Here is a 112,291-nt window from a genome sequence, read left to right on the forward strand (position 1 = left end):
TCTTTATGAGAAAACAGAATACAGACATGGTGGCGGACGGCTTATCTCCGGGAGAACAAAAGGATCGGCAGTCAAAAAAATCAGACATAACTCCCCCCGATAATCAATTGTCCAGGGCCGAAATACACATTAACCTGTTGACATCATCAGCAGGTTCACTGAACATTAGTATGTGTATGGGACAGGAATTAAAGGGGTTAACCAGGCTTAGGGCTCAAGACTTGGGAATCATCACAGCGCGATCAGTGTGCACGGGTAGGGTTCTCTGTTGCTGGGCAGTTATGTGACCGCAAGTATACGATTTGCATACATTCAGACTAGACTTGTCTAGCTTCACTCATTTCTCCTGTGTTGAGTGACGTTACGCACGTCTAGTCGACAGGTGACCACATAGAGTGACTACAGACTTGAGCCCAAGCCTGGACAAACCCTTTAAGGATCTGTGGGCGCCCCGGCAATCAGATCCCTACGGTGTATACATTTATGGATCAATATCAAAAGTGTTGCATCATTCGTCCTTCTTAAGTAACCTAGGTGATAAAAGTTGTTTATGGGGATAACCCTTTTTTTTACAGGGAACCCATCAGCATGTTTTTAAATACAGAAGCAGTGGTATAGCTTTATAAGTGCTTGTCTGCAAAATTAAACTTTTTTTTTTTTTTTAATTGGTGATCCGATTCGCCAGTCATGAGAAAATCTAATGTAGAAGACATATGCAAATCAGGCTGGAAGTGCACTGGGGGTGTGTCTTTACACTTGGATGAAGCAGTCCAGAAACTTCTCCCATAGAAATTTGTGTAGTCCATTTTTTCCTATGTCCATATAAGCTACTGTAACAACTGAGTATCTCCAACAAGAAGGAAAACAATAGGAATTTTTTTTTTTTTTTACCAATATCAGGTTTATATAAATTTTACCACTATGTCATACACTTACATTTGTGCTACAGTCACATTACTCCCATCTGTTCCCTCATCTACTGCCTGTAACCTGCAGCCTCAGTCGCTATATGTGACTACAGCGCATTTTAGGAATTAAGAACACGCATGAAACTTATATTTTCCTGCAAAATATTTTATTGACCATTAGAAAATATAGATAGAGCACGATTCACAAGTAGAAATTATCAGGAATTTTACAATTCCTTTCTTCCATTCACATTGATACATGAAAAACCCCAGTTTTAAGCAATTTACTGACTGAAAAGAGGGATATATAACCTTCTCAGAAAATGAGGTAGATCCTGAGTGACGGTTCGGAGGATCGCGAAGGCTTCAATACAATGAATAATTCCACTTGGTGAGAAGACTGGAAAGTTCTAGTGAAGCATTTTCGGATGTCAGTTTGGTTAGAAGCAACATTGACAGAAACTAGGAGACTAATCCAACACGTATATACATCCCACTGCCGCGCTCCTTCGCTTGGAGTCCTCCAGTGCATGGAGTCCTCCAGAGCTTCAAATGGTGGGTATAGGACTCGGCGGACAGAAGAAGGTGCACCGATGTGAACAGGAAGAATAAAGTTCTGCCTCATAATTGGATTTAACGTTTTAAGGAGGATATGACAATTTTTGATGCTTCGCAGATCTCATGATCATATATGTAATCCAAGTTTCCTTGTCCATTTCCATGTTTTCCTGATTCGGACCGTGTCGTGTCATCGTTTCACCGTCCATCAGGACAAGGCTTCCTTGGTGCAGTAAAGCTGGGATATAGTTTTGCTTAGGACCGGTCCAAGGTTTCTGTAGGAAGATTAATGCAATGAAAGTGTCAGTGCAGCTGATCTGGTAGAGGGATATCCTGGTAAAAGGAGTTATCCCCTATGCACAGGATAGTTGATGACTTACTAGATCAGTGGGGTCGGACAAAGGCGGTGAACCATGCTCACTGCCCAGACAGACCAGAGCGGTTTTTGCAGACATGCTACCCTTTTCATAGCCCCTGTGTATTCTGGCGGCACTTACCTCTGCAGCTTTCCACATCTCACGTTGGACAGCAGCTTCTCTTTCTCCTCGGTGGAGGTACAACCATCATATGCAGAATACAGACTGTCGGTCACAAGAAGAGACGTTATCGTACATCCTATAATCTGTGGAGTAATGAAATCCAAAAGGACCGATCCATACGCTGTGCAGTGTAGGATTACATCAATCTGAGGAGGGCTTGCAATATCAGATCCGTTTGGTAGATGATTTTACCTTTTGTTGGAAAAATGTATACATGTACGGCCCATGACGCTAAGCACGGGCTATGACACAATTTATGGGGTGATACTCGTCTTATTATTATTGTTAAAGGGGTTTTCGGAGCTTAGAGAAAAAAAAAGGGTATAGAAAAAAGTAGCCTCATGTCGTCCCCACAGCTCAGATGTAATTTTCATTGTCATGCACAGCTCTGCGCAGCACAACCATTCTGATGCTGTGGATGCAATTACTAATGTAAAAGGACTACAGTTACCAGCATTCCTTCCAGACCCCATTCACACATCAGATTTTCAAAAATCTATACGATCCTTTTTAATGGACAGAATTTGCACACACAGGGTAATTTGCATGAAGGATCGGAGTATGAGGCGCTGCAGCAGCACAACGTATATTAGTGACCCATCACCCTGAAGTTACAACATTTGCACAATTATAAAATTAATAAATAAGAGTGATTCTGGGTGATCTGCTACCTTGCTGGGGTGCTGTATCTTTCCAGGATGGCGGCTGCCTTCTCACCGCTGACCCCACTGATCTGCATCAGCTGTCGGGCAAACACTTCTTTCACCGTCTGTGCCTGTAATCGAAACAAATCTTGTTTTATACAAATGAGCAGAACGGACCTGGAGGAACAAGCAAAACTGCAGCTCGATAAGAACGGGTTTTCTCTAAAATGGCTTCGTTTCTCTTTATAAACATAACAAAAAAATTAACTGCAGTATAAGTTGGCACGCATGCAAAACATAAGAGCATGGTCACACTGAGGCCATTAAAAAGAAAAAAACCTAAGCTAGAAACAAAATGAACATACATCCTGCAGTAAGTAAAAAGCAATAGTGCATATACATAAATGGGGTACTTGATAAAACAAAAAAAAGCATAAAAGGCACTCAGTCCTGCTCAGCTCTTTGATGTCACTTTGACACATGGTAAGGTGTTAACACTAGAGGTTGGGACCGCCCTGATTTGGGTGCACCTTGACTCTGCTGGGATGGCTTTTACTTTTTTTTTTAATAAAAAACGGTGTTTTCTAACTCCCCGATGTTATTTATATGCACTATTTCTTTTACGTGCACCAGGGTATTTATTTTTGTTTCTAGCTTAGGTTGTTTTTCTTTATAAACTAACTAAGTAACTCCACTAACGTAGGTGTAAGAAGTGGTGTACAAAGAGAAGAGCGGAAAAAAACCATATTTTATAGTTTTGTCACAAAGTAAAAAAGTGACTGATGTTTGCCCCCCCATGCTCAAACCCTTTTCCTGACCCTTGGGCCTTTCCGACAAAAGGCTTTCACCACTGTGTGGCAAAATGCTTGGGCCAAACGCCTTCTAATAGCTAATAGCAATCAACATGTCTGCCTCAATGGTACTGAATATGTGTCCATATTACAACCCACAAAAATGTTATGTACTCCATGCCTGTGTAGACATCCTCTCTGGTTGCTATTTGTTATCCTGACACCACATAGTGACATATATAGGTAACCTAAATTGATCTACAAGATAAAGAAGCGCAAAAAGATGAGTGTGTACAGGATCCTACATGCAGTGGAAGGAAACAGACTAGTACCGGTATATGCCATATCATCTCCTAACGCGCTCCTGTCCTTGTGTGTAGTTTTCATTCCTTTACCTTATTTTTCATGGCCCCCTCATTAAAGTCTTTGAACTCGATGAGGATGCAACGTTGGTCCTCGTGATGAAACGCTCGCTCACATTTACTAGCTTCCTCCTTGGTGCAGCTCAGCAAAGTCTTGTTCTGCAAGAATAGCATTAAACACTGACACAATCCCGCTAGATCAGCGCATAACTACCCATATGGGGTTCATGCACCTTGTGGTTGTGCTGCTCTCCCAACCTTTCACAGGTCCCCTATATATACACCACCTCCTGCTGACACGGGAGAGACCTGCATTTATTAATCATAGACAGGAAAAAGTGTCATGGGACATCGCCCAGGAGCAAAACCTTTGGTGGCGTCGGGTTTGTTTTTTTGTTCTGAACATATAAGTGAGAACTGCACCAAGCCACAAGTCCACTACCATAAAGGCTTCCACTCCCACTAGCTAATATCAGCTTCTTGGACCAAAGGCAGAGAAATAGACAATCATAATTAGAATTTGAGTTCTCACCGAATACATTGTCTGTAAATACCGAGTCATTATGGTCAGGTAGGCCGCAGACTCCCGCACGTCCTTGGTACGTTTGATGAAGAATCCATCGACCACCTAAAAGAATGATGAAACATTAACACACTAGTGGTCATCAATACTGGATATAAGAGGAGGAGGGCTGGTTATTTTGTGGCCAGAAACTAAAAAGTAACAAAACATTATAGACACCGTTTCGCTATTTTGATGGATGGGGGTTCACCAATTGCTCAGAGGGGCAGAAGTCCTGGGGTAATCATCGGAGCACGAGTAGACCTATGGAAAGTCTATAGATCCGCACACCACTCTGCTTTACTCCAGGAATTACCTCTGCATTTCTGCCCATTAGGTTTAGGTATGGGTGGGAATTTTATGACCCAGGTCCCCACTGGTATGTTATAGCAACCAGCTTTTTTCTTCTTCTAAGTTTAGTTATCTATTAAAATCACTATAAGTAATTGCCATTTTGCATGCAAACCGCACAGGCGTTTGTGAATCATGTTCCGTATACAGAGGAACTAAATTAAGGCAGAAAAATGGAGAAAAAATAAATCATATTACAAGGTTCCACATCGGACTTTGTAATGTATGTATCACCTGTGTATTCACTATAGCTTGCTGCAGGGTACTTTCAGGAATACTGAGGTGCTGAGCCGAGCCATAATCTTCCACCAGATATATCGGGTGCCGCAGACCGCACCTTTTGAGACGAAACTGCAGATGAAAATTAGAAAAAAAAATAGAATAAAAAATAAATAAATGTAACCAACACAAACCTGCATTCAGTATGTATGTTCCCATATATACAAGCTACTGAACATAGCATCTAAAAGGTTAAACAGCCAGGATATATATGGTCTTCAATCCCAGCCATTGTAAAGGGACCCCGATTGTCAGACCATTAGCGAGTGCACGGGCACAGCGTCTAGCATATATGCCGCGGATGACTTATATTACGGTACTTTGTCATTAATGTGACTATTCGTAGAAAATCAAGTTGCAACTACGGCACAGAAAGAGCTGATATTTCATGTAGCTCACTTGTCAGCTTTGCTGTGTAGACTGAGGCAGAGTTCTCAAACGTTTTCATTACAGGTAGGAAATTTACTTTGAGCAGACCCTGGTCATATTAGGGCGAATGGTTTATACTCTCATTTCTGTAGAAAAAATGCAGCAAAGGTCTGTATCTCCAATATGGATGCCTGCAATTTATACAGATACAATATTGTTTGTGTGTACAATAATGGAGATCACTTGCCATTCTGAAAATTTTGGAGAAAAAAGTCAATGATTGCCTAGACTGGGTCTAAGAAAACAAGGCAGTTTTTAAAGCAGCAGAAGATTAGATTTTACAACCTGTATCCACCGCATGCAGCTCTGGAGAAAAAGATTGACTTAACTAGAAAGGTACCGCAAAACTATAGGTCAAATAAACCACATGTGTAAAATAAAAAAAAAATGAAAAAGAAGCCTTGCCTTTTGTTCCCGAAAGCGGCCATCTATAATACTTCCACACAGGTCGTCCATTCTCTTTCTCTCAATAACATGATCCAGCACCAACTCCCGCGGTTGTGGAATTCGTAGCTGTCCTGTAAATAAAACAAAGAAATAAATCTTATCTATGTGTACAATACAGATATAGTTTCGCCGCCCTCATAACATGGTCAGGAGCAGAGAAGTTGGGGCAGGCAGATCACTCCTGCAACCAATTTCTTAATTGCCTGCTAAAATAGGGATTTTTGTGTACTCAGAGTAAAATCCTTTTCTCCGAGCCATTCATTGGGGGACACAGACCGTGGGTGTATGCTGCTGCCATTAGGAGGCTGACACTAAGTGATACAAAGAAAGTTAGCTCCTCCCCTGCAGTATACACCCTCCTGCTGGCTCTCAGCTCACCAGTTTGGTGCAAAAGCAGTAGGAGATCAATAACAACATATGAGCATATAGCATGTCACATTATATATATATGAGAGTATAGCATGGAAAATTATCAAAACAAGCACAAGCTAATAATAGGGTGGGAGCTGTGTCCCCAATGAATGGCTCAGAGAAAAGGATTTTACGGTGAGTACACAAAAGTCCCTATTTCTCCCTTGCCTCATTGGGGGACACAGACCGTGGGACGTCCCAAAGCAGTCCCTGGGTGGGGACAACATCAGATCAGGCCTTGTGAAACTGCTACTTACAAGTGCGCCACCACAGCCTGCAGAGTCCGCCTGCCCAGACTCACATGTGTGGAGGGTTGGAAGTTATAGCTCTTCAGGAATGCGTGTGGACTGGATGAACCGGCAAGGTTGCAGGCGTGCACTGCTGACGCCTGGTGCCTAGAAACCATGAAACCTTGATAGACAGGGAGATAGGCTGACATAGAGCATGGAAGGACTCCTGGATGGTGCAACGAATCCACCAAGCTAACATGGCCGATGAAACAGCTAAACCCTTCCTGTAACCGTCAGGAAGTCGTCCTCTTACAGTGAGGTAGCCCAAATAAAGCATCTAACCTTCGGAATGACGCCATCATCGAGACGTACCTACTTAGAGCACTCACCACGTCCAGATATGGGGAACCCATTCAGCTTTGTGGACTGGTATGGAAAGAGATGAGGTTAAAACGATACCCCTCATAACTGTGGGAATACCATACCACCTTGGTAACAAGGGACGGAGATGGCCTGAGGGCAACCTTGCCTTACTGGTCAGGGCCGTATTTAGAGTTTATGCTGCCCTAGGCACTTTTAGTGCTGCCTCCCCCTTTGGTGAGTATGACACTATCGGCAGTGACTTTGGCAATAATCGCTGATGTGAAAGGAGCCTTTTGCATCAGATCGGGCAGTTTTTCTTCATCTCATGTGTATAACGGATCACTTACAGCAACACTGTGTTTGGCCTCATTCATTCCCTATGGGATTTGCGGCACTTGCCGTGATCTGGCAAATGCGGTACCATACCTAACAAATTTTGAAGAAGGGAAAGCGACATAAGGTTTGTGGCGCGCGTAGTGCGTCACGGCAAATTTTAGGCAACGCCTCTGATCACACCCATTTCACAACTAGTCACACCCATATCCACGTCCCAACCACACCCATTTAGCACTGCTGATCACACTGTTTCATAAACAATAATTATAATCAAAAAAAAAAATGTGGCCACACAGTGCTCCATACTGTATAACGACCACACATGATGCTCAATACTGTATAACGACCACACATGATGCTCCATACTGTATAATGGCCACACATGATGCTCCATACTGTATAATGGCCACACATGATGCTCCATACTGAATAATGGTCACACATGATGCTCCATATTGTATAAAGGCCACATATGATGCTCCATACTGTATAATGGCCACACATGATGCTCCATACTGTATAATGGCCACACATGATGCTCCATACTGTATAATGGCCACACATGATGCTCCATACTGTATAATGGCCACACATGATGCTCCATACTGTATAAAGGCCACATATGATGCTCCATACTGTATAATGACCCCATATGATGCTCCATACTGTATAATGCCCCCCCTCCCATCTTGTATGCATGGCTCATCTCTCCCCCATCCTGTATGTATGGCTCATATTCCCCCCCTCCTGTATGCATGGCTCATATCCCCCCCCTCCTATATGCATGGCTCATATTACCCCCCCCCCTCCTGTATGCGTGGCTCATATTCCCCCCTCATCCTGTATGCGTGGCTCATATTCCCCCCCTCCTATATGCATGGCTCATATTCTCCCCCCCTCCTATATGCATGGCTCATATTCCCCCCTCATCCTGTATGCGTGGCTCATATTCCCTCCCTCCTGTATGCATGGCTCATACTCCCCCTCCCTCCTGTATGCATGGCTCATAATCCCCCCCCCCCTCCTGTATGCATGGCTCATCTCTCAACCCCCCCGCTCCTGCTCTTATCTTGCATGGCTCGGCTCCCTGTCCTCCTTCATCCCCCCGTCCCTCATACTCACCTTTCCCACACCGCATGGCAGCGCCGATCATCCCTCTAGCTCTGTCCCAACTCCCGACGCAGCACCTTCTTCCTGCGTGAGCGGTCATGTGGTACCGCTCATTAACAATAGGACTACTGGACTCGTGACCCCGACTAGAACTACTGAATGCAAGTAGTCAAAATGACTATACCAGTAGTCCTAGTGTTAAGGTCATGAATATGCCCATATTCATGACCTTAATGAGCGGTACCACGTCACCGCTCACTCAGGACGAGCTGCAGGCGCTGAGACGAGGTATCGCTGGAGCAGGGCGAGTATGACGTCTTCAAGGAGGGTGGGAGGCAGGAAGGCGGGCGGGGGGGCGGCCGGGAAAGGGGGGGTCTGGGGGTTTCTCAGGTGCCGCCCCCCGCATCGTCCTGCCCTAGGCACATGCCCTCAAGTGCCTAGTGGCAAATACGGCCCTGTTGATGGTAATACGGGAAAAAAAGTCTGAAAAAACAGGGAGGCTAGCTCCGAATACTCGTCAGGATGAGATCACAGAGAAAAAAGGGGCGACCTTCGTGATAGTAAAGTCTGTTTGGATGAAAAAGGAGTCTACTGTAAGACTCCTAGGAACATTAAGGTCCCAAAGATCTAACGGTATGTGATAGGGAAGAACCACAGGTGAAGATTCCCTGCAAGGAAGTCCATATTTGCAGTTTTGTTGCGGAAAAATACTAGTTCCGCAATCGAGAAAAACTGACATGGTCTGAGGATCTCCCAGGATCACTGGGGCTCTTTCTGCTTCCGAGAAGATCTCGGAAGTAGTGGAAGAGGGGTTATGGAAAAAGGAACCATGGAAGAACCAGAGCATGTACTGCGATGGCTTTTAGATCTGGAGGCCGAACCATGAACGTAGAGTACATTGGCGTTCAGTCTGGACGCCATCCGGCCTACATCTGGAGTGCTCTAGAGAAGACAGATCTGATGGAAGACTTCCGGGTGAAGTTCCCACTCACAGGCGGGACCCTGACAGCATCTGCCGCCCAGAGTTCTACTCTTGAGATGTATAGTGCCAAGATCACCGAATGATAGATCGTGGCCCGACAGAGAATGTGAGGTACCTCGGCCATGACGCCCGACCGTGGGTCTGTGCTAGATGATTGACGTATGGCACAGACGTGGGATTGTCGGATTGAATCGGATGGGGTGACCCGCCAAAAGGCAGTGGACCTGCTGTAGAATTAGCCATACCGTTCGGATCCCTAGAAGAATGAGTAGTCACTAATAACCATTGAATCCAGGAGAGAGGATGGGGAAGGACTTCAGAGGCTACCCCCTGAAAGCCTGATTGACCTGCAGAAAATGAGAGGAGCGAAGGAAACCGCTTCCATTGTCGTCACCAATTTCTCTCAGAACCCTCCTAGCAAATCGAATGGAATGAGGGGAGAGTGAACAAATGCACGAGCTCCCCGTTGAAGGGCCACGGCCTTGTCTCAAGGGAGAATCACCGACCTTCTGGAAGATTCCAGGATTGTCCTCAAAAAAAAAAAAAAAATTTACTGAGCTGGAAATGAGGGAAAACTTGTCTATGTTTAGCCGCCAGCCCAGGAGAGAGGGTATCGCAAGGGACGTAGACGACTCAGCGGAGGGCTGGAAGAGCGGCTAAAAAGACGACCAGATAGGGCAGGACGACCACGCCTCTAGGTGCAAGAGGAATATGAAGGCCGCCATAACCCTTGCAAACACTCTGGGTGAGGTAGCAAGGCCGAAGGACCGATAAGGTCCCTTATCCTGAGCAGATATGGCCCAGATCCTGCTTCTGTGGCCAAAGCTGGATTGGTTCCTGTTGCAGATTAGCACCAGTCTCAGTGCAGAAATACAGGATCCATTTCCGGAGGAAATGAGAGGGGGGGAAGGGTAGGAAGATGGCCCCCGAGAACACAACAGGCGCCTCTCGTTTTGCACGAGAAGCGCCAGAATCGTGGGATGGGCCGCCGGAACGCGCCATAGCGTTGGCAGCGCCTCCGGGTTGCGGCCGTTTAGGCCGCAAGTCAGGGACTAAATTTTTTGGTGCCTGCTAGAACAGTTACCGGCCAGGCCACAAGCCGGGGGCTAAATTTCTCAGCGTGCGATCCTGATTCCCCTGCCGGAAAAGAAACCGGCTTGCCGGGGACTAAATTTTTGAGGGCAACACAGGTTATCGGTTTGCAGCCTAGTGCGGGCCGAGGCCGGGCACTAAATTAGAAGCACCCGACCGAAAAGAGGGCAGCGGGGAAAGAATGCTGACCGGAAAGTCCGGAGGATCGCGCTGCAGGAGCCCCCCAGGGTCCCAAACTTACCACCAGAGCTGGAGGGAAGGCAGAGACGGCACTCTGCTTGCAGGTGAGGGTTGTAGACAGTGCAGGAACCCTCTATCCACCATCCCCTTTGAGGGGGAGATGAAGAGGGACCATCCAGCCCCATGCAGCATCGCTGTTCAATTAGTGGTGGTGCAGCGAGAGCAGCACGGATGCCATAGGGGCCTCTGTGTATCCTAAGGGTTCACTCCCCTAGGATTTCACAGGGCTGTGTCCGGCTGTAGCCTGGCTCAGAAAAGGGTACATGGAGGCGACATTCCGTGTTTCCGTCTGTTGCTGGTCCAGGGAGATCGGAGCCCTGAAGAGAACCGTCGCCCCTGAGATAGCTCAGGCATGGCATCCCACGTCGCAGGAGAGGGGACGGGGAGGCGACACTTGCCCTGCTCGCCTGTTGATGTTTGGGGGAGATCGGCCCCTTGAAAGGGTCCGTCGCCCCAGTCTTCCTCTTGCGCAAAAGGGCTAGCAGGAGGGTGTATACTGCAGGGGAGGAGCTGAGAGCCAGCAGGAGGGTGTATACTGTAGAGGAGGAGATAACTGTCTTTGTATCACTTAGTGTCGCCTCCTAGTGGCAGCAGCATACACCACAGTCTGTGTCCCCCAATGAGGCGAAGGAGAAATAAACATTTATAGATCACCGTGAGGAGCACTACAAGTAGCAGCAGCCTAGCTAGGAAAACAGCATTAACAAAATGGTGGCGGTAGGTAGATGCCAGCTAATAAAAGATCTTCAGATCCTTCCATTTACTCACTGTATGTTACTTTCCCTTGCTCAAATTTTTTTTTATTTGGCATAGTCCTGGAACCCATCCTTACCGGGCACTGGTTGCACTTTCTCTTGCGCGATCCACAGAAAGTCTCCAATGTGCAGCTTGCGTACATCAAAATGGACTCCGTTTCTTTTTAGTTCTGAAACCAATTCCTGTTTTCTATGTGTCGAGCCCCTGAAAGAACGGATGCGAAACCAAATATGGCTGTGAAAAATGACTGCAAGTTAAAAACCATCCGTCAGCACATGCTCTCCACGCCAGTGAGTGGCCACACATTGTGTGCAGCTCCGTCCATTGATGTTTATGGCCATTTTAATATCCGTAAACCTTATAAACTACAATGAAGGCAGCCATGTGAATGCATAGTCTCAGGGTAGCATGGGACCCCATTCCCTTTACAGGAGGGGCCCAGCAAATGAATCCTCACTTATCAGATATTTAAGGCATGATATGGAGGTACATTATACAGGTCTCAGATGGAAATATTCTTATTTATAGGGTTGTTATGCAGCAACTCAGAGTAGCAATGTGGTTCTGTTCCCGATAAATGTTGTGCATGCCGTAATCATTCATGTTATCAGCATGTTTGAGCCCAAACGTCTAGATTTCAGGGCTGCACTCACATTTTAGCTCCATTTTTTCATTTGCACGCATATAGTGTATGTATATAATGGTCACAATTGAGAAAGAATATAGCAATAAAAATATACATCCATCCTTGGCGTTATACAGTGTTACTCCCTCATACCATCATTATGAAACGTTAGATCCAGACGTATGGAGCAGAATTAGGTCATAAATGCTTATCATTATACCACGCAGTTAGCAAATATACCCCGCACAATGTCCTCACTGCTTTACCCTGTCGTTTCAATGAAGTCAACACAAAGGATCACATTGAACTGGCCCGGGCGCAGGGTGAAGTCCGGCATGTGGTTGTATGAGCTGGGCACAGGATCTTCCCTTGCCTGACTACTGCTGCCCGAGAAGAAGGGCAGGGGAACAGTTTTATGAGATGGGGCTCTGCAATAAAAAAGAAAGAATCTTGTTACATAGCACAATCACATAATCAGAAATACTGAGGCAAGCAGCTATAGGGGTGCAGAGGTAACATATAGTGCAGAGGTAACATTTTAACCTGGGCCTAAGGGTTTGGTTATATTATCTGGTGGCACTTAACCCCCAATCAGCCACCTATTAGCCGATCGTCTGTTATTTAATAGCCGAATTACACTGGACATGGCCCTTCAGATATGCACTAAACGAGCTATCATTGATCGCTCAGTGCGCATAGACTGACACTGTTCTCGGTAGCAAATGTCCCATTTAAACGGGATGATGTGCTGTTGAGAACAATGATCTACTGTACAAGCCAAAAGAGAATTTTGCTAGAGGAACAAGAAAAACACCGGTGATGATCGGATCGGCAGCCTGTCATTAATCATGATGATTATAGTGAAACGCGCGATCCTGGAAGAAATGATGCTACTATTATAGATGACACATGGTAGAGACGGAGACCCTTACTGATTTTTCCATAGGGCTCAGGAGCTGTAAGTTACGTATCCAGTAGTATGGGCAGTGTAATCCATAAAGGATAAAAAAAACCCCAAGGTGACTGTAAAATGGGATTGTGCATGACTCCATTTACTCGTCTGCAATCTCTGTACAGTAAAGTCAATCCCATGCGGTATCAGTAGGCGATTGCTGTGTCTGCCATTTGCAGTAACGCCACGTGGCACAATAACACCGGGTCTAGGGGCAATTTAATATGTGTCTATAAAGTCTCCAATCATTCCTAATAACAGCTTCTGACATCTGCCATCATGTTACTGGCTCAGTGTCTGTACGCAGCATGTTCTGGTGATCTGTACAGCGGTCTGACGTGGGGGGATCTGCACAGCGGTCTGACGTGGGGGGATCTGCACAGCGGTCTGACGTGGGGGGATCTGCACAGCGGTCTGACGTGGGGGGATCTGCACAGCGGTCTGACGTGGGGGGATCTGCACAGCGGTCTGACGTGGGGGGATCTGCACAGCGGTCTGACGTGGAGGGATCTGCACAGCGGTCTGACGTGGGGGGATCTGCACAGCGGTCTGACGTGGGGGGATCTGCACAGCGGTCTGACATGGGGGGGGATCTGCACAGCGGTCTGACATGGGGGGGGATCTGCACAGCGGTCTGACGTGGGGGATCTGCACAGCGATCTGATGTGTGGACGACAGTAGGCAAAAACAACAGAAGAGCAAAAAAAAGTAAAGCAATACATGCATAGATGTTGAAAAATGTTGCAGTCTTTATATGCATGGTTTCACTTACACTAAATTTTGGATTTTTTCTCTCGGGTGCAGTCTATCACCCTCCTCTTGATCTTCCTCAGATGCCGTGGAGTGACCTTGTCTGACACCATTATTCCTGTCTCCAAGAGCTTCCTCAGCAGCTTCCAGTCTCTGTGCGAGCTGTAGCCCCTTGTCGGTAAGAGAATATCTGTAGAGACGATATTCAGGATAATAAATGGGGGGCCATCAGCAAATACAGATCAGCAAGTAATCGTGGACGGTGATTTTTCTGCTGTCTGAATTTATGGTTAAGACTGTCTTCCCATCATGGTAACGGCTTCAGTGCCATATACCTCTGATACCGGTGCTGTATACCACTGTGTAGACGGACATATACTGTGTCACCCTTAGAGTCCCATTGTTAAAGAGAAAAAACATGCAAACTTCTGCATGCCTCAGATTTCTAACAGCGGCATAACACGCTTTTTTTTTTTTTCTTTTACATTAGAAGTCTCATAGCTTTAGGGTCCGATTGCTCTGAACATATCTAACATATAAAGGGGCTACCACAAGCCACCGGTCACATTCTGGCTTTTGATCTTCAGAAAATTAGATCAAAACAAAACGTTATAAATGCAGATTACTGTAATATTTTTCAACATGAAGTGGCAAAACGATGACAGTGTGAGATCATTTCATAGGACGCTGGAGTAGACGTGTGTAGCCGGAGTTCCATGTGAATGACCCGAGCGGTGGGGGGGGGGGTCCTCAGGCTCACAGTAATGTTTGGCTACTGACTTCACAGACGCCTTACATACACACCGGATCCTAAAGAGGTCACCCGACGTCTGTGGCGTTTCGCCGTCATGCACCCAGCAATGGATGGAAAGTCTCCAGAACAACTGTTTTCTTTAGGTCGTATAATAAACAGCAAGACACAATCCTCTCCATCTCCAATACCTTATAACATGGTGAGATTCAGTAGGAAGTCTCTGAAAGGCTCGCTGTGTTACCTGGCCGGGCTGTGAGTCTTGATGACCAATTCCTTCTGAATTAACGTGCTAACAGAAGACCAGGCTGTGTATTTATTGCTGGGGTCCGTCTGCAGGAAAGGACACATGACGTAAGCTACTTACAGGTCTCTCTGTAATATCAAGGAACATCAATGATGACCAACGCCAAAATGTGAGGATAATCAAAAGAGAAGTAAAGTATTGCGATAGTGTGTTAGGGTCCGGCACTCACTGAAGACAGTACGCAACGTGTCCGAGCACGGACATTATACCAGGGAAGCAGAAGTGCGGTAGTAGAGACGGCATCAGCCCCAGGCGGAGCCCGTGACCTGCCGGAGAGCAATGAACAAGCTCCGCACCACCATTCATCACACACACCACAAAGGGAAGAAGGATCTCGCTTCCAGACCTCATCTCATCGCTGTGCAAAACTAAATGTGGGATATTGTTTGACGCTGATGTTACATTAGGACACTGAGTACCACCATTTACCCGAGCTCTGCAATAAATACATATATTATAAGAATTTACTTAATATTAATAATAATAATATATTGTTAATATTAAGCAAATTACTACATTGTAATTATTTTTTTTTTTTTTTTTTTTTTGTTTAAATAGTTTTTTTATTGAAAGCAAACATGCACAATACAATTTATGCACTGTCCAGTATTTTACAAAAATTTTAACATTTTCCAAACCCCCAACAATCCCAACCATACCCAAACCTCCCCCTCCCCTGACAGCTCCTTCCCAGTTATACTTTTGTTACCAGTATTGATGGTTCCTTGAGCCATTTGACTCACTTATGTTCGCTTGTTCCTCTAGCACTCTCTTCCTTTCAGAGGCTCTCACTCTCCCATTTCCCATAACTATTCATCCCAGCTCGAGCCACGGAGACCACATTTTGTCAAACGTTTCTATTTTCCCACGTCTTTTATAGACCCCCTTTTCCAGATTGAGACCATGTTTAACATAATTCAGGAATTCACCCCTCGTAGGCGGTTCCTCCTTGATCCAGTTCCTTGCTATTACCTTCCTTGCCATGTATAATAGCCTAGCTATTGCTATCTTCCAGATGTTATCCACTCCAATTTCCTCTACATATCCTAGTATACACACTATCGGATCTCTCGGCACTCTGCATTTATACGCCCCTTCCACACGGCTCATTACCACCAACCAGAAAGCAACCAGTCTTGGACATGTCCACATCATGTGGTATATTCCTGCATTCCCATTCTTACATCTCGGGCATTCAGAGTCAGCACGCAACCCCGCTCTGCACAACACTTCCGGTGATTTATAGACTCTGTGCAAGATGTACAGCTGCGATAGTCTATACGGCTCGCTCAGCGACACTCGTGGAACCGACTCCAACACCGATTCCCAGGTTTCATCCTCCATTGGGCCTAAATCTCTTTCCCATTTCGCTCTCGCTTTTAAAGGGAAGTCTAACAAATATGCATGTAGAAGGTCCTTATAAAGGGTGGTAATGACTCCCCTTGTGGACCCTTCCCCACACACGTATTCCAGAACTATGTCCTCTTGGATCTCAACACCACCGCTCCTGTTTTGAGCTTTAAAAGCATGTTTCATCTGAGCATATTGATACTCCCCAGTCGGTCTCAGTCCAAACTCCCCTTGCAGCTGCGAAAAGGACTTTAATCCTCGTTGTTGAACTATCTGAGCCACCAAGTGGATTCCTTTGGCCCTCCACTCCGTCAGCACTCCAAGGGCCGCAAACTCAACCAAATTATTATTAAACCATATCGGTGTAAATTTAGTCAGCCCCGTAACCCCCCGAATCTGTCGCAGTCTGGTCCATAATTTATATATCAAAAACATAGTTGGGTATAATTTCCCCAATACTCCCAAGGAACCATCCTCCAGACACTGCGCTACCGGTCGTCGGTCTGTCACCCTCTCCATCAAGTGCTGTACCGCACTGGAGGACACCTCCCGTGCCCAGCCCTTCAAATGCTGGCTCTGGGCTGCAAGAAAGTATAACTCAGGATTGGGTAAAGCCAATCCTCCATCTTCCTTGGGTCGCTGAAGCGTCTCCAGGCGAATACGTGGGTACCGCCTCCCCCATATCAGACTTCTAAATAGAGCATTAATCTGCCGGAATTTCCCACGTGGAATCCAAACTGGCGCGTTATGTAGGACGTAGAGTAATTTGGGCATCAGAACCATTTTAATTAGATTAACCCTCCCCACCACCGATAAGTGCAATTTATTCCATGCATCCACTTTTGCTTTAAGGGCGCCCACGAGAGGTGTCAAATTCCTATACAGAAACTCTGTAACTGGCATCGAGATCCATATTCCCAGGTATCTGAAAAGGGATACCACCCTAAGCCGCCCCTCTCCCAATGGCTCACTTCTGCTCTCCTCCACCCCATCCACCTCAAAGAGGACCGATTTATCCCAGTTTATCCTCAATCCCGATAAGTCTCCAAATTTCCCAACGATCTCGATAGCCCCATTCAAGGCTTCATCCGGGTCCGCTAGGAACAGTAGGATGTCGTCTGCATATAACGCAATCTTCTCCTCAACACTCCCATAACTGAACCCAGGGACTTCATCCGACTGTCGGATCTTGGCGGCCAATGGCTCCACAGCTAAGGCAAACAGAAGGGGCGACAGTGGGCAACCCTGCCTCGTACCTCTGGCCAGCTTTATAGGCTGAGAAAGTTCCCCATTCACTCTAATTCTAGCTGTTGGTAGTGAATATAACAGTTGAGTCCACGCCACAAATTGCGGGCCAATACCCATACATTTCAACACCCGCCAGAGATATCCCCACTCCACACTGTCAAACGCCTTATGGGCGTCCAAGGATGCAATAACCCTTCGGCCACAATTGTCAGACTTCAGCTGCAGGTTCATATGCAGCCTCCGCAGATTAACCGCTGTAGATCTGTCAGGCATAAAACCAGACTGATCCGGATGCACAAGGTTAGTAATGACACTAGACAGACGGGTAGCTAACACCTTGGCCAAGAGCTTGACATCAATGGTTAACAGAGAGATTGGCCGATATGACTCAGGCTTCCCCAGATCCTTATCCTCCTTCGGAATAACCACTATAATAGCCTCCCTCATAGATGCTGGGAGATACCCTTTACATCCAGCCTCCTCCAGTACTAACTTTAATCTGGGAATCAGCACTTCCTCCAAACTTTTATAGATTTCGGCTGGTAACCCATCAACCCCAGGTGCCTTCCCATTGGCCATAGACTTCAGCGCCCGACTCAGTTCCTCCTCGGTGATAGGGGCATCGAGGCTCACCCTATCCTCCTCACTCAATTTCGGAAGACCCAGACTCTCAAGGAAAGTCTCCATATCTCCGGCTGACTCATTGACCCTGGAGGAATATAGGTCCGCGTAAAAGTCCGCAAAGACCTTTATAATATCAGGTGTTTCAGATACCCTGCTCCCCCCATCCGAAACCAACGAGTGTACATATGAGGTACTACGCTGAGCCGCGGCTACCACCGATAGCATGTGTCCCACTGTTTCTCCCTCCTGAAAATAAGCCACCCTCTGAAACTCCCGCTTCCTTTCAGCTTTTCCCAGCAGAATCTTTTCCATACAATTTTGCGCTGTTCTCAACCTTTTCTCTGCCTCGGAGGTCCCCAGTACTACCATCTCGTCCTCCGCGGCTTTCAACTCTTCCAATGCCACTCTCTCCGCTTCCCTTGTCCTCCTCTTACACCTACTAATGTCTCTAAAAAGTAGCCCTCTCAGATACGCTTTCATTGCATCCCAAACAGTCAGAGCATCAGTACTCCCATCATTTAACGCAAAGAATTCCGTCACCTCCTTCCCTATACCGTCCAAGTCAATACTCTGTAACCAGTTAGGGTGGATCTTCCATTCTCTCCCGCTTGTAGTCCGTGTCCCCAACAACCTAATCTCCACCTCAATTGGACTATGATCCGAAAGGGCCCTCGGCAGATAACGCACCTCCCCCACCATTGTGTCCAACAGGCGGTTACCCAGTGCCATATCAATTCTGGATAGCGTAGCATGAGCCGGCGAATAGCACGAGTATCCTCTCTCCCCAACATGTCTGACTCTCCATAGATCAATCATGCCTAATTCACGCACATAGGTTCCAAATGTTGTAGTGTGCCCCTCCGACCTATTCTGGGCGTTCTTATTTTTATCCCAAAAGTCATCGCATATATTGTTCAAATCCCCAATAATTAAGAGTGGCAGTGGTTCCCATCGTTCCACCCTCTCCAATACCTCCCTGATCTTCTTACTTGAATATGGAGGTGGAATATACATTGCCGCAACACACAATCTCACTCCATACAATATACATTGTATCACCACATACTGACCCTCAGCATCCACGCATACTTTCACCTCTTCATACTGCACTCCCACCGGCACCAACACTGACACACCTCTTGAGTACGTCGAGAAGGTAGAGTGATACCCTTTCTGTATCCAACGTCTATTTAGTACGTCCACTTTCTCCTGTATCAAGTGCGTCTCTAGCAAGCATATCATAGAAGCCCGTTGATCCTTCGCATACTGCAAGCTCGCAGCTCTCCTAGACTTATCCGCCAGGCCTCTCACATTCCAGCTCAATATCTTAAAGCGGTCCCCTATTATGTGACTCATCATCCTTAGTTATGTCAATACTCCCGGTTCTGAGCTGTCTAACTTCCCTCCCCACCCTCACCCCTCCCCCCCCTCCCCCACACCCCCCAATATTATACATTCTGCCTCTTATCAAGAGTGGGGCACCATCACCCGTTGCAAACACTCTTGCTAAACCTTCTCTTTCCGCCTCCCGCTACCGTTTATAACAGAATTCGGCGCAATTCTTAGAAGAACAGTATAATTAAACCTGTATTATATTACAACTGCAAGAACTAAATAAACTTTTTAGTACGCTGCACATCCTTCCTCCCTCATATTTCACCGCCGCACCAGCTCTCCCAGTGCGTTCCCTGAGTAATACCCAACTCCACCCTTCAACCTTCACATTTCAATTACCAGTGTACTGTCAGTCAATCTCTTTTTTTCCCCTTTTTGAAAGAATTAAGATACCTCCCGACCAACCCGCCCCACATTTTCAATCTCCTTTCCCTTTAAGTTTTTTAGCGTTAAGATCTATCCACTGGGTAGCGTCCTCCGGCGTCTGGAAAAAGTGAATCTTATCCATCGCTACCACTCTCAGTCGTGCCGGAAACATCATGGAGTATTGCACTCCCAGTTCTCTCAGCCGTCTCTTGATACCCGTGAACATCATCCGTTGTTTCTGTACCAGGGCGGAATAGTCGGGGTAAATAGCGATTCTTTGACCTCCAATTGTCAGATCCGTCATGTCCCTAGCCTTCCTCAGGATAATGTCTCTGTCTCTGTAGTTTAGGATTTTGGCAAGCATGGTACGGGGACTTGCTCCAGGGACAGGTGGTTTCGGTGGGACCCTGTGGGCTCTTTCTACCGCAAATACTTTTGTCAGTGCTGCATCACCAAAAGTCTCAAGGAGCCAGCTTTCAATATACTCCGTGGGATTCCTCCCCTCAGTTTTTTCAGGGACACCCACTATGCGAATGTTATTTCTTCTGGACCTATTCTCCAGATCCTCATTTTTCGCAGCTAGCTCCGATATTGTTTGAGCAAACTTCCTCTCCGCTTTCTGCAGCTGCACTATATGGTCTTCTGCCGTGCTCACTCTTTCCTCCACAGCCCCCACACGTTTGTCAATCTTCTGCAGGGCTGCATTTATCTGGGCTGTATACATTGTAATTATTAATAAAGTAAATTACTATAATAAATATATATTTATTTTTTTGCTTTGCTTTTAAACATTTGAAAAATCCCTTTAAAAAAAAATAATTCTGCACTTGATTCTGATGCAGATGTGGTGGGTGTAAGCTGGGATCAGCGTGACGTACTGTACGGCGTTGACCTTGTGGGATGGAGCAGGACAGAGGACCCATTGTAAAAGGGTCACCCCAGGGCGAGACATAGTAGCTCATTCAATGTGAGACTTGAGGTCTGGAATTCAGAGGAGCATTTGTTTCGTGGACGAGGATCTGTTCCTTATAACTGGGATGATTTATACGGGTTTGTTCTTTTATTTCGTATCTGATCGCACCATGTTCAGCATTTGTACCTTGTACGTGAAATCAATGGGTCCATGACCCCATGGATGGCAATACAGGAGCCGTTTGGCAATGAAATACCTATATATTATTATTACTTTTCTTTTCTTCTTTTACTGTATAGTATAGCATCTTTTTATAGGAAAAAAAAATATCAATGATATTTACCAGGGCTTTATGATTAGCGCACAGTATATGCCATACGCAGTGTGACATACTGATTTAGTCCTAGGCCTACGCACACACTATTTATTCCCATCATACACCAAATGAAAATTTTATCCATCTTGCCATTGCCATTTTTCCCAGCTAACACTTCAAACTTTAATAAAAGAAATCTGGAACACAATACTTTATAAAAGTAAATGATTTCTCACTATGGAAGCGTTCCTCTGCAGCTCTTACCAGTGTGAAGGACTTGTCGCACAGGGCCTGCGCTTCTCGCTGCAGCTCGCTCTTGCTCATGTAGCCTTTATAATTTGGATTCTTTAGGGAATAAAAATCAAATAGAAATGACTATAGTTGTAATGTCAGAAGGAGCTGTGGGGGAAAACAACATGGGGTGGAATTAAAAGGGTTGTCCAGCTTTGGGGCTCAAGTCTGCAGTCACTCTGCGCACAGTCAGGATTCTCCGGTGTCGGGAGCGGGTGGTGACTGCAAGTATGCGATTTGTATACTTGTGGTCACATTCCGACTAGACTTGTCCAGCCTCGCTCAATTCACTTGCATTAAGCGAGGCCTTAAGTCTAGTTGGCACGTGATCACATGTATGCAAATTGCATATTTGCAATCATGCACTGGAGAATCCTGACAGCACACAATGTGCGCAGAGTTGCACAGAGTGACTGCAGAATTGAGTCCCAAGCCTGCACAACGCCTTTAAAATTCTCGCCTTTACATATGTCATATATGATAATAGAGATATGGTTAGTTCCTTTAGCCTGCACTCACTCGTTAAGCACCTGAAGGCTGACGGCGGGTATAACTTGTGTCTGTACCACTGCTTGTATCTACGTGCAGGCAGTATGTACATTGCTTACCTTGCTCTCCGTGTAGAGGGTGAGCAGTACTGCGTAACCTCCTGATCTCCTCTGTGGCACATACTCCCGCTGCTTTTTTCCATCAGTCTTTTTCTTTTTCTATCACGACACAAGCAATGTCCCATCAGAGCACAAGACATTACACATTGCATTGGCTTAAAGGGAACCTGTCAGGAGCGTTAGGGCCACTGCATGAATTACATTGCTGGACAGAGCAGTAAGAGACAGATTCACTCATTCATTCCCGGCTGCAAATGGATATGACATTGCTGAGAAAATCAACTATGAGTCTATATGCAAATGAAGTTGCAGGTGCCCTGAGGGCGGGACCATTCCTGACAAGCGCACCAATCCTCGGCATTATCCCCTGCCTAGCACCACCCCCATGGGCTTGAGTGATGTCTGTAGAGAATCAATGCCCGCCCTCTGTGCACTTCCAGCCTCATTTACATAAAGATTATACAAGTAGTCCCTGTGTGACAGGTTCACCTTAGAGGGAAACGATCATCAGAAAATAACTACCATAATTATTGAAATCAGGTTTATTATTATTTTTTTTTATTATTATTTTGACAAGGTTTTATTTTCCCTATCGCAATCTTTATAAAATTATATAATATTATTGAAATTATTAATTTAAAGCTTCTGGCCAAGGTGTTGGCTCTCCGCCTCTCTAGTGTTATTGCGAGTCTGGTGCACTCGGACCAATCTGGCTTTATGCCGGATAGATCAACGGCGATCAATTTGCGGAGAAAATATGTAAATTTGCAGGTAGAGTCTGATAACTGTGGTCGAAGAATGATTGCATCGCTAGATGCGCATAAGGCGTTTGACAGTGTTGAATGGGGATACCTCTGGCAGGTGCTGGAACGTATGGGGTTTGGTCCGCAGTTTGTGGCCTGGATACAGCTGTTGTATTCATTACCGTCGGCTAGAATTAGAGTAAACGGGGAGCTGTCTCGACCTATAGAGCTGGCTAGGGGTACTAGGCAGGGATGCCCGCTCTCACCCCTCCTGTTCGCGTTGGCTGTAGAACCTCTTGCTGCTAAGATTCGGCAGTCTGATAGGGTCCCTGGGTTTAGGTATGGGAAAGCAGAGGAAAAAATAGCGTTATACGCGGATGATGTTTTGCTGTTCCTGGCGGATCCAGACGATTCACTAAGAGGGGCCATTGAAATTGTTGAGAGATTTGGTACTGTGTCGGGACTAACAATTAATTGGGATAAGTCGGTTCTTTTTAGGGTGGATGACGTAGGAGAGAATGTGAGTGAGGATGTTGGGGATGAGAGGCTAAAGGTGGTTTCCCAATTTAAATATCTTGGAATATGGATTTCGGTGCCAATTGCGGAGTTCCTGCAAAGGAATTTGACTCCTGTTATGGGGGTACTCAAGGCGAAGGTAGATGCCTGGAATAAACTACATCTATCGGTCGTCGGTAGGGTAAACCTTATTAAAATGGTCCTGATGCCAAAAATTCTATATGTTCTACGTAAAGCACCAATTTGGATCCCTCGGGGGAAGTTCAGGCAGATTAATGCCCTCTTTAGAAGTTTGATATGGGGAAGACAATATCCACGTATTAGCCTGGAGACGCTTCAGCGACCCAAGGAAGATGGTGGATTGGCTTTGCCCAACCCGGAAATATACTTCCTTGCGGCCCAGAGCCAGCATTTGAAGGGCTGGGCGCGAGGGGCGTCATCCAGTGCAGTACAACATCTAATGGAAGAGGTGACGGACCGACGACCGATGGTCAGGTGTTTGGAGGATGGCTCCTTGGGCGCTTTGGGGAGAGTATACCCAACCCTGTTCCTGATTCGCAAATTATGGAATAGACTAAGGCAGATTCGCGGGGTTACAGGGTTGACTAAATTCACACCGATATGGTCTAACAACAATTTAAAGGAATTTGAGGCCTTGGGGGGACTGATGGAATGGCAGAATAAGGGAATTTGCTTTGTTCACCAGATAATTTCAGCAGCAGGCATTGAAGTCCTTTTCCCAATTGCAGGCAGAATTTGGGCTGCGATCCACAGGGGAATATCAGTATGCGCAGATGAGACATGCCTTTAGAGCTCAGAATAAAAAGGTTGATATCAGGGTTCAAGATGATATAGTGTTGGAGTATGTGTGTGGTGACGGGACTACAAGGGGAGTTATTTCCACTCTGTATAAGGACCTAATGCACACGTTCCTGCTAGATTTCCCTATAAAGGCGAGAGCTAAGTGGGAGAGAGAAGTGGGGCCGATGGAAAATGAAACCTGGGAATCGGTGATGGAGTGGGTTCCGCGACTATCCTTGAGTGAACCATATAGACTCTCGCAGCTATATATTCTGCATAGAGTATATAAATCTCCGGAAGTCCTATACAAAGCGGGATTGCGTGCCAATTCTGAGTGCCCGAGGTGTGCGAGTGAGAATGCAGGAATATATCACATGATGTGGACGTGTCCTAGGCTGGCTGCTTTTTGGGTGGTGGTCATGAGCCGGGTTGAAGTAGCGTATAAGTGTAGAGTTCTTAGAGACCCGATAGTATGCGTGCTGGGATATGTGGAAGAAATTGGAGTTGACAATACTTGGAAGATTGCAATCGCTAGGCTACTCTACATGGCAAGGAAAGTGATAGCACGAAATTGGATTAATGTGGAACCACCTACGAGAAGGGAATTTCTCCAATATGTTCAAAATGGTTTAAAATTGGAAAAGGGGGTGTACAAAAAAAGGGGGAAAATAGATATGTATAATAAGATGTGGTCTCCTTGGCTTGAATTGGATTGAGGAGTATAGACGTCGAGTTTCTTAAGATCTGGATAAGGATAAATTGCACGAGGCAGAGAAGGCCTCAGTGGGGTGAAGATTGGGATTGAGCTGTTTTAGGGGGGAGGGGGGTAGTTGGGGTAATGTTGGGGTTTATTAAATAAGAAAATGTGTATGTGATATATTGCAATGTAAATGGCATTCTGATGTTCTTCTTTATATTGTTAATAAAAATCTATTTAAATCAAAAAAGAAATTATTAATTTAGAAAAAATAACTTTTGCATTTTTAACTTTAGCCTATAAGGAGATGTCACAGCTCACCTCCTCCCACTCCCTTCATAATGACCCTTGCACACCCTCATTAGATGCTTCACGTCCTGGTCTGCTCATTGATGCTAATCTACATATATTGTTTGATGAAACAACAAAAAATTAAATTCTAAAGTAGTCCCAGCGGCCAGAATAAAAATGGCAAGATTTATATTTTTTATATTTTTAAAACAGGTTGTGATATGAAAAACAAAAGAACGTGTAAAAATGTAAAAAAAAAACAAAAAAAAAAACAAACAAACACAAAAACCCCCTGATTTAAATTTTTTTTTCTGATGATGGCTTCTCTGTAAGTGATCTGGAGGATCCTGTCCTGCACTAAAGACCGCCACTGATATGAGCAGATACTGTGTAATGCCCAGTTTTTCCTGTGGGGGCGCTGCAGGGAAAAAAGAATACTTACTGTCAGGTTTTCCCCACAGATTACAGCTGAGGTCCCAGAAGGGGGAACACTTTGTGATCAGACTTTGCAGTTCAGATAACCACATTGAAAAACAGGCCACAGTCTGAGCCGATCCTAGCCAGAAATTGACTAGTGCTTGCCAGTAGGGTTGAGCGAAACGGGTCGAACATTTTCAAAAGTCGCCGACTTTTGGCTAAGTCGGGGTTTCATGAAACCCGATCCGACCCCTGTGCGGGGTCGGCCATGCGGTACGCGACTTTCGCGCCAAAGTCGCGTTTCAATGACGCGAAAAGCGCCATTTCTCAGCCAATGAAGGTAAACGCAGAGTGTGGGCAGCGTGATGACATAGGTCCTGGTCCCCACCATCTTAGAGAAGGGCATTGCAGTGATTGGCTTGCTGTCTGCGACGTCACAGGGGCTATAAAGAGGCGTTCCCGCCGACCGCCATCTTACTGCTGCTGATCTGAGCTTAGGGAGAGGTTGCTGCCGCTTTGTCAGAAGCAGGGATAGCGTTAGGCAGGGTCCATTAACCACAAAACCGCTTGTGCTGCAGCGATTTGCACTGTCCAACACCACCTTCGGTGTGCAGGGACAGTGGAAGTTTTTTTTTTTTTTTTTTCCCCCTCAGCGCTGTAGCTCATTGGGCTGCCCTAGAAGGCTCCCTGATAGCTGCATTGCTGTGTGTACGCCGCTGTGCAAACCAACTGCTTTTTTCAAAGCACAAATCCTCTTGTTCCTTCCTTTCTGCACAGCTATCTTTTTTGTTTGTCCACACTTTTTATTTCATTTGTGCATCAGTCCACTCCTTATTGCTGCCTGCCATACCTGGCTGAGATTACTGCAGGCAGGGAGATAGTAGCTGCCTGCCATACCTGGCTGAGATTACTGCAGGCAGGGAGATAGTAATTGTAGGACATTCCCTGTTTTTTTTTTTGTTTTTTTTTTGGTGGGAGATTAAGATTGGCAATTTGGCATTTCTGCTAGAGTGCCATCCCTGTGTGTGCCATCTCTCTCACATAGTGGGCCATAGAAAGCCTTTTCATTTTTCTGTATTTTTTTTTGTGGGGTGTATAAATTCTCCCTGATAAAAATACAGTGGGAGATTAATATTGGCCTTTGGGCTTGTGTGCCAGTCCTGAGTGTGCCATCTCTCTCACAAATAGTGGGCCATAGAAAGCCTATTTTATTTTTTTTGGGGTTTTATAAATTCTCCCTGAAAAAAAGGGAGATTAATATTGGCCTCTGGGCTTGTGTGCCAGTCCTGAGCGTGCCATCTGTGCCAGCCCTGAGCGTGCCATCTCTCTCACAAATAGTGGGCCATAGAAAGCCTATTTATTTTTTTTTTTGGTTTTATAAATTCTCCCTGAAAAAAAGGGAGATTAATATTGGCCTCTGGGCTTGTGTGCCAGTCCTGAGCGTGCCATCTGTGCCAGCCCTGAGCGTGCCATCTCTCTCACAAATAGTGGGCCATAGAAAGCCTATTTAATTTTTTTTTTTGTTTTATAAATTTTCCCTGAAAAAAGGGAGATTAATATTGGCCTCTGGGCTTGTGTGCCAGTCCTGAGCGTGCCATCTGTGCCAGCCCTGAGCGTGCCATCTCTCTCACAAATAGTGGGCCATAGAAAGCCTATTTAATTTTTTTTTTTGTTTTATAAATTTTCCCTGAAAAAAGGGAGATTAATATTGGCCTCTGGGCTTGTGTGCCAGTTGTGAGCGTGCCATCTGTGCCAGTCCTGAGCGTGCCATCTCTCTCACAAATAGTGGGCCATAGAAAGCCTATTTAAATTTTTTTTTGGTTTTATAAATTCTCCCAGAAAAAAAGGGAGATTAATATTGGCCTCTGGGCTTCTGTGCCAGTCCTGAGCGTGCCATCTGTGCCAGTCCTGAGCGTCCCATCTCTCTCACAAATAGTGGGCCATAGAAAGCCTATTTTATTTTTTTTGGGGGTTTTATAAATTCTCCCTGAAAAAAAGGGAGATTAATATTGGCCTCTGGGCTTGTGTGCCAGTCCTGAGCGTGCCATCTGTGCCAGCCCTGAGCGTGCCATCTCTCTCACAAATAGTGGGCCATAGAAAGCCTATTTATTTTTTTTTTTTGTTTTATAAATTTTCCCTGAAAAAAGGGAGATTAATATTGGCCTCTGGGCTTGTGTGCCAGTTGTGAGCGTGCCATCTGTGCCAGTCCTGAGCGTGCCATCTCTCTCACAAATAGTGGGCCATAGAAAGCCTATTTAAATTTTTTTTTGGTTTTATAAATTCTACCAGAAAAAAAGGGAGATTAATATTGGCCTCTGGGCTTCTGTGCCAGTCCTGAGCGTGCCATCTGTGCCAGTCCTGAGCGTCCCATCTCTCTCACAAATAGTGGGCCATAGAAAGCCTATTTTTTTTTTTTTTTGGGTTTTAGAAATTCTCCCTGGAAAAAAAAAGGGAGATTAATATTGCCCTTTGGGCTTGTGTGCCAGTACTAAGCGTTCCATCTCTCTCTCTCTCTCTCTCAGTCAGTGGGCCATAGAACGCCTATTTTTGGTTTTATTTGTTTTCTAAATTCTCCCTGAAAAAATCATTTTATTTTATTTGGTTTCTAAATTCTTCCTGATAAAATCACATTTTTTTTATTATTTTTTTTTCTAAAGTCTCCCTGAAAAAAAAAAAAAAAAACAGTGGGAGATTAATATTGGCCTTTCTGCTTGTGTGCCAGTCTTGACTCCTGGGTGCGTCATCTCTCAGTCAGTGGGCCATAGAACGCCTATTTTTGGTTTTATTTGTTTTCTAAATTCTCCCTGAAAAAATCATTTTATTTTATTTGGTTTCTAAATTCTTCCTGATAAAATCACATTTTTTTTATTATTTTTTTTTCTAAAGTCTCCCTGAAAAAAAAAAAAAAAAACAGTGGGAGATTAATATTGGCCTTTCTGCTTGTGTGCCAGTCTTGACTCCTGGGTGCGTCATCTCTCAGTCAGTGGGCCATAGAACGCCTATTTTTGGTTTTATTTGTTTTATAAATTCTCCCAGAAAAAATCATTTTATTTTATTTGGTTTCTAAATTCTTCCTGATAAAATCATATTTTTTTTATTATTTTTTTTTCTAAAGTCTCCCTGAAAAAAAAAAAAAAAAAACAACCAAAAAAAACAGTGGGAGATTAATATTGGCCTTTCTGCTTGTGTGCCAGTCTTGACTCCCGGGTGTGCCATCTCTCTCTCTCTCTCTCTCTCTCCAATTGTGGTCCATAGAAAGCCTATATTTTTTTTCCTTGATTTGGGTTCTAAAATCTACCAGAGAAAATAACTACATCAATCATTGGTAGAAAAATATTGGCCTCTGGGTTTGTGTGCCACTCCTGACTCCTGTGTGCGTCATCTCTCAGTCAGTGGGCCATAGAACGCCTATTTTTGTTTTTATTTGTTTTATAAATTCTCCCTGAAAAAATCATTTTATTTTATTTGGTTTCTAAATTCTTCCTGATAAAATCATATTTTTTTTATTATTTTTTTTTCTAAAGTCTCCCTGAAAAAAAAAAAAAAAAAAAAAAAAACAGTGGGAGATTAATATTGGCCTTTCTGCTTGTGTGCCAGTCTTGACTCCTGGGTGTGCCATCTCTCTCTCTCTCTCTCTCTCCAATTGTGGTCCATAGAAAGCCTACATTTTTTTTCCTTGATTTGGGTTCCAAAATCTACCAGAGAAAATAACTCCATCAATCATTGGTAGAAAAATATTGGCCTCTGGGCTTGTGTGCCACTCCTGATTCCTGTGTGCGTCATCTCTCACTCAGTGGCCCATAGAAAGCATATAGTTTGTTACATTTGTTTTCTAAATTCTCCCTGCAAAAATCTTTTTTTTTTTTTTGGGGGGGTTTCTAAAGTGTTCCTGAAAAAAATAAAAATAAAAAAAAAATAATAGTGTGACATTAATATTAACATTTGTGCTTCAGTGACAGTCCTGCGTGTGGGGCATCTCTCTAATTTGCAGCCACCAAAAAAAGAGTGTGTAACATTGGGCCTGATTTTCGCTGTGGTCTCACCAACCTGTAAAGGGGTAGCTAAATCATACTGAAGTTATAGCTCACCGTGTAAGTTGTGTGACTGCAACAAATAACGTTAGTTTGGTTACGTTTTTAAAACAATGAGGAAGTCTAGTGGAAGAGGTCGTGGCCGGGGGCGTTCATTGTCAGCTGGTAATGAGGGTAGTGGTAGTGGTGGAGCATCAGGTGGTCGTGGGGGAAAAAATATTGCACCTAAGTCTGGAGCTGTGGAGCCAGGTTCGTCGTCCGGCTACACAAGGCCTCGAACGCTCCCTTTTCTGGGATTAGGAAAACCGCTTTTAAAGCCGGAGCAGCAAGAGCAAGTTTTGGCTTATCTTGCTGACTCAGCCTCTAGCTCTTTTGCCTCATCTCGTGAAACTGGTAAAAGTAAAAGCAGCGCGTCGTTAGTGGATGTTCACGGTCAGGGACAAGTCACTTCCTTGTCCTCTTCAGCAAAAACAACAACAGAGAAGAATGCAGCAGGCGACACAACGGGTTACTCCATGGAGCTCTTTACACATACCGTCCCTGGCTTAGAAAGTGAAGCAGTTAACAGTCCATGCCCATTACAAATTGAATCTGACATGGAGTGCACTGACGCACAGCCACAGCCAGACTACTATGCTGGTCCTTTGACTCAGACCACAACATTGCCCTCGCAGGGTGCTGATCAAGAATCAGACCCTGATGAGACTATGTTGCCCCATCACGAACGCTATACCACCGAACGACACGGTGACACAGACGAAGTTGCGCAGGAGGTACAAGAAGAGTTATTAGATGACCCAGTTCTTGACCCCGATTGGCAGCCATTGGGGGAACAGGGTGCAGGCGGCAGCAGTTCTGAAGCAGAGGAGGAGGAGGGGCCGCAGCAGGCATCAACATCGCCACAGGTTCCATCTGCCGGGCCCGTATCTTGCCCAAAACGCGTGGCAAAGCCAAAACCTGGTGGAGGACAGCGTGGCCATCCGGTTAAAGCTCAGTCTGCAATGCCTGAAAAGGTATCCGATGCTAGAAAGAGTGCAGTCTGGCATTTTTTTAAACAACATCCAATTGATCAGCGCAAAGTCATCTGTCAAAAATGTTCTACTTCCTTAAGCAGAGGTCAGAATCTGAAAAGTCTCAATACTAGTTGCATGCATAGACATTTAACCACCATGCATTTGAAAGCTTGGACTAACTACCAAACGTCCCTTAAGGTTGTTGCACCCTCGGCCAATGAAGCTAGTCATCAACGCAACATCCCTTCCGGCAGTGTAGGACCACCATTTAGCGCACCACCTGCTGTATCTGTGCAGGTATCTTTGCCAGGCCAAAGCAGTCAGGGTCAGGGAATCACCAGTTTCGTAGTAGGAAACACTGCATCTAGGGCACCGGCGGCAACAATACCATCTCCCACCGTCTCTCAGTCTGCCATGTCCACCGGCACCCCCGCTAGTTCCACGATCTCCAGCTCTCCAGTCCAGCTCACCCTACATGAGACTATGGTTAGAAAAAGGAAATACTTAGCCTCGCATCCGCGTACACAGGGTTTGAACGCCCACATAGCTAGACTAATCTCGTTAGAGATGATGCCCTACCGGTTAGTTGAAAGCGAAGCTTTCAAAGACCTGATGGACTACGCTGTACCACGCTACGAGCTACCCAGTCGACACTTTTTTTCCAGAAAAGCCATCCCAGCCCTCCACCAGCATGTTAAAGAGCGCATCGTCCATGCACTCAGGCAATCTGTGAGCACAAAGGTGCACCTGACAACAGATGCATGGACCAGTAGGCATGGCCAGGGACGTTACGTGTCCATCACGGCACACTGGGTAAATGTGGTGGATTCAGGGTCCACAGGGGACAGCAAGTTTGGGACAGTTCTGCCTAGCCCACGGTCTAGTAAACAGTTGTCTGTAGCCGTTCGCACCCCCTCCTCCTCCTCCTCCTCGTCCTCCTGCAGAAGCAAGAGCTCGTCCACAGACCGCAGTCGCACAAACACTCCATCCGCACCTGCCACTGTTGCACACCAGGTCTCCCATTATGGGGCAGCTACTGGCATACGTCAGCAGGCTGTATTGGCTATGAAGTGTTTGGGCGACAATAGACACACCGCGGAAGTTCTGTCCGAGTTCTTGCAGCAAGAAACGCAGTCGTGGCTGGGCACTGTAGATCTTGAGGCAGGCAAGGTAGTGAGTGATAACGGAAGGAATTTCATGGCTGCCATCTCCCTTTCCCAACTGAAACACATTCCTTGCCTGGCTCACACCTTAAACCTGGTGGTGCAGTGCTTCCTGAAAAGTTATCCGGGGTTATCCGACCTGCTCCTCAAAGTGCGTGGACTTTGCGCACATATCCGCCGTTCGCCTGTACACTCCAGCCGTATGCAGACCTATCAGCGTTCTTTGAACCTTCCCCAGCATCGCCTAATCATAGACGTTGCAACAAGGTGGAACTCAACACTGCACATGCTTCAGAGACTGTGCGAACAGAGGCGGGCTGTTATGTTTTTGTGGGAGGATACACATACACGGGCAGGCAGTAGGATGGCAGACATGGAGTTGTCAGGTGTGCAGTGGTCGAAGATTCAAGACATGTGTCAAGTCCTTCAGTGTTTTGAGGAATGCACACGGCTGGTTAGTGCAGACAACGCCATAATAAGCATGAGCATCCCCCTAATGCGTCTGCTGATGCAAAGTTTGACGCACATAAAGGATCAGGCGTCTGCACCAGAGGAAGAGGAAAGCCTTGATGACAGTCAGCGATTGTCTGGTCAGGGCAGTGTACATGACGAGGTACCGGGCGAAGAGGAGGTGGAGGATGAGGAGGATGATGGGGATGAGTATATTTTTAATGAGGAAGCTTTCCCGGGGGCACGGGAAATTGGTGGCGTGGCAAGGCCGGGTTCTGGTTTTTTGAGGGACACAAGTGACGTAGATTTGCCTGCAACTGCCCCTCAACCAAGCACAACCGCAGATTTGACAACGGGAACTTTGGCCCACATGGCGGATTATGCCTTGCGTATCCTCAAAAGGGACACACGCATTACAAAAATGATGAACGATGACGATTACTGGTTGGCCTGCCTCCTTGATCCTCGCTATAAAGGCAAATTGCAAAATATTATGCCACATGAGAACTTGGAACTAATATTAGCAACAAAACAATCAACTCTTGTTGACCGTTTGCTTCTGGCATTCCCTGCACACAGCGCCCGTGATCGTTCTCACACGAGCTCCAGGGGCCAGCAGACCAGAGGTGTTAGAGGGGCAGAAATCAGAAGTGGCGTTGGCCAGAGGGGTTTTCTGACCAGGTTGTGGAGTGATTTTTCTATGACCGCAGACAGGACAGGTACTGCAGCATCAATTCAAAGTGACAGGAGACAACATTTGTCCAGTATGGTTACAAACTATTTTTCATCCCTTATCGACGTTCTCCCTCAACCGTCATTCCCATTTGATTACTGGGCATCCAAATTAGACACCTGGCCAGAATTGGCAGAATATGCATTGCAGGAGCTTGCTTGCCCGGCAGCTAGTGTCCTATCAGAAAGAGTATTCAGTGCTGCAGGTTCAATACTAACAGAAAAAAGGACTCGTCTGGCTACCCAAAATGTAGATGATCTAACCTTCATTAAAATGAACCACAACTGGATTTCAAAATCTTTTGCCCCACCCTGCCCGGCTGACACCTAGCTTTCCTATGAAAAGGTCTTGCCTGTGGACTATTCTGAATGACTTTTCCAATCTCGTAATTTTCTTCACCTGATTGTCCAGCATACGACATGTTTCCACCTCACGAAATGGCCAAACTCCCCACACGGGGCCGTGCTATCGCCACTTTGCGCTTGGACCCTTGAGAGTGCTGTTTGTCTGAAGAGGTGGGTGTGGCCGCTTTTGGTCGACGGCACTGCCACTGGGTCCCTCATAGTACAATAAAGTGTCTCTGGCGGTGGTGGTGCGCACCCAACGTCAGACACACCGTTGTAATATGAGGGGCCCTGTGCCTGTAACGCCGGCCACAAGACAGTTCCCCCCCCCAGCTCAAACAGTGCTCTACCACTAGCAAAATTATCTCTCACAGCTTCACCAATGTGTAGTCTAGGCGCTGACATCCTTCAATGCCTGGCACTGACAATACCATTGTTTTGACATTTTTGTTATGTTAGGCCTTCGAAGCCTGTCTGCGGTCCCTTCTTTCTACAACTACTACACTGACCAGGCCACTGCTGGCCGTGTTACCCTGGAACCAATTTAAAAGTGCCTACAGTCAGCCCAATTTTGTTATGTTAGGCCTTCGAAGACTGTCTGCCGTCACTCCTTCCACTAGACTTCCACTGACCATACACTGCTGCCCATGTACCCCTGGAACCAATTTAAAGTGCCTACAGCCAGCCCAATTTTGTTATGTTAGGCCTTGGAAGCCTGTCTGCGGTCACTCCTTCCACTAGACTTCCACTGACCACACCACTGCTGCCCGTGTACCCCTGGAACCAATTTAAAAGTGCCTACAGCCAGCCCAAGTTTGTTATGTTAGGCCTTGGAAGCCTGTCTGCGGTCACTCCTTCCACTAGGCCTCCACTGACCACACCACTGCTGTCCGTGTACCCCTGGAACCAATTTAAAATTGCCTACAGCCATGTGTTATTATTTTAGGCCTTCGATGCCTGTCTGCGGTCACTCCTTCCACTAGGCCTCCACTGACCACACCACTGCTGTCCGTGTACCCCTGGAACCAATTTAAAATTGCCTACAGCCAGCCCAATTTTTTTATTTTAGGCCTTCGATGCCTGTCTGCGGTCCATTCTTTCAACTACTACTACACTGACCAGGTCACTGCTGCCCGTGTACCCCTGGAACCAATTTAAAATTGCCTACAGCCATGTGTTATTATTTTAGGCCTTCGATGCCTGTCTGCGGTCACTCCTTCCACTAGGCCTCCACTGACCACACCACTGCTGCCCGTGTACCCCTGGAACCAATTTAAAATTGCCTACAGCCAGCCCAATTTTTTTATTTTAGGCCTTCGATGCCTGTCTGCGGTCCATTCTTTCAACTACTACTACACTGACCAGGTCACTGCTGCCCGTGTACCCCTGGAACCAATTTAAAATTGCCTACAGCCATGTGTTATTATTTTAGGCCTTCGATGCCTGTCTGCGGTCACTCCTTCCACTAGGCCTCCACTGACCACACCACTGCTGTCCGTGTACCCCTGGAACCAATTTAAAATTGCCTACAGCCATGTGTTATTATTTTAGGCCTTCGATGCCTGTCTGCGGTCCATTCTTTCAACTACTACTACACTGACCAGGGCACTGCTGGCCGTGTTACCCTGGAACCAATTTAAAAGTGCCTACAGTCAGCCCAATTTTGTTATGTTAGGCCTTGGAAGCCTGTCTGCGGTCACTCCTTCCACTAGGCCTCCACTGACCACACCACTGCTGTCCGTGTACCCCTGGAACCAATTTAAAATTGCCTACAGCCATGTGTTATTATTTTAGGCCTTCGATGCCTGTCTGCGGTCCATTCTTTCAACTACTACTACACTGACCAGGGCACTGCTGGCCGTGTTACCCTGGAACCAATTTAAAAGTGCCTACAGTCAGCCCAATTTTGTTATGTTAGGCCTTGGAAGCCTGTCTGCGGTCACTCCTTCCACTAGGCCTCCACTGACCACACCACTGCTGTCCGTGTACCCCTGGAACCAATTTAAAATTGCCTACAGCCATGTGTTATTATTTTAGGCCTTCGATGCCTGTCTGCGGTCACTCCTTCCACTAGGCCTCCACTGACCACACCACTGCTGTCCGTGTACCCCTGGAACCAATTTAAAATTGCCTACAGCCATGTGTTTTTATTTTAGGCCTTCGATGCATGTCTGCGGTCCATTCTTTCAACTACTACTACACTGACCAGGGCACTGCTGGCCGTGTTACCCTGGAACCAATTTAAAAGTGCCTACAGTCAGCCCAATTTTGTTATGTTAGGCCTTCGAAGACTGTCTGCCGTCACTCCTTCCACTAGACTTCCACTGACCATACACTGCTGCCCATGTACCCCTGGAACCAATTTAAAGTGCCTACAGCCAGCCCAATTTTGTTATGTTAGGCCTTCGAAGCCTGTCTGCGGTCACTCCTTCCACTAGACTTCCACTGACCAGACCACTGCTGCCCGTGTACCCCTGGAACCAATTTAAAAGTGCCTACAGCCAGCCCAAGTTTGTTATGTTAGGCCTTGGAAGCCTGTCTGCGGTCACTCCTTCCACTAGGCCTCCACTGACCACACCACTGCTGTCCGTGTACCCCTGGAACCAATTTAAAATTGCCTACAGCCATGTGTTATTATTTTAGGCCTTCGATGCCTGTCTGCGGTCACTCCTTCCACTAGGCCTCCACTGACCACACCACTGCTGTCCGTGTACCCCTGGAACCAATTTAAAATTGCCTACAGCCATGTGTTATTATTTTAGGCCTTCGATGCCTGTCTGCGGTCACTCCTTCCACTAGGCCTCCACTGAGCACACCACTGCTGTCCGTGTACCCCTGGAACCAATTTAAAATTGCCTACAGCCAGCCCAATTTTTTTATTTTAGGCCTTCGATGCCTGTCTGCGGTCCATTCTTTCAACTACTACTACACTGACCAGGTCACTGCTGCCCGTGTACCCCTGGAACCAATTTAAAATTGCCTACAGCCATGTGTTATTATTTTAGGCCTTCGATGCCTGTCTGCGGTCACTCCTTCCACTAGGCCTCCACTGACCACACCACTGCTGTCCGTGTACCCCTGGAACCAATTTAAAATTGCCTACAGCCATGTGTTATTATTTTAGGCCTTCGATGCCTGTCTGCGGTCACTCCTTCCACTAGGCCTCCACTGACCACACCACTGCTGCCCGTGTACCCCTGGAACCAATTTAAAATTGCCTACAGCCAGCCCAATTTTTTTATTTTAGGCCTTCGATGCCTGTCTGCGGTCCATTCTTTCAACTACTACTACACTGACCAGGTCACTGCTGCCCGTGTACCCCTGGAACCAATTTAAAATTGCCTACAGCCATGTGTTATTATTTTAGGCCTTCGATGCCTGTCTGCGGTCACTCCTTCCACTAGGCCTCCACTGACCACACCACTGCTGTCCGTGTACCCCTGGAACCAATTTAAAATTGCCTACAGCCATGTGTTTTTATTTTAGGCCTTCGATGCCTGTCTGCGGTCCATTCTTTCAACTACTACTACACTGACCAGGGCACTGCTGGCCGTGTACCCCTGGAACCAACATCAGAAAATATAAAAATAAGTATTTTGCTTATAAAAAAGAAAATACTGGTGAGATATCAAATGCAGACATTTTAACATTAAAAACAAACACACAACTAAAATCTGGTACAGTACTAAAAATGGCCACCAGCTACAATTACTTTCTCCTGCAAGTAGTTAACTGAAAGTTTTTTTAAATTGAAAACACACATATGGCATCCACCGAGTGTTGTCCTGTCGCGTCTTCTTTATATTATTGCCGAGAAGATGCAAAATAATGAAAATAATAAAATCATTAATTACCAAAATAATAGAGAAAGTCAACACCACATTGCAAATAAACATTCATTCCAAATAAAGAAGCAGGGCGCGTCCGAGGGTGAGTATATACCTAATAAGAATCTAATCACCCTCGGACGCGCAATGCTTATTTCCAACAGCCTTCCTTCCTAAGAATCAGCCCTTCCGTCGTGTAGAGAGACGTTGTGTTACACTCCAAGGTGTTCCCCAGGTTGCCTTTCCTGAGCTTCGATCTTCCGGCTCTCGTTTAGTAGTTCTTGGAAACTACACTGCATTAGGCCTTCAAATTGGGTATGGGGTGTAGAGAGAGGGTGTGTTACACTCCAAGGTGTTCCCCAGGTTGCCTTTCCTGAGCTTCGATATTCCGGCTCTCGTTTAGTAGTTGTTGGAAACTACACTGCATTAGGCCTTCAAATTGGGTATGGGGTGTAGAGAGAGGGTGTGTTACACTCCAAGGTGTTCCCCAGGTTGCCTTTCCTGAGCTTCGAAATTCCGGCTCTCGTTTAGTAGTTGTTGGAAACTACACTGCATTAGGCCTACAAATTTGGTATGGGGGAAACATTGGCGCATCTGCGGTCCCTCCTTCCTCTAGGCCTCCACTGACCTGTCTACTGCTGCCCGTGTTCCCCTGGAACCAATTTTAAATTGCCTACAGGCAGCCCAATTTATTATGTTAGGGCTTCGAAGCCTGTCTGCGGTCCCTCCTTCCACTAGGCCTCCACTGACCTGTCTACTGCTGCCCGTGTACCCCTTGAACCAACATCATAAAATAAAAAAAAAAGGATTTTGCTTATAAAAAAGAAAATACTGGTGAGATATCAAATGCAGACATTTTGACATTAAAAACAAACAAACAGCTAAAATCTGGTACAGTACTAAAAATGGCCACCAGCTACAATTACTTTCTCCTGCAAGTAGTTAACTGAAAGGTTTTTTAAATTGAAAACACACATATGGCATCCACCGAGTGTTGTCCTGTCGCGTCTTCTTTATATTATTGCCGAGAAGATGCAAAATAATGAAAATAATAAAATCATTAATTACCAAAATAATAGAGAAAGTCAACACCACATTGCAAATAAACATTCATTCCAAATAAAGAAGCAGGGCGCGTCCGAGGGTGAGTATATACCTAATAAGAATCTAATCACCCTCAGACGCGCAATGCTTATTTCCAACAGCCTTCCTTCCTAAGAATCATCCCTTCCGTGGTGTAGAGAGACGTTGTGTTACACTCCAAGGTGTTCCCCAGGTTGCCTTTCCTGAGCTTCGATCTACCGGCTCTCGTTTAGTAGTTGTTGGATACTACGCTGCATTAGGCCTTCAAATTGGGTATGGGGTGTAGAGAGATGGTGTGTTCCACTCCAAGGTGTTCCCCAGGTTGCCTTTCCTGAGCTTCGATCTTCCGGCTCTCGTTTAGTAGTTCTTGGAAACTACACTGCATTAGGCCTTCAAATTGGGTATGGGGTGTAGAGAGAGGGTGTGTTACACTCCAAGGTGTTCCCCAGGTTGCCTTTCCTGAGCTTCGATATTCCGGCTCTCGTTTAGTAGTTATCGGAAACTACGCTGCATTAGGCCTACAAATTGGGTATGGGGTGTAGAGAGAGGGTGTGTTACACTCCAAGGTGTTCCCCAGGTTGCCTTTCCTGAGCTTCGATATTCCGGCTCTCGTTTAGTAGTTGTCGGAAACTACGCTGCATTAGGCCTACAAATTGGGTATGGGGTGTAGAGAGAGGGTTTGTTACACTCCAAGGTGTTCCCCAGGTTGCCTTTCCTGAGCTTCAATCTTCCGGCTCTCGTTTAGTAGTTGTTGGAAACTACGCTGCATTAGGCCTTCAAATTGGGTATGGGGTGTAGCGAGAGGGTGTGTTACACTCCAAGGTGTTCCCCAGGTTGCCTTTCCTGAGCTTCGATCTTCCGGCTCTCGTTTAGTAGTTCTTGGAAACTACACTGCATTAGACCTTCAAATTGGGTATGGGGTGTAGAGAGAGGGTGTGTTACACTCTAAGGTGTTCCCCAGGTTTCCTTGCCATTGCTTCGGTCTTCCGACTCTCGTTTAGTAGTTGTAGAAAAGTACACTGCATTAGGCCATACAAAATGGGTATGGGGTGGAGAGAGATGGTGTGTTACACTCCAAGGTGTTCCCCAGGTTGCCTTTCCTGAGCTTCTATCTTCAGGCTCTCATTAAATTGTGGTTAAATGGAACAACTGCATTTGGCGTACTAGTTGGTTTGGGGCCTACTATCGGTGTCTGCCACTCCTTGCTGTTCTCCTCCACTGAACAAAGCTGTGCCGCCTGTTTACTACGGTTGCCAATTTTGAACTGCATTTCGACTACTTACTGATTTGGCCCTACTCTCTGTGTCAGCCTCTCATTCCAGTTGTCCTCCACTGCAATGCCCCCTGGTTATTCCTGTGTTACCAATTTTGAACTGCATTTAGCCCACTTTCTTCTTTGGGCCTATATCTGTGTTTCCACTTCATCGTGCCCATTGCCCAGCCAGTGATACATGAGTCTGCTGGTACATTGACCCATAACGCAACATTCCCCGTGCACGCTACACAACAACATTGTGACCCTGCTGAAAGTCAGGTTGCTCTTCCCGCATACCATACCACCTTACACGGGGACAAAGAGGAAGGTGCAGATGAAAGTGCAGGTTCCTTCATCAGGTGGGGGGAGGAATACTAGTTGGCGACGTCACTGGCACAGGGCCTCTCATAGTACGCAAAAGTGTTGCTGCCGGTGGGAGGCGCCCCCGCCGTGCAAACACACCGCTGTACTTTGAGGGGCCCTGTGCCAGTGCCAATGCCAACGAGTGGGCCCCCCCTGCTTGCTCAGGTTCACAGCACTTGCAAAGTTGAAATACTTACCTCTCCCTGCTCCACTGCCGTGACGTGGTCCAGATTTCCTGGGCCCACTAATTACTTGAACCAGCCCTACCCCCCACAACTTTAGCCAAATGACCCCCAATTTCAAATGCCTTCCAATTATTATAAGGTAAATTACGCTTGACAAGCTTCATTAAGAAGAATGGATGGTTTTGACATTAAAATGGGCACTCTAGGTGTTTTCCTGGCCCCCACTCACTGCCGACTATGCTGCCCCATTGACTTGCATTGGGTTTCGTGTTTCGGTCGATCCCGACTTTACGTCATAATCGGCCGATTTCACTCGACCCGACTTTGGACATAGTCGGGTTTCGCAAAACCCGGCTCGACTCTAAAAAGGTCAAGGTCGCTCAACTCTACTTGCCAGCATTATGGACGGGTGCCAGAGCGGCCTTTACAGTGCAAAAATGGAGCAATGTAACCTGGCTTTAGTGGATCTGTGCACACCGCATGAGCCCTAATCCTTCAAAACTGTAGGAATTGAAAAAAAAAGTGGAAAACCCTTTTAAGGGTTTTGTCCCTTTAACCCCTTCCCGACCTTTGACGCATACGCTGCGTCATGAAAGTCGGTGCCATTCCGACCCATGACGCAGCATATGCGTCATGGAAAGATCGCGTCCCTGCAGATCGGGTGAAAGGGTTAACTCCCATTTCACCCGATCTGCAGGGACAGGGGGAGTGGTAGTTTAGCCCAGGGGGGGTGACTTCACCCCCTCGTGGCTACGATCGCTCTGATTGGCTGTTGAAAGTGAAACTGCCAATCAGAGCGATTTGTAATATTTCACCTAAAAAAATGGTGAAATATTACAATCCAGCCATGGCCGATGCTGCAATATCATCGGCCATGGCTGGACACACTAATGTGCACCCACCCCACCCCTCCGATCGCCCCCCCAGCCCCCCGATCTGTGGTCCGCTCCCCTCCGTCCTGTGCTCCGCTCCCCCGTCCTCCTGTCCGCTCCCCCCGTGCTCCAATCACACCCCCCGTGCTCCAATCAAACCCCCCCGCACTCCGATCCCCCCCCGCACAGCGATCCCCCCCCCGCACAGCGATTTTCCCCCCCCCCGTGCTCCGATCCACCCGCCCGCACAGCGATCCACCCGCCCGCACAGCGATCCCCCACTCCGTGCTCCAATCCACCCCCCCCGTGTTCCGATCCACCCCCCCGTGCTCCGACGCCCCCACCCCCCGTGCCCTGATCTCCCCCCCCCCTTATACTTAACTGGCCTCCCGGGGACCGTCCGTCTTCTTTCCTGGGCGCCGCCATCTTCCAAAATGGCGGGCGCATGTGCAGTGCGCCCGCCGAATCTGCCGGCCGGCAGATTCGTTCCAGAGTGAATTTTGATCACTGAGATAGGTTATATCTCAGTGATCAAAAAAAAAAAAAAGTAAATGACCCTTTGTCACCCCCATAGGTAGGGACAATAAAAAAAATAAAAAATTTTTTTCCCACTAAGGTTGGGGTAAGAAGTAGGGTTAGGGGTAGGGGTAGGGTTAGGGTTAGGGGTAGGGTTAGGGGTAGGGTTAGGGGTAGGGTTTCGGTATGTGCACACGTATTCTGGTCCTCTGCGGATTTTTCCGCAGAGGATTTGATAAATCCGCAGTGCTAAACCGCTGCGGATTTATGGCGGATTTACCATGTTTTTTCTGCGCATTTCAATGCGGTTTTACAACAGCGATTTTCTATTTGAGCAGTTGGAAAACCGCTGCGGAATCCGCAGAAAGAAGTGACATGCTGCAGAATGTAAACCGCTGCGTTTCCGTGCAGTTTTTCTGCAGCATGTGTACAGCGATTTTTGTTTTCCATAGGTTTGCATTGAACTGTAAACTCATGGGAAACTGCTGCGGATCCGCAGCGTTTTCCGCAGCGTGTGCACATACCTTTAGAATTAGGCTATGTGCACACGGTGCGGATTGGCCGCTGCGGATCCGCAGCAGAGTTCCATCAGGTTTACAGTACCATGTAAACATATGAAAAACCAAATCCGCTGTGCCCATGGTGCGGAAAATACCACGCGGGAACGCTGCGTTGTATTTTCCGCAGCATGTCAATTCTTTGTGCGGATTCCGCAGCGTTTTACACCTGTTCCTCAATAGGAATCCGCAGGTGAAATCCGGACAAAAAACACTGGAAATCCGCGGTAAATCCGCAGGTAAAACGCAGTGCCTTTTACCCGCGGATTTTTCAAAAATGGTGCTGAAAAATCTCATTTCAAATCCGCAACGTTGGCACATAGCCTTAGGGCTAGGGTTGGGTTGGAATTAGGGTTGTGGTTAGGGTTAGGGGTGTGTTGGGGTTACAGGTGTGTTGAGGTTAGGGTTGTGATTAGGGTTACGGCTACAGTTGGGATAAGGGTTAGGGGTGTGTTGGGGTTAGAATTGAGGGGTTTCCACTGTTTAGGCACATCAGGGGGTCTCCAAACGCAACATGGCGCCACCATTGATTCCAGCCAATCTTGTATTCAAAAAGTCAAATGGTGCTCCCTCAATTCCGAGCCCCGACGTGTACCCAAACAGTGGTTTACCCCCACATATGGGGTACCAGCATACTCAGGACAAACTGCGCAACAATTACTGGGGTCCAATTTCTCCTGTTACCCTTGTGAAAATAAAGAAATGCTTGCTAAAACATCATTTTTGAGGAAAGAAAAATGATTTTTTATTTTCACGGCTCTGCGTTGTAAACGTCTGTGAAGCACTTGGGGGTTCAAAGTGCTCACCACATATCTAGATAAGTTCCTTGGGGGGTCTAGTTTCTAAAATGGGGTCACTTGTGGGGGGTTTCTACTGTTTAGGCACACCAGGGGCTCTGCAAACGCAATGTGACGCCCGCAGACCATTCCATCAAAGTCTGCATTTCAAAAGTCACTACTTCCCTTCTGAGCCCCGACATGTGCCCAAACAGTGGTTTACCCCCACATATGGGGTATCAGCGTACTCAGGAGAAACTGGACAACAACTTTTGGGATCCAATTTCTCCTGTTACCCTTGGGAAAATAAAAAATTCTGGGCTAAATAATTATTTTTGAGGAAAGAAAACGTATTTATTATTTTCACGGCTCTGCATTATAAACTTCTATGAAGCACTTGGGGGTTCAAAGTGCTCACCACACATCTAGATAAGTTCCTTTTGGGGTCTAGTTTCCAAAATGGGGTCACTTGGGGGTTTCTACTGTTAAGCCACATCAGGGGCTCTGCAAACGCAACGTGACGCCCACAGAGCATTCCATCAAAGTCTGCATTTCAAAATGTCACTACTTCACTTCCGAGCCCCGGCATGTGCCCAAACAGTGGTTTACCCCCACATATGGGGTATCATCGTACTCAGGAGAAACTGGACAACAACTTTTGGGGTCAAATTTCTCCTGTTACCCTTTGTAAAATAAAAAATTGCAGGCTAAAAGATCATTTTTGAGAAAATAATTTTTTTATTTTCATGGCTCTGCGTTATAAACTTCTGTGAAGCACTTGGGGGTTCAAAGTCCTCACCACACATCTAGATTAGTTCCTTTGGGGGTCTAGTTTCCAAAATGGGGTCATTTCTGGGGGATCTCCAATGTTTAGGCACACAGGGGCTCTCCAAACATGACATGGTGTCCGCTAATGATTGGAGCTAATTTTCCATTTAAAAAGCCAAATGGCGTGCCATCCCTTCCGAGCCCTGCCGTGCGCCCAAACAGTGGTTTACCCCCACATATGGGGTATCAGCGTACTCAGGACAAACTGGACAACAATATTTGGGGTCCAATTTCTCCTATTATCCTTGGCAAAATAGGAAATTCCAGGCTAAAAAATCATTTTTGAGGAAAGAAAAATTATTTTCATGGCTCTGCGTTATAAACTTCTGTGAAGCACCTGGGGGTTTAAAGTGCTCAATATGCATCTAGATAAGTTCCTCGGGGGGTCTAGTTTCCAAAATGGGGTAACTTGTGGGGGAGTGCCAATGTTTAGGCACACAGGAGCTCTCCAAACGCGACATGGTGTCCGCTAACGATGGAAATAATTTTTCATTCAAAAAGTCAAATGGCGCTCCTTCCCTTCCGAGCCTTACCATGTGCCCAAACAGTGGTTTACCCCCACATATGAGGTATCGGCGTACTCAGAAGAAATTGCCCAACACATTTTAGGATCCATTTTATCCTGTTGCCCATGTGAAAATGAAAAAATTGAGGCTAAAAGAATTTTTTTGTGAAAAAAAAAGTACTTTTTCATTTTTACGGATCAATTTGTGAAGCACCTGGGGGTTCAAAGTGCTCACTATGCATCTAGATAAGTTCCTTGGGGCGTCTAGTTTCCAAAATGGGGTCACTTGTGGGGGAGCTCCAATATTTAGGCACACGGGTGCTCTCCAAACGTGACATGGTGTCCGCTAAAGAGTGGAGCCAATTTTTGATTCAAAAAGTCAAATGGCGCTCCTTCCCTTCCAAGCCCTGCCGTGCGCCCAAACAGTGGTTTACCCCCACATATGAGGTATCAGCGTACTCAGGACAAATTGGACAACAACTTTCGTGGTTCAGTTTCTCCTTTTACCATTGGGAAAATAAAAAAATTGTTGCTAAAAGATAATTTTTGTGACTAAAAAGTTAAATGTTCATTTTTTCCTTCCATGTTGCTTCTGCTGCTGTGAAGCATCTGAAGGGTTAATAAACTTCTTGAATGTGGTTTTGAGTACCTTGAGGGGTGCAGTTTTTAGAATGGTGTCACTTTTGGGTATTTTCAGCCATATAGACCCCTCAAACTGACTTCAAATGTGAGGTGGTCCCTAAAAAAAATGGTTTTGTAAATTTCGTTGTAAAAATGAGAAATCGCTGGTCAAATTTTAACCCTTATAACTTCCTAACAAAAAAAAATTTTGTTTCCAAAATTGTGCTGATGTAAAGTAAACATGTGGGAAATGTTATTTATTAACTATTTTGTGTCACATATCTCTCTGGTTTAACAGAATAAAAATTCAAATTGTGAAAATTGCGAAATTTTCAAAATTTTCGCCAAATTTCCGTTTTTATCACAAATAAACGCAGAATTTATTGACCTAAATTTACCACTAACATGAAGCCCAATATGTCACGAAAAAACAATCTCAGAACCGCTAGGATCCGTTGAAGCGTTCCTGAGTTATTACCTCATAAAGGGACACTGGTCAGAATTTCAAAAAACGGCAAGGTCTTTAAGGTCAAAATAGGTTGGGTCATGAAGGGGTTAAAGAGCAGGGAGGTGGTAAAAAAAAGTTCTTATAAACTCAAAGGAGGTACAAAAAACCTATGGAACATCTTCTGGAAGGTTGCAGGCCGCTGGGGAAGCCCCTCTCCGGCCACCACATCCACAGATCAGCACTTACTGTAGGGGAAGGACCCTCCTGGGGATCTATAGGCAGGTCGGCATATGGCGTAGGAAGGGGAGCGGAGGCTTTCTTCTGAGTTCTGTTTTTTTCGCAGTTGTTTGAGAGAGAATGAATTGAAGCATTGGGTCCTGCGAACAGAAGAGACCAAGTTTAGTGTAAAGTATAGACAAAACTGCAAAAAAAATAAAAAAAGAGAGAGAACAGGCGTAATAGATAATATGCACCGCTAGATGGCAGCAGTGTTAAAGACTTCCAATTGTACAGACTGTCAAAGAGGCCATTTTATAATGATTTCTGCCTCCAAACAGATCTGACATCTAAGACCAAGCATGGACATGTCTAGCGCTGCGCCCACACGGGGCCTAAAGCACGCAGAGCTTTCACAATACAGCTATAGCGGAAGCACAAGACGTCCTAGCTAGCAGCTCAACCTCAGAGAGTCAGTGATCTGACATAGAAGAAGCAACTGATCTGGCAAAAAAATATTATTAGGCCTTATTCACATGTCAATGTATCACGAATGAATGAGGCCTAAATAAAATGCGCGAAGGAACGATCGGAGAGCGCTCGCACCGTGTTCGGCATAATGCTTCTCAAGCCGCTGATCCAACATCTTGCAAATTCCGTCTCCAAAGTTTTGCAGGATTTTCGCTTCCTTCCCGTTCTGGAGGGGCAGAGGATACTTCTTCAGGGAGCTGATGGCCTAGGAAGACAGGAGGACGTCATAAGGCAGAGGTCACAGTCACGACGTCAAGGAAAATTGGCGAAATATGTCGACAAAACCTCCCCCTCCCAAAAAAAGGACACAAAAGAACAAAGTGACGTCTATAAAGATGTAACAATGTTCTCTCTGTGTTTGCGTGGGTTTCCTCCGGGTTCTCCGGTTTCCTCCCACACTCCAAAGACATACTGATAGGGAATTTAGATCGGGGACAGTGATTATAATGTGTGCAAACTCTAAAGCGCTGCGGAATATGTTAGCGCTATAAAATAATAAAGATTATTATTAAGATTATTAACAAGCAGTTTTCCATGTCCGGAGTCGTTTCTGCATTGCAGACGTTGCATGAAAACTGCAGGTTCAGATGTGACATAAATGTGAACGAAGCGTTATTTTTTTCTGCACTTTTTCTCCATAAAATTACGTTCACGTTTTGTTTTCGGAGCTGATTTTTCCGCAGTCGTTAGATGTGGATTTTGCTGCAGATTTCACCCTTTTTGTAGCAAAAGGTGAAATCTGTGCTGAAAGAGAGCTTCTTCTTTAACAAAAATTGCAAAAACGAACAAACAAACAAAAAAAACTAAAAAAAAAAACAATTGTGCACTGACCAATCTCACTGTTATTCTCGCGACTGCGTGACTATTTCAGTTTTGTGTGCGGTTAGTTGCAGATTTCTTTGGGCACAATAGCATATGTTTAATATTTTTTTTTTTGGGGGGGGACTTTTACGAAATAAAAACTGTTTCCTTTTTTCCCCCCCCAACACGAAAAAGAAAAAGAGAAAACCTGTTTTTCAAAACTGCACATTTTCCCCCCTTTGTAGTAAACACGGCCATGGAGCCATACAACGTGAATATGCCCTTAGGCTAAGTTCACACGCAGCTTTTTTTTGCAATTTTCTACCGCTTCAGGTTTTGAAAAGTGATTGGTGGGGAAAAAAAATAAAAAGGGGATCCTGAAGGAAACTGCTCCGAACTAGACGCCGCACAATTAAAAAGTTTGCAAAAAAAAAGACGCATCAGGTAAAAAAAAAAATCATCCAAAATTGTTTCAGGAAAAACTCTTCCAAATAAAGAGGTTTCCGCACAGAAAAAAACAAAACCTTCTGGTCATTTCTGACACAATGTGAACACAGCCTTACACTACTCTATATGGTTTCTTGTAAATAATATTAATAAAAAATAAATAACATCAAGATTGTGACAAAAAGACAGTTTTGTACATCGGCGTTTACCCTTTGTCAGGTTTCTTCCTCTTCCTGGCCATTGCAGTCGCATGACACTAGTAATAGCGGTACCTGCCCCCTTTTTCTGTAGCGCTGTGGGGCTCAAGGTTAATTTTCCCACAGTATTTTAATCCATCTGTCATGAGAAACCCCAATTCACCGATTTTCCTATTGCTATAACCTGTGCCCAATTGGCTGAGCAGCCTCCTAATCCGGCAGGAGATGCTGGGGAGTATTCACACCAGGCGGGCGCCGGCTGAATGGAGCTGGCAGAAATCCTCCGGAAGGTCTGCAATAAATCTGCTGCACGGTGAAACAGGAGAGTAATACCTGAGTGCACTGTGTAGAAAAATCTACCAAAACCAAGCGCAAGAAAACCTACTTTACTGGGTATTATGCTAATCTGATATTGATTCATGGACATAAATAGATTATTCACTAGAGAGCACTTTTATACTTGCTCTATCCGAGAAACAAAACTGGACAGCACGCTGACCAGTATATTGGATGAGATTCATCCATTCAAGTTTATGGGTGAGCAAAGAAAAATTAAAAAATTGGATCCGGTTTTTATGGATATGTTGTCATTATTAACCTAGGATACTGTATTTGGTCAATTAACAAGTAAAGTGCTGATGCATAAATATGGGACACACTGATGATTATCGGGTGACTTTTCATCCGCGAGCCTTAGACATACAATGGTTGTCATGCAATCTAGTTGTAAAGGGTTAATCCCTCTGGACACACATGGTTTTACCTTTTGGTACACGAATTGTGTTTTCAGCCCTTTCTCCGCAGCTGAGTCTCTCCACTCGGTCAGCCATTTCAGAAACAAAGGGTTTGGGCACGGAGGCAAGGGCCGCTTACGTCCAAACGTCACCGGACCAGGCATCTTCTTCTTCTGTCGCTAGTATCAGCTGGATATCTCATCTACCATATTTTCTGACAAGAGTTTGATATGTTATATTATTCAGTAAAGGTACCAATAGGCTATGTATCCATATGTTATATTATTCAGTAAAGATACCAAAAGGCTACGTATCCATATGTTATATTATTCAGTAAAGGTACCTAAAGGCTACATATCCATATGTTATATTATTCAGTAAAGGTACCTAAAGGCTATGTATCCATGTTATATTATTCAGTAGAGGTACCTAAAGGCTATGTATCCATGTTATATTATTCAGTAGAGGTACCTAAAGGCTATGTATCCATGTTATATTATTCAGTAAAGGTACCTAAAGGCTACATATCCATATGTTATGTTATATTATTCAGTAAAGGTATCAAAAGGCTACATATCCATATGTTATATTATTCAGTAAAGGTACCTAAAGGCTATGTATCCATGTTATATTATTCAGTAGAGGTACCTAAAGGCTATGTATCCATGTTATATTATTCAGTAAAGGTACCCAAAGGCTATGTATCCATATGTTATATTATTCAGTAGAGGTACCTAAAGGCTATGTATCCATGTTATATTATTCAGTAGAGGTACCTAAAGGCTATGTATCCATGTTATATTATTCAGTAAAGATACAAAAAGGCTATGTATCCATATGTTATATTATTCAGTAAAGGTACCAAAGGTCTATGTGTCCATATTTTATATTATTCAGTAAAGGTACTTAATGCTATGTGTTCACATGTCATATTATTCAGTAAAGATACCAAAAGGCTACATATCCCTATGTTATATTATTCAGTAAAGGTACCTAAAGGCTATGTATACATAAAATCACTACAGATACACTGCAGAGGTGGAACAAAAAAACGTAAACTGGTTAGAGCCACATAAACAGCGAGTCTTTGTTACTTTACTTGCTTTGTATACAGGGCCTAGTCCATGGGAGACCAAGTTGCTCTCTATGAACCAGACAACCATGTTCCCCTGCAAAGTCGGGATGGGGAGTGACTAGAATTCAGCAAAATAAAAAGTCCTCATATACTGTCCATATTGTGTACGTATTTGTAGAACGTGCTGACCACTTTAATCTTGTAATCCTGCAAGTAGATGGAGCGATCTGCTGATCACTGCCGAAAGATCGGACTTCTGGGAGAGGTAACCGCGGCTTCCTCCTCTCTCCCTGTTGGGAAGTTGTGAGAGGTTCAGCTGACCGCGCTCCCATGCGGAAGGCCAGCATAAGGATATGTTCACATTCGGGCTTTTTGGAGCAGAAACTGAGTGGCAACGCCTAGTGTTTGAGGAGGATTTTGGAGTTTCCACTCCAAGGCTCAGCACAAAGACTCAGTGTGAGCATACCTTCAGGGCATGTCCACACAGTGCATTTTTGAAGGTTTTTTTTACACAGTAAAAATGCAGAATGCTGGCTACGTACAGTACTACAAGTAGCTACGAGTATTGAGGTATGTGCACACAACGTCTTTTTCACGCTGGCACAATCCCACAGTTTTTCCAGGCTGACCCGCTTCAGTAAAATACTGGCGGTCTTTTTCCTGAAGCAAGTGGAAAGACACTCGCCATTAGGCTATGTTCACACTTTGAGTTCTTGCTGCATTTTTTTTTTTTTCTGCAGGCAAAACCCTGCTCTCTTGGCAGTAAAGGCGATTCCTCTTACAAATAGGGTGTTTTTTTGTGCATGTTTTGCTGCGTTTTTATTGTTTCTTGTGTATGTTAATAAGGTTTAATGCCCCCCCCCCCCAAAAAAAAAAAAAAAAAAAACAACACATGCTGCAACATCCTTAGGTTTTTGCACCAAAATGCAGCAAAACCTGATACCTGCATTTTTTTACACATACTCATTGCTTTCTATGGGTGAAAAAAAAAAAGTGGCAAAAACACTGAAAGGAGTGGAATGCTGCAGTTTTCAAAAACGCAGCGGTTTTTCAAATTACGGTGCTCTTTAGTATGGCAGGGCAGCTGTCCCTCCTCGTGTGGGGGGAGCGATCCTCGGATGATGTTGGCTCCGTCTACATCTCTACACTCACATTCCTGACATGGACATGTTGCTGCGTTAAAATAACACATTCTTCAGCATTTTTTTTTCAACAGCATAAAAATAACTTCTGCCTTTCTGTGTTGTAAAAAGCATCTTGGCAGCTCATCAGAAGAACTGAATCTCTACGTTTATGGGGGAAAAAAATGCCACATCCCTTGTAGTTTGTGTGGGTTCAGGCACTGCATTGGGCGTTGGACCCGATCAATCTGATATTTTTTTGTCTTACCCATATAAAGTAGTGGACAACCCCTTTAACTAACGCAGCTCCCTAGAACATTGGTGCTAATACAGAATACATTGAACTTGCAATTTGTCCAGTAGGGGGCAATCTTGAGGTCATAAATGAATCTAAGGCATTTAATAGGGGTTGTTCAGCAGAGGGGATGTCGGCAACCCCTTTAAAGGTGGGTTTACACAAATACCACGTGCCTAGATCCGCACGTCACTTCTGCATGAAACCCAAATACCTTTTCACCAGGCCTAAGGTCGGAAGAGACTGAGCCTCATTCAGACTCAAAATTGCACTTTCTATCATGTGAAAAGACATATCAACCATTCAATGTGTTCAATTTAAAGGGGTTTTCCCGCAAACAAAAGTTCATTTTAATCAATAGATCTTGGAATAATAATAACTTCCACAATTGGACGTGTTTACATAAAATGTTCCTGTGCTGAGATAATCTTATAAATGTGCCCCTGCTGTGTACTGTGTAATGGCCGTGTCTGACCGAGCAGGGACATGGTCCGACCATACCACATCCACTGAGCAGGGGAGGACGGAAGAGAGTATACTCACATTGCAGTGTGGGATCGCAGATGATTCTTTCTTTGACGTAAAACTATTTAAAGCCAGGCAGGGACGTGTTTTATCTCACAAAAAGAATCAGCTGCGATCCTGCGCTGTGCTCTCTGCATACTCTTCCCCCCCCCCCCCCATTGTGCTGTGGTATGATCAGACCATGTTCCTGTACGATCAGACACGGCCATTACACAGTACACAGCAGGGGCACATGTATAAGATTATCTCAGCACAGGAACATTTTATATAAACACATCCAATTGGGGAACTTATTATTATTACAAGATCTATTGATTAAAATGAACTTCTGTTCCCGGGAAAAACGCCTTTAAATGGACGCTTACAGTGGATTTCTGGTTGGGTGGCTGTGTCTTAGAGGGTACGTTGTTATGTGCAGCTCGGCATACTGCGCGCACCTGCGGCATACTGCGCGCACCAGCGGCATACTGTGTGCATCTGCGGCATACTGCGCGCACCTGTCTTTACCCTTCTACTGAGATCAGGTGCACACCATACAGCCACCTGTCCCAGTCCAAGGGCCGCACTTTGCTCACATCTGCTGTAAGGTCTCCATAAACACCTCCGCTTTTGATGAGTACAAGAACAGGTTCTTTACTGTAAGAGCAGTTAAACCTGGAGAATTCTCTGCTAAAAAAGTCATGACAAAATAACACAAGAAAGAACCAGACAACCATATTATGTATTATGGTTGACGTGTGCTGCAAGCAAAAAAAAAGAAATATGGAATCACTTAATATACCCCAGCAGCATTTATGTAGAGAGAACAGAATATGGACAACCGCTAAGGTTAAAAAGGGAGAACAAAAAAATGACAAATTACTGTAATTCCATGGTCAGTCTTTATTTCCAGGTAATCCAATCATTCACGCGGGTCTGTAAGTGACATCATGGAAAGACAGAACGCACCAGACATGGAAATTCTAAGAAGTCAAGCGAGGAAGCGGAGTCCAAAGGACAAGACAACAGATAAGGAAACCGGAAATGGGGCTGTTACTGCAGGATTGCAAAACCCCTGATCAACATTTCCTAATCACGGTGCATTTTACTTTGGAAAGATTTTGGTACCTGCCTCTTAGTAACTTTGGTGCTTTCTGAACTATGCGGCAGGCGGGATTTGTTCTTTATGCCTACTATGAGCAGACGGCATAATTCTACTCTACTAATATGAGATGGGTAGGCGCCCGGCAGCCCCACCGATCAGCAGATATCTGCCCCAGCAATGTGCACAGCAGAGCCTCGATCTCATGGTTCTCGATGCCCCATCCTGTGGATAGGGGATAGCTTATCATTCTGGGAATAACCATTCATTGTCTTGCCGGGGCTTACAACCTGCACTCCTTCTATTCAGGCTGGAAACTCAAGTGCTATGTGAGATACTTGTTCCCTGCAGCCACCACCTTCCCTGCCCACAAGGCAAACAGCCCTCAGATACAAAATTAGTAATCAGGCAGGCTTATTTGTTCTGCAATAAAGATGCAAATACAATTCAGTGCTGTGTGTGTTCAGTCCTGCCATATAAAATCGCTCCACAAAAGTGTCTTCACTGCAACTGAGAAAAATGGGTGAGAGATGGAGAATTTAAAAGTCAGTCATTTCAATAAATCTCAGTGCACCTGACAATTAATGCTCAGACATCGCTGCAAATTGTCACGTGTAATCCTTGTCTTTCTACAGGAAGTGGGGGCGGGCCCTTGTCTCTCTACAGGAAGTGGGGGGCGGGCCCTTGTCTTTCTACAGGAAGTGGGGGCGGGCCCTTGTCTCTACAGGAAGTGGGGGCTGGCCCTTGTCTTTCTACAGGAAGTGGGAGCGGGTCTTGTCTCTCTACAGGGAGTGGGGGCGGGCCCTTGTCTCTCTACAGGAAGTGGGGGCGGGCCCTTGTCTCTCTACAGGAAGTGGGGGGCGGGCCCTTGTCTCACTACAGGAAGTGGGGGCGGGCCCTTGTCTCTCTACAGGAAGTGGGGGCGGGCCCTTGTCTCTCTACAGGAAGTGGGGGCGGGCCCTTGTCTCTCTACAGGAAGTGGGGGCGGGCCCTTGTCGCTCTACAGGAAGTGGGGGCGGGCCCTTGTCTCTCTACAGGGAGTGGGGGCGGGCCCTTGTCTCTCTACAGGGAGTGGGGGCGGGCCCTTGTCTCTCTACAGGAAGTGGGGGCGGGCCCTTGTCTTTCTACAGGAAGTGGGAGCGGGTCTTGTCTCTATACAGGGAGTGGGGGCGGGCCCTTGTCTCTCTACAGGAAGTGGGGGCGGGCCCTTGTCTCTCTACAGGAAGTGGGGGCGGGCCCTTGTATCTCTACAGGGAGTGGGGGCGGGCCCTTGTCTCTCTACAGGAAGTGGGGGCGGGTCCTTGTCTCTCTACAGGAAGTGGGGGCGGGTCCTTGTCTCTCTACAGGAAGTGGGGGCAGGCCCTTGTATCTCTAGAGGAAGTGGGGACGGGTCTTGTCTCTCTACAGGGAGTGGGGGCGGGCCCTTGTATCTCTACAAGAAGTGGGGGCGGGTCTTGTCTCTCTACAGGGAGTGGGGGCGGGCCCTTGTCTCTACAGAAAGTGGTGGTGGGTCTTGTGTCTCTACAGGAAATGGGGGTGGGTCTTGTCTCTCTACAGGGAGTGGAGCGGGTCCTTGTATCTCTACAGGGAGTGGGGCGGGTCCTTGTATGTCTACAGGAAGTGGGGGCGGGTCTTGTGTCTCTACAGGGAGTAGGGATGGGCCCTTGTATCTCTACAGGAAGTGGGGGGTGGGACCTTGTATCTCTACAGGAAGTGGGGGCGGGTCTTGTCTCTACAGGGAGTGGGGCAGGTCTTATGTCTCTACAGGAAGTGGGGGCAGGTCTTGTCTCTCTACAGGAAGTGGGGGTGGGTCTTGTGTCTCTGCAGGAAGTGGGGGCGGGTCTTGTCTCTCTACAGGGAGTGGGGGTGGGTCTTGTGTCTCTACAGGAAGTGGGGGCGGGTCTTGTGTCTCTACAGGATGTGGAGGTGGGTCTTGTCTCTACAGGGAGTGGGGGTGGGTCTTGTGTCTCTCTACAGGAAGTGGGGGCAGGTCTTTTCTCTCTATAGGAAGTGGGGGTGGGTCTTGTGTCTCTACAGGAAGTGGAGGCTGGTCTTGTCTCTTTACAGGGAGTGGGGCGGGTCTTGTGTCTCTACAGGGAGTGGGGCAGGTCTTGTGTCTCTACAGGAAGTGGGGGCGGGTCTTGTCTCTACAGGAAATGGGAGCGGTTCTTGTCTCTCTACAGGGAGTGGGGCGGGTCTTGTGTCTCTACAGGAAGTGGGGGCGGGTCTTGTCGCTCTACAGGAAATGGGGTGGGCACATGTCTATCTACAGGAAATGGGGACAGGCCCTTGTCTCTACAGAAAGTGGGGGTGGGCCCTTGTCTTTCTAAGTGGGGGTGGGTCCTTGTCTCTTTACAGGATGTCAGGGCAGGCCCTTGTCGCTTTACAAGAAGTGGGGGCGGGCCCTTGCGTCCCTACAGGAAGTAGGGGCGGGCCCTTGTCTCTCTACAGAAAGGGGGTTGGGTCTTGTCTCTTAAAAGGAAGTGGGGGTGTGCCCTTGTCTCTCTACAGGAAGTGGGGGCAGGCTCCTGTCTCTCTCTACATGAAGTGGGGGCAGGTTATTGTCTGTATAGAGGAAGTGGTGGCAGGTCATTGTCTGTACAAGAAGTGGGGATAGGTCCTTCGTTCTCTACTTGAAGTGGAGGCGGATCTTTGTCTCCCTACAGATAAAGGGGGTGATACAGCAGCGCCGGTGCCCCTGCATGGGTCGCCTTATCCCCCTGCAAGGAAGGCTGGCATGTTACCGTACCTATCTGCGCTCCCTTAGCGTGTTTCCTCCCAGGAACTACGCATGGCACGCAGATCTCCTGGGAGTGTGCTTAGGGTGCGCATTCTCCCTGCCTCTTAAAGGGCCAGCACGCTGCTAAAAATTTCTCCAGCCAATAGCTGGGAGGTGTTTGGAATATAAGGCATCCTCCCCTATTGAGAGGTGACTTTGCAATTTTAGTAATCAGTATTTATTCTGCTAGCTAGAGTTGTTAGGGCCCCGTACCAGTGCTATCTAAACCTGTCTGCTCCGCTTAGCTGATCCTGTCCACCCTGTCTGCACCAGTTCCAGTCTGTCCCGCTGAACCCATACCCGTATCTATCTTGACTTTCCTGATACTGCACCTGTGTATGGCACCTGTGATCCTGTACCTGTGGACGGCCTGTGTTCCCGCACCTGGCGTCCATCTGGAGCCAAGTCTAACCCCACTATTAGGGGCTCTAGCGAAGAATCAGGTGGTCGCTTAGTTGCACCCCTCCAGGCTCTCCTCAGTCCATCCACATGTGTGAAACAGGGTGTGGGTTATTGTACCTCAATAGGAAGTGGGGCTGGTCATTGTCTCTATAGAGGAAGTGTGGAAGGTCATTGTCTCTATAGAGGAAGTGGGGATAGGCCATTGTTTCTATAGAGAAAGTGGGTAGGGCCATTGTCTCTATAGAGAAAGTGGATGCAGGTTCTTGTCTCTTTACAGGAAGTGGGCAGAGTCTTCATTCTCTTCATGAAGTGGGGGTAGGTCCTTGCTTCTTTACTTTAAGTGGGGTTGGGTCTGGGTCTCTCAATAGGAAGTGTGGGCAGGTTATTGTCTCTATAGAGGAAGTGTGGGCAGGTTATTGTCTCTATAGAGGAAGTGTGGGCAGGTTATTGTCTCTTTAGAGGATGCTGGGGCAGGTCACTGTCTCTATAGGAAGTGGAGGTAGGTCCTTGCTTTTCTACTTGAAGTGGGGGCAGGTATGTCTCTCTACAAGTGAGGCCAGTTATTGTCTCTATAGAGGAAGCGGGGCAGAATTTCGAATCTCTATAGAAAGTGATGGTCATTGACTCTCTCCGTGAAGTGGAGGTGGGTCATTGTTTCTATACAGGAAGTGGGTCCTTGTTTTTCTGCAGGAAGTGGGGCAGGTTCTTGTTTTGACAGGAAGTAAGGGCGATCTTTGTCTCTCTAGGCAGGCAAGTGAATGGACAATAACAGTTGCAATACATGCTGGGAAGTGAGGGGTAAGAATGTCCCTGCAACTATAGTGCTCACAAAATGATAACAGAGGAACCACCCAGGTAAAAAGCACGGATCCAAGTTACAAAGCAGGAGAATAAAGACATGTTCTAGACATACTGGACTGGACTGTGCACAAAAAGGAGCTTTAACTTATGAGGGTGTCATCAGCAGGATCGTGCTTTTTTTATTTTTACGGGTTTTGAGGGAAAGGACAGGCTCGCTTTAAGAGCTATGTGCCGAGAATGTCTTGTCTCTCCTGAGAGGTTGGAATGCAGAATTTAGGGACATGCAGCTACTTGTGCACTAGGACTACTGAGAAGAAGGAAAGCTCAACCATGTATTACCACACAAAACCTCATTCACTTTTCTTTTTGGCTTGGAAAAAGAAAGGAAGCGCTATGAATTTCCTCCTTATTTTTTGCAAATGTTATGGGGGGGGGGGAGGCTGAACTTTTTTTTTAGAAATTCATACATTGGTAGCATCTATTTGTTTGAGTTTTTAATGTCGATATAAGTAGGCTTACACTAAAATACCAAAAATACTCCGTACTTAGAATATGCTGCAGAAGAGAAAAACAGCCATGAATCAGACTGGGTCCGCAAAAAACACAAACATATGAACATGTCCCTAGAGTATAATGTGTGCTGAACGAGGCCTATGCATCTAGTTAGTGACCACAAACATGGCGGTGGATGAGATGGACCAAGGGCACAATGTGATCATGCACTACATTCAATCTCCGGGCCAAGTCTCGGATCACACTCTTCATTCCAATCAATAGGTGGAAGAACAAAACGATAGCACACGGAGGCCATCTTTGTGTCACCCGAATATTGGCTTTTTTTATATACAGTTAAGTCCATATATATTTGGACAGAGACAACATTTTTCTAATTTTGGTTATAGACATTACCACAATGAATTTTAACCCCTTTACCCCCAAGGGTGGTTTGCACGTTAATGACCGGGCCAATTTTTACAATTCTGACCACTGTCCCTTTATGAGGTTATAACTCTGGAACGCTTCAATGGATCCTGGTGATTCTGACATTGTTTTCTCGTGACATATTGTACTTCATGACAATGGTAAAAATTCTTTGATAGTACCTGCGTTTATTTGTGAAAAATTTCGCAATTTTCCAACTTTGAATTTTTATGCAATTAAATCACAGAGATATGTCACACAAAATACTTAATAAGTAACATTTCCCACATGTCTACTTTACATCAGCACAATTTTGGAACCAAAATTTTTTTTTGTTAGGGAGTTATAAGGGTTAAAAGTTGACCAGCAATTTCTCATTTCTACAACACCATTTTATTTTAGGGACCACATCTCATTTGAAGTCATTTTGAGGGGTCTATATGATAGAAAATACCCAAGTGTGACACCATTCTAAAAACTACACCCCTCAAGGTGCTCAAAACCATATTCAAGAAGTTTATTAACCCTTCTGGTGCTTCACAGGAATTTTTTGAATGTTTAAATAAAAATGAACATTTAACTTTTTTTCACAAAAAATTTAATTCAGCTCCAATTTGTTTTATTTTACCAAGGGTAACAGGAGAAAATGGACCCCAAACATTGTTGTACAATTTGTCCTGAGTATGCCAATACCCCACATGTGGGGGTAAACCACTGTTTGGGCGCATGGCAGAGCTCGGAAGCGAAGGAGTGCCATTTGACTTTTCAATGCAAAATTGACTGGAATTGAGATGGGACACCATGTTTCGTTTGGAGAGCCCCTGATGTGGCTAAACATTGAAACCCCCCACAAGTGACACCATTTTGGACAGTAGACCCCCTAAGGAACTTATCTAGAGGTGTGGTGAGCACTTTGACCCACCAAGTGCTTCACAGAAGATTATAATGTAGAACCGTAAAAATAAAAAATCATATTTTTTCACAAAAATTATCTTTTCGCCCCCAATTTTTTATTTTCCCAAGGGTAAGAGAAGAAATTGGACCCCAAAAGTTGTTGTACAATTTGTCCTGAGTACGCTGATAGCCCATATGTGGGGGTAAACCACTGTTTGGGCGGATGGGAGAGCTCGGAAGGGAAGGAGCGCCGTTTGACTTTTCAATGCAAAATTGACAGGAATTGAGATGGGACGCCATGTTGCGTTTGAAGAGCCACTGATGTGCCTAAACATTGAAACCCCCCACAAGTGATACCATTTTGGAAAGTAGACCCCCTAAGGAACTTATCTAGAGGTGTGGTGAGCACTTTGACCCACCAAGTGCTTCACAGAAGTTTATAATGTAGAACCGTAAAAATAAAAAATCATATTTTTTCACAAAAATTATCTTTTCGCCCCTAATTTTTTATTTTCCCAAGGGTAAGAGAAGAAATTGGACCCCAAAAGTTGTTGTACAATTTGTCCTGAGTATGCTGATACCCCATATGTGGGGGTAAACCACTGTTTGGGCGGATGGGAGAGCTCGGAAGGGAAGGAGCGCCGTTTGACTTTTCAAAGCAAAATTGACAGGAATTGAAATAGAACGCCATGTTGCGTTTGAAGAGCCACTGATGTGCCTAAACATTGAAACCCCCCACAAATGACACCATTTTGGAAAGTAGACCCCCTAAGGAACTTATCTAGAGGTGTGGTGAGCACTTTGACCCACCAAGTGCTTCACAGAAGTTTATAATGCAGAGCCGTAAAAATAAAACAAAATTTTTTTCCCACAAAAATTATTTTTTTAGCCCCCAGTTTTGTATTTTCCTGAGGGTAACAGGAGAAATTGGACCCCAAAATTTGTTGCCCAATTTGTCCTGAGTGCGATGATACACCATATGTGGGGGGAACCACTGTTTGGGCACATGGGAGGGCTCAGAAGGGATGGAGTGCCATTTGAATGCAGACTTAGATGGAATGGTCTGCAGGTGTCACATTGCGTTTGCAGAGCCCCTAATGTACCTAAACAGTAGAAACCCCCCACAAGTGACACCATTTTGGAAAGTAGACCCCCTTAGGAACTTATCTAGATGTGTGCTGAGCGCTTTGACCCACCAAGGGCTTCACAGAAGTTTATAATGGAGAGCCGTAAAAATAAAACAAAAATTTTTTCCCACAAAAATTATTTTTTAGCCCCCAGTTTTGTATTTTCCCGAGGGTAACAAGAGAAATTCGACCCCACAATTTGTTGTCCAATTTGTCCTGAGTGCGCTGATACCCCATATGTGGGGGGGGAACCACTGTTTTGGGCGCATGGGAGGGCTCGGAAGGGAAGGAGCTCCATTTGGAATGAGGACTTAGATGGAATGGTCTGCAGGTGTCACATTGCATTTGCAGAGCCCCTAATGTACCTAAACAGTAGAAACCTCCCACAAGTGACACCATTTTGGAAACTAGACCCCCTAAGGAACTCATCTAGATGTGTTGTGATAGCTTTGAACCCCCAAGTGTTTCACTACAGTTTGTAACGCAGAGCCGTGAAAATTAAAAAAAAAAATCTTTCCCCCCAAAATTATTTTTTAGCCCCCAGTTTTGTATTTTCCCGAGGGTAAGAGGAGAAATTCGACCCCAAAAGTTGTTGTACAATTTGTCCTGAGTACGCTGATACCCCGTATGTTGGGGGAAACCACCGTTTGAGCGCATGGCAGAGCTCGGAAGGGAAGGAGCGCCATTTGGAATGCAGACTTAGATGGAATGGTCTGCAGGCGTCACATTGCGTTTGCAGAACCCCTAATGTACCTAAACAGTAGAAACCCCCCACAAGTGACCCCATATTGGAAACTAGACCCCCCAGGGAACTAATCTAGATGTGTTGTGAGAACTTTCAACCCCCAAGTGTTTCACTACAGTTTATAACGCAGAGCCGTGAAAATAAAAAATCTTTTTTTTCCCACAAAAAATATGTTTTAGCCCCGAGTTTTGTATTTTCCCAAGGGTAACAGGAGAAATTGGACCCCAAAAGTTGTTGTCCTATTTGTCCTGAGTACGCTGATACCCCATATGTTGGGGTAAACCCCTGTTTGGGCACACGGGAGAGCTCGGAAGGGAAGAAGCACTGTTTTACTTTTTCAACGCAGAATTGGCTGGAATTGAGATGGGACGCCATGTTGCGTTTGGAGAGCCCCTGATGTGCCTAAACAGTGGAAACCCCACAATTATAACTGAAACCCTAATCCAAACACATCCCTAACCCTAATCCCAACAGTAACCCTAACCACACCTCTAACCCTGACACACCCCTAACCCTAATCCCAACCCTATTCCCAACCGTAAATGTAATCTAAACCCTAACTGTAACTTTAGCCCCAACCCAAACTGTAGCCCTAGCCCTAACCCTAGCCCTAACCCTAATCCTAACCCTAGCCCTAACCCTAGCCCTAGCCCTAACTCTAACCCTAGCTCTAATGGGAAAATGGAAATAAATACATTTTTTTAATTTTTCCCTAACTAAGGGGGTGATGAAGGGGGGTTTGATTTACTTTTATAGCGGGTTTTTTAGTGGATTTTTATGATTGGCAGCCGTCACACACTGAAAGACGCTTTTTATTGCAAAAAATATTTTTTGCGTTACCACATTTTGAGAGCTATCATTTTTCTATATTTTGGTCCACAGAGTCATGTGAGGTCTTGTTTTTTGCGGGACGAGTTGACGTTTTTATTGGTAACATTTTCGGGCACGTGACATTTTTTGATCGCTTTTTATTCCGATTTTTGTGAGGCAGAATGACCAAAAACCAGCTATTCATGAATTTCTTTTGGGGGAGGCGTTTATACCGTTCCGCGTTTGGTAAAATTGATAAAGCAGTTTTATTCTTCGGGTCAGTACGATTACAGCGACACCTCATTTATATCATTTTTTTATGTTTTGGCGCTTTTATACGATAAAAACTATTTTATAGAAAAAATAATTATTTTGGCATCGCTTTATTCTCAGGACTATAACTTTTTTATTTTTTTGCTGATGATGCTGTATGGCGGCTCGTTTTTTGCGGGACAAGATGACGTTTTCAGCGGTACCATGGTTATTTATATCTGTCTTTTTGATCATGTGTTATTCCACTTTTTGTTCGGCGGTATGATAATAAAGCGCTGTTTTTTGCCTCGTTTTTTTTTTTTTTTTTCTTACGGTGTTTACTGAAGGGGTTAACTAGTGGGCCAGTTTTATAGGTCGGGCCGTTACAGACGCGGCGATACTAAATATGTGTACTTTTATTGTTTGTTTTTTTTATTTAGATAAAGAAATGTATTTATGGGAATAATATTTTTTTTTTTTTCATTATTTTGGAATATTTTTTTTTATTTTTTTTTTACACATTTGAAAATTTTTTTTTTAACTTTTTTACTTTGTCCCAGGGGGGGACATCACAGATCAGTGATCTGACAGTTTGCACAGCACTCTGTCAGATCACTGATCTGACATGCAGCGCTGCAGGCTTCACAGTGCTTGCTCTAAGCAGGCTCTGTGAAGCCACCTCCCTCCCTGCAGGACCCGGATCCGCGGCCATCTTGGATCCGGGGATCGAGCAGGGAGGGAGGGAGGTGAGACCCTCGCAGCAACGCGATCACATCGCGTTGCTGCGGGGGGCTCAGGGAAGCCCGCAGGGAGCCCCCTCCCTGCGTGGTGCTTCCCTGCACCGCCGGCACATCGCGATCATCTTTGATCGCGGTGTGCCAGGGGTTAATGTGCCGGGGGCGGTCCGTGACCGCTCCTGGCACATAGTGCCGGATGTCAGCTGCGATAGGCAGCTGACGCCCGGCCGCGATCGGCGGCGCTCCCCCCGTGAGCGCCGCCGATCGCGCTGGACGTACTATCCCGTCCATGGTCATAGGGGCCCACCCCACATGGACGGGATAGTACGTCCGATGTCAGAAAGGGGTTAAACAAAACAATTCAGATGCAGTTGAAGTTCAGACTTTCAGCTTTCATTTGAGGGTATCCACATTAAAATTGGATGAAGGGTTTAGGAGTTTCAGCTCCTTAAAGGGAACCTGTCACCTGAATTTGGCGGGTTCTTTTTTGGGTCATATGGGTGGTGTTTTCGAGTCTTTTATTAACCCCTTTTTTTCCAGCTGGCTGCACGCTGGTCGCGTTGATTTGCTTTCCTCCCTAGTTAACGCGTGCGCAAAGCAATCTTGCCTTGCGCACGCGCAGTATGCTTTGCCCAACTGCGGGCAAAGCCGAAAACCATTAGTGTGCATGCGCCGGTGTACTATATCCCGGAAGTATTTTGCTGTGTTCCGGGACATAGTGCGCATGTGCACTAATGGTTTTCGGCTTTGCCCGCAGTTGGGCAAAGCATAATGCATGTGCGCAAGGCAAGATTGCTTTGCGCACGCGTTAACGAGGGAGGAAAGCGAATCAACGACAAGTCAATTTCGCGGCCAGCAGGAAATAAAAGGGGTTAATAAAAGACCCAAAAACACCGCCCATATGACCCAAAAACGGACCCGCCAAATTCAGGTGACAGGTTCCCTTTAACATGTGCCACCCTGTTTTTAAAGGGACCAAAAGTAATTGGACAGATTAAATAATGTTAAATAAAATGTTCATTTCTAGTACTTGGTTGAAAACCCTTTGTTGGCAATGACTGCCTGAAGTCTTGAACTCATGGACATCACCAGACGCTTTGTTTCCTCCTTTTTGATGCTCTGCCAGGTCTTCACTGCGGTGGTTTTCAGTTGCTGTTTGTTTCTGGGCCTTTCTGTCTGAAGTTTAGTCTTTAACAAGTGAAATGCTGCTCAATTGGGTTGAGATCAGGTGACTGACTTGGCCATTCAAGAATATTCCACTTCTTTGCTTTAATAAACTCCTGGGTTGCTTTGGCTTTATGTTTTGGGTCATTGTCCATCTGTAGTATGAAACGACGACCAATCAGTTTGGCTGCATTTGGCTGGATCTGAGCACACAGTATGGCGGCTCTGAATACCTCAGAATCCATTCAGCTGCTTCTGTCCTGTGTCACATCATCAATAAACACTAGTGACCCAGTGCCACTGGCAGCCATGCATGCCCAAGCCATCACACTGCCTCCGCCGTGTTTTACAGATGATGTGGTATGCTTTGGATCATGAGCTGTACCTCGCCTTCGCCATTATTTTTTCTTTCCATCATTCTGGTAGAGGTTGATCTTGGTTTCATCTGTCCAAAGAATGTTCTTCCAGAACTGTGCTGGCTTTTTTAGATGTTTTTTTAGCAAAGTCCAGTCTAGCCTTTTTATTCTTGATGCTTATGAGTGGCTTGCACCGTGCAGTGAACCCTCTGTATTTACTTTCATGCAGTCTTCTTTTTATGGTAGATTTGGATGTTGATACGCCGACCTCCTGGAGAGTGTTGGTCACTTGGTTGGCTGTTGTGAAGGGGTTTCTCTTCACCACGGAGATTATTCTGCGATCATCCACCACTGTTGTCTTCCGTGGGCGCCCAGGTCGTTTTGCATTGATGAGTTCACCAGTGCTTTCTTTCTCAGGATGTACCAAACTGTAGATTTTGCCACTCCTAATATTGTAGCAATTTCTCGGATGGTTTTTTTCTGTTTTCGCAGCTTGAGGATGGCTTGTTTCACCTGCATGGAGAGCTCCTTTGACCGCATGTTTACTTCACAGCAAAACCTTCCAAATGCAAGCACCACACCTCAAATCAACTCCAGGCCTTTTATCTGCTTAATTGAGAATGACATAATGAAGGGATTGCCCACACCTGTCCATGAAATAGCCTTGGAGTCAATTGTCCAATTACTTTTGGTCCCTTTAAAAACAGAGTGGCACACGTTAAGGAGCTGAAACTCCTAAACCCTTCATCCAATTTTAATGTGGATACCCTCAAATGAAAGCTGAAAGTCTGAACTTCAACTGTATCTGAATTGTTTTGTTTAAAATTCATTGTGGTAATGTCTATAACCAAAATCAGAAGAATGTTGTCTCTGTCCAAATATATATGGACTTAACTGAATATGTTTAATCGATAGGAATAATTTGCACATTTGTTTTCCTTTTTTTATAGCATATGAGAAAAACAGATGTTGCGCTGATGGTAGAATAATGCAAAAAAAAATGGACTTCTGAATGAAGCCTACGGTTGCAGAAATGCCGTTGCATGCTTTTCTAGGCCTGATCACTCATGCATATTAAAGTCCTACAGCATCAAAATCACTGTACAAGGGAGGAGGAGAAAATGACGGCTAGTTATCACATGAAAGAAGAAGCTGGGGGGCATATATAACAAGAGACGCATGCTGGGCAGGAAAGGAGGCACATAATGCAAGAGCAGGGCTCATCTACAGGGGGATTACATACAATAAGGCTGACATAGGAGCGGAGCGATGCCCGTTGGGTGGTACAGATGCCAAGGTAACAGTATGACGCCAAGTAAGAGTCATGCACAGGTCTTAATAATCAGAACAAGACTCACTGAGCTCGCTGGGCGTCATGCTGTTGCCTCGGTAACTGTACTGCCCCGCATGCGGTTACGTCTCCCCACGCCCCCAGTGTCAATCAGACGGGAGAATATGCCTGGAGTGACACTTTAATTATGCAGTGTATACAGACAATGCTGAGATTTTTTCCATTCATTTTACAACCTCATGAATTAGTGACCGGGGCCGGTCAGACAATGGCTGACACTGAAATTTTGAGGGAATTGCGCAAAAGCTGCAATATAATCACATCTTGTATATACTCTCTTAGATTGCCATTTATATGGAACCCACCATGTCCCCAAATTGTATTAACTTATAGATAAATGGATAATCTGCAGGTAAAAATGAACTCGCGTGGAAGAAACACGATTCCGGCAGCTAAACAGGAAAGGGTTCTTTACTGTTAGAGCAGTCAGACAGTGGAATGTCTGACCACAGGAGGTAGTGATGGCAGACACTATGACAGCTTTTAAAAAAAGGCTGGATGATTTACTCAGTACCCATAACATTGTGGGTTATAGATAATTTAGTGCCAAAAAATGTATAGCTAGTGGAGAAAGGCTGAACTTGACGGACCTAGGTCTTATGTCAACCTATGTAACTATGAACCATTATTCCTCCCGGGAGCTGCCGGCTTTCAGTCATCCAGGCACAGTTACAGTCACCTGTACGCATGCCCCGGCAATTTGATTGACAGTTCGTTCTTCCAGATGAGCTGTATAGTGAGTGGTCAATAAAACTGCTGGAATGTGCATGCAGGTGACTGTAACTGTGCCTTGATGACTGAAAGCCGGCAGCTCCCGGGAGGAATAAAGTTCATTTTCTCCAGGTAGCTGCACTTCTAGTAATGTCGGAGTCACACCCAACGTATAAAAAATCAGTCCGATTTTGACGGCCGAGAATCGCACATATGTTCCCTGAACAGTGATCCCTATGTAACCCGTTTTCAATGCGATGATGTGATTTCCACGCATCTACAGTAAGTATCCGTGTGACATCCGTATGGCTTTACATTTCTCACTGCTTTTCCCCACTGAATTTAATGGTTCAATGGGCTGAAATGAGGAAAACGTGTGCATATTTCTCGCAAGTCACACTGATGGTCCGTGTGGTGTCCGATTTTTTTCTCGCACCCATAGACTTGCATTGGCGAGACTCGTGCAATATACGTGTACAATCGCAGCCTGCTGCGATTTCACTCGCACGTAGAATACGCCCAGGAAAAAAACGATGATGTGAGCCGCCCCATAGATTAACACTCATCTGTATTATATTGTTCTTACACAAAAATGCCTGATATGTAGAATAAGGATCATAAATATGCCCTCCTCCAAACCTAGCACCAAAATATGATAAAACCCTTGCCTTAAAGGGGTTATCCAGGATATATAAAAAAAAATTATATACCGGTGTGTGTGTGTGTGTGTATATGTATATATTATACATATAATCTCAGACTACGGAAAAAAATTACTCACCTTTCCGATCCCTTGCTGCACCCTCCAGTTCCAATATACTTGTGTCTCCTGTCAGTCTCTGTACTGCTGACTTATTCTGAGCAGGCATGTGACCACTGTAGCCAATCAACATATGTCACTGCTGACGCCAGTGGTGACGTCTGTCCAGATCGAAGAGTAAGTAAAAACACAGATTCAGTATTTGCAGCATTAAAATATGCCTGGCTGATTTACTAGAGCAGCAGCTACAGGGAGAAAATTAACTAATATCCTCCTTGTAGCCGCTCACTATATATTCGCCGCACTATATTCACGCCCCTTCACTTCAGCATGTGTGTAGGCTGTCGATCAAAGTGACGGGAAGTGATTATAGTGACGTGTCACTACAGTATAACTTGTCTATGCACCGCCATGATGACTAGAAGCGAGCGGCTTCAGGGAGGATATGTTATTTTTCTCCCTGTGGCTGCCGCTCCAATAAAGTAGGCAAAGATTGATGATTTTAATGATATTTACATTTACCAGCAGATTAACACTATGTCTACAGGTAAACTGTGTTACGGGACATGACAGGTCTTCTTTAAATATATGATCCCTGGGACCCCCCCCCCCAAACAATCCAAAGAAGGAATGTCCGAAAGCCCCCAGAGTGAATTGCGCAATATTGCACATATGTGACTGCTGCTCCAATCGCTGCCTATGGAGCGCTGGTCACTCAGGCGCGCAGCTGCTTCATTCATACAGAGGACTTTAGGACCCCCATTTTTGTTAAAAGAAGGAATGCTAGTTGTCAGATCCCCAATGATCATACATTTATCACCTAATATTTGGCTAAATCATACGTGGTATATCTTTACCTGCACATAGGCACTCATTGTATCACAGTGTGGTACCTCCCTGTGCCACTATATTGTCCCCAATAATATGATGAGTTTTTGAGAAAAAGGGGTCTATATATTAAACCGATGGCATGTGGAAGTAGTGTATGAGAGTATAGATTTCAATGGATGCCATATTGGGGAAAATTCACACGTTGCATAAAAACACTATATTTCTCCTCTATGGGTGTACTTACCGCTGCATACTCTCTATGTGTTGCGGATTTTGGATTCAGACTCCAATGCAATCCAAACCCAGAGGTAAATTACCCTGATGAATTGTCAGAGCGGATTACTTTGCAAATTTTTATACCCCGCGTGAAATCATCTTTACAGATCTGAATGTGACTGTGTGCATGATGCCTGAGGCATAGATATAGATTCTTTGCAGTTTTGGCAGATCCGTTGAGGACACGTAATGCCTCCGCTTTTCTCACAGTTGTGTATTAGCGCCGTGGGCCGTCCCTGCTCCCAGAATAGAGGACAATGAGAAGGCGACAGCTCTGACAACTTCACCTATTTTCTTTACTCTTGACGGGAAGCATGACTCAAGAAGAAATGCAGCAAGCAATTTCCTCGCCGCGATGCTCACATCCTGTCAAAGGACTCACCAAGAATATTCATTCTGCTACATTAAGTGACACGTTAACCTATGTGAGTTATCTAGCGGCATCCCATGTTAAACCTCTGCCCATTATATACTTAGCTTATGTTCTATGCAACATAAAATGCAGTCAAAATCACATTACAAGATTTAGGAATACGCTGCTAAATCCTCCAGGAAAAAAAAAATGCTGCATTTTTCCAATTAAAATGCAACAAAAAAATAAAAAAAATTCAGAGTACGGTATATTTTGTAGGTGTGGTTGCTAGGCGATGGACATAGAATGTTTGGGTTGTTGCCCAGCAACAGACACTGCTGGCAGTGGTTGACACATCTGGAATCTACGCTGCCCGTGTGGCAGATCCAGCTAGAGAAAGGGCTGCTTGTATATTTCTTTAAGTACATTAGCATTTAAAGGGAATGTGTCATCAGAAAATGATCTATTATTTGGATTAAGTTTTCATATTAAACATTTTTTTAAAAATTGTTGGTGTTTTGATAATTTTTAATTTATTTTTAATGTCACTGTCTATAGAAAAAAAATCTTAGAATTTTCAGCAGACTCGTTATCTTTACAGGCAAGGTTATAATATATCAGAACTGAGAGTAGCATACAAAAAATATATGGACTTTTGATGAGGATTTCTCTTTGAAAACCATATCAGATTTTTCCACCTTTGTGTGAAGATACCCTACGCTTGCTGTAAAGGGGTTGTCTCATGACAGACATTTTTGTCATATCCACAGGGTCCACACTGCTCTCTCCATTCAGTGCTATGGCAGCCGGGAGTTGTGCATTTGCTCCACTGTACTCGATGCTCCCATAGAAGTGAATGGAGAGAGATCATCCTGCCACCTATCCTATTACTTGCGTCTGAATGGGAAATTTGTGGGTCCCCATTCCGGAGATGGATGTTTGCCAGAAGACAACCCCTTTAAATTTAGACATCTACTATATACATTTTTGCTCTTACAAGCGTACATGCTCCTGCTGCCTACAGGGGGTATAATGGCAGCAATGGACAAACAATCTTAGGATCAGGGAGCTTTTTACCGAGGGACAATCAGTCGTATTACAATGGTAAGAAAACCCCTTTAACAATACAAAATTGCAAACTGATATACTATCCATTTATCAACCAGCAAAAACACCTTCTTGAATCAGTTTTGGACACAAACTCCAGTGTTTCATCTCTTGCTGATCGGTCCCACTTTTGGCTTAGGAACAGATAGGGTGTAGTAGAGGGATATGGATTAACTCGGGATAAAGCAGAGGGGAGAAGCTCCTGCTGCAGTACAGCCATTCACAGGAGGAAGAGGAGGGAGCGTTGCGCTTAGATGACACCTTTCCTCAAATTTTTATTGGTTTTAATTGTAATGTTAGACAAAAAAAAGGTCGAAGGAGATAAGAAGTTTAAGGTCAGAAGTACTGCGATATCTTTTATGCATTTCCTAGAGTTCTGTGGTTTTCACCCCCCACATCTTGTGTATAGTAGTCATCTTATAATGCTCAGCAACAGGAAAACAACTTGTACAAATACAGCGCTGATCTCAGGTGTAAGCACTTTGACCCGCGCAGGTGAAGATTTAGCACACAAGAAATATAAGAAAGGTGGCGCTGACTGCTGGGAGAGCGCTTCACGCCCTCGGCATGAGCAGCTAATGTTACATTCCAAACACACCCAATGCTATCTCCCCCTTGTAATGGCTGGCTGCACACACCCTACCTGGGGCTCTGCGTCACTGTGCAGGTACGTGCAAGGCAGAGAGGCCAAAGGGCAGCAGTCTGTAGAGCAATGCAAAAGTTACTGCGACACAGGGACCCAGGGTACGCCGCCAATCACTGCAAACTATTACCGTCGTAGAAAGAAACGCCACTAATCTAGTGGGTAGACAGTGTGTTTTACCTACCGGAATTCCCCTTTAAGTTGCCTTTCTCCCCATTCCCTGTTGCTGGACTCTGTAGAGGTTCCCGGGTTCTGATGATATCTCCAGCGGCTGTGGAAACAAACAGAAAGAGCGTATTATGGGCAAGCGGTCAGTTATCCCACTGGTCAATCACAAGCCCACCGCCCCTGGCAAGCAGGGAGGCAGAGGAGTGCTGCGCTCCTGAACATCAGTCATGAGAACAGTCATTCTATGCGGCTGCAGACGTCTGAATCCTTACAGCATGCACAGCGCACACTGTCAGGATTCTTCTGTACTGCCGGCGATTTGAGTACATGCAGTCACTTGCCGACTAGATATGCACGGCCTCGCTCGCTACAAGTGAACTGAGCGAGGACAAGCACGTCTAGTCAGCATGTAGCTGGAAGTATGCAAATCGCATACTTGCGGCCAAGTGATCACCTGCTTTCACTGGCAATATTGGAGAATCCTGACAGCATGTGGTGCGCACACTGTTTACAAGTCTGCAGTCACATAGAGTGAATGCAGACTTTTATTAGAAGACCAAATCTTCCCTTAAAATCCCCAATAAGCAATCTATGCCAGTGGGATTGTGACTAAATTAGCTATATCCTACACACCGTCTTAAAAGCGGACCCTCTGTTGCGTACTGTAGTGAAGAGGCTGTGTCATTTACTGGAAATTTTCTTTCTGTTGATCGGTAGTGGTCTCTGGGTCGAACGTCCAACAATTACACACTGATCACTTATCAAGCTGAGGCTACGTTCACATTTGCGTTGCATCGGGCGCAGGTTCGGCGACGCATGCATCATGCGCCCCTATATTTAACATGGGGACGCATGGACATGCGTTGTCTTGTGTTTTGTGACACATGCGTCATTTTTGGCGCAAGCGTCATGGCGCAGAGGACGCAGCAAGTTGCATTTTTTTGCGTCCAAAATCATGCCAAAAAATGACGCATGCGTCACAAAACATTGCATTTTGCATGTGTTGTTTGCGTTGTGCGTTGTGTCACCGACGCAGCACCGCACAACACAAATGTGAACGTAGCCTTAAAGCTCAAAAATCCCAGTTATCATTAACAAAGTTACCCAGCGTAAAATCTAGGGTCATTATAAGACACAACTATGTTTTTTGTTGCTTTATTTCATTTTAGGTTTTTTTTTTTTGTGCAACATATGAAATTCTCTGCTATTTGTAAGCAGAGTAGCTGTTGATGGTAAATAATAATCTTAATAATAATCTTTATTTTTATATAGCGCTAACATATTCCGCAGCGCTTTACATTTTGCACACATTATCATCACTGTCCCCGATGGGCTCACAATCTAAATTCCCTATCTATATGTCTTTGGAATGTGGGAGGAAACCGGAGTACCCGGAGGAAACCCACGCAAACACGGAGAGAACATACAAACTCTTTGCAGATGTCATCCATGGTGGGGTTTGAACCCAGGACTCCAGTGCTGCAGTGCTAACCACTGAGCCACCGTGCTGCCCATCATATAATGCGTCTCCACCTAGCTCTTTGAGTGCACTAGGGTGTAATGTTCTGAACGTGGAGATCAGGTGCCTGGTGAAATGTTATTAGCTTACTTTCTTATGCAAATTAAATCATGACAAATACCTTTGGCTTCATCACAGACCTTACAAGGCCTGGGTACGACAACACAATGACATCACCCACTGACTCAGGAGCCAAGTTTTACAAAGAATCACAGGAACTAACTGGACGAAATCCAAGTGCCAACGTCCCTAGAAATATGCTGTGGGTCGCTGTGTAGCGTCTTTTTTTTTTTTTTTCGCCCAACAGGCTACTAGAGCTTACAGAGTCTATGATGTGCTAAGCTTCCCATATAAACATACTCGATTCTGCAGGAGGATTTGCGGACAGATTGACCTCCGTCATCGGGTCAAAGAGGAAAGGATTCCGATGACCTCTGACACGGCTGCAGGAAAAGAAGACACAACCGGTTCAAAGAGCAGGAAAAGGAACCTAAACACTGTTAGCCTGTGACAGGATCATATATAATATCCTGTACAGAGAGGTATACAGCGAAGAAATGCAATGACTGGCAAAGCCTGATAACCCCTTTAAAGAGAACCTGTCACATTGTACATGCCGTCCGATATAGAGGCGAAACTGAGCAGAGTGATAAAAGAAAAGATTCAGTATAACTTTCATTTTATTCATTGAAATTCCTGGTGTTTGTGCACATAGGAGTCCAGTGGGCGGTCCTACTCAGTGATTGACAGCTATCTCTGCATGCACAGCACAGGGAAGACTGTCAGTCACGAAGTAGAACCACCCCTAGACTCTTTTGCATACAAACAACAGAGATTTCAATGAATGAAATACAAGTTTTACTGATTCTTTTCCAACAAAAATATCAATCATCCTGCCCGCAGATCAGACACCATTTTCAACATCAAGGCCCTGGCAAATTTATATTTCAGTGTTAAAGGGTTTTTCTATATCTTTACAAAAGTTGACACCGTGAAGACATACCAATGTAAGTGCTAATTACTACTCCAGCCCCTCGCCTGCTCCAGCAATGGAAAATGACCTGCGGTCTTAGACATTAGATAACTCATGGATGGGACATTATCACTTCTGGGTCCAGTAGAGACCACCACAGATGGTTCTCTGGACTGGTGCGGTAAGTTACACTTATTTCTTCACTCTGGGAACTGTCAAGTTTAAGAGCCAGTCTGGGTCATAGACAGGCTGGCACCCTCAGGAGAGAGTAGAGGAGGTTTAAAACTTTTTTTTCAGGTTACACAATGTTTAACCCCCATCATCCGCCCTGCAACATGTGTACGACAGACATAGGGTGCGATGGGTAAAGCAGATACTATATTTTCTCCGATAATTTCCCCTGCATGATGCAACTGCAGGTTACCATGGAATGCTGAGGACCCCTATCGCCACCACATCGATGCACCGGTGAAGATCCGTAAACTGACAATAAACTGCAATGATAAAGAACTGCGGCCCACTGGACGAGTGATCAAACTATTGCAGGTTCAAGGCCTCTATAACAAAGATTAATAAATAATAAATATATATAAAAAGTTATTACTAAAATATAATACAATTTAAAAAAAACTTTTTTGCACAATGGAATAAAGGTTTAGATTTTTCCTCTTCAGAAAAAAAATATTTTTATTTGATTATGTTTTTGTATTATTACATTAATTCATACATACACTCCAAATATATTTAAGAAATAATAAAAATAATACAAATAATAAAATTAAAAAAAAAATTTCTAAACAGAAAAAAAATCTAAACCTTTTTTTCCCATTCCGCAAAAAAACAGTTATAACAAGTAAAGCATATTTAGTATCGCCGTGTCCGTAAAAGCCGGATTTTGTTTAACCCACAGTACCGACCAAAAGTTTGGGCACCCCTTCTCATTTAAAGATTTTTCTGTATTTTCATGACTATGAAAATTGTACATTCACACTGAAGGCATCAAAACTATGAAGTAACACATGTGGAATTAAATTATATACTTAACAAAAAAGTGTGAAACAACTGAAAATATGTCTTATATTCTAGGTTCTTCAAAGTAGCCACCTTTTGCTTTGATGACTGCTTTGCACACACTTGGCATTCTCTTGATGAGCTTCAAGAGGTAGTCTCCAGGAATGGTCTTCCAACAATCTTGAAGGAGTTCCCAGAGATGCTTAGCACTTGTTGGCCCTTTTGCCTTCACTCTGCGGTCCAGCTCATCCCAAACCATCTCGATTGGGTTCAGGTCTGGTGACTGTGGAGGCCAGGTCATCTGGCGTAGCACCCCATCACTCTCCTTCTTGGTCAAATAGCCCTTACACAGCCTGGAGGTGTGTTTGGGGTCATTGTCCTGTTGAAAAATAAATGATGGTCCAACTAAACGCAAACCGGATGGAATAGCATGCAGCTGCAAAATGCTGTGGTAGCCATGCTGGTTCAGTATGCCTTCAATTTTGAATAAATCCCCAACAATGTCACCAGCAAAGCCCCCCCACACCATCACACCTCCTCCTCCATGCTTCACGGTGGGAACCAGGCATGTAGAGTCCATCCGTTCACCTTTTCTGAGTCACACAAAGACACGGTGGTTGGAACCAAATATCTCAAATTTGGACTCATCAGACCAAAGCACAGATTTCCACTGGTCTAATGTCCATTCCTTGTGTTCTTTAGCCCAAACAAGTCTCTTCTGCTTGTTGCCTTTCCTTAGCAGTGGTTTCCTAGCAGCTATTTTACCATGAAGGCCTGCTGCACAAAGTCTCCTCTTAACAGTTGTTGTAGAGATGTGTCTGCTGCTAGAACTCTGTGTGGCATTGACCTGGTCTCTAATCTGAGCTGCTGTTAACCTACGATTTCTGAGGCTGGTGACTCAGAAAAACTTATCCTCAGAAGCAGAGGAGACTCTTGGTCTTCCTTTCCTGGGGCGGTTCTCATGTGAGCCAGTTTCTTTGTAGCGCTTTATGATTTTTGCCACTGCACTCGGGAATACTTTCAAAGTTTTCACAATTTTTTCGGACTGACTGACCTTCATTTCTTAAAGTAATGATGGCCACTCGTCTTTCTTTACTTAGCTGCTTTTTTCTTGCCATAATACAAATTCTAACAGTCTATTCAGTAGGACTATTAGCTGTGTATCCACCAGACTTCTGCACAACACAACTGATGGTCCCAACCCCATTTATAAGGCAAGAAATCCCACTTATTAAACCTGACAGGGCACACCTGTGAAGTGAAAACCATTCCCGGTGACTACCTCTTGAAGCTCATCAAGAGAATGCCAAGAGTTTGCAAAGCAGTCATCAAAGCAAAAGGTGGCTACTTTGAAGAACGTAGAATACAAGACATATTTTCAGTTGTTTCACACTTTTTTGTTAAGTATATAATTCCACATGTGTTAATTCAGTTTTGATGTCTTGAGTGTGAATGTACAATTTTCATAGTCATAAAAATACAGAAAAATCTTTAAATGAGGTGTGTCCAAACTTTTGGTCTGTACTGTATATGAAAAACACTGTAAAAAAAAAATCAAAGTGCCAGAATTGTGTATCTAAAAAAAACAAATGGAATAAAAAGTTTCTGTAAATGGCGAAAATTTTAACAGCAGTGAAATATCAAAATAATGATATCAGTTTGGAATCGCCATAATCGCATTGAACGTGACGAAGCAACTTACCAGGTGATTATTACTGTATAATGAACACTGTAAAAAGCACAAAACAAAAAGAAATGAAAAATGGAAGAATTGTATTTGTTTTCATTACTTCACCCAAATTGGAATTTGTTTCCAGGTCTTTCAGTAAGTTATGAAGCGAAATGAACGAGGCCATTAAAAACTACAACTCGTCATCCTGCAAAAAACAAGATCTCGTACGGCGATGTGGATGAAGAATTAGACGCTACGGCCCTTGGACGAAAGAAGAGAATGGTGATAAGTGCAGCTCTGTAGTTTACATCCCGCAGACGTCTGAACTAATAAATGCTGATCTGACCCCGCAAATAGGTCATTAAAATCATAAGACAGGAGAACCCCTTTAAATAGATCTTAGACCTGATGATGCTAGTGTATTTACTTTGAAACCCCATGTGCAAATTCTTAAAAATTAATGTATTTCCCAATATAAAATAAAAATAAATTGTTTTTTTTTGGCACAGGGACCGTTCCAGCGATGTTTGCACCCGGCTTTGCATGTCCTTGGGTGATCTCGCTGCAGCCAATCACGGGCTGCTTTTATTTTACATTATGATCCCACATCTAAGGCAGCGTGGCCGTTTAAATTGGGCCTAGCCATCCTTTGTAATATGGATTTTCAAGATAAGTACACCTGCCTCATCAGGTCTAAGGGATTTCATTTCTTTACCATGTACCTAGCTTTGGGTATGGATAATCTTGGCTCAGGGACGACCTCACAAGGTGCGAGGAGTCATAATATTCAATGATACATTAGGGCTTCATCATCATCTGCAACGTCACATGAAAGAAATGGGTGAATCTGGTAAAAACTGAAATTGCGGATGTGCTCGGCTGCATGGTGAAAGTGACAGTGCGCTGAGCCCCACGGACCCTCGTACATACACAGCCCGGTGCCGGTGACTCCCGCCCCCGCCCCGTGCACAGGAGCGCACTGCGCAGACTCCGGCCCTGGAAGGCTTCAACGCTTCCAAAAAAGGAAAGTCCCAGGTGTCTGCTCGCTCCCCTCCCCGCAGCCCGGTGACGCGCAGGCCCCGCCCCTGAAGCCTGCATGCCCATATTAGGACATATAGGGCAACCCTGCGTCTTCCAGCAGCAGCAGCACGGGGGACGCTGAGCCTGGCCGGCGGCTGTCACTGCTCCAGCACCTGCTCCGTCCCTCAGTCTGGTCATATAGCGGCACAAGCTGCACAGCACAGGGGGATACATGGCCGCAGCCCTGTGGGGGCATATATAAGTGCCAGCTGGGCATCCAGAGTGCTCACTGCTCCATGACAGATCTGTATGGACAGGGTGGGACTGCATACTTCCCTGCCTTACATGCTTTAGAGCCATCACTGTCCCCATCAGTATGTCATCTCTCCGTTATATACAGTATGTATATATATATATATCCATCCCTAGGTTACAGCAGTGTCAGTGGGAGGACAGGGGCCGCCATTCACCTCTGTGCAGGGTTGTACTCCTGGCCATTGCTCACTTTCCCCGGCTTCCTGCCAGACAGCGCTGTTAGTCATTTTCCTCTGGCGGTGGCATGGGATGAAATGCCACTTTGTTCACTGATGCCCGCCATCGCCTTCCACGAGGCAGACTTCCCCCTAGGAGGCCAAGCCCCTGTCCATCCAGATAAAGTAGTCCTCAGGAGGGTGAGGGGTTCCTGGTATAAACGTATCACATCCGCACCTCCCGTCCAGACTAACGCTTGGTTCCCATTGCATTAATGGGAAAGCGCTAACAGACAGCGTTGCACGGCGAAATTAACGCCGTGCAACATGTCCGTTAGCGCGCCCATTCACGACAATGGAAACGCGCAGCACTAGCACGTGCTATGTTCGGCACGCGCTAGCGACGCGCCGGTGTTTCTTGACATGCCGCGGACGCTGCTTGCAGCGTCCGAGGCGCGCCCGCTGTCCGTTCCCCGCTCTCGCAGATCGGGAATCTGCGAGAGCGGGGACGTTACCGCAACCCCGGGACGCGGCCCCATTAAAACATTGCGTTAGCGCAACCCGCTAGCGCTAAACGGGTTGCACTAACGCAATATGAACCTAGCCTAAGGGTCTGTGCACACGCTGCGGATCCAGAGGAGTTTTCCATGCGTTGTACAGTACCATGTAAACCTATGGAAAACAAAATCTGCAGTGCACATGCTGCGAAAAATTCCGCGCAGAAATGCAGAGGATTATAGTCCACAGCATGTCAATTCTTTGTGCGGATTCCGCAGCGGTTTACACCTGTTCCTCAATAGGAATCCGCAGGTGAAATCCGCAAAACAATCGCGGTAAATCCGTGGTAATTCTGCAGTGCGGTTTACATGCGGATTTACCAAAATCAGTCTGGAAAAATCTGCAGCGTAATCCGCAGCACGGTGGCTCAGTGGTTAGCACTGCAGCCATCTACAAGGAGTTTGTATGTTCTCTCCGTGTTTGCGTGGGTTTCCTCCGGGTTCTCCGGTTTCCTCCCACATTCCAAAGACATACTGATAGGGATTCTTGATTGTGAGCCCCATTGGGGACAGCGATGTTAATATGTGCAAACTGTAAAGCGCTGCGGAATATGTTAGCGCTATATAAAAATAAAGATTATTTATTTATACCCTAATAGACTGCAGGGTAGACATTGCTGTGGCCCCAGGATCTGGACCATCAGTAGAGAAGACACAGCAATGTGCCCAGATTCCTACAGAGGGCAGGGTGTCGGTGATCTGGGTGTACAGGGCCTGCTGCTGCTGGGCTTCACTTCCTATAGTGTAAAGGCTTACAACACAGAAATGTGAGGGAAGTGCACAGATCGGGCCATATAAGGGGATCTCACAAAGCTGCAGCTGAGAGCTCTGCAGCACGGTGCAGGGGATGCGTCACTGGTCACACTATCAATCCGCTATCCCCCACCTGACAGTTCCCCTCAACTGCAGAAATCCCATCCTAATTGCATCCCATGCACATTCCGGCATTGTGAATGTCACTGACAGGGAGCTGGATGCCATAGGTGACGCAGCACAGCCTGCAGAGGGGAATGCGGGCCAGTAAATTCTGTATCCTTGCCCCCAATTATGTGCACATATGCCGCATTCAATGCCAGGGTTATATAACTCGCACGTGCCCGAACGATACAGCTATCCGATGCAGCATGTGTATGGGTACAGTCCCTGCGAGGACAGCGTCAGCTTTACAAGCCTGCACAATTTACACTGCGGTAAAAGGGATTTTACATTTGCATCCAATTGGAGGCGTAGAAAACATCAAACATGGTCGTCACAAGCGGACAAATGATCTGGCTTTCATTAAAACAAGGAAAGACATTGTCTCAACATGTAAATGGTTTAAATTGCTTATAAAAAAAAACAAGAAAGAATTGAGGGATTTTTAATTTAAATTGTTTGCTGTTCCTCGACTAGGTTACCGGCCACTTCTGCAGTTTATCAGCGGTAGCCGGTCTAGTGAGGCAAGGGGTGCAGCACTTACAAGCTCTTTGCTATAGAGCTTGTCAGCGTTGATCTGAAGCTGGCCGGATCCCTGGATTCAGTCCCCCTGTGCTCCTCTGATGCCGCCATGGCAAAGTTACCTCTACTTCCAGCATGGAAGACTGTTCAGTTTAAAGTATCAGTGTTAGGCCGGGGTCACACATGCGAGAAACACATCCGTGTCTCGCATGTGAAAAGCAAGCTCTGGCGCCGGCACTTCGGAGTGGCGCGTGCGGCCGCATAGCAACACATGGAGCCGCATGCTTCGCTCCCAAGTGCTGGCGCCACAGCTTGCTTTTCACATGCGAGACACGGACGTGTTTCTCGCATGTGTGACTCCGGCCTTAATGGGGTATTCCCATCTCCAAGATTCTATCCCAATATGTAGTAGGTGTAATAATAATAATAATATTAGTAAATACCTCCAATTAGAAATGTAGTATAGTTCTTCTGAATCGCTATTCGCTTCCCCGTGTTCATAGCATTGCTTTAGCTTATGCATCCATTGTTGCGACCACTCATATTGTGACAGTTGATAGTGATTGTAACCATGGATACTACAATGCCCTGCGCGTGGGGTAAGCAACATAGCTAATCAGAAGAACTATACTACATTTCTAATTGGAGGTATACGCTAATATTATTATTATTATTAAACCAACTACATATTGGGATAGGATCTTGGAGCTGGGAATACACCTTTAACCAAGTGTCAGTCAGAACTATCAGTCTTCAGGAGTAATAATCCAGGAGGCTGAGTGGCGCTGTGCTCCTGTTAGGCTGCTGTCACACTAGCAGTATTTGGTCAGTATTTTACATCTGTATTTGTAAGCCAAAACCAGGAGTGGAACAAATGGAGGAAAAGTATAATAGAAACATCTGCACCACTTCTGTATTTATCACCCACTCCTGGCTTTGGCTTACAAATACTGATGTAAAATACTGACCAAATACTGCTAGTGTGATGACAGCCTTAGATAGATAACAAGAAAGCCCCTTTAACATCTTATTCACATCAGTAAATTTTCACTTTCCCCCTACTTCTTCCACTACAGCCAGTCGGTCTCTATATGCAAAACAGGGCTTACGGGAACAACCATTTCTCCAAGTCTCTCGGATGCAGAGAAAATGCAAAGAAAATTTCTCCATCTTTTCCATTCTGTCGGTCCGTGAAAATCGCACTGCACTCAGGTGTCATCAGAGTGCAGTCTGATAGCTTCCATGGACTCATTGACTTGTATGGCTGAATGCGATATCGGTTCATACTCGGACACACTGCAATTTTTATCACCGGACCAGTTTTGCCCAAAGAAAAAATCTGACAAGTGCATGGCCCCCAACATTGGTCCAAGAGCGATCAGATCTTTTGTCAATAATACGGTCGTCTGCACCTGCCATAAGGTTGTTGAGTTTAGGATGGGAGACCCAAATCTGGTCCAAACATTGTCACCCGTACTTGGACTATGAATGTCAAATGTGTGAAACCAGTCTATTGATTTATTCACTGGTCATAATAACATTAAATAAAACAAAACCATAATATATCCCAAAGGAGTTAAACTTTTACTTCTAACCTTTGATTGAGATAACAAAAAAAGTCCTCAAAAACATTGTCGCAGAATCCTACCCGGTGTTGTGTCTTAGCAGTGCCTCTCTCTAGCATGACGTGCACTTTAAAATGATTGACAAGGAAGGTTTATTACGTTTATGCTACTGTGGTAATTCATGCTGATCTTACACTGTTATTACATCCAGTTCACACCATAAATAAAACTACTGCAAAGTACATACAGTATGCACAAAACTATAGTCACATGATTTTATCATAATTAAAGGGATGTGGTTATACCGTACAAGAGGACAGTAGTGAGGGATGCGGTTATACCGTACAAGAGGACAGTAGTGAGGGATGTGGTTATACCGTACTGGAGGACAGTAGTGAGGGATGAGGTTATACCGTACAAGAGGACAGCAGTGAGGGATGTGGTTATACCGTACAGGAGGACAGTAGTGAGGGATGAGGTTATACCGTACAAGAGGACAGTAGTGAGGGATGAGGTTATACCGTACAGGAGGACAGTAGTGAGGGATGCGGTTATACCGTACAAGAGGACAGGAGTGAGGGATGCGGTTATACCGTACAAGAGGACTGTAGTGAGGGATGCGGTAATACCGTACAAGAGGACAGTAGTGAGGGATGCGGTTATACCGTACAAGAGGACAGGAGTGAGGGATGCGGTTATACCGTACAAGAGGACTGTAGTGAGGGATGCGGTAATACCGTACAAGAGGACAGTAGTGAGGGATGCGGTTATACCGTACAAGAGGACTGTAGTGAGGGATACGGTTATACCGTACAAGAGGACTGTAGTGAGGGATGCGGTAATACCGTACAAGAGGACAGTAGTGAGGGATGCGGTTATACCGTACAAGAGGACAGGAGTGAGGGATGCGGTTATACCGTACAAGAGGACTGTAGTGAGGGATGCGGTTATACCGTACAAGAGGACAGCAGTGAGGGATGCGGTTATACCGTACAAGAGGACTGTAGTGAGGGATACGGTTATACCGTACAAGAGGACAGTAGTGAGGGATGCGGTTATACCGTACAAGAGGACTGTAGTGAGGGATACGGTTATACCGTACAAGAGGACAGTAGTGAGGGATGCGGTTATACCGTACAAGAGGACAGTAGTGAGGGATGCGGTTATACCGTACAAGAGGACTGTAGTGAGGGATACGGTTATACCGTACAAGAGGACTGTAGTGAGGGATACGGTTATACCGTACAAGAGGACAGTAGTGAGGGATGCGGTTATACCGTACAAGAGGACAGGAGTGAGGGATGCGGTTATACCGTACAAGAGGACAGGAGTGAGGGATGCGGTTATACCGTACAAGAGGACTGTAGTGAGGGATGCGGTAATACCGTACAAGAGGACTGTAGTGAGGGATGCGGTTATACCGTACAAGAGGACAGCAGTGAGGGATGCGGTTATACCGTACAAGAGGACAGTAGTGAGGGATGCGGTTATACCGTACAAGAGGACTGTAGTGAGGGATGCGGTTATACCGTACAAGAGGACTGTAGTGAGGGATGCGGTTATACCGTACAAGAGGACTGTAGTGAGGGATACGGTTATACCGTACAAGAGGACTGTAGTGAGGGATACGGTTATACTGTACAAGAGGACAGTAGTGAGGGATGCGGTTATACCGTACAAGAGGACAGGAGTGAGGGATGCGGTTATACCGTACAAGAGGACTGTAGTGAGGGATGCGGTAATACCGTACAAGAGGACAGTAGTGAGGGATGCGGTTATACCGTACAAGAGGACAGGAGTGAGGGATGCGGTTATACCGTACAAGAGGACTGTAGTGAGGGATGCGGTAATACCGTACAAGAGGACAGTAGTGAGGGATGCGGTTATACCGTACAAGAGGACAGCAGTGAGGGATGCGGTTATACCGTACAAGAGGACTGTAGTGAGGGATACGGTTATACCGTACAAGAGGACTGTAGTGAGGGATACGGTTATACCGTACAAGAGGACAGTAGTGAGGGATGCGGTTATACCGTACAAGAGGACAGTAGTGAGGGATGCGGTTATACCGTACAAGAGGACTGTAGTGAGGGATACGGTTATACCGTACAAGAGGACTGTAGTGAGGGATACGGTTATACCGTACAAGAGGACAGTAGTGAGGGATGCGGTTATACCGTACAAGAGGACAGGAGTGAGGGATGCGGTTATACCGTACAAGAGGACTGTAGTGAGGGATGCGGTAATACCGTACAAGAGGACTGTAGTGAGGGATGCGGTTATACCGTACAAGAGGACAGCAGTGAGGGATGCGGTTATACCGTACAAGAGGACAGTAGTGAGGGATGCGGTTATACCGTACAAGAGGACTGTAGTGAGGGATGCGGTTATACCGTACAAGAGGACTGTAGTGAGGGATGCGGTTATACCGTACAAGAGGACTGTAGTGAGGGATACGGTTATACCGTACAAGAGGACTGTAGTGAGGGATACGGTTATACTGTACAAGAGGACAGTAGTGAGGGATGCGGTTATACCGTACAAGAGGACTGTAGTGAGGGATGCGGTAATACCGTACAAGAGGACTGTAGTGAGGGATGCGGTAATACCGTACAAGAGGACTGTAGTGAGGGATGCGGTTATACCGTACAAGAGGACAGTAGTGAGGCATGCGGTTATACCGTACAAGAGGACAGCAGTGAGGGATGCGGTTATACCGTACAAGAGGACAGTAGTGAGGGATGCGGTTATACCGTACAAGAGGACTGTAGTGAGGGATGCGGTTATACCGTACAAGAGGACTGTAGTGAGGGATACGGTTATACCGTACAAGAGGACTGTAGTGAGGGATACGGTTATACCGTACAAGAGGACAGTAGTGAGGGATGCGGTTATACCGTACAAGAGGACAGGAGTGAGGGATGCGGTTATACCGTACAAGAGGACTGTAGTGAGGGATGCGGTAATACCGTACAAGAGGACAGTAGTGAGGGATGCGGTTATACCGTACAAGAGGACAGGAGTGAGGGATGCGGTTATACCGTACAAGAGGACTGTAGTGAGGGATGCGGTAATACCGTACAAGAGGACTGTAGTGAGGGATGCGGTTATACCGTACAAGAGGACAGTAGTGAGGCATGCGGTTATACCGTACAAGAGGACAGCAGTGAGGGATGCGGTTATACCGTACAAGAGGACAGTAGTGAGGGATGCGGTTATACCGTACAAGAGGACTGTAGTGAGGGATGCGGTTATACCGTACAAGAGGACTGTAGTGAGGGATACGGTTATACCGTACAAGAGGACTGTAGTGAGGGATGCGGTTATACCGTACAAGAGGACTGTAGTGAGGGATGCGGTTATACCGTACAAGAGGACTGTAGTGAGGGATGCGGTTATACCGTACAAGAGGACAGTAGTGAGGCATGCGGTTATACCGTACAAGAGGACAGCAGTGAGGGATGCGGTTATACCGTACAAGAGGACAGTAGTGAGGGATGCGGTTATACCGTACAAGAGGACTGTAGTGAGGGATGCGGTTATACCGTACAAGAGGACTGTAGTGAGGGATACGGTTATACCGTACAAGAGGACTGTAGTGAGGGATACGGTTATACCGTACAAGAGGACTGTAGTGAGGGATGCGGTTATACCGTACAAGAGGACAGTAGTGAGGGATGCGGTTATACCGTACAAGAGGACAGTAGTGAGGGATGCGGTTATACCGTACAAGAGGACAGCAGTGAGGGATGCGGTTATACCGTACAAGAGGACAACAGTGAGGGATGCGGTTATACCGTACAAGAGGACTGTAGTGAGGCATGCGGTTATACCGTACAAGAGGACAGTAGTGAGGGATGCGGTTATACCGTACAAGAGGACAGTAGTGAGGCATTCGGTTATACCGTACAAGAGGACAGCAGTGAGGGATGCGGTTATACCGTACAAGAGGACTGTAGTGAGGGATGCGGTTATACCGTACAAGAGGACTGTAGTGAGGGATACGGTTATACCGTACAAGAGGACTGTAGTGAGGGATGCGGTTATACCGTACAAGAGGACTGTAGTGAGGGATACGGTTATACCGTACAAGAGGACTGTAGTGAGGGATACGGTTATACCGTACAAGAGGACTGTAGTGAGGGATGCGGTTATACCGTACAAGAGGACAGTAGTGAGGGATGCGGTTATACCGTACAAGAGGACAGTAGTGAGGGATGCGGTTATACCGTACAAGAGGACAGTAGTGAGGGATGCGGTTATACCGTACAAGAGGACAGCAGTGAGGGATGCGGTTATACCGTACAAGAGGACAGCAGTGAGGGATGCGGTTATACCGTACAAGAGGACAGTAGTGAGGGATGCGGTTATACCGTACAAGAGGACTGTAGTGAGGGATGCAGTTATACCGTACAAGAGGACAGTAGTGAGGGATGCGGTTATACCGTACAAGAGGACTGTAGTGAGGGATGCGGTTATACCGTACAAGAGGACTGTAGTGAGGGATGCGGTTATACCGTACAAGAGGACTGTAGTGAGGGATGCGGTTATACCGTACAAGAGGACAGTAGTGAGGGATGCGGTTATACCGTACAAGAGGACAGTAGTGAGGGATGCGGTTATACCGTACAAGAGGACTGTAGTGAGGGATGCGGATACCGTACAAGAGGACAGTAGTGAGGAATGCGGTAATACCGTACAAGAGGACAGTAGTGAGGGATGCGGTTATACCGTACAAGAGGACAGTAGTGATGGATGCGGTTATACTGTACAAGAGGACAGTAGTGATGGATGCGGTTATACCGTACAAGAGGACAGTAGTGAGGGATGCGGTTATACCGTACAAGAGGACAGTAGTGAGGGATGCGGTTATACTGTACAAGAGGACAGTAGTGAGGGATGCGGTTATACCGTACAAGAGGACAGTAGTGAGGGATGCGGTTATACCGTACAAGAGGACAGTAGTGAGGGATGCGGTTATACCGTACAAGAGGACAGTAGTGAGGGATGCGGTTATACCGTACAAGAGGACAGCAGTGAGGGATGCGGTTATACCGTACAAGAGGACAGCAGTGAGGGATGCGGTTATACCGTACAAGAGGACAGTAGTGAGGGATGCGGTTATACCGTACAAGAGGACTGTAGTGAGGGATGCAGTTATACCGTACAAGAGGACAGTAGTGAGGGATGCGGTTATACCGTACAAGAGGACTGTAGTGAGGGATGCGGTTATACCGTACAAGAGGACTGTAGTGAGGGATGCGGTTATACCGTACAAGAGGACTGTAGTGAGGGATGCGGTTATACCGTACAAGAGGACAGTAGTGAGGGATGCGGTTATACCGTACAAGAGGACAGTAGTGAGGGATGCGGTTATACCGTACAAGAGGACTGTAGTGAGGGATGCGGTTATACCGTACAAGAGGACTGTAGTGAGGGATGCGGTTATACCGTACAAGAGGACTGTAGTGAGGGATGCGGTTATACCGTACAAGAGGACAGTAGTGAGGGATGCGGTTATACCGTACAAGAGGACAGTAGTGAGGGATGCGGTTATACCGTACAAGAGGACTGTAGTGAGGGATGCGGATACCGTACAAGAGGACAGTAGTGATGGATGCGGTTATACCGTACAAGAGGACAGTAGTGAGGGATGCGGTTATACCGTACAAGAGGACAGTAGTGAGGGATGCGGTTATACTGTACAAGAGGACAGTAGTGAGGGATGCGGTTATACCGTACAAGAGGACAGTAGTGAGGGATGCGGTTATACCGTATAAGAAGAGCTTGTTGATGGTTATAGGAAGCGATTCATTGCACTTATTCATTCCAAAGGATGTGCAACCAAATATTAGGTTGAGGATGCCAATAATTTTGTCCGGCCTATTTTAGGGGTTTTGTATTAAATGATGTCCAATTTTAAATTTGTTTCTGTTTTTTTTATGTTCCAGTACGTACAAAGGAAATAAACATGTGTATAACAAAACATGTGTAATTGCAATATTTTTCTGTAATAATTTCAAGAGTGTCCACACTTCCAGTCATGACTATATAATACACAGCTCTACTACACAGAGCCTATATATAATACACAGATCCCTGTATATAATACACCTCCCTTATCTATCATGCACAGATCCCTATATAGAATACACAGCCCCTATATATAATACAGTGACCCAGATAATAATATAAAAAAAACTCCTATATCATGCACATATCTTATATATAATACACAGCCCCTATATATAATACACAACTCAAATCTAATACAAAGATCCCTATATAATACTATATACAGTATATATACACTATGGTTCCAAAGTTTATGGTCACTCAGACAATTGTGTTTTCCATGAAAACTCACACTTTTATTAATCAAATGAGTTGCCAAATGAATTGAAAATCTGGTCCAGACATTGACAAAGTTCGAAAAAAAAGATATTTATTTGAAATAATAAATTTCTCCTTCAAACTTTGCTTTCGTCACAGAATGCTCCTTTGCAGCAATTCCAGCATTGCAGACCTTTGGTATTCTAGCAGTTAGTTTGCTGAGGTAATCTGGAGAAATTTCCCCCCATGCTTCCAGAAAACCCTCCACAAGTTGGTTTGGCTTGATGGACACTTTTTCTTACCATACGGTCAAGCTGCTCCCACAAAAGCTCAATGGGGCTGAGATCTGGTGACTGCGCTGGCCACTCCATTACAGATAGAATACCAGCTGCTGCTTCTTTCCTAAATAGTTCTGGCATAATTTGGAGGTGTGCTTTGGGTCATTGTCCTGTTGTAAGATGAAATTGGCTCCAATCCCGCGCTGTCCACAGGGTATGGCATGGCATTACAAAATCGAGTGATAGCCTTCCTTATTCAAAATCACTTTTACCTTGTACAAATCTCCCACTTTACCAGCACCAAAGCAACCCCAGACCATCCCATTTCCTCCACCATGCTTGACAGATGGCGTCAGGCGCTCTTCCAGCATCTTTTCAGTTGTTCTCCATCTCACAAATGTTCTTCTGTGTGATCCAAACACCTCAAACTTGGATCCGTCTGTCCATAACACTTTTTTTTCCCAATCTTCCTCTGTCCAGTGTCTGCGTTCTTTTGCCCATATTAATTTTTTCCTTTTATTACAGGAAAGAAATATATCTTGGTACCGTGTTAGCCAGTAGATAGAAAAATATTTAGAATTGTAGAGTCCTCAGTGGTTGATACCTTTTAATGGCTAACTGAAAAGATGGTAACAAATTGCAAGGTTTCGAGACTACACAGGTCTCTTCATCAGGTAAGGACTAAAATAAATTCTGAAGAATCACATATTTATGCACAACATAGCATAGATAAAAAAAAGGAATCTTTTCCTTTTATTAGCCAGTCTCAGATATGGCTTTTTCTTTGCCACTCTGCCCTGAAGGCCAGCATCCCGGAGTCGCCTCTTCACTGTAGACGTTGACACTGGCGTTTTGCGTGTACTATTTAATGAAGCTGCCAGTTGAGGACCTGTGAGGCATCGATTTCTCAAACTACAGACTCTAATGTACTTGTCTTGTTGCCCAGTTGTGCAGCGGGGCCTCCCACTTCTCTTTCTACTCTGGTTAGAGCCTGTTTGTGCTCTCCTCTGAAGGGAGTAGTACACACCGTTGTAGGAAATCTTCAGTTCCTTGGCAATTTCTCGCATGGAATACCCTTCATTTCTAAGAACAAGAATAGACTGTCGAGTTTCACATGGAAGTTCTTTTTTTCTGGCCATTTTGAGAGTTTGATGGAACCAAGTAATGTAATGCTCCAGATTCTCATCTAGCTCAAAGGTTTATAGCCAAACTGTTTTCAGCTGTGCTAACATACTTGCACAAGAGTTTTCAAGGGTATTCTAACCATCCATTAGCCTTCTTACACAGTTAGCAAACACAAAGTACCATAAGAACACTGGAGTGATGGTTGTTGGAAATTGGCCTCTATACACCTATAAAGATATTGCATTACAAACCAGATGTTTGCAGCTAGAATAGTCATTTACCACATTAGCAATGTATTGAGTGTATTTCTGAATCATTTAATGTTAGCTTCATTGGAAAAAAAACTGTGCTTTTCTTTCAAAAATAAGGAAATTTCTAAGTGACCCTAAACTTTTGAATGGGAGTGTATATATATATATATATATATATATATATATATATATATATATATATCTATATATATAGATATATATAGATATATATAGATATATATATATATATATATATCCAATATAAAAGGAACAGCCAGACAGCACCACTGCCAGGAAGAACAAAGTGGGAACCGCTCACCTGTGTGAAGCCAGGAAATCTGATCTTGGGTGCATAGCTCCGCTGGAGAAAAGTCCATATGAAAAAGTGAATATATAAGAAAATAGAGCGCACTCGCCGATCATCCAGTGCAGGAATCTTTATTCAAACATCGTGCTGTACATCTTCACGACCGGGGGTGCTGTACAGAGAGTGCGGCAAAGCGGGACGACGGCCGTTTCACGCCTGGCTGGCGCTTCAACGGGTCAGATGTACAGCACGATGTTTGAATAAAGATTCCTGCACTGGATGATCGGCGAGTGCGCTCTATTTTCTTATATATATATATATATATATATATATATATATAATGCATAGTTCCCTATATATAATACACAGCTCCTATATATAATGAACAGTTCCTATTATTAATATCCCTATATATAATGTACAGCCCATATATACAGTAGTACACAGATACCTATATAATACACAGTCCCTATATATAACACACAAATCCCTATATATTATGCAGCCCCCTATATATAATACATCCCTTGTATACTACACAGCTCCTACATATAATACACAGATCCCTATGCACCGCCCCAATATATAATACACAGATCCCTATGTAATATGCAACCCCTATATAGAACACGGATTCCTATAATACACAGCCCCCTATATATATTATGCAGCCCCCTAAAATTAATGCACAGCTCCTATATATAATACACAGATCCATATTATAATGCACAGCCCTTATATATAATACACAGCCTCTATATTTAATACACTGATCCATATATATAATACACAGACCCTATATATATAGCCTCTATATACACATCCACATATATACAATGCACAGACCCTATATATTATACACAGCTCCTACATCTAATACACAGATCCCTATATAAAATGCACCGCCCCAATATATAATACACAGATCCCTATGTAATATGCAGCCCTATATATAGTATTTCTATAATACACAGTTCCAAAATATAATATGCAGCCCCCTAAAATTAATACACAGCTCCTATATATAATACTCAGATCGCTATTATAATGCACAGCCTCTATATATAACACACAGCTGCTATCTGTAATACACGGATCCCTATATACAATACACAACCCCTATATATAATACACAGATCCCTATATTTAATACAGCCCTATATAATACACAACAGCTTATATAATACACAGATCCCTATATACAACAGCTCATATATATATAATACACAGATCCCTGTATAATGCACAGCCCCTATATAATACACAGCTCTCTAAATATAATGCACAGACCCTATATATAATTCATGGATCACTATATAAAATATGGAGTCTCGTGTATATATAATACTCAGCAAACTATATATAATACACAGCTCCTATATATAATGCACAGTCCCTTATATAATACACAGCTCCCATATGTAATACACAGATCCCTGTATATAGTACAGCCTCTATATACAGTAATACACATCCACATATATATAATGCACAGCCCCCTATATATTATACACAGTTCCTACATCTTATACACCTATCCCTATATATAATGCACAGCCCTATGTAACATGCAGATCCCTGTATATAATAAGCATAATATATAATAAGCATAATATATAATAAGCAGCCCTTGTATACAACACACAGATCCCTATATAATATGCAGCCCTATATATAATACACAGATCCTATATATAATACACAACCCCTGTATATAGTACAGCCCTACATATAATACACATCTCCCATATAAAATTCACAGCCCCTTTATATAATACACACCTTCTTTATATAATACATAGCCCTCACAAATAATACACATCTCCCATATAAAATACACAGCCCCTATGTAATACACAGCCCCTATATATAATACACAGCTCCTATGTAATGCACCGCTCTTTTATATAATACATAGCCCTCACAAATAATATACAGATACCTGGATATAATACACAGTCCCTATATATCATATACACCCCCTATATATCATATGCAGCTCCTATATACTACACAGCTCTTATATAATACATAGCCCATATATAATACAGTCCTTTTATATTATTCACAGATCCCTATATAATACACATCCCCTATATATATTGCACAAATTCCTACATATAATACACAGCCCCTATACATAATGCACAGCTCCTATATATAATACACCCCCTATACACAGTGGCATCTAAAAGTTGTGCACCCCCCTGGTCCAAATTACTGTATTTTCCAGCGTATAAGACAACTTTTTAACCCTGAAAATCTTCTCAAAAGTCTGGGAGTCGTCTTATACGTCGGGTGTCGTCTTATAGGGCGGGTGTGGAACAATCTGCGGTCGCCGTATATATGGTGGTGGGAGCGGTCCCTATGATGGGGTGGGGGGGGGGGCACCTCATCGGGACACCCGGGGTATGGAAAAAAGAGAGAGGGCGGCGCTGTGTCCAGAAAAACATCCGTCTGGCCGCCCTTGTATCCTATTACCTCCTTCTCTGCCTCTCAGATCTCGCACATGCGCGCCTGCGCCGCTTCACTGCAGCCCTCGGGAGTTTTTTAGTTAATGATATGCTTGTGCCCCAGGGCGGGTCTGGAGGGGGGGTCTCCATGTGGTGCTCTGATTAGGTATTCATAATGCAGACTGCTGACAGATCATTGAACCCTCACTGACCTGCCCCCTAGTTTGCATGAGTATCTGTACATACTTAACCCCTCTGTGACCTTAGACGTACTATCCCGTCGAGGTGCCCTGGGCTTATCTGACCCTGGACGGGATAGTACGTCATAGCCGATCGGCCGCGCTCACGGGGGGAGCGCGGCCGATCGCGGCCGGGTGTCAGCTGCTTATCGCAGCTGACATCCGGCACTATGTGCCAGGAGCGGTCACGGACCGCCCCCGGCACATTAACCCCTGGCACACCGCGATCAAAGATGATCGCGATGTGCCGGCGGTGCAGGGAAGCACCGCGCAGGGAGGGGGCTCCCTGCGGGCTTCCCTGAGACCCCCGGAGCAACGCGATGTGATCGCGTTGCTGCGAGGGTCTCACCTCCCTCCCTGCTCCCTCCAGCCCCGGATCCAAGATGGCCGCGGATCCGGGTCCTGCAGGGAGGGAGGTGGCTTCACAGAGCCTGCTCAGAGCAGGCACTGTGAAGCCTGCAGCGCTGCATGTCAGATCAGTGATCTGACAGAGTGCTGTGCAAACTGTCAGATCACTGATCTGTGATGTCCCCCCCCTGGGACAAAGTAAAAAAGTAAAAAAAAATTTTTCCAAATGTGTAAAAAAAATAAAAAAAAATATTCCAAAATAATGAAAAAAAAAAAAAATATTATTCCCATAAATACATTTCTTCATCTAAATAAAAAAAAAAAACCAATAAAAGTACACATATTTAGTATCGCCGCGTCCGTAACGACCCGACCTATACAACTGTCCCACTAGTTAACCCCTTCAGTAAACACCGTAAGAAAAAAAAAAAAAAACGAGGCAAAAAACAACGCTTTATTATCATACCGCCGAACAAAAAGTGGAATAACACGCGATCAAAAGGACAGATATAAATAATCATGGTACCGCTGAAAGCGTCATATTGTCCCGCAAAAAAAGAGCCGCCATACAGCATCATCAGCAAAAAAATAAAAAAGTTATAGTCCTGAGAATAAAGCGATGCAAAAATAATTATTTTTTCTGTAAAATAGTTTTTATCGTATAAAAGCACCAAACCATAAAAAAATGATATAAATGAGGTATCGCTGTAATCGTACTGACCCGAAGAATAAAACTGATTTATCAATTTTACCAAACGCGGAACGGTATAAACGCCTCCCCCAATAGAAATTCATGAATAGCTGGCTTTTGGTCATTCTTCCTCACAAAAATCGGAATAAAAAGCGATAAATAAATGTCACGTGCCCAAAAATGTTTTCAATAAAAACGTCAACTCGTCCCGCAAAAAACAAGACCTCACATGACTCTGTGGACCAAAATATGGAAAAATTATAGCTCTCAAAATGTGGTATTGCAAAAAATATTTTTTGCAATAAAAAGGGTCTTTCAGTGTGTGACGGCTGCCAATCATAAAAATCCGCTAAAAAACTCGCTATAAAAGTAAATCAAACCCCCCTTCATCACCCCCTTAGTTAGGGAAAAATAAAAAAAAATGTATTTATTTCCATTTTCCCATTAGGGCTAGGGTTAGGGCTAGGGTTAGGGCTAGGGTTAGGGCTAGGGTTAGGGCTAGGGTTAGGGTTAGGGTTGGGGCTACAGTTAGGGTTGGGGCTAAAGTTAGGGTTAGGGTTTAGATTACATTTACAGTTGGGAATAGGGTTGGGATTAGGGTTAGGGGTGTGTCAGGGTTAGAGGTGTGGTTAGGGTTACCATTGGAATTAGGGTTAGGGGTGTGTTTAGATTAGGGTTTCAGTTATAATTGGGGGGTTTCCACTGTTTCGGCACATCAGGGGCTCTCCAAACACGACATGGCGTCCGATCTCAATTCCAGCCAATTCTGCGTTGAAAAAGTAAAACAGTGCTCCTTCCCTTCCGAGCTCTCCTGTGTGCCCAAACAGGGGTTTACCCCAACATATGGGGTATCAGCGTACTCAGGACAAATTGGACAACAACTTTTGTGGACCAATTTCTCCTGTTACCCTTGGGAAAATACAAAACTGGGGGCTAAAAAATAATTTTTGTGGGAAAACAAAAAGATTTTTTATTTTCACGGCTCTGCGTTATAAACTGTAGTGAAACACTTGGGGGTTCAAAGTTCTCACAACACATCTAGATAAGTTCATTGAGGGGTCTAGTTTCCAATATGGGGTCACTTGTGGGGGGTTTCTACTGTTTAGGTACATTAGGGGCTCTGCAAACGCAATGTGACGCCTGCAGACCAATCCATCTAAGTCTGCATTCCAAATGATGCTCCTTCCCTTCCAAGCCCTCCCATGCGCCCAGACGGTGGTTCCCTCCCACATATCGGGTATCAGCGTACTCAGGACAAATTGGACAACAACATTTAGGGTCCAATTTCTCCTGCTAACCTTGGAAAAATACAAAACTGGGGGCTAAAATATAATTTTTGTGGAAAAAAAAATATTTTTTATTTGCATGGCTCTGCGTTATAAACTGTAGTGAAATACTTGGGGGTTCAAAGCTCTCACAACACATCAAGATGAGTTCCTTAGGGGGTCTACTTTCCAAAATGGTGTCACTTGTGGGGGTTTCTACTGTTTAGGTACATTAGGGGCTCTGCAAACGCAATGTGACGCCTGCAGACCATTCCATCTAAGTCTGCATTCCAAATGGCGCTCCTTCCCTTCCGAACCCTCCCATGCGCCCAAACGGTGGTTCCCCCCACATATGGGGTATCAGCGTACTCAGGACAAATTGGACAACAACTTTTGGGGTCCAATTTCTCCTGTTACCCTAGGGAAAATACAAAACTGGGGGCTAAAAAATAATTTTTGTGGGAAAAAAATTTTGTTTTATTTTTATGGCTCTGCATTATAAACTTCTGTGAAGCCCTTGGTGGGTCAAAGTGCTCACCACACATCCAGATAAGTTCCTTAGGGGGTCTACTTTCCAAAATGGTGTCACTTGTGGGGGGTTTCAATGTTTAGGCACATCAGTGGCTCTCCAAACGCAACATGGCGTCCCATCTCAATTCCTGTCAATTTTGCATTGAAAAGTCAAACGGCGCTCCTTCCCTTCCGAGCTCTCCCATGCGCCCAAACAGTGGTTTACTGCCACATATGGGGTATCAGCGTACGCGGGACAAATTGGACAACAACTTTTGAGGTCCAATTTCTTCTCTTACCCTTGGAAAAATAAAAAATTGGGGGCAAAAATATAATTTTTGTGAAAAAATATGATTTTTTATTTTTACGGTTCTGCATTATAAACTTCTGTGAAGCACTTGGTGGGTCAAAGTGCTCACCACACATCCAGATAAGTTCCTTAGGGGGTCTACTTTCCAAAATGGTGTCACTTGTGGGGGGTTTCAATGTTTAGGCACATCAGTGGCTCTCCAAACGCAACATGGCGTCCCATCTCAATTCCTGTCAATTTTGCATTGAAAAGTCAAATAGCGCTCCTTCCCTTCCGAGCTCTCCCATGCGCCCAAACAGTGGTTTACTGCCACATATGGGGTATCAGCGTACTCAGGACAAATTGGACAACAACTTTTTGGGTCCAATTTCTCCTGTTACCCTTGGTAAAATAAAACAAATTGGAGCTGAAGTAAATTTTTTGTGTAAAAAAGTTAAATGTTCATTTTTATTTAAACATTCCAAAAATTCCTATTAAACACCTGAAGGGTTAATAAACTTCTTGAATGTGGTTTTGAGCACCTTGAGGGGTGCAGTTTTTAGAATGGTGTCACACTTGGGCATTTTCTATCATATAGACCCCTCAAAATGACTTCAAATGAGACGTGGTCCCTAAAAAAAAATGGTGTTGTAAAAATGAGAAATTGCTGGTCAACTTTTAACCCTTATAACTCCCTAACAAAAAAAAAAATTGGTTCCAAAATTATGCTGATGTAAAGGAGACATGTGGGAAATGTTACTTATTAAGTATTTTGTGTGACATATCTCTGTGATTTAATTGCATAAAAATTCAAAGTTTGAAAATTGCGAAATTTTCAAAATTTTCGCCAAATTTCCGTTTTTTTCACAAATAAACGCAGGTACTATCAAAGAAATTTTACCACTATCATGAAGTACAATATGTCACGAGAAAACAATGTCAGAATCACCAGGATCCGTTGAAGCGTTTCGGAGTTATAACCTCATAAAGGGACAGTGGTCAGAATTGTAAAAATTGGCCCGGTCCATAACGTGCAAACCACCCTTGGGGGTAAAGGGGTTAAAAAAAAACCTTCTGCAGTCAGGTGCCAGCCGTGGCTCTTGCAGTGCAGCATAATCGCATGTTTAATGTCCCAATAATACATGTTCTTGATGTTATTCAGCTAGAAAAAAAAATTTGAAAATGGCGCCCGCCGCGCCTGCGCAGTAGCTGCTATATAGCTGTGATCCAACAGCTACGGCGCATCCGCTGGTGGCGCCATCTTACTGGAGAAGAAAACAAAATCCTCCTCCAAGATGGTGCCACCTGCGCAGAAGCAGCTCTCAGTGATCTCCACAGAACCTATATAATATACAGCCCCTATAGATCACACAAAGACCCTACATAATACACAGCCCCTATAAATAATATACAGATCCTATATAATACACAGCTACTATATAATGCACAAACCCTATACATAATACACAGATCACTGTATATAATACACATCCCCTATATAATATACAGATCCCTAAATAATACACAGGTCCTATATAATGCACAGCTCCTATATAATACACAGGCCCTATATATCATACACAAGCTCTATATAGCACACAACCCCTATATTTAATACACATGCCCTATATATCACACAGCTCCTCCTATAGATCACACAGCTCTATATATCATACACAAGCCCTGTATATCATATATCACACAGCTCCCCTATATATCATACACAAGCCATATAGATCACACAGCTCACCTATATATTATACACAACCCCTATATATCATACACAACCCCTATATATCACACAGCTCCCTATATATCATACACATGCCCTATATATCACACAGCTCCCCTATATATCATACACATGCCCTATATCATACAGCTCCCCTATATATCATACCCATGCCCTATATATCATACAGCTCCCCTATATATCACACTGCTCCACCTATATATCATACACAAGCCCTATATATCACAGAGCTCCCCCTATATATCACACAGCTCCCTAGACATCATACACATGCCCTATATATCACACAGCTCCCCTATATATCATACACATGCCCTATATATCATACACAACCCCTATAAATCACACAGCTCCCCTATATATTATACACAACCCTATATATCATACACAACCCCTATGTATCATACACAAGCCCTATAGATCACACAGCTCCCTATATATCATACACGTGCCCTATATATCACAGCTCCCTATATATCACACAGAATCCCTATCATACACAAGCCCTATATATCACACAGCTCCCCCTATATATCATACACAAGCCCTATGGATCACACAACTCCCCTTATATATCATATACAAGCCCTATATATCACACAGCTCCCCCTCTATATCATACACAAGCCCTATGGATCACACAGCTCCCCCTCTATATCATACACAAGCCCTATATATCATACAGCTCCCCCTCTATATCATACACAAGCCTTATATATCACACAGCTCCCTATATATCATACACAAGCCCTATATATCACGCAGCTCCCCCTCTACATCATACACAAGCCCTATATATCATACAGCTCCCGCTATATATCATACACAAGCCCTATATATCATACAGCTCCCCCTCTATATCATACACAAGCCCTATATATCACACAGCTCCCATTATATATCATACACAAGCCCCATATATCATACAGCTCCCCCTCTATATCATACACAAGCCCTATAGATCACACAGCTCCCACTATATACCATAAACAAGCCCTATATATCACACAGCTCCCGCTAATGCCGCTATATACCATACACACGCCCTATATATCACACAGCTCCCGCTATATATCATACACAAGCCCTATATACCAGAGATGTCAAACTGCATTCCTCAAGGGCCACAAACAGGTAATGTTTTCAGGATTTCCTTGTATTGCACAGGTGATAATTTAATCACCTGCACAGAATGATTCCAGCACCTTGTGCAATACAAGGAAATCCTGAAAACATGACCTGTTTGCGGCCCTTGAGGAATGCAGTTTGACACCTCTGCTACATACCATACACAAGCCCTATATATCACAGCTCCTGCTATATACCATACACAAGCCCTATATATCACACAGCTCCCTATATATCACAGCTCCCCCTATATATCACACAGCTCCCGCTATATACCACACACAAGCCCTATATATCACACAGCTCCCTATATATCACAGCTCCCCCTATATATCACACAGCTCCCGCTATATATCATACACAAGCCCTATATATCACAGCTCCCTATATATCACACAGCTCCCGCTATATACCACACACAAGCCCTATATATCACACAGCTCCCTATATATCACAGTTCCCCCTATATATCACACAGCTCCCGCTATATATCATACACAAGCCCTATATATCACACAGCTCCCTATATATCACAGCTCCCGCTACATACCATACACAAGCCCTATATATCACACAGCTCCTGCTATATACCATACACAAGCCCTATATATCACACAGCTCCCTATATATCACACAGCTCCCACTATATACCACACACAAGCCCTATATATCACACAGCTCCCTATATATCACAGCTCCCCCTATATATCACACAGCTCCCGCTATATATCATACACAAGCCCTATATATCACACAGCTCCCGCTATATACCATACACAAGCCCTATATATCACACAGCTCCCTATATATCACACAACTCCCGCTATATACCATACACAAGCCCTATAGATCACACAGCTCCCGCTATATACCATACACAAACCCTATATATCACACAGCTCCCGGTATATACCATACACAAGCCCTATAGATCACACAGCTCCCTATATATCACACAGATCCCGCTATATACCATACACAAGCCCTATATATCACACAGCTCCCTGTATATATCACACAGCTCCCGGTATATACCATACACAAGTTCTATATATCACACAGCTCCCTGTATATATCACACAGCTCCCTATATATCACACAGATCCTGCTATATACCATACACAAGCCCTATAGATCACACAGCTCCCTATATATCACACAGCTCCCGGTATATACCATACACAAGCCCTATATATCACCCAGCTCCCTATATATCACACAGCTCCCTATATATCACACAGCTCCCGGTATATACCATACACAAGCCCTATATATCACCCAGCTCCCTATATATCACACAGCTCCCGGTATATACCATACACAAGCCCTATATATCACCCAGCTCCCTATATATCACAGCTCCCGCTATATACCATACACAAGCCCTATATATCACACAGCTCCCTATATATCACACAGCTCCCGGTATATACCATACACAAGCCCTATATATCACACAGATCCCGCTATATACCACACACAGCTCCCTATATATCACACAGCTCCCGGTATATACCATACACAAGCCCTATATATCACACAGCTCCCTATATATCACACAGCTCCCGGTATATACCATACACAAGTTCTATATATCACACAGCTCCCTGTATATATCACACAGCTCCCTATATATCACACAGCTCCCGGTATATACCATACACAAGCCCTATATATCACCCAGCTCCCTATATATCACAGCTCCCGCTATATACCATACACAAGCCCTATATATCACACAGCTCCCTATATATCACACAGCTCCCGGTATATACCATACACAAGCCCTATATATCACACAGATCCCGCTATATACCACACACAGCTCCCTATATATCACACAGCTCCCGGTATATACCATACACAAGCCCTATCTGACGCTGGTGACAGCGCTGGCCCCGCCCCTGTGTCAGGCAGTGGCTGCAGTAAGTAGAAGCTCCTCCCCCTCCGTCCTCTGCCTACAATCCCCGGCATGCCCTGCGCGCACAGACAGGAAGCCTGCCCCTCCCTCTTCATTGTGCAGCGCTTAAAGAAAGCGGAAGGAGGAGACGGAGAGGCTTCATTTCGGTGCGAGTGTGTCAGGCGGCTGCACGGTCTCTTTCTGTCATCTCCTGACGCTCCGGCTGCCTTCCCCTTCCTGCCTCCGGCTCCCTCTTCGCCTCATCTAACCCACTAACCCGAGAATACACCATGGTGAGTAGAGCGCTCAGGGGCGGGCGCCGCACTCTGCGGACGGGTCTACGCCCCAGTGCAGCCGGCGGGGGCCGCTCCCTCATGCCGCCATTTTCTGCCACCCCGTCAGTCAGGCAGCTTGTCGTGAGGTGCCACTTTTCCTCAGCCGTTATATCGGGAGGATTCGCTATAGCGCGGCTTGTCAGGGGGAACGGCCGGTGTGAGGAGGGTGACCCGGCGTGTGTGTGGGTGCAGACTATGCTTCGGCGGCCTGCTCTTACCGGTGACGTCTTGTGTAGTAACCGAGGCCGGCGGGCGGGGGCGCGCCCGGTGACGCGCTGTGTGCTGGGGGGGGCGCGCGCGCGCTCTTGTGGAAGAGATGAAAGGGCGGGAACGGCGCGCGCCGGCCGCTGGGTGTGGCCTGACGAATTAGAGCGCTGGCCCCGCCCCGTGTGTGTAAGGAGGAGGGGATTGGCTGGGACGCGCGGCTGCCTCGTAGCCTGCTCCATCCGCCTCACAAGGCGCGGCCCTGGCCTGACACTGCGCGGCGCCTCCTCCGGGTGACAGCACCGCGTGCTCTGCCTTGTCACTGGCGGCGACCCCCCCACCTCTGCCGTCAGTCTATTGGGGCGCATTAGTCACCGACGCCATTCCTGCGGTGACTGACCGCGTGATGTGAGACCGCTGACGGAGGCGGAGCCTGTGCTGTCATCCGGAACACGTGACCCCGTGCCAGCCACCCAGGGCTAATGGCAGGACCCGGGGAGAGGGGGCGGTTAACCCCTTCCAGGCCAGTTATCGTCACTCTTCTTGTAGGAGGAAAGTCACATGGCCTTTTTTTTTTTTTTTATACCCATAGCTTTGCATGACTTGCGTTTTGTTTTTCCTTCTCGTGGCCGTCTGTAGCTTTTGATACCATGTTCAGTTTACCTGTGATTGCTTCTTATTGCATTTTTGGGATGAGGGGGTGTAAAATGGCCAGCAGTTTTGGGGTTGAGTTGTACAGGCACCTCCTTTCTCCGTACGTCTGCTACGGTCATGGGATGTACAGTATCCTGCATTAGGGATGGGTGTAATACAAGACGTGAGTGACCAGTGGGGCATCAACTCCTTTAGAGCAGTTGTCAGGACTTGGACAAGTGAGCTAGTGCTAGATCAGTGGGGGGTGCCAGGTGTGGGACCTCCACTGATCAGCTGATACCTACTCCTCAGCAGTTATATGCTTGCGATGTATAGACGCGGAGTGCGGCTGCTGATTACTGCGCTTGTCTCCCATTAAAACGACTTGGAGCCGAGGTGCTGCAGATTTAAGCTAATTATTTAAGGTGGGTATTAGACCCCCAACTTTCATTTTGCTGATCAGATAACTCAAAACCCCCTCTAAAACCTTTTAAGGGACTGTACCCCTGTCTGATCTGTAATGTGCAATCTAGAACTAGAGATGAGTGAATTGATTTTAAGGGCCCTGACCAAGCAATCACATTGGTGGTCAGTATTCCCCTTAATCTGCGTCTTCTGAACTGCCAACTAATCAGTGCATACTGATGGCCATGGGGTTTAGCTGACACTTTAGTGCTTCCAGTCTATCTCCTCCTAAATAGTGACATTTATTTCAGTTTTTGCAACAAACCGTGGAATTGTATAGAACAAAAAACCTGACCTTCACCTTCATATAGTATGCACAGGTGCCTACTGCAATGAATGCATAACTTGCAAAAAGGAGGAACACGGCAACACTCTGTAGAGACCAATACACGTGCAAATACAAAATCTGGCTTTTTTAAACTTAATTGCTACATAAACTGTAATATAAAGTTTAAAAAAAATTGCACCTTTCTCATACCTAGAAGTCAACTTTTCTCATGTTTCTTCCACACAAATATGGGCCTGATTGCTCAGGGTATTGGACAGATTTGTAACTTAAAACACTTTAAATGTCACAATTTGTGCTAAATTCAGTTGTTTTACATATTCTCACTTGGAGTTTACGCCAGTCTTTGCTACCTGACAAGTTTATTAAAGTGAATGCCACTTTAGTGGTGTAAAGTACACCAGAATTGCACTCGGTCCCTGACTATAGTAATGGTTGGTGGAGGCACACCTTACTGGCCTCATAAAGACAATGTGGAAAATGTCAGGCTTGTCCAATACTTGGATAACCCCTTCTTGATATAAATGTTTGGCCCTGATAAAGTAAAAAACCTATACTCTCCTCCCATGCCAGTGCCATTCCAGCAGTATTGGCGCCTGCGGTCCCTGGACTATTCAGTGGTTGTTGTTACATGTGACCCTGGTGCCCAATCAGTGCTGGCATTGCGGTCTTCACCTTTGGGCAAATCAGTCATGAAGAGGAAGTCCGAGCTGCTGCTGATCTCTTCTTCATGTTTAATTTGACAGAAGGTGGGGACAGTGACACCAGCAGTGATTGGGTGCCAGGGTCATGTCACACAGCATGGGAGTCCCAGGGAGAGGATATACTGACACTGTGGGAATGGTGTCGGCACAGGAGGGGAGTGTAGGCTTTATTTTATTTGGGCCAGTAGGGTATGATAAAAAGTTGTCCAGGTAGTGGACAACTTTAATTGAGGCCTAAATTTCTACCTGTCACAAAGCTTTTTGGATGGGTCAGTAGATGAATGTCTGTTTGTGCTTAAAGGGAAAGTATTGAGAACAAAACCTCAGGCATCTTTAGGCTATGTGCACACGATGCTGATTTAGTTTGTGCAGAAAAAAATGCTGCAGATCCAAACACTGCAGATCCGCAAAGCTATTTACAGTGCAATGTTAATAGCAAAAAAAAATGCTGTGCTAATGGGGCGGAAAATTCCACATGAAAAACGCTGCGGATCAAAAGTAGCATGTTGCTTTTGTGCAGATCTGCAGCATTTCTGCACCCTTCCATTGTAGAAATCCACAGGGGTAAAACACATGAAATCTGCAACAAAAGACAAAATCCGCATAAAAAAACGTCAAATCTGCACCTACGTTTTCTGCCAGGTGATGCAGATTTTGTGCAGAAAATTCTGCACCCAATCTGCAACATGTGCACACATCAAATTGGGCTATGGCTAAACTTGTGAAAACCCTCTAATGAGAAATTTATAAAATAATCAGTGCTCTGTAAAAGGAAGAAAAATCCTCACTGGTTAGTATACACGCCCTGCAGAGATGGTGCCATATAGTAATATGGCTGCTATAGGGAAGCACTCCGGTGATTGCATGCAAGACCACTGAAACCTGTCATGGATATAGTGCCATCCCTGTCAGACATGCATATGCCCTTGGCTGTGGAGACTGTAAAACATGGACTGACTCCTAAAATGGGTACAGTAGTACTGTAAATGTGTTCATAAGAATTTGGGAGCATTATAAAACATCCTATAAATGTCTGTCCTGATCTAAGGATCTGGGCTTATAGTTGAGATGAATCTGTGCTGCATTTCATGTACATGCTCAGTAGTGACCTGGGCTGGGGAGCGAGTCATGGAAATGTCTGACTTGGTTTGGCTACAGACTCCGGACCTCCTATTATAGCAGCCTGTACCCACTGAAGTCAATCGGTGTGAGCTGCTGCAACCCTTTAGGCCATAAAGTGGAAGTGGTTTTCTACTTCTAAACCAATTCTGTTTGCTAGAAGTTGGCTGGAAGAGACTGCAGGGTCGCTCTACGTTTGTGGTGTGACCATGCATGTTGGGCTATATTGGGGTGGTGTCACTTATTGAGCTTTAATGCCAGAATTGGCACACAGCTGCACTAAGAGTTTTGGTGGTCTTGTGCCATTTTCACCCAGCTCTGACAGTGGGCAGAAGCATGGCAACCCCTACTCATCAAATTCATAGCTAGCTATGGAGGAGGTAGTGTCACCTCAAGACCACGGTGTAACGAGCCTGTCTTGCTGAATCCAGCCCTTAATCCTATGATGCTAGCTATAGTTGTTTGCAAGAACTAGTCAGGTTCCAGCTGCTTTTGTTAGTTTTTCCTTTTGTAAGTCCAGAAAAGACCAGACTTGTAGCTTCTGGCTAACAGCCACCTAAGGTGTATGGCCTTTTATTTATTCCAGGAGGCTTTCTTTGATTCCCCCATACATGAATGTTCAACTTGGCAGCGCATGCTTGTTTCCAGGGGGCAGGATGGAGCAAACTGCTGCCATACATCTCTAGTTGCTGATCCTCCAAGGGGTAGAAAATTGGGCCTTCTAATGCAATATGCTTGATTTCTTCTCCATCCCTTGACATCTTTCACAAAGGAGCTGCTCTCAGCCCCCATACACATTAGATGGCTCAGCTGGCATGTGTATTGGTGGGGTATCTTGAGATGCACTTTTCTCACTTTTAATTAAAGTGCCAATCGATCTAATTTCCTATTCCTGTGGCAAATTAGGGAAGAGCAAGGCTGACCTGTCTTAAAAGCAAAGTAACATGACACATATAATGCTGGACATCCACCACTTGTGTAATTACCAGTCACTATAAACTGATTCTGCTGCATTCTGTGCAGGGCTTCCTAATAATCCCAATGACAATCCTGGGTGCCAACCTCCAGAGTACTGTTAGATGACTGGGTATGACTAATGGGGTGTGATCTCATGTGGGTGTGGAGATGACTGCTGCTACCAATACAATGGTCCCTTTGTATATGCTGCAATGGTGGGCTACATGACATAATGGCTTGGAAGACTGCTGCTCTTTTCTTTCCTTTTGGCCTGAGAAACCCCTCTTTGATCTCCCCCTTCACTCTATTTCTTTTACTGTTCTCTTCTAGGCCTCTGGAGTGATGGTTTCCGATGTTGTCGTTGAAATCTTCAATGCAATGAAGGTTCGCAAGTCCTGTACTTCTGAGGAGGCAAAGAAGCGCCTGAAGGCTGTCATATTCTGCCTGAGTCCTGACAAGAAAACAATTATTCCAGAAGAAGGCAAACAGATCTTAGTAGGAGATTGTGGTGAAAAAATCGGCGATCCCTACAAGTACTTTGTGGAAATGCTACCCTGTGATGACTGCCGCTATGCCCTATATGACTGCTGCTATGAAACAAAGGAGACTAGGAAGGAGGACCTTGTCTTTTTCTTCTGGTGAGATGCTGAGACAGAAATTGCACTAGGAATTCAGAAAGTAATCCTTCAAGAGGAAATGTCACTTGCTAATCAAGTTGGGCAATAATTCTGATGTATCAATAGGTAGACAATAAATGTGACTGCTGGGACCTTAGCTGTTCAGACACTTAACTTCTGTTAGCATGGTACAGATAGCTGTAAGGAGATTTCCTAGGAAATATTACATGACATAGATTTTTATTTTAGTAGAAGATCTTTGGATGTCACATTCTCAATACAAGAATTTGCAGGTTGACTGTGCTAATCTAAAGGGTTGTTGTGTAGCTGGGTGCAATAATATGGAAACTGTTCCACCCTGTGATGGACATCTGTAGAATCATAAAAGGGGTTGTCTGGTCATGTCATTGACTGCAGACTTCTGAATCTGGTCACCATGCAATATGCATGCGGTCAGGATTCACTGGTATTGACTAATTTGCAAACTTCCAGCCACATTCAGACTAGGTGTGCTTGGCTTGCATCAATACAACTGAATTGGGAGAAGCAGAGCATGTCTAGTAGGCATGTGGATACCCACACTCGCCAGCAGTGAAGCCCTGCCGTATATTCACCATGTGCTTTCAGAAGTCTGCAGAGTAACTACAGACTTATTAGAGCAGACAACTTATTTAATGTTGGAAACCATGAATATTCATGAATCTTCTGCTCATATCTTCCAGATCCTGAGTTTACCACTTGTAGTTTCATGCACGTACTCGTTGTTCTCTTGGTTGGATACAATATGATCTTGCCTCCTGTACAAAGGGTTTTTTTTTTTTTTTTTAAATCATGATGCCCTCCTTAATGAAGAGGGTCTTCCTGTAATTTAAAGACTCAACTTGTGCATGGGTTGCACTTGGTTTTGGAATGACCTGCAGACTTGTGTCTTTTGGAAGATGGCTGCCATGTATTTTTTTTTTTTCTTTTCTTCTGATCTTCCAGTTAGTAACATGATTACTGGCCATGGAGGACTCTTACTACCACCTCTTAAGAGTTTGTAATATATAGGTAAAGTGTCACTAATCCAGTGTGTTTTTGTTTTTAAATCAAAGGCAGTATTTGTATATGGTAGATTCTGCACCAAAAAAGTAAAGCCTCAGACTTGTAACACTTCAGTTAAAATACTCATGTAACACACTTGTGGCAAAATCCACTAACTTTTTTTTTTTTCTTTCTTTCTTTTGATTTTGTGTGAACCTAACTGGGCACCATATTTTGGCACATCTGACTTGGTCACACTTGTCTTGTTCGGCAGCACCTGAGTCCAGAAAGTTACTGATGGATCAGTTTAATTGGAAATCCCAATTAACCTTGGAGTGGGTATGGGGACTGATGTGAAATGCAGCAGTTTATACATGGCATATACATTTATACATGGCATAAGCAAGGCACATAATCAATAATTTAATTTCCAATAAAATGCTAACTCTACTTTCCAACCTTGGCCATCTTAAACAGTCAAGTATCTAGGCTCTTGTTATGGCATGTGTTTGGAAATGTGGTGGATCCAAGCTTTTTTTTTTTTTTTTTAAACAGTCTTTTTGATCATCATATACTTCATTCTGCTGCTTATGAACACAAATGTGAACTAACACATAAAGCAAGAGACCACTTAAGATTACTTTTCTTCTTACCTGTGCAATGATCTCCCTCCACAGATCATGCAAATCATTCAGGGTTACAATAGTGTAGCTTTTACAGCTGATGTAACTTGTAGTTTAACAGATCTGTAAGCTACTAATTGTCAGATGAACCAGTGCATTCATTGTAATGATGCCATTAGAGTTAAGGACAGCCATGGACTACGTTAGTCTAGTTCAGTAGACTGAGTATCCCAACTTTGTGAGCTGTTAAAGGCAAGAACCCTTTCAAGACACTTTGCCTTAAACTGTCAATAGTGACTTGAGTATAGATTAGTATGACACTTTCACATAGTACTTGGTGACTGTAGTTTTGTCCAAACCCTAAACACCCTGACTACCCCAGCATAAGCTAGCTCTGCCACAGCCTAAACTGGAACCAGTTCAATGTGCAGGCACCAGAGCTGTTTTCCATTGATGTGACCTGGTCCATTGATTTAGCAGCTCTTACTCTCAGATTTGGAGGATTGTGATTACTCCTAATGGGCTACCAATCTGGCATCCATAAAATAAAAATCTTACACCGCTGAGGATTTGGTTTGGATGCCCCAGTACTAAATACTTTTGGTTTTTTGTTTTTCTCAGGGCTCCTGATGAAGCTCCACTGAAAAGCAAAATGATATATGCCAGTTCTAAAGATGCAATCAAGAAGAAATTTGCAGGTGAGTACCTGAAACTAATCTAATTATATACACATTTGTGAAAATGGGTGACATTCTCACTTATACTTTTTTCTTTTTTTTTTTTTTTTTTTTTTTTTTTCCCCCCCTCCCTTTTTCAGGTTGTAAGCACGAGGTGCAGGTAAACAACAGAGCTGATATAAGAGACCGTTGTACCCTGGCTGAGAAACTTGGTGGCAACACTGTCACCTCTGTGGAAGGAATACCTCTGTGAAGACCTCATTGCCTCCACTCCCAGTGTCTGTGCCACTTCTTAAAGGGGCTTCCATGTTATGATCCCCCAACAGGGTCTCCTGTTACCCTTGAACCCTACACTCTCTTGATGAGGGAATCATTCATTCTACAAGCAGGCTTCTCCTTCAAGCCATCCCCCTGCCCAAGCAGGCATTAATGTCCCTGTAGTTCATTTTGGTTTTTCTTTTTTCATTCCAACAGAGGCAGCTTTCCATCCTAGTTATGAACTGGTCCTCCTGCCCCTTCACTTGTCACTTGCCTCCTAAGCTGAGTTATTTTGCCAAATGCAACCTGGCATCTTACCCTTTTTTTTTTTTTTTTCTCACTGCTCGGTGGTTACAAAACTGGGCTCTGTAGATGTGGATACCGTAATCTAGAACTTAAACATGATGCAAATTGTGGATCAAACTGCGACCCGTAACATGCTGCTTGTGGGTTGGCCTCTAACATTCCCAGAACCAGCTTTTCATTTTGTCAGATGATCGCACCTCCAAATTCCTCTTTTGTGCAACATTCCCTTTTTTGGTTACCCTCCTGGCATTTTGCAGGGTATTAAGTACTTGTAGCTATGTTAGGAAACCTTTTTAAGAAGCTTGTAATGGCACCTTTAATTGTAAACCTCCAGTAGCACAGAATTCCTTTAACTTAAGCAGAGTATAGGACACGGCTCTTTGCTCCAGTCCAGCATTCCATATTTCGTTTTTTGAAATAGATGGCCGCACATTAAGTATATGGTTTTTTTTTTTTTTGCCAATTTCCTCAATTTGACGACCCTTATTTGGACACTTGTGTGTTTAGAGGTGGGTCTATTGGGAGGGTAAAGAAATAGACGACTGAAACCTTTCACCACCTACAACTCCCTTTTCCCCCAAACCCCTGCCCCTCAGTCACTTGTTCATTGCGGTCTTTAATTCCTTTTGTCTTGCGTTACTAATATGGAAGTCATAATGGCAGATCTGACATTAATAAACCAATAAAGGAATCAGTTTCATGTGGTATTTTGTTTTTTATGGTGCCATTTCCTTAAAGGAGATTTTTTTTTTTTTTTTTTCCCAAAATGACATGATGGGTATTAAATGTGTGGTGGTAAGGAGGGGAGGACCACTTGCACTTGCTGAGGCTGTTCAATCCACAGAGGAGAATCTACATCTACTGGTCCAGTCGGTCTTCAGATGCGGTGAAGAGTAACTGCAGCGGTCTCCCCAGATGCAGTTACTGGGGTAATGTATAGAGCCTTTGAGGGTCTGGGGCAGTTTGGTTGTCTTAAAGGTTTGCATCTGTGCACAGTGGTCCTGATTTTTAGACTGGCATCTTACAGGCCAGTGTTAAAAGGCTTGCTGGCCCAAGATTTGCCAAAAAATTGGAAATGTCCACCTCTTCAACTCGCTTGTCCCTCCTCAAAAGTCAGTACAGCCAAAGCCAGTTTACACCTAGCTTGGACCAGGTTCACATATTATGGCCACACATCAGGACTTCAGTCTGAAGAACTGGATGCAGGCACATCACCAACAAGGATGTGGACTGCCTTGGTCTGCTTTATTAGTTTGTGCTCAGATCCCATCTCTCCACAGTGACTGTTCAGGCAGAGGGCGGTGCGCACACTAATACGTCATAGCGCCCTCTGACCTGAACAGTTGCTGCAGAAGACGGAGCGTCGGTGGGACGAGGAAAGGTGAAAATGCTCCCGGCGCAGTCCCTGGCAGCTTCTTCCAGACAGATGGTCTCCAGCACCCACACCGCTCATTACAGTAATGAATATGCAGCTCCACACCTATGGGAGTTAAGTCCAGTCATTACTTTAATGAGTGGTACCATACGGAGCCAGAGACCATGGGACATGCAGGGACTGTGCCAGGAGCAGGTGAGTATTTGAGTTATCGCTCCCCCTCACCTGCCAACCATGACTCGAGCATAAGCCAAGAGTCATAAGCCAAAAATGGGCTGAAAATCTCCGTTTTTACTAGAGTATATACAGTATTGAGAATTGCCCAATCAATAAAAAAAAAAATTAACCTGCTTGCTAAGTGGCATAGCAAGAAAGTCAAAACACCAGATTTTATTTTTGGTCACCGTGACATTGCATTGAAATGAAATAGGCAATCAAAAAAACATATCTGCACAAAAAAGTAAAAAATGTCGTCTTCACCACTTAGATTAAACAAAATCTAGACATGTTTGGTGTCTAGGAACTCAAAGACCCAGAGAATCCTAATAGGTTACTTTTAGCATTTTTAGTGAACCTACTAAAAAAAAGGCCAAACAAAGTGTGGGATTGCACTTATCTTGCAATTTCACCACACTTGGATTTTTTTTTTTCCTATTTTCTAGTACACAACATAATAAACCAATGCTGTTCAAAAGTACAACTCATCCTGCCAAAAACAAGCCCTCACATAGCCATACTGACAGAAAAAGTTATGGCTCTGGGAAGAAAGGGTGAAAAACAAAAACGTCTCCAGGTGTAAAGATGCGCTGTTGCCATAAATGTGTTTCCTGGACGTCCCTCCTGACAGCACCTCCGGGAGGTAGTCCTTCAAATCCTTGATGGGGACAAGAACACAGAAGAGGTTAAAGCTCCCCTCCCTACCACCTCTCAGAAATCCTGGAGAGTGTTCCCATGCTTAAACATCACTACAGATGCAAGCCTCGGGGATTGGGAGCCCACAGGAAAGGTCATTACTTCCAAGAAACCTGGTCTACATCAGTGTGCAACAGTTCCTCAAACTACAGGGAGTACAGAGCAGTCTGGGGAGCACTGAGGGGATGCCAAGAAGAGCTTCAGGATCTTCTTGACCGGAGTATCCTTCCTCCTACTTTGGGAAAGTTCAAGGCACCGTCACTTATGGAAACTCAGTATTCTCCTGGGCAGAGCTCAAAGTAAAATCAATCACGGCAGTACACCTGAGAGGCTCAAAAAATCCACAGACTTCTTGAGCGGGGAGAAGGTTCAACTCACGGAATGGTCTCTAAACGAAGAGGTCTTTGTTCAGCTGACCCAGCACTGGGGTACATCAGAGATCCTTCTTTGCCTCAAGAATAAATACAAAAACAAAAGAATTCTCATTACATCCAGGAGACAATCCAACTGGGGTAAATGCCTTGGCACAGATCTGAGATATGGGACTCGCACCTTTCTGCCACGCTAATACAGAGAGTTCTAAGGAAGATCCAGGAGAGCCAGGCATCGGTAATCCTAATAGTCCCATACTGGCCTAAAGGAGGCTTGGTTCTCCCTTTTAAAGTGGATGGTGTTTGAAGACCCAATTCCCCTACCATCAAGACGGGATCTTCTGATGCAGGGCCCTCTGGTTCATCAAAATCTAGAGATATTACAGCTGTTGGCTTGGATCCTGAGACCAAAGAGTTCGTCAGAAAGTCATCTCTACCATACAAAAGAGCAGAAAGCTGGTAACCTCAGCTATATATCTAAAGGTCTGGAAGAAATTCTGTTCACAAAGTACAGTTCCAGTATCCATCACTTGGTCCAAATATTGCTCAGAGTCTAGATTTCCTTCAGGTTGGCTTTGATAGGGGTCGGAGGCCTAGTACGTTGAAGGTACAGATTTCAGCCCCGAGTTCTTTTTTGACTATCCACTGGCCAATCATCCCTGGGTATCAAGATTCATTAAAGCTACTCAGGGTATTATGCCCATAATACATAGCTCGGGGCCCCCTGGGATAACAACTTAGTTCTAAACGAACTATGCAAAAATCCATACGAGGCGTTAGACCAGGCAGACCTAAGGTCTGAAACAGTCAAAGCAGTCTTCCTAGTAGCAATAACTCCAGCAAGGTGTATAGGCGAGATCCAGGCCCTTTCCATAAGAGACCCGTATTTAAAGATTCAGGAGGACTGTATCATCTTAAAATTGGATCCTGCTTTTCTTCCCAAGGTGGTTACTGACTTCCACAGGAATCGGGATATCATGTTACCCACTTTCTGCCGAAACTACAGCAATGAGAGAGAACTCTCTCTTCACTCCTTGGACGTTAAAAGTCCAGTGCTACAATACTTAAAACTCACAGAGAGCTGCAGAGTGGACTCTACCCTCTTCGTCCAGATGGCCGGAAAGAACAAAGGGAAGAAGGCTTCAGACGCTACTCTAGCCAGATGAATAAAGTCGACAATTAGTGCAGCGTATGTCTTGGCGGGAAAGACTCTGTCGGAAAACCTCAGGGCTCACTCTCTGAGAGCAATCTCGGCTTTGTGGGCAGAGAGTGCTGGGGCATCCATGGAACAGATCTGCAGGGCCGGGACTTGGTCACCTTTTGCAGGCATAAGTTGGACATTCTGTCAAACCAATAGACGGTCTTTGGAAGGAAAGTCCTCCAAGCCTTAATCCCGCCCTAGCAGGAGTTACTTGGTATTTCTCCTGGTGGTGCTCTCAGGGGGGACATACTGGTAAGTAGGAATTGGTCCTACCGGTAATGGTGTTTCCAGAAGACCATCAAGACAGCACCCCTTATATACCCTCCCTTGAATTTCCTGTCTGATTTGTGATGTGAACATGTGTAGAGAGGAGGTTCAATAAAATATTTGTTGCATCCATCCTGGTGTGGTACTTGGGGAAAATCACTGAATGGTGGTGAGGAGGAGGAGCTACTTAACCTTCTTTGTCCCTGTCCCTATCAAGGATAAGACTGACAACCTCCTGGTGGTGCAGTCATGATGGACTCCTGGAAACAACATTACTGGTAGGACTTATTCCTACTTTTTTTGTTTGTTTTAATAATGTAAGTTCCGCTATCCTGAATCTGGTGTTTTATTTTTTGTTTCTGCTCTTCTCTGTTCATGATATGTCCTCTTAATCTAAATATTGTTGTCTTAGACAAATGTGTGTGTCTTTATGGATTACTCCCCTTTGGCTAAAAAGAAAAAATACCTATGGGGAGGGCATATCTCAGAAATGGGAGAGGTGTAGGAACATAGCAAAAACATCAGATTCACTAAAACAGTAAGTGTGCTACCTAAAGCTACCACTAGTAGGAGCTAATTTCCTACTGGTATACATTGAACTCGATGATAACAGTACGTTGCAACCTCTTAAAAGGGATGGATCTGATGTGCCAACAGTGGACAGTCACAGCCTAGCTGTCTGGTCCATAGTGCTCAAGATCTCGACCGATGGTCGATTAAATCGTGCGTATGCAAGGCATTCTGCCGCTTATATCTGCGTATGCATCGCCTGCTCAGAAGAGCTGGATAAATCATGCACACCATCAATTCGCGGCAGCAGGCACTAAATCTGTGTCTATGCAAAGGATTTGAATCTCCGATATCAATAAAACTATTAACCAAGACCGAAATTATGAGCTAAATGTTGCATGGTGTTAAAAGAGAGAAATTCACTTGTCATTTTAATAATTTTATCATGTTTTTTTTTTTATTAACTAATTTTTTTAATTAAGATTTTGTAAATTTAACAAGTGGTCCGACCAAACAACAACATTCAATAACGACATCCAGAAAGTAATAAAGGATTAGAGAGGCCGCAAGGACAAAATAAAGAGGTGAAATATAGGGAAGTGCTGCCTCTAGTGGTGGGACACCAAACTGTAAGATGAAGAATTGACTAATGACTACTAGTTTTCAAACTCGTACATATGAACAATTACAGCACCTCAGTTAGCTAGTTCCAGCAATCAGTAGTCAGCAAATTATATTAGATAAAATATAAATGTACCTCTAGTAAAAAGGACACATCTCACACATAGAGGGTAGGGAAGGGGAAAGATGCAGGTTCCAAAAGAGGAAGAATGGAGTAGGAAAAGCCTACCTGTTTCTCTGAGCCCAATAATAGTCCCAAGGTGCCCAAACAGTCAAAGCCATCCACTCTCGCCCTCATAAGAGCCGTCATATATTCCATCCTACGAATGTCGGCTATTCTATTCAATAGGTGCTGATGGGAAGGAGTAGAGGTCTGCTTCCAGTGCATGGCTATCAAACGCCTTGCTGCTGTAACGATATATAACCACTTGGCTGAATTTTTCCCCATCTCCTTAGGGGAGACATTTAAGAAATATATAACCGGATCAAGCCCCACCTCAACAGAGAGAACCCTGCTAATTAGAACTCTCACTTCATCCCAAAACCCGGTGATCTCGGGACAAGACAAAAAAATATGGTATTGAGTGCCCATGTCGGAACCA

The 112,291-nt window shown here is 44.9% G+C and overlaps 2 protein-coding genes across 5 annotated transcripts; one reads left to right on the plus strand and one right to left on the minus strand.

Moving 5' to 3' along the window:
• Positions 1–1,062: 1,062 nt before the first annotated feature.
• MUS81 (MUS81 structure-specific endonuclease subunit) lies at positions 1,063–98,887 on the minus strand. Of its 4 annotated transcripts, XM_069740562.1 has the most exons (20): positions 75,029–75,137; positions 74,337–74,363; positions 71,011–71,093; positions 69,148–69,234; positions 47,877–48,061; positions 45,744–45,873; positions 45,168–45,298; positions 21,887–21,985; positions 21,252–21,332; positions 14,713–14,801; positions 13,740–13,907; positions 12,282–12,443; positions 11,467–11,594; positions 5,829–5,941; positions 4,950–5,066; positions 4,335–4,430; positions 3,836–3,961; positions 2,677–2,780; positions 1,964–2,047; positions 1,063–1,741 (listed from the first exon to the last, which is right to left on the minus strand). In XM_069740562.1, exons 5-20 carry the CDS (start codon positions 48,009–48,011, stop codon positions 1,675–1,677), a joined length of 1,830 nt encoding a protein of 609 aa, XP_069596663.1. In that variant the 5' UTR covers positions 48,012–48,061; positions 69,148–69,234; positions 71,011–71,093; positions 74,337–74,363; positions 75,029–75,137; the 3' UTR covers positions 1,063–1,674. The 4 variants fall into 4 exon arrangements, with proteins under 4 accessions (XP_069596663.1, XP_069596662.1, XP_069596661.1 ...); XM_069740561.1 differs by lacking the exon at positions 71,011–71,093 and having other exon boundaries at positions 75,029–75,287; XM_069740560.1 differs by lacking the exons at positions 71,011–71,093; positions 74,337–74,363; positions 75,029–75,137 and adding an exon at positions 98,779–98,887.
• Positions 98,347–107,132, plus strand: CFL1 (cofilin 1). The gene is made up of 4 exons (XM_069740564.1): positions 98,347–98,518; positions 103,259–103,566; positions 105,813–105,889; positions 106,009–107,132. Exons 1-4 carry the CDS (start codon positions 98,516–98,518, stop codon positions 106,119–106,121), a joined length of 501 nt encoding a protein of 166 aa, XP_069596665.1. The 5' UTR covers positions 98,347–98,515; the 3' UTR covers positions 106,122–107,132.
• The last annotated feature ends 5,159 nt before the right edge of the window (positions 107,133–112,291 follow it).

This window comes from Ranitomeya imitator, chromosome 9 (assembly GCF_032444005.1).
Source record: "Ranitomeya imitator isolate aRanImi1 chromosome 9, aRanImi1.pri, whole genome shotgun sequence".
Classification (NCBI taxonomy): Eukaryota; Metazoa; Chordata; class Amphibia; order Anura; family Dendrobatidae; genus Ranitomeya; species Ranitomeya imitator.

Bases quoted from the DNA above. Each gene is read 5' to 3' on its own strand.
- MUS81 (XM_069740560.1), bottom strand. From the start codon at position 48,011: ATGCCTGGTCCGGTGACGTTTGGACGTAAGCGGCCCTTGCCTCCGTGC. The intron at 11,595-12,281 runs GTAAAGCAGTGA...CCGTTCTTTCAG, and splicing joins GACTTCATTGAAACGACAGG to GGGCTCGACACATAGAAAAC. The intron at 5,067-5,828 runs GCAAGGCTTCTT...TTTCATCTGCAG, and splicing joins GCCGCTTTCGGGAACAAAAG to TTTCGTCTCAAAAGGTGCGG.
- CFL1 (XM_069740564.1), top strand. The intron at 103,567-105,812 runs GTGAGATGCTGA...TGTTTTTCTCAG, and splicing joins GACCTTGTCTTTTTCTTCTG to GGCTCCTGATGAAGCTCCAC. The intron at 105,890-106,008 runs GTGAGTACCTGA...TCCCTTTTTCAG, and splicing joins AATCAAGAAGAAATTTGCAG to GTTGTAAGCACGAGGTGCAG.